The following is a 129,933-nucleotide window of genomic DNA, read 5'->3' on the forward strand; positions in this document are numbered from 1 at the left end:
AGAGGCAGGAACCCTCACAACATTTAAGAAGTATTTAGATGAGCACTTGAAATGCCATACAGGGCTACAGGCCAAGTGCTGGAAAATGGGATTAGAATAAATAGGTGCTTGATGGCCAGCACAGACACAATGGACCGAAGGGCCTGATTCTGTGCTGTGTAAGTCTATGACTAAAAGAGTACACTATATGTGGCAAAAGCTATGAGCCATGGCAATATTGCTGGACTTATGCTCCAGAACTAATTGTGCCTCTAACCAAACTGTTGCAACACAACAATCTACCCAACAAAGTGAAAAATTGCCCAGTATGTACTGTTACAAAGAGCAGGGTAAATTCAATCGAGTGATTTACTTTCAATCATCAGCAAAGTGTTGAAAGATGTCATTGATTGTGCAATCAACTGGCACTTACTCTTCGATAACCTGCTCACTGATGCTCAGGACTACTCAGCTTCAGCCTTATTACAGATTTGGTCCAAACATCAACAAAAGAGCTCATTCTAGAGGCGAGGTGACAGCGACTGCCACTGACATCAAGGCAACATTTGACCTGGTGCGGCATCCACGAGCCAGCGTAAAATTGAAGTCAATGGGAATCGAGGAAATTCTCCATAAGCTGGAGACAAATCAAGCCCAAAGGAAGATGGTTGAAGTTGTTGCAGGCCCATCATCTCAGCCCAGGACATCATTGCAGAAGTTACTCAGGGCAGTGTCCTCACCATATTTAGCTCTTCAGATAGAGAATCAGTCTGTGCTCACGTGCAGCAAGACACGGACAATGGGCAGAAATGTGGTAAGTAACATTAATGCCACACATTGGCAGACAATGATCATCTCCAACAAGAGTAAATCTAATAATCTCCCTTTGACATTCAATGGCATTACCATCACAGAATCCCCCAGAAACTCCACTGGACCAGCCATGTAAATACTGTGACTACAGGGCAGGTCAGAGAATAGATATTCTGTAGTGAGTAACTCATTTCCTGGTTTCCCAAAGCTTGTCTACCACAAAGTACAAGTCAGAAGTGTGATGTAATACTCTTCAGTTACCTGGATGAGTGTAGTTCCAAAAATACACAAGAAGCTTGACACCATCCAGAACAAATCTGCTGTTTGGTTGACACTCCATTGGCCATCTTAAACATTCACTTCCTCCACCATAATTGCACAGTGGCAGCAGTGTGTATCATCTACTAGATGCACTGCAGCAACTCGCTAAGGTCACTAGAAGGACTGGCAATTTTGTTTCCTGTTGTGCCTGAAAATCTGGGCTGCTAAAACAAGTGAAAGATTTGAGAGTCATGGTGGGTTTTGTGGGCAGAAATTAGTTTGGACAGAAGGTTTCCACTTCTGCTTTGCTTGTGTTGGAATCCAACACCAATCCGTATTCTGGAAATATTTATAAATGTGGTTAGAGCTAGGTGAGCCAGTCATGAGCTGCTGGATATCATAGTCTTGATAATGAAAAATTTACAAATGAAGATCTAAAGACTTCAAATGATGAGGCTGCGACTACTTCCTTCGGCAATTTGTTCCACCATGGATGTTCTTGGAAAGAAAGATTGCTGATACATTGTCTTGGAAACAAATGGTCTTTGCAGTTTGTGTTTTGTCATTGCTGGAAGGCACCAAACACTTGTTTCTGTCAGTTCCCACTAGTTCATTCCATATTTTATAGAACATAGCCAGCCTACCTTTCTCCCTTCTTTGCTGTAGTGATTCCTATTCCAAACCTTTGGTCAAGGACTTGACACTAATAGGTTCATGCATAATCATGCAGCACATCTTTGGATCACTTCACTCTTGTTTATATCCCCTGCCATATAGGGATCCCACACAATGTGCATATTCCATGATTGGATGAATAAGCTTTTGATGAGCTGTAACTCTGATATTTTTGTTGCAATACCAAGGATTCCTTCTCAAAAAGCCAAGGACCCCGTTTGCTTTGAATGTTATCTGCTGAATGTGAAATCCCCATTGGAGATTTTTTTTAAGATGAACCCTCATATATGGTTCATATATATGGAGAATTTGCTTACAGGGCTTAAAGCTATCTATTGGCGGATTTTGTTTTGTCCGTGATGCACATGACATAGCATTTTTTGGCATTGAATGCCATCTCATCTTTAATTTTCCCTAATGCACAGACCATGCAGTCACCTGCAAATACTCACACCCTGTTTTAGTGGATTTATGGATTTTTAGTAAAAGTTTGAAGAGCCTTGGGTGTATTATGGTTATCTGTGAAATTCTCTTATGCCCAGAATTCGATGCTCTTTTAAGAAATATTGTGATTTGCGCTCAGATTAAATGTGTATCTGGGCACAAATGGTGAGGGAACTCTAGATAATAGAACCGGTGAATTGCTATAAGTGTATACTAAATTCCCTGTGCTTGAACAACAACTTGCATTTAACTTGCAACTTTAATGTAGATTAATTAGAGGAACGCAGTTAACGTTTTGAGTCCGTATGACTCTTCAAAGAACTAAGGAAAAATAGAAAAGTGGTGAAATATAAGCTGGTTTAAGGGGGGGGTGGGACAAGTAGAGCTGGATAGAGGGCCAGTGATAGGTGGAGATAGCCAAAAGATGTCAAAAAAGATAGACAAAAGGACAAAAAGGTGTTGAAGGTGGTGATATTATCTAAGAAATGTGCTAATAGGTGACATTAAGGGTAGAAAGCAGGACGAGCAAAGTACAGATAGCCCTAGTGGGGATGGGGTGGGGGGAAGGGATCGAAATAGGCTAAAAGGTAGAGATAAAACAATGGATGGAAATACATTTAAAAATAATGGAAATAGGTGGGAAAGTAAAAATCTATATAAATTATTGGTAAAAAGGGGGATCAGAAAGGGAGTAGAGATGGAGGAGAGATTCATGATCTAAGATTGTTGAACTCAATATTCAGTCCGGTAAAGTGCCTAGTCGGAAGATGAGGTGCTGTTCCTCCAGTTTGCGTTGACCTTCACTGGAACATTGCAGCAGGGCAAGGATGGGCATGTGGGCATAAGAGCAGGGTGGAGTGTTGAAATGGCAAGCGACAGGGAAGTCTGGGTCATGCTTGTGGACAGACCGAAGGTGTTCCACAAAGCAGTCACCCAGTCTGCGTTTGGTCTCTCCAGTGTAGAGGAAACCACATTGGGAGCGACGAATGCAGTAGACTAAATTGAGGGAAGTGCAAGTGAAATGCTGCTTCACTTGAAAGGAGTGTTTGGGCCCTTGAATGGTGAGGAGAGTGGAAGTAAAGGGGCAGGTGTTGCACCTTCTGTGGTTGCATGGTAAGGTGCCATGGGAGGGGGTTGATGGAGGAGTGGACCAGGGTGTCCCAGAGGGAACGATCCATGCGGAATGCCGCCGGGGGGATGAGGGAAGATGTATTTGGTGGTGGCATCATGCTGGAGTTGGCAGAAATGGCGGAGGATGATCCTTTGAATGCGGAAGCTGGTGGGGTGATAAGTGAGGACAAGGGGGACCCTATCATGGTTCTGGAAGGGAGAGGAAGGTGTGAGGGCAGAGGCACAGGAGATAGGCCGGACACGGTTGAGGGTGCTGTCAACCACCGTGGGTGGAAAACCTCGTTTAAGGAAGAAGGAGGACATGTCAGAGGAACTGTTTTGGAAAGTGTCATCATCAGAACAGATGCGACGGAGGCGAAGGAACTGAGAGAATGGGCTGGAGACAGGAAGCTGGTTGTGAGGAGCTGTAGTCGAGGTAGCTTTTCGCTTTTAATCATACGTTTCGCTTCGCTCATTGATGTGTAAAATAATAAACATTATCTGTAAACAAAAACTTTAAACAGAGAGCCTGATGCCGCGTGGGGTGGGTGGCAACAGACGCTCCGAGCGCTTAAACGTTGGGCTGCCATTTGAACTACAGTTCCCAGCGTGCATTGTAATGGTTTGACGGCTATCGTTAAGATATCGTTAACCGTAAATCTGCTGTGGATCACGACATGGAGAAGTCCCACCCCCCTCCAGCTGATTGGCTAACACCGCAGAAGTGTCGCGGGCACTCGATTGACTGACGGCAGCACGGTCCATTGTCTGAGCCAGCTGTTGCGTGACGGCAATGGAGGAGGCGAGGCTACCTGAGTGTTTGTGTTTGTCCTGGTTGGAGGGAGAGAGAATGCGGCTTTAATTTCAGGAGCAAGGACATGAGTGCCAGATTCCCCTTACTTCATGGTATCGCTGCGTTAGCTTTCTGCAAGAGGCACGGCTATCAACCAACTGTTGTCATCGGTAAGTTGTTTATTTCAGTTTTCCCTCTTGCCTGGAGATGTCCATTTTAACTTGTAAGCTGGGCACAGAGATACCAACAGGTTATTCTCTCAATTAGCTGAATGTAGCTGAAATATGTTAGTAGTTCTAATACTTAAAAAAAAGTCGGGGTTTGTTAATTATTTATATTAATTATTCATGTGTTGGAGGTGAGCGTTTTTTATGCAGAGAGCAATGGTGCAGGACACTGGGTATCAGATTCGCTGTCAAGTCTTTTTGGTTTTAAAATTGTGACTTTTTTTAGATCACCATTAAACGTGAGGCGTGTTGTGTATGCTTACAAGGGTTTGCAATTTGTCAGGTCTTCCTAATAGTTCATTGCCTTAATATTTTTGGTTTATCAATGCACGGTGTAATCAGATAGAATTTTGACTTTTCTGGTCAAACGCTGTGGTACTGTACATAGTTCCACAATGTTACAGATCAGAAGATCTATAATACAACATATGCATATATATTCTAAACTGCAGCCTTTGTGATAGATCATCTGTGACTTTGCCCATGAATCACTATCCCTCCTTGACTTCTCTGTAGACTTTGGCACAACCGACCACAACATCTTCCCTTAAATCATCGCCATTGTCCAGTTTGGTAAGACTGCCCTTGCTTGATTACACTCATCTATCAGACATCAGCTTTGCTCCCCAGCCTCCCGAAATATGTACTCTCACCATCGATTCCAGCCCTTGCCGAGCCACTGCCTCGGGCTGTTTGCAATCTCGGCGTCTTTTTGAACCTGACCTGAGATTCTGAGCCATATCCTCTCCATCACAAAGACTATCGTTATCCTCCTCTGCAACATTGCCTTCCCCTGTTTGCACCTCCATCTCTTCCACTGCCCTAGCTCATCTGTGAGAGAAACCCTCACCATGCATTTGTTACCTCTGAACTTGACTATTCAATGGATCTTGCACCCTCCATTAAATTTATCTCATCCAAAACTTTGCTGTCATTTTCTTAACCTGCACCAAATTCCATTCAGCTATCAGCCCCTGAGCTATCTTTCATTTTGGTCCCTTAGCATCTCTGATTCAAAATCCCAATTTGTTTACAGTCACATCTGGACATAAAAGGGCTTATGACACTATTTTGAAGAAGGGGGTGGGGGTTGGGACGGAGTTATCCCGGGTGTCCTGTCCAATATTTATCCCTCAATCAACATCCCAAAAACCATTTGTGGCAGCTTTGATGGCTGTTAAGTTTTCTTTGGGATGTCCTGAGGTTGTGAAAACTCTATATAATAGCAAGTCTTTTTTTGTTCACCCTTTCCTTTCTGTAACCTATTCTGGCCTTAACGGTGCCTGTCTGAATCTCTGCATTCTTCTGACTCTGGCATCCCCCCATTTGCTCCACAATCTGCAGCTGTGCCTTCAACATCTAAGACCTTTCTGCCATAGTACACCGAGGTGCTGGGAATTGTGCAGACCCCTTGGGCTGTACGACTCTCAAAGATTGTATGTAGTGAATACTAAATGTATCATAATTATATTGTAGCACCTTGGAGTGCAACGCGATGTATGTCGATAACTTCAATCCCATTGCACTGTCTGACTATCTGTAATGACCATATTGAAATTACTGTAATATTCATTGATTGTATTGAAGCACCTCGTGATCCATGTGTAAAAGCTGAATCTGATTGCATTATTTGTGATTGGCATTTAGAAATGTTTTGTAATGTTCTTTCAGATATTTTATGAATAAAGTATATTTTTCCAAAAAATAATCTAGGCCATATGTTCTGGAATACCTAAATTTCACAGCCTCTCCACCTGTTTTCAGCTCACTCCTTTTACCAATCATTTGGTCATCTGCCCTTATATCTCCCTTAGCATCCATTTGTCTGATTATTTGAGTGTGCCTGTTCTTGGGATGTCTTCCTGTATTAAAAATGGTATGTAAATGAATGTTGTTTATAATTTGTGTGTGCAGTGGCCTCTTGGAATTGAAAATGGACGATATACTCACAGGATAAATACGAATGAGAAAGGCTATTCAGCCCTCCTTAATTCCTCCATCCAAAACGATACTACAGCCCCCCTCATTTGCAATATGTAATTGGATCCAGGGTTTATAACTCCGTAGTCTTTGACTGGAAGCCTAATCAATACCTAATCCTGTTGTGAAGAAAAGTTTTCTGATTGTGACTAACTTTGTTTCTTACTAGTTTGAATTATCTGCTTTATCCTACTGCATAATTGAATTTTAAAATTCAATGTAAAAAAATGACTTGTTTTAACAGTAATATTCTGCACTTGCCTTTCCCGCTAACAGTATATTCTATATCTGTAAGATTACTTCTCCATAGCTCTTTGCTAAGCTGAAAAGCTCATATTTTTCTTGTCTTAAACTCTGACTCCTAACTGCAGAGATTGGTCTTGCAGCCTCTCTCTGCAATGCTTGAATGCTCGAATGTCTGTCTTGAAACTCAGCCAGCAGAAATGGACACACTGAAGATATGATCTGAGTAGAGCACTGTAGAGTGACATAACCAGTTGGTTGTTTTCTTTTAATAGCACTCTGTGGTGAGACCGTTGGAGTGCATAGGGTCATTTGAATGTGGGTTAAATACTGAAACTTTATTTATTTACAGTATTGGATGGAAACTTTGCTTTAGCTGTTCAATATTATTTTAAAAATTACTATTGTTCAAACAGGACTGTCCCAGCAGACCAGTCGTGTCAGCCTGTTCCTGCCCCACGGAACTAATTTTTTGCTATCTTGACTCCATTCTCTCTCTCCTTGTCCCGTCTCTTCCCACCTACATCCGCGATTCCTCTCACGCCCTGCATCATATCAACAATTTCCAGTTCCCTGGCCCCAACCGCCTCCTCTTCACCATGGACATCCAATCCCTCTACATCTCCATCCCCCATCGGGATGGTCTGAGGGCTCTCTGCTTCTTCCTCGAGCAGAGGCCCGAACAATCCCAATCCAACACCAATCTCCTCCGTCTGGCTGAACTTGTTCTCTCACTGAACAATTTCTCCTTAAACTCATCTCACTTCCTCCAAATAAAAGGTGTGGCTATGGGTACCTGCATGGGTTATGCCTGTCTCTTTATGGGGTATGTGGAACATTCCTTGTTCCAGTCTTGCTCCGGCGCCCTCCCACAACTCTTTCTCCAGTACATCGATGACTGCTTCGGTGCTGCTTCATGCTCTCATCTCGATCTGAAAAGATTTATTAATTTTGCTTCCAATTTCCACCCCTCTATCATTTTCACATGGTCCATCACTGACACTTCCCTTCCTTGATGTTTCAGTCTCAATTTCTGGTGATAGACTGTCCACCAATATTTATTACAAGCCTACCGACTCTCACAGCTACCTCGACTACAGCTCCTCACATCCCGCTTCCTGTAAGGACTCCATCCCATTCTCTCAGTTCCTTCACCTCCGTCGCATCTGTTCTGATGATGCCACTTTCCAAAACAGTTCTTCTGACATGTCTTCCTTCTTCCTTAACCGAGGTTTTCTGCCCACGGTGGTTGACAGGGCCCTCAACTGTGTCCGGCCCATCTCCCGTGCGTCCGCCCTCACACCTTCCTTGCCCTCACACCTTCCTTTCCTTCCCAGAACCATGATAGGGTCCCCCTTGTCTTCACTTATCATCCCACCGGCCTCTGCATTCAAAGGGTCATCCTCCGCCATTTCCGCCAACTCCAGCATGATGCCACCACCAAACACATCTTCCCTTCACCCTCCCCAGCGACCTTACACAGGGATCGTTCCCTCCGGGACACTCCTCCATAACACCCTACACCTCAACCCCCTGCCACGGCACCTTCCCATGCAACCACAGAAGGTGCAACACCTGCCCCTTTACTTCCCCCCCTCCTCACTGTCTAAGGCCCAAACACTCCTTTCAAGCAAAGCAGCATTTCACTTGCACTTCCCTCAATTTAGTCTACTGCATTCGCTGCTTCCAATGTGGTCTCCTCTACATTGGAGAGACCAAATGCAGACTGGGTGACTGCTTTGCGGAACACCTTCGGTCTGTCCACAAGCATGATCCAGACCTCCCTGTCGCTTGCCATTTCAACACACTACCCTGCTCTCATGTCCACATGTCCATCCTTGGCCTGCTGCAATGTTCCAGTGAAGCTCAACGCAAACTGGAGGAACAGCACCTCATCTTCTGACCTGGCACTTTATAGCCTTCTGGACTTAATATTGAGTTCAACAATTTCAGATCATGAACTCTCTCCTCCATCCCCACCCCCTTTCCGATCCCCCTTTTTCCAATAATTTATAATTTTTTTTACAAATATACTTTTTTCTTTTCCCTCCTATTTTTAAATTTATTTTGATCTATTGTTTCATCTCCACCTTTTAGCCCATTTTGATCCCTTCCCCCCCACCCCACCCCCACTAGGACCATCTGTCACTAGCTTGTCCTGCTTGCTACCCTTAATGTCCCCATTAACACATCTTTTAGATAATATCACTACCGTCAACACCCCTTTGTTCTTTTGTCTATGACATCTTTAGCAGTCTCTTCTTGGCCTCCACCTATCACTGGCCCTTTATCGAGCTCTTCCTGTCCCACCCCCCCCACCAGCTTATATTTCATCTAATTTCTATACGACTTAGTTCTGATGAAGGGTCATACGGACTCAAAACGTCAACTGTATCCCTCTCCGCAGATGCTAACAGACCTGCTGAGTTTTTCCAAGTATATTTGTTTTTGTTCTAGATTTCCAGCATCTGCAGTATTTTGCTCCTATACTATTGTTCAATTGTTTTGTTGATGGTTTGTTACCTCTGCACTGATTTTGGCTGGCAAAAGTCACTTATTAGGTAGGAGTGTGATTATACAAATTCAGATCGGCTAGTATTCCACCACCATTTGGCCTATTGTGTAAAGTAAAGAAATGTAAATTTGAGTTTAATAGTGAGGAATTAATTTTAAGCAGCAAGATTGGTATTGTGTGACGGGTCAGTAGAGTGTGAAGTTTTTAGCCTTATTTGTTCTGTATTTTTACATTAATTTACTTAATTATAGCTAGGCAATATGAGGAACCGCTCAAACAGTAGTGTGCTGGCCAGTTAAATATGGAATTTGTCCTCGGTGGGAGATCATCCTTTTTGATTTAGTCTAAAATTATAATAGAGGGATTTAATTGCTAAATTGTGTATAATGCAATAGGCTTTTCAGAGAAAATTGTTTAGTCTGTAATGTATGGTAACTGTGTAATGTGAGACATGCTATATGCTCTGTGTATCAGGGATGACCACAGGTGCAGAAATTGTTTGAGCTGCTGGGGATGTTTTGTGACAAGGGATGCTGAGGGATTCTTGGCTGTGACAAGCATGAAGCAATTTTTTAAATTGTTTTTTGGTTGTCACTTTTGTCACTTTAAATGACAACTTATTTTAGTACGGACGTTGTGAAGTTATGTGTTATTGTCTCTGAAAACAGGCTTTAGGGACAGTCTTTGTATATTTGAGAACTCAATGTGTATAGCCTCGTGATTAGTTCAGTTATGAAATTGAGAGCCTGTTATTTATGAATGAGGCTGGCAGTTATCAATTTATATCCAGTCTTGCATCTGGTCAAGCGGTATAAAATGAAGGAACAGATAAGGATCCTCTTGATGTATTTGAATCAAACAAACTGAGATCTTCAGAGAGCAAAGTAGCTTTTAGCCAGCATTTTTCAGCTTTAAAGGAGACTAGAAGGAGGGGAGCTATGTACATATCAGTTGCTTATAGAGGTATAGGTGAATGTTTGAAGCTAAGGAGGAAGGCAATTAAAATTTCTACTGTAAATATATATACTACCTCAGAATCAGACATATATATACATTTACTGTGGTTTGATCGCAGTGAATTCTCTGACAGTCTCTGTGCTACCTGCATCGACAAGGTACGAGTCAGGAGTGTTATGGAATACTCCACTTGCCTGAATGGGTGCAGCTACCACAAAACTCAAGAAGCTCGATACTGCCCATGTCAAAGCAGCCCGCTTGATTGGCACTACTTCCACAAACATTCACTCCCTCCACCACCAATGCATAGTAGCAGCAGCGTGTCCATCTACAAGATGCACTGCAGGAGCTCACCAAGGCTCCCTAGATGGCACCTTCCAAACCCACAAACATCAAGAAGGACAAGGGTATCTGATAGAAGGGAATGCCATCACCTGGAAGTTCCCCTCTAAGTCACTCATCATCCTGACTTGGAAATATATCACTGTTGTTGGGTCAAAATCCTGGAACTCCCTCCCTAACAGCACTGTGGATGTACCTACACCACAGGGACTGCAGCAGTTCAAGAAGGCAGCTCAACATTACCTTCTCAATGGCAATTAGGGATGGGCAATAAATGTTGGCCCAGCCAGCGAAGCCAACATCCTGTAAATGAATAAACAGCCCCAACCTCCAACCTATCCTCATAGCTGAAGTTTCTTATCGCAGGAACCATTCTTGTAAACCTCTTCTGCACTCTCTCCAATGTGTTCACATCTTTTCTATAATGTGGCGCCAGAACTGGATACAATATTCCAGCTGAGGTCTAATGAGTATCTTATATAAATTCAGCATAACCTCCTTGCTCTTGTCCTATTAATAAGGCCCAGGATACTATATGCTTTAATAACTGCTCTCTTCACCTGTCCTGCCGCCTTCAATGATCTATACACATATACATCCAGGTCTCTATGCTCCTGCACCCACTTCAAAATTTCACCCCCTATTTTATATTGTCTGTCCATATTCTTCTGACCAAAATGCATCACCTCACACTTCTCCGCCTTGAACTTCATCTGCCACCTATCCGCCCATTCCACCAACTTGTCTATGTCCTTTTGAAATTCCACACTGTCCTCCTCACAGTTTACAACACTCCCAAGCTTTGTGTCATCTACAAACTTTGAAATTGTCCCCTGTGCACCAAGATCTAGATCATTAATATATATATCAGGACAAGCAAGGGTCCCAATACTGACCCCGGCGAACTTCACTACAAACCTTTCCAGCCAGAAAAATATCCATTGACCATTACTCTCTGCTTCCTATTTTTCAGCCAATTTTGTATCCACTTTGCTACTGTCCCTTTTATTCTAACTTAATGGCCTGGCATATCCCTCACTCTACAATAACTATTAAGTCAGGGGACCAGCCTTGGTTCAATGAAGAGGACATGCCTGGAGCAGCACCATGGTGAAGCTACTACACAGGACTATTTGCATGCTAAACAGTGGAAGCAGCATGCTATAGGCAGCGCCAAGCCATCACACAACCAACATTTCAGATCAAAGCTCTGCAGTCGTACCACATTCAAACATGAAAAATGATGGACAATTAAACAACTAATGGGAGGGGAGGCTCCATGAATACCCCTATCCTCAATGATCAGGGTGCATAGCATAGCATTGCAAAAGACTTGTCTGAAGCATTCACAACCAACTTCAGCAAAGGTGCCAAATGGATGAGTCATCTTGGCCTCCTCCTGAGGCTTCTGCCATTATAGAATCTAGTTTTCAGCCAATTCAATACACGTCAAGCGATATCAAGAAATGGCTGCATGCATTACAGCAAAGGCTATGGTCTTTGACAACACCCTGGTTGTAGTGCTGAAGATATGTCCTTCAGAACTCGTGGTGCCTCTAGCCAAGCTGCTGCAGTACATCTAAAATACTTGGCAAAGTAGAAAAATTCCTTGGTATGTTCTGTCTGCAAAAACTGCCTTGGTATGTTCTGTCTGCAAAAAGCAGGACAAATCCAATCTGATCAGTTACTGCTCCATTAGTCTAATCTTGATCATCAGCAAACTGATGGATGGTGTCATCGACTTGCAATCAAGCGGCACTTAATCAGCAATAACCAGGGCACTAATGCTCAGTTTTGGCTTCTGACCTCATTCCAATCTTGGTCCAAACATGGACAAAAGAGCTGAACTCCTGAGGTGAGAGGAGAGTGACATCAAGACAGCTTTTGACAGGGTGTGGCCTTAAGGAGCCCTGGCAAAACTGGAGTCAATGGGAAGTAGGAAAAACTCACCACTGGCTGGAGTCATACCTAGGAAAATCATTGTGCTGGTTGGAGCCAATTAACCTGGCCCGAGGACATCATTGCACCAGTTCCTCAGAGCAGTGTCCTGGGCCCAGCCATCTTTAGTTGTTTCATCTGTGACCTTCTCTCTAATGTAAGGTCAGAAGTGGGAATGCTCGCAGATTATTGCAGAGTGTTCCCAACCATTTACGACTCCTCCGACACTAAAGTAGTACATGTCTGCATGCAGCAAGACATTCAGGCATGGGGTGATAAGTAACATTTGTGTCACATAAGTGCCAGACTATGACAAAATCCAACAAGAAAAAGCGTAACTACCTCTGACATCCAATAGGCCAGTCAGTTAAACATTGGAGGTGGGGAAGCTCCTCAACAATAATTCGGGACAAAATTAACAGTCACTTGGTTAAGAGCGGGTTAATTAAGGAAAGCCGCCATGTTAAGGGAAAATCATGCTTAACAATTTGCTGGAGTTTTTTGAAGGAGTAACAAAGAGTTGTTGAGAGTAATTATGTTGATGTGGTGTATATGGACTTTCAAAAGGCATTTGACATAGTGCTGCACAACAGAATTATGAGCAAAGTTACAGCTGATGGAATAAAAGGGACGGTAGCAACATGGATACGAAATTGGCTGAGTGACAGGAAAAACAGTGTAGCGGTTAATGGTTGTTTTGTTGGACTGGAAGAAGGTTTGTAGTGGAGTTCCCCAGGAGACAGTAGTGGAATCCTTACTCTTCCTGATTTTATTAATGACCTCAACCTTGATGCACAGGATACGATTTCAAAATTTGTAGATGATGCGATACTTGGAAGCATCGTAAACCGCGAGGAAGATAGTGTAGAACTTCAAAAGGGCAAAAAGACAAGTTGGTGGAATGGGTGGGCAAATGGCTGATGAAATTTAAAGTGGAGAAATGTGAAGTGATTCATTTTAGTAGGAAGAACGTGAATGAACAATCTAAAATAACGGTACAATTCCAAAAATGGGGGTGAGAGGCATTCAGGAGCAGAGGGACCTGGGTGTATGTGCATAAGTCATTGAAGGTGGCAAGATGGGTTGAAAGTGCAGTTAATAAAACATTTAGTATCCTAGGCTTTTTATTGGGGGCATAGAGTACTAGAGCAAGGAGGTTATGTTAAACTTGTATAAAACACTGGTTTGGCCTCAACTGGAATATTGTGCCCAATTCAGTGTGCCACACTTTAGGAAAGATGTGAAGGCGTCAGAAAGAGTACAGAGAAGATCCACAAGACTGATTCCAGGGATGAGGAACTTCAGTTACTTACTATATTGAAGAAGTTGGGATTGCTTCCCTTGAAGAGAAGGTTGACAGGAGATTTGATATAGGTATTCAGTAACTGGGAAAAAACTGTTCCCACTGGTGGAAGAATTGAGAATATGAGGGCACAGATCTAAGGTAATTGGCAACATAAGCAATGGAGACACTGGGAGAAATGTTTTAATGCAGCAAGTAGTTAAGATCTGGAATATGCTGCCTGAGAATATGGTGAAGGTAGGTTAATTAAGGCATTCAACTGGGAATTGGATTATTATTTGAAAGGGAAGAATGCAGGTTTATGGAGAGAAGGCAGGGGAATGGCACCAGGTGCATTGCTCATTTGGAGAGCTGGCAAAAACACGATAGGCTGATTGGCCTCTTTTTGTGCTGTAACAATTCTGTGATTCTATGTGAACAGTATTGCCATCGTCAAACTCTACACTATCAACAGCCTGCAGGACATCATTGACAAGAAACTTAATTGGACCAGCAACATAAATACTGTGACAATGAGCTTCGGTTAGAGGCTGGGTATTCTACAGCAAGTGATTCACCTCCTGCCGCCCCAAAGTCTGTCCACCATTCGCAAGACAGAAGTCAGGAATATGATGCATTATTCTGCACTTGCCTGGATGGGTGCAGCTCCAACAACACTCAAGAAGCTTGTCATCAGTCAGGACAAAGCAAACTGCTCGATTGACACTTCATTCACCACCTTAAACATTCATGGCTTCCACCACTAGCACATTGTGGTTGCAATGCATACCATCTAAGAGATGCACTGCAGCAACTCGAAGGTTTCTTGACAGCACCCCCTATGCCCCCCTGCACCCCAAGTCACGTACCATTCTGACTTGGAAATATATTGCCATTCTTCTTTGTTTTAATGCTTTTGCTCTAATGCTGTTATTCCTGCTGCTAAATGTACACACAAAGCTCTTGCCACCTAGAAGGACAAGGGCAGCATAGGTACACCGCCACCTCTAAGTTTCTGTGAAAGTGACACACCATTCTGACTAGGAAATATTCTTTTGTCATTGCTGGATCAAAATCCTGGAACTCCCTCCCTAACAGTGTTGTGGTGTACTTACACCACATAGACTGCTGCGGTTTAAGAAGGTGGCTCACCACCACCACCTCAATTATGGATGGGCAATAAAACTGGCCTTGTCAGTAATGCCCACATCCCATGAACAAATAAAATAAATAGAGCGGCAGGCAGACCCAAGAGTTGGCTGAAGTATGATGAAGGACCAGGAGTAGTGAGGGATAGTTGAGAGTGGAGTGAAGCATTGCCGAAGCGGAAGCAGCAAAGAGGCAAAGTTTTGTGTTTTCTCCCCCCTCCCTAACATTGAATATTCTTGCATGCGCACATACATGGTCAACACTTGGAACCTTTATGGCAATCCACAATGCTACATAAACCCTTGATGTCACTTGTTAAAGTTCTGAAATCCAGTTTGTGGACTGGCAGAAAGTATATTTGTCCATATGATTTCCACAGACCAAGGCTTTTTTTCAGTTCATCCATGCAGTCAAAGAAGGAGTTGCCAAGTTGAAGCTAGGTCCTTGCCATCAGATCATGATGGAATATTCTATGCTTAAATTAAACTTGGGTACAGTTTAAGGGAAGTTCCTCCTGGTGTAAGAGAATATCACTACCTCCAATTTGCCAGCCCAAGTGATATGCTATCCTGACTTGGAAATATATTGTCATCCCTTCTTTGTTTTAATGCTTCCTTATTGCTCTTGCTGCCAAATGCACGCACACAGCTCTGTTATGTAGCAACTACATAAAGCATTGATTAAATAGCTGTGAGTTCTATTGATGCATCATACTTCCAAAAGTGTTTGAAATGTACTGTAAAAGAGTAGCTAGTCCAACAGACTACCTGAGAATTGTATTAAGGTCCCATACTGAAGTCCAAGATAACTTGATTTTATATTGGTTATAATAACAAAGGTACACAATGGTCTTGTGCTGAAGTCAAGTGCCAAACTTGTGCTGAGTGACTGCAGTGCACGTTTTACATCACTGAGAAGCTGAATCAACTTTGCAAAATATGTATGCAACAAAATGTACATGGTGTCTGATTTTTTAAACCTGTGCAGTCTGAAAAGAAATGGTACATGTATGGTTAATTGTTTCTGAGAGCTTGGCCCTGCATTACACACAAAATACATCCTATTCTATAACAATTTGATGGTCAATTTAAATGTGGTGTCGGGTGTTAATGCAAGTTGAATGCAACATTTTGTTCTAGTTATCATAGATCACATGGAGGAACAAGCAGCCCTGCTTTAATCACATAGAATCATAGAAAGTTTATGGCACAGAAAGAGGCAACTTGGCCCATTGTGTCTGTGCTGGCCAAAAAACAAGCCAACCAGCCTAATCCCACTTTCCAGCATTTGGCCCATAGCTCTGCAGGTTATGGCACTTGAGGTACATATCCAGGCATCTTTTAAATTAGTTGAGGGTTTCTACCTCTACTAGCCCTTCAGGCAGTGAGCTCCGGACCCCCTCAGCCCTCTGGGTGTCAAAAGGTTTCCTTATCTCCCCTCTAATCTTTCTACCAATCACTTTAAATTTATGCCCCTAGTCACTGACCTCTCTACTAAAGTAAATAAGCACTTCCCATCCACTCTATCCAGGCCCCTCACAATTTTGAACATCTCAATCAAATCTCCACTCAGCCTCCTCTGTTCCACGGAGAACAACCCCAGTCTATCCAATCTTTCCTCATAGCTGCAATTTTCCAGTCTTGGCAATATCATCATAAATCTCCTCTGTACCCTCTTTAGTGCAATTACATCATTTCTGTAATGAGATGACCAAAACTGCACACAGTACTCAAGTTGTGGCCTAACTAACATTTTATATAGTTGCACAACAACCTCCCTGCTCTTGGATTCTATGCCTTGTCTAATAAATGAAACGATTCCAAATGCCTTCTTAACTGCCTTATCAACTTGATCTGCTACCTTCAGGAATCTGTGGACATTCACTCCAAGGTCTCTCACTTTCTCTACTCCGCTCAGCATGCTCCTATATATTGTGTAATCCTTTTCCTTGGTTGACCACCCCAAAAGTATCACCCCGCACTTCCCATGCCACTTCCATTTGCCACTTTTCTGCTCACTTGACAGTCCGTTGACATCTTCCTGCAGTCTACAGCAATCCTCCTCACTATCAACCATGCAGCCAATTTTTTATGTTGTCTACAAACTTCCTAATCATTCCCCCTACATTTATGCCCACATCATTTATACCACAAAAAGCAGGGGGCCTAGTACCCCTGTGGAACCCCACTGGAAACAGCCTTCCAGTCACAAAAACATCCATCAACAATTACCCTGTTGCCTGCCACTGAGCCAATTTTGTATCCAGCTTGCTATGTTTCCCTGGATCCCATGGGCTTTTTTCTTTAACCAGTCTGCCATGTGGGACCTTGTCAAAAGCTTTACTATAATCCATGTAGACCACATCAACTGCACTGCCCTCATCAATCTTCCTTGTTACTCCCTCAAAAAAATTCAATCAAATTAGTCCGACACAACCTTCCCTTAACAAATCCATGCTGACTGTCCTTGATTAATCCGTGCCTTTCTAAGTGACAATTTATCCTGTCCCTCACAATTGATTCCAATAATTTGCTCACTATCAAGGTCAGACTGACTGGCCTGTAATTATTTGGTCTATCCCTTGCTCCCTTTTTAAATAGAGGTACAAATAGAGGTGAGCAGACGTCCAGTCCTTTGGCACCTCACCTACATCCAGTGAGGATTAGAAAATGATGGTCAGACCCTTTGCAATTCCCTCCTTAGCTTCTTTTAACAGCCTGGGGCACACTTCTTCCAGCCCTGGCGATTGGTGTTTCAAGGGATGTCACCATAGATCACAACATCACTCCCTAGCCGGGGCTAGTGACTTTGGTAGCTATGTATTGAACCTTTGCAAAGGTGAAAAGATCATTGGTTGGCGTCCTCTTAGATGGACAGCTCCAGGTCAGAGTTCTCCTGTTACGAATTGTATTCAGCCACATATACAGTAAATCACCAAGGTGCTTACAGTCCGTATTTCAGTGCTGCAGACAGCTGGCTCAGTGTACTTAGTATGGCACCAGTCAGCAATATGGCTGAGTTGTTTCCAACAGGGCAAGACATGATTTTTATGATTAATGTCTGTTTTTAAAGAGAAAATGAATGGTCTCTGTTATTTTGCATGTCAAGAGTAGTCCAACTTTGGCTGTCATTGCTATTGTTTGCTAGTCTTTGAATGTAAATAAAATTATTTGTCGGTTCAAAGAACAAATCTCTAAGAGACTATGTTTAGTTGAAGAAGACAGAATTCATGCGATCCGTTCCAGTAGTTGATGGTGCCAAGTTAGGATTCTCAATTATTGTCCCGAGTTATCACTATTGTTTACCTCATTGTTATTATGTTGAAAAAGCAGCACTCAGGATTTTGGGGGTCATGAAGTGTGCTTAGAAGACTGGCCAGTGATGGTGAAACTGAGAAAATGTCTAGTGTAAATACTTGAAAATGCAACAAAGAGTAAAAATGATTTTTTTAATGTCGTTAAAATTTTAATGAAGGAACTCGATTTATACCAAAACCTATGTTCTCGGCGAGATGCTGGTTTCGTACAATTTACTGTAGTTTGACGTTTTGCGCTATATTGCACTACATTGATTATTTTGTTAATAGGAACATACAAACATATGAAATAGGAGCAGTAGTAGGCCATTCAGCCCCTTGACCCTGCTCCACCATTCAATAAGACCATGGCTGATCTGTTTGTGTTTTGAATTCCACATTCCCATTTACCCCCCGATAACCTTTGATTCCCTTACCTAACAAGAATCTTATCGACGTTTGCCTTAAAAATATTCAAAGACCACTGCCTTCTGAGGCAATGTTCCAAAGTCGCACAGCCCTCTTAGAGAAAAAAATTCTCCTCATTTCTGTCCTAAAAGGGCAACCACTAATGTTAAAACAGTGTTCTCCACCCCCCCCCCCCCCGGCCCCCCACACACACACACACACACACACACACACACACACACACACACACACACACACACACACACACACACACACACACACACACACACACCAGCTCTGGACTCATCTACAAGAGGAAACATCCTTTCCACATCCATCTTGTCAAGGCCGTTTAGGATCTTGTATACTTCAATCAAGTCATCCCGCACTCTTCTAATCTCCGGTGGAAACAAGCACTATCTGTCTAACCTTTCCCCGTAAGACAACCTGCTCATTCCAGGTATCAATCCAGTAAACCTCCTCTGAACTGCATCCGATGCACTTACATCCTTACTTAAATAAGGAGACCAAAACTGCACAGACTATTCAGGATGTGGTCTCACCAATGCCCTGTATAACTGAAGCATAACACCCTTACTGTTATGTTCAATTCCTCTCGTAATAAAGGATAGCATTTCATTAGCTGCCTTAATTACTTGCTGTACCTGCGTACTAACTTTTTTGACTCCTGCACGAGAACACCTAGGTCTCTCTGCAGCTTGGAATTCTGTGGCTGTTCTCCATTTAAGTAATACTCTGCTTTTTTATTCTTTCTTCTGAAATAACAACTTCACATCTTCCCACATTATACTCCATCTGTAGTATTTATGCCCACTCTGTTCTGCAACCTCCTTACGTCCTCTTCACAAAATACTTTCCTATCTATCTTTGTGTCATCTGCAAATTTAGCTATCATGCCTTCACTCCTCTCGTCTAAGTCATTGATATAAATTTTAAAAAGATGAGACCCCCCACAGGACTCCATTCATCACCTCCTGCCAATCAGACCCATTTGTGCATACTCTGTTTTCTGCCAGCCAGCCAATCTTCTATCCGGGCTAATATATTACCCCCTATACCATGAGCTTTTATTTTCCGCAATAACCTTTGATGTGATACCTTGTCAAATGCCTTCTGGAAATCCAAGCACAGTATGTCTACAGGCCCCCTTTATCCACAGCGCAAGTTACTCCTTTGAAGAACTCTAATAAATTGGTTAAACATAATTTCCCTTTCACAAAACCTTGCTGACTCTTCCTAATTACCTTGAGTTTCTCTAAGTGCCTAGCTGTAACATGCTTAATGATTGATTCTAACACCATCCCCATGACTGATGTCAAGCTAACTGGCCTATAGTTTCCTGTTTTCTGCCTCCCTCTCTTTTTGAATAGAGGAGTTATATTTGCTACTTTCCAGTCTGATGGAACCTTTCCAGAATACAGGGAATTTTGGAAAATTAGCACCAACACATCTACTCCCTCAATAGCCACCTCTTAGGACCCCAGGATGATGTCCATCAGGATCCAGAACTTGTCAGCCCACAGCTCCATCAGTTTGCTCAATACTGCTTCCCTAGTGATCGTAACTTCACCAAGTTCCCCTCTCCCTTCCACCTCCTGATTTACAGCTATTACTGGAATATTTTTTGTATTCTCTGCAGTGACAACAGAAGCAAAATATTTGTTCATTTCTTTTGCCATTTCCTTATTATCTACTATTAACTCCCAGTTGTCACTCTCTAGAGGACCAACACTCATTTTACTCACTCTTTTCCTTTTTAAATACCTGTAGAAACTCTTGCTATCCGTTTTTAAATTTATAGCTAGTTTACTCTCATACTCTAATTTCTTACTCTTGATTACCTGATTAACTTTTTAGTCATTCTCTGCCATTCTTTATTTTCGGACCTATCATCTGACCTGCCACTCATCTTTGCACAGCTTTATGCTTTTTCCTTAAATTTGATGCTTTCTTTAACTTCTTTAGTTAAATACGGATGGTGAGTCCTCCCCTTAGAATTCTTCTTTTTAGTGGGAATATACTTAAATATCTCCTTAAATGTCTGCCACTGCTTCTCTATTGACCTATCTCCTAGCCTAGTAACCCAGTTCACTTCAGCTAGCTCAGCTTTCATGTCCACATTGTTGCCATTATTTAAATTTAAAATACTGGTCTTAGACCCACTCTTCTCCCTTTCAAACTAGATGTAAAATTCAATCAAATTGGGTCACTGCTACCTCAGGGTGCCTTTACTCTGAGGTTATTAATTAGTCCTGTCACATTACACAATACCGAGTCTAATATAACCTGCTCTCTGGTTGATTCCAGAATGTGCTGCTCTAAAACTACCTTGAAAGCATTCTATGAACTCATCCAATCTGATACTGCTACTCCAATCTGATTTTTCCAGTTTATATGTAGATCAAAGTCACCCATGATTATTGCCATCCTTTTATCACAAGCACCCAATATTTCTTCTTGTATACTTTGTCCTAAATTGTGGCTAATGTTAGGGGATTTCTTTCTTCTACCATTCCTCATCTCCACCCAAACCGATTCTATATCCTGATCTCCTGAACCAAGGTCACTTCTAACTATTGCACAAATGCTATCCTTGATCAACAGTGCTACTGCTCCACTTTTACCCAGCTTCCTATTCTTCTCGGATGTCATATACCTCTCAATATTCAGGACCTAACCCTTGTCATCCTGCAACCGTGTCTTTGTAATGGCTATCAGATCACATTTATTTCAGTGTGTGTTATCAATTCATTTACTTTGTTATGAATGCTACATGCATTCAGATACAGAGCCTTTAGTTTAGCCTTTTTGTGATCCTTGTAACATCTAGTCTTGACAATTGATGTATTCTTAGGTTTTATCTCTCTGCCTCTTCCTGCTATTCTATGACCCTCATTTCTCATATTACAATTATGATGTCTTGCCTTGAACTTACCCATTGATTCGCCACTTCTACCCAAGCTTGATCTCTCATGCACCCCACCCCCCCCCAACCTTGTTTTGTTTAAAACCTTCTCTACTTCCCTAGTTATGTGATTCACGAGAATACTTGTTCCAGCACGGTTTGGGTGTGGACTGTCCCAAAGTTAGAGCCCTAGTACTGGTGCCAGTGCCCCACAAACCAGAACCCACTTCTCCCACACCAGTCTTTGAGCCACACATTCATCTCTCTAATTTTATTTGCCCTATGCCAACTTGCATGTGGCTCAGGGTTTTAAACAAAACAAGATTGTTACCTTCGAGGTTCCGCTTCTTAAGTTGGTACCTAGCTTCTCATACTGATTTTGCAGAACCTCCTTCCTTTTCCTGCCTATGTCGTTGGTACCTACATGGACCACGACAACTAGATCCTCTGCCTTCCACTGCAAGTTCCTCTGCAGCCCTGAGCAGATGTCCCGAACCCTGGCACAGGGCAGGCAACACAGCTTTCTGGACTCTTGCTCTTTGCTTCAGAGAACAGTGTCAATCCCCCCTCACTATACTGTGTCCTATTACCACTACATTCCTGTTTGCTCCCCCAACTTGAATGGCTTCCTGTACTATGGTGCCAAAGCCAGCCTGTTCATCCACCTTGCAGACCTCGCTTTTGTCCACACAGATTGTGAGCACCCCAAACGTGTTTGACTGTTGCAAAGTCTGTGGCTCCTCCATCCCTGTCTGCTCAGTCCCATTACCTGCCTCACTCGTGGTCACATCCTCACTGCTGACCAAAACAGACAAACCTATTCTAAAAGGCGTGGCTGTCTTCTGGAACAAAGTATCCAGCTGTTTCTTCCCCTCCCTTTTGTAGCAGTGTCTGCAGTTTGGCTTCCAAATCAACATTCCTGATCTAGAATTCCTCTTACTGCTTACACTTTCTGCAGAGTGTTTGTGCTGGATCGCCTTGGTGTCCAAAAAACACCCACATTCCACAGCTGCAACATAGCACCTGTCCTGCCATTGTTACCTATGTTGTTTAGTTAATTTAATTACTCACTTAACTAACTTAGAATAATTCCTATGTATACCACACCTCTTTCCCCCGGGCACCAAATTCCCACATGAACCTAATTCATTACTCACTCAGTCTCTGTCTCACTCCAACGTAGTAGCCTGTCTCTTGAAGCATTAAATATCAAGTTCTTTGGAAATTTAGGTGCTATTGATATGAAGCCTGAAGGTCTTAGAGCTCTTATCTGAACATTGCCTCCAATTGTTCCTATGTATGATGGAACTCATAGTGCTTATTAAAACACATAAGATTTTAAGGCGGATTGGCAGATTAGATGCTGAGAGGATGTGTCCCCTAGTCAGCGAGTCCAGAACTAGAGGAAACAGTTTCAAAATACGGTGCCTTACATTTAAGAAGGAGATGATGAGGATCTTTTTCTCAGAGTGTCATTAATCTTTGAAATTCACCACCCCAAAGGGCATGGAGGCTGAGGCATTGAAAATATTCAAGGCTGAGTTAGACAGCACCTTCCAAACCCACAGTCTCTACCACCTAGAAGGACAAGGGCAGCAGATGCATGGGAACACCATCACTTGCGAGTCCCCCCCCCCAAGACACACATAATCCTTAATTGGAATTATATTGCCGTTCTTTCACGTCGCTGGGTCAATATCCTGGAACCCCTTCCATAAAGGCACTGTGGGTGTACCTACACCACATGGACTGCAGCGGTTCAAGAAGGTGGCTCACCACTTACCTTCTCAAGGGCAATTAGGGATGGGCAATAAAAAATGTTGGCTTAACCAGCAATGCCCTTTCTCTGTGAAAGAATTTAAAAAGATAGATTTTTGATGAACAAATGATTTGAGGGTTATGAGGGGAAGGCAGGAAGTTAAGGAGTTAAGGCCACAGTCAGATCAACCATGATCTTACGAATAGTGGAGCAGGCTCGAGGGACCAAATAGCCTATTCCTGCTTCTGCTTCTTGTGTATGTATGGGGAATGACATTACCACTAGGTAATGTCACTGGGCTAGTAATCCAGAGGCCTAGAAAAATTCTCTGGGGACATCAATTCAAATCTCAACATGGCAGATGGCGGAAGTTAAATTCAAATTAATTGTAAAAATCTGGAATTGAAAGCTAGTCTCAGTAATGGTGACCATGAAACCATCATCAATTGTCATAAAAACCCATCTGGTTCACTCATGTTCTTGAGGGAAGGAAACAGACAATCCTTACCTGGTCTGGCCTATATGTGACTCCAGATCCATAGCAATGTGGTCAACTCTTAACTGCCCTCTGAAATGGCCTAGCAAGCCACTCAATTCAAGGGTAATTAGGGATGGACAACAAATGCTGGTATTGCCAGCGATGCACACATCCCGTGAAAGAATAATGAAAAAAAAGGTTCTTCTGACTTTTTATTGGAACAATGACTGAGCAGCTCAATTGAGAATAATAGATACATACCAATGATTATATATTTGTAAATTGGATGCACACCTTGTAAATTAGAATTGTTAAGATTTTACACAGTCCTCTTCCCCCAAAATACTTTAAATAAAAACAGAAAATGCTGGAAATAGTCAACAGGTCAGGTAGCATCTTATTTTAAAATCATCAAATGGTTACGGCACAGAAGGAGGCTGTTTCGCCCTTCGTGCCCATGCTGGCTGTATGCAAGAGCAATTCATCTGGAGCCACTCCCCTGCCTTTCCCTCATTGCCGTGAAAAAAATTTCCTTTACAGATAATAATCCAATTCCCTTTTGAATGCCAAAAGAGTTGGTGGTACCGGGCTGAAGGGAGTGATAATGGGACAAATATAAAACATAAGATATGTCCAGAAGAGGTGTAAATGGCAGAATAATGAACAGCTGTCATCCAAAAGCAAATACAAGAAAACCAAGGGTACGACTGTGTCATGAAACTATCAATGTATATAGTATTTTGAAAAATATTTTTCTTTTAAAATAGAGATTTAGTCTGTGGGCATTTCTTAATTGGATTAAAACCAGCTAGTCTGGGAGCTTTGATGTGTGCTACTTTTGATATGGAAGATAGATGGCATGCATTTGTATTTTTTGAATAGAGCATTCAAGAAGTGGGGTGAAAATTGTTAACAGCTACCAAGCAATATGTTTATATTAATAATAAACTTGGTACAATTAATGGGGTTTAATTGTTAAAAGGTAAAGTTCAAAAAGGTTGTTGATACAATGAGAATTATTATTCGATGGGGCTGGTAGGTATAACTTCAGTAGTTTTCAGGTGTGCAGGCAGAGGCAATGTAAGATCAAAAGGCAGCTGCAAGCCTCCAACTGGCTCCACAGTGAAAGAACCTTATTTTGAGCTCGTAAGGTGAAAGTGCTTTGCCTGGTGTTTTGGTTGAGCTTATGGGTTGCCATTGCCTTAATGGTGATTAGTTTGGGAGTTTGTTAAAAGTTATGATAGTAGTAATTTGTAGCCATGTGTACATATGTTTAACTTGTGTAAATTAATAAAATGTTTCATTTAGTTTAATGTAAAACCTCGAGAATTAGTGGTCTGATTCCTGAGTTTAGAGTTGCATCTCAAGCATAACACTTAAAATTATTGATTATGACAGTTGTTTAAAGTTTCCCTCTGGGATTTTTAAATAACTCTGCTTTACCAACTGCATTGGTCATAACTGAAACATGCAAAGAAAGGGAAACAAAATAGGGATAGACCTTATGGTCTGAAATGGTATAAATTGGGGTTGAATCCTGGAGGCTGTAAAGTGCCTAAATGAAAGATAAAGCACTTCAACTTTCCTCGAACTTACGTTGAGGTTCATTGGAATACTAAGCAGCAGGCCGAGAGCACATGAGAGCAATGTAGAAAATTAAAATAAGTGGCAACTGGAATCTCGGGGCCGTGCTTGTGGACTGAATGGAGGCGTTCTGTGAAGTGGTCACCCGTTTGTGGCTCTGGGAAAGAGAATGGTTCATAGCGGAAGTGCAGGAAATGGGATACGTGGTCGAGCGCTCTGCCAACCACTTTTGTGAAGGTGTTGGATGAGATAAAGGATGAAATTAAATCGCAGTAAGCTTTGGGATAAGAACGAGCCGGTGTTAAAGAGGGAGATCAAGAGTGTGCATGTGGTGATGCATGTCGTGGAGGGTGCAGCAAGAACAGTAGTTTGAGGAATGCTGAATGGCTAGGAGATATCTGTAACCACAGATGGATCTGAAACATGAAGGGCGGAATTTTTTAGTTGGAATCTACATGGAATAAATTGGTGCTGGGGACAGTTGCTGTGGAAGGAAACGTAGCCATGAAAGCAAATTTTGGTAGATACCTGCTCAAACATGAGAAGGGAAATAGAAAGCAATGAAGGTCAAGGTAAAAGAGACCAATGGAAATCTCATCAGAGGAAAAGGCAAAACTTCAACTTCTTCAATGTGGACATTCCTGAAAAAGAAGTGGAAGTAAATTAAACTCTAACCCTAAAGCAAAATACTGCCATTGCTAGAAATTTGAAGTAAAGACAGAAAATGCTGGAAACACTCAGCAGATTAGGCAGCATCTGTGCATAGAGAAACAGTGTTAACGTTTCAGGCCAATTACTTTACATCAGAACGAGAACTTTTGTTAGGGAATCAGATGAGACAAAAGATGAAACAAAATGGCAGTCCATGACAACTTTGAGATTGTGAGTCAGTACTGCTGAAGAGAGATCAAGTGTGTGCATGTGGTGACTCATGTCATTGAGTGCGGACCTCGGGATGCAGCAAGAACAGTGGTTCAAGGAATGTTGAATGTACAGGTGATATCTTGCATTTGTATTTGTAGCAGCATTGTTTATATTTTATTTAAAAATGTGATGGTAAGTGGGATTGGGAAATTATTTTAGTGGGTCCTCAGGTGTCATGCTGCCTATTGCTTCACTGTCCACTCCAGGCAAGGTAAGGGAAAATTTAGAAAGGGAATTCTGCCATCCAGTGAATTCATAGAAGGCACCTGTGTCTGGTTGTTAAAAGGGGACAGGATCAGGCTCAGGCCTGTCATACCCCATATTGAAGCAACTTGTTGGCACTTTCGTTTGGACTTGACCACAAAATATGACTGCTGGGAAGTCAGAAGGCATTCATAGAAACTGAACATCAGGAGAGACATGGTAAAACGAGAATGAATTGGAAATGTATGGAAACAGTTTTCTTTCCCAACCAATGTTGAAAATAGCCCTTGTGAGTCTTTTTAAACACTGTTTTGAATTTTATTATTAGACAACGATCATATATATGGGAAGTGACTGGTACTGTAAATGGTTTGGTATGTCCATAATTTATGCTTGGTGATTAAAAGTGTATTTCAGTCATGTTTGTGTTTATTCACAGCTAAAGGTTGTCCAATTATCTTCCCTTGCTCCAATGACTCATGCCAGTAGCTGCCTGACTTCGTATATAAGGGGAACACTGAAATTATTGTTGCAGGGGTGAAGGTGGTGGGAAGAGGATAAGACAATGACGATAATGTTGCTGCTGTAATGGGTCGTACCAAATCAGCTGCAGCACTTTTAGGTAGATTATAGTGACATCAGTCTACACTCATGGTTAATCATAAGCCAATGGAAAAATAGGAAGTAAAAACAGAAAATGCTGTGAAAACTCAGCAGGTCTGGCAGCAGCTGTGGAGAGAGAAACAGAGTTAATGTTAATCCTGTTTCTCTCTCTCCACAGATGATGCCAGACCTGCTGAGTTTTTCCAACATTTTCAGTTTTTATTTCAGATTTCCAGCATCTGCAATATTTTGCTTTTATAAAAAAGAGGAAGTGATGGCTTTGTAGTTGAAACCTGGCTGATGTACTACACTCACCTCAATTTCCTTCAGTGGAGTAATTTATCACGGACTCAGATCATAACATGCTGTTTACATTCAATTTCCCATGGTCAACTCATCAGCATCAATCCAGCCACATATTTGGATGCATGCAGGAGCACACAAGCAGTGTAAAGGGCTAGGAGCAATTAAAGGGGAGTGTCAAAATAGGGGAAAAGCTTAGAAATCCTTTGGAGAGCCTCAACAGGCTTCACAATCCATTAGCAGCTTCTACCTAGGCTGAAGAAACAAAGGACGAAGAGACATGGATAAAACAAGGGAAAGGAGACTTCAGGTCAAACATGAGTCCATTATCAAATATCCTAGCAGAAGACCCTCTGTTTGGCATGCTGTTAAAGTGTGGTGCTTATATGGAAGTTGCTCCTTTGTGCCACTTCATGGCACCAACCCCATGCATCAGTATTGTAACAGTGACAGGTTTGAGGCTCTGGGTGATCATTACTGTCATTGAATGTGTTAGCCCTGTGCTGCAGGTGTTTTTGCACTGCCTTGCCTTCCTGCTAACTCAGCTCCTGAGAAGCCATTCCCCCAATTATTGCTAGTTAAATGTGCTGGTGTTTACAGATGTGCTAGTTGTATCTTGACAAATGTGGCCAATTAGTGTACAAAGTTCATGTTATTATGCAGTGCCCCTGAAAGCAGGGCATAACAAGATTGAGCATCCAACAATCAGGCAATCAAAATCTTAGTTTTCCATCAAGGCTGCTATTCCAGCTTCCTTTCGAAAGAAGGCACTCCTAATATCACTAATTGTCTGAAGTCAGCTATGTTCATCTCTGTTACTTCTGGTGTCTTGCAAGGATCTATACTACTTGCTATTTCTCATCCTTTTGGCAGCATCATCTGAAATCACAGCGTTCCTTTTCACAGGTACACTGACCACACCCTTTCCACCACCTCTTGACTCCTCCACAGTCACTAAATTATCATACTGCTTGTCTGACATCTAGCTCTGGATGAGCAAAAATTCCTTTCAATTAACAATTGGGAAGATCAAAACCAATGCCTTGGTGCCTGCTACCATCTCTGTTCCCCAGTTGTTGCCTCATCCCACTCCTTGGCAACTCTCCAAGGCTGAACCATACTGTTCACAACTTAAGTGTCGTGTTTGACCCCAGAATTAACTCAGACCACAAATTGCACAATAGCTAAGACCATCGATTTCCACCTCTGTAAAATCAGATGGCCCTCTCCAGCCTCAGCTCAGCTACTGCTTTTGTTACCTCTAGACTTTACTATCCCAATGCACTTCTGGCCAGTCTTTCTTTAAGGTCTGTTGACTGTGCCCTTACTCAGACCAAGTCCCATTGGCCCATCCTCTGTGCTTGCTGGCGTACCTTCCATTTGAGCAATGCCTTGATTTTAAAATTTTCATCCTTACATTTAAATACCTCCATCTCCTCGTCTTTTCCTATCTCTGGAATCTCCTTCAACCCCATAACCCTCAGATATCTGCACTCCTTTAACTCAGGCCTCCTAAACATCACTGATTTTAATTCTACCATTACCGATCATGCCTTCAGCTGCTGAGGCCCTAAGCACTGGAATTCCCTCTCTAAAACCCTCTTCTTTCCTCCTGTCCATTTCTCTTTCCTCCTCTAAGACACTCCTTAAATTCTACATCTTTCTCTAAGCTTTTGGTCATTTATCCTAGTAACTGCTTATGTGGATTGGTGTCAATTTTATGTTATAATGCTCCTGTGAAGCACTTTTGGGATATTTTATTATGTTCAAGATGCTTTATAAATACAAGTGGTTGTTGTTTTCTATGTAAATGGATACTCATGGGTGTGAGATGAGTATCTGCTGTGGAAATTAACACCTCCCTGCAACCTGAGCTGCCTGACACTTTGTAGGTAGCTTTCCTCCAGTCATGTGAAGATAGGAATTTTCTTACTGGAAAAACCTGTTGGTGCCAGAGGCAAAACTAAATTAAAATTGGCACAAAAGCCTGGCTGGCATAGAGGGGGGAAAAAACAATGAAAACACCTTAAATATACTAACCTATGTATTGGTGTAGTCTTCCCTTGAATTTCAGTGTATTTGCCACTGACTAGCAGCCCTTGATATCTATTTCAAATGGGCATAATTAACATTTGACATCTCACTTGGATTATCTATGTAGAGTGAGGGAATTAATATACAGATAAAAACAAAAAACTGCGGATGCTGGAAATCCAAAACAAAAACAAACAAATACCTGGAAAAGCTCAGCAGGTCTGGCAGCATCAGCGGAGAAGAGTACAGTTGACGTTTCAAGTCCTCATGACCCTTCAACAGAACTAAGTAAAAATAGGAGAGGGGTGAAATATAAGCTTGTTTAAAGGGTGTGGGGGGGAGGGGGTGGTTGTTGGGACAAGCAAGCAGTGATAGGAGGAGATAACCAAAAGATGGCACAGACAAAAGAACAGAGGTGTTGAAGGGGTGATATTATCTAAAAGAATGTGCTAATTAAGAGTGGATAGCAGGACAAGCAAGGTACAGATAGCTCTAGTGGGGTGGGGTGAAATAAGACTAAAAGGGCATAAAAGGTATAGATAAATGATGGGTGGAATACATTTAAAAATAATGGAAATAGGTGGGAAAAGAAAAATCTATATTAATTATTGGAAAAAACAAAAAGGAGGGGGAAGAAACGGAAAGTGCTAAAATGGCAACCATTTAACATTTTAACATTCCACCCTGCTCTCTCGCCCACATGTCTGTCCTTGGCTTGCTGCATTGTTCCAGTGAAGCTCGGCGCAAACTGGAGGAATAGCACCTCATCTCCCGACTAGGCACTTCACAGCCTTCCGGGCTGAATATTGAGTTCAACAATTTTAGATCTTGAACTCCTTCCTCCATCCCACCCCCTTTCTGTTTCTTCCCCCTCCTTTTTGTTTTTTCCAATAATTTATATAGATTTTTCTTTTCCCACCTATTTCCATTATTTTTAAATCTATACCTTTTATGCCCTTTTAGTCTTATTTCACCCCACTCCCACTAGAGCTATCTGATAGCTTGTCCTGCTATCCACTCTTAATTAGCACATTATTTTAGATAATATCACCACCTTCAACACCTCTTTGTTCTTTTGTCTGTGCCATCTTTTGGTTATCTCCTCCTATCACTGCTTGCTTGTCCCAACAACCACCCCCCTCCCCCCCACCTTAAACAAACTTATATTTCACCCCTTTCCTATTTTTACTTAGTTCTGTTGAAGGGTAATGAGGACTTGAAATGTCAACTGTACTCTTCTCCGCTGATGCTGCCAAACCTGCTGAGTTTTTCCAGGTATTTCTGTTTCTGTTTTTAAATTAATATAGGTTCAGTACCTACTTAATTCGTTATGTGAATTGCTTTGCTTTTGGAGATGGTGAGTGGGACTGTAGTGTTACTCAGTAGGGATATGACAAAATGGGAGCAAGTGTCATATATGTACATTAGTGTCTATCATCTCCTGGCAATCGCATACAGGGACTATTGGCAGCAGTCTAGAAACATGGCAATCTTTGCAGGGTTAATGGAATGGGATTGGAGATAACGAATTGGAAACTCATTCTATAGATGTCAGTATCTGTGCAAAAATTTCTTCACAAACCAGCTGTGTTTTAATGCCAGGATGTAGCTGCATTATTGTTTATCAAGTGTGTCATCTTGATTCAGTTGATTATACTCACATTCTGGATCACAAGATTTTTTCATTCAAATTTCATGGCTGACGCTCCAATGTCTTAGCATTGTTAACTTTCCAACTTACAGTGGTTCAGTTGGATGTTAAAAATCCCACAACACAGTTCATGGGCAACAAATTCTCCCTTCAAATAACAGCATTAAGAGCAACTGGTCATTCATTTCATTGTTGTGTGATATCAATGTGCACAAAATAGATATTCCTTTTGTGTAGTTAATAGTCACTACACTTTAGATGAATTAATTATGTTGAAACATTTTAAGATGTGATAAATCCAGGACTGCCTTAAATTGATGTAGGCTTCAGTGTGAGGAAAATGATGTATTTTGGAATAGGATTATTCTGGACAGCAGTGGAACTGATCCTTGGTATGTTCCTCTTCCCCTGTTATTTATATGGATATTTTCTCCTCTGTTACTTCCCACTATGGATTTGAAGTTCTTTTTGAAGTTGCCCAGGGATGTCAATGTATAAATAACCACACTGCATGGCAATCACCTTGTTAAAGACAATTGCTAGTTAAACATGTGATGAGTATTGATTATCCCATCTAAATAGAATAAAAAGATACAGCTGGAACACTTTGTGTGGAAGCTACTGGGAAGTCAATAGTGCTGAGGGTTGTCTTGAGAATAAACCAGTTTGAACCAAAAGACCAGCCTGGATTAATTGGATTAATTCTTCCATCACAACCTCTTATTGTGACTAACATGGCAGCAGAGGATGAACTTTAAGCTTTGCTGATTGATTGCTGTATATGAAGATTTCTGCCTTAATCCTCAGAGGGAAAAGAAGTGTACTGTTGCTGACAATTTAAGTTACGGAATGGCAGAAGGACGGTGCAAAATTGCAAGCTTTGACTATCCAACAATTTTTTCTGACTCTGAACCTTATCAGCAATGGAAGGCTGAGGTTGAAATGTGGATCTGGGTTATTTCCATACCCCGGAAGAAGCAAGGTATGGCTTTGGCGTTATCACTACCAGCCAAAAGTAAGATAAGGAGTAAGGTATTTTCAGAATGGAAAGTGGATGATTTGGATCGTGAAGAGGGATTGAACTTACTAGTACAACTTTTGGATAAGTTTTACAAAAAGAATGAGTCATTGGAAGCGTATGAAGCTTGGACGATCTTTGATAGGTTTAGGAAATCAGATCAGTCCATGGAAGAACATATCATGGATTTTGATAAAAGGAGACTACAGAGATTTGAACTTGAAATTCTGGAATCGATATTGGCATTTAAATTACTAGACTGTGCTCGCATTTCTCACGTTGATAGTCTTTTAGTACTAACGGGTTCAAATCTGGAGGAAAGAACCTCTCCTAGATAAAATGGCTGCTGCCCTGAAAATATTTGAGGAAACTGTCGTTCCCCGCCACTTTCTTAGCAAACGCGAACAACAATGCTGTGAAACAAAGGATAGAGGATTCAATGGTGGCTGAATTTCGAGGTCGACCGAATATTAGACGAAGATTCCAATACAAAGATTGGGTTAATGAGAAAAGGTCTGAAAATTGTGGTACCTCTAGCCAATTTGAGAGTCGGGACAAAAAGTGTGTCTGGGACGGTGACTGTATTTAAACCCAAAAAATGGTTAATTGGTATTTTCGGTGTGATTCCCAGTATCGTTACACGATGAACTGCCCACAGCAAAGGAATCTTGTTTTTGAAGTGACCCACGAGACGGATTCATCTGAAACTGAAAATGATGGTGACTGCCATGATGGAATTGTATTAATCACTGAGAGTTTGAATCCAGTGATGAGTATTTTGATGGTAGATTCCTTCAACTGTGCAATTCTGGACAGTGGTTGCACTTCTACGGTGTGTGGCATAGACTGGCTTGACTGCTAGCTGGAGTGCTCGACGAGGCAGACCGGTGGAAGGTCAAGGAGTATGAAAGCTCTATCTGCTTTAGGTTCGGAGATGACAATACATTAACATCCTCCAAACTGGTGGTCCTCCCTTGCAAGTTTACTGTTAATCAGTACTGATGTGGTCTCTAGCGAGATACTGCAATTGTTGAGTCGATCTGCGATGAAGGCTCAGATAACATTAAATATGAAGAATGATAGAGAGGTCGTGCTTGCAAAAAATATGGATCTACATTTTACTCAGTCAGGCCATTACTGCTTGCCACTAAGGAAGCCAGAGATTTCTCATCAAAAAGTTCATGAAGTTTTGTTAACTGCTGAGAATAAGAATTTGGTGGACAAAAAGAAGATCATCTGGAAATTACATAGAAAGTCTGCACATCCAGCGCCACAGAAACTGAAGACGCTACTTCAGGATGTGGGCGTGGTCGATTAAAGGATATGATGATCTTATTGAGCAAATCATTGCTCAGTTTGAAATTTGCCTTAAATATCGCAAGACACCACTGTGTCCTGTTGTGAGCTTGCCACTAGCCAGGGAGTTTAATGATGCATTGGTAATGGACTTGAAAATTTGAGACAAGGTTAGGGTTTTTTTTTATTACACTTCATAGATATGGCAGCCAGATTTAGCCTATCCACTGTGATACATAGTAAAGACAAAAGGACCATTGTCGATAAGGTCATGGAGAAATGGGTAGGAGCAGGATTAGGAACACCAATGAAGTTCCTCACAGATAATGGTGGGGAATTCACCAATGATGAATTTCGAGATATGTGCAAAAATTTAAACATAGAACCATAGAACACTACAGCACAGAAAAACAGGCCATTCGGCCCTTCTAGTCTGTGCCGAAATATTATTCCGCTAGTCCCATTGACCTGCACCCGGTCCATAACACTCCAGACCTCTCCCATCCATGTATCTATCCAATTTATTCTTAAAATTTAAGAGTGAGCCCGCATTTACCACGTCAGATGGCAGCTCGTTCCACAATCCCACCACTCTCCGAGTGAAGAAGTTCCCCCAACGTACCCCCCAAACCTTTCCCCTTTCACCCTAAAGCCGTGTCCTCTCGTGTTTGTCTCTCCTAATCTAAGTGGAAAGAGCCTACTCGCGTTTACTCTTTCTATGCCCCTCATTATTTTGTAAACTTCTATCAAATCTCCCCTCATTCTTCTACGCTCCAAGGAATAAAGTCCTAACCTGTTTAATCTTTCCCTGCAACTCAACTCCTGAAGACCTGGCAACATCCTAGTAAATCTTCTGTGCACTTTTTCAATCTTACTGATATCCTTCCTGTAGTTAGGCGACCAGAACTGCACGCAATAGTTATGCACACTGCAGCTGAAAGCCTGTTTATTAATGGCCTTTGCGAAAGAAACCATGCAGTAATAGAGGATATGTTACATATAATCTGGTTGATCAGCCAATATTTTAAATTGCAAACAGCACTAGCATGGGCAGTGCACGCAAAGAACTCTCTGCAAATGGTTGGGAGGTACAGTCCGTACCAGTTGATGTATGGAAGAAATCCGAAGTGCCGTCGGCATTATTGGATGCTCCCTCTGCTCTAGAAAGGACTAGCATTGGCTCCACCTTTTCTGCTCATCTGAACACTTTGCATGCGGGCAGAATAGCTTTCATTAAAGCTGAGGTTTTGGAGAAATTTTGGCAGGCCCTATTGCACCGCATAAGACCGCCAAGAATACAGTTTAAACAAGGAAACATGGTATATTATCAAAGGGAAGGCTGGAAACAGTGGAAAGGACCTGGCAAGGTAATAGGGAGTGATGGGAAAGTAGTAACTGTGCAACATGGCAATCAAACTGTTAGGGGTACATTCTTCACTGGTACTGATTATACCATTACAGGTTCTGAACAGGACATAGAATGCGAGGAGGCACCATGCACTTCACATACACATACACTGGGTAGTTATAAGGAGCGGACAACGGCAGATACATGGTTGACTGACTATGAACAAAGTAATACTGAGGTCAGGACAATGCTAGTTGTCTAAAACGGCAACTACCCAAAGTAGTATGTTAACAAAGGTAACATACATGCCGGAAGGGACCACTGTGTGGAGGGATGCCACGATCATAGGGCGAGCAGGAAAGGCCACTGGTAAATATAGATATTGGATAAATGTGCAAGAGACAAGACCTATCAATTGACAACCCAGAGTAAAAAGATGTGGAAACCCAGAAAGCACAGTATGAGTTCTGACAGTGGACCAGAAAGTGGTCGCGACCCTAGAAAGAAAATCACAGACATGCGAATGGAGTTCTGCTCGCACGGGAAATAGATCATATAGTAGTAGTCCAGAGAGGGAGAGGAATGTGAGTAGCTTAACAAGGAGGACTAGAGACAAGCTAGCAATTTCAATAGAAGTAAAAGTCCATATAACCGAGAGATGCTAGTAGCTGCTAATAAATTGGAAAATAAGCTGATAAAGGAAACCAAACGGAAAGAATTAGAAAGTTGGAAGGAACTTGGGGTATTTTCTGAAATACCTGACAAAGGACAGCCAGCTTTATCTCACAGATGGATCTGTACAGAAAAGATATTCCCAGATGGCACACATAAGACTAGTAGCCCGGGGCTTTGAAGAGAGACTAGGAGATCAGGATGTCATAGTGGACTTGCCTACTGTGGGGAAAGTCAGTTTGAAGATTTTTTTTTAGCTCTTTTGGCATTCTATTCCTGGGAGTGCAAATTGATTTATATAAAGACTGTGCTTTTATAGGGGGAGAAGTTTCAAAGGGAAGTTTTTTTGAAACCACCCAAAGAAGCCGGGGATGTGGAAGGAAAGCGATGGAAATTGAATAAATGTGTTTATGGGTTGAATGATATACCAGAGTAGGGTATTTTTCTGTGAGGTCTGTCCTGTTGAAAACAGGTTGCATTCAGTTAAAGGCAGAACCCGCGATGTTCTGTTGGTACCATAACTACAGAGGCATGAGGGAGGAGCTGGCCAGAATTGACTGGGAGATGAGCCTAGTAGGAAAGACAGTGGAACAGCAATGGCAGGAGCTTCTGGGAGTAATTTGGGAGACACAGCAAAAATTCATCCCTAGGAAGAAGAAGCATACTAAAGGGAAGATGAGGCAACTATGGCTGACAAGGGAAGTCAGGGACAGCATAAAAACTAAAGAGAAATCATACAATGTGGCGAAGAGCAGTGGGAAACCAGAGGATTGGGAAGCCTACAAAGACCAACAGAGGACAACTAAAAAACAAATGAGGAGGGAGAAGTTTCAATATGAGGTAAACTAGCCAGTAATATAAAAGAAGATTGCAAGAGCTTTTTTTAGATATGTAAAGGGTAAGAGAGAGGCAAAAGTGGACATTGGGCCGCTGGAAAATGACACTGGCGAAGTAGTAGTGGGGAGCAAAGAAATGGCGGAGGAACTGAATAGATACTTTGCGTCAGTCTTCACATGGAAGACACGAGTAACATCCCCAAAGTTCAAGAGAGTCGCGGGGCAGAGGTGAGTATGGTGGCCATTACCAAGGAGAAGGTGCTAGGAAAACTGAAAGGTCTGAACGTGGATAAATCACCTGGACCAGATGGATTACACCTCAGAGTTCTGAAGGAAATATCTGAAGAGATACTGGAGGCGTTCGTGGTGATCTTTCAGGAATCACTTGAGAATATTGTGAGCAATTTTGGGCCTGGTATCTCAGGAAGCATGTGCTGGTCCTGGAGAGAGTCCAGAGGAGGTTCACGAGAACAATCCCAGAAATGAGGAACGGTTGAGGACTCTGGGTCTATACTCGATGGAGTTTAGAAGGATGACAAGGGATCTGATTGAAACTTACAGAATATTGAAAGGCCTGGATAGAGTGGAAATGAGGAAGATGTTTCCATTAGTAGGAGAGACTAGGACCTGAGGGCACAGCCTCAGAGTAAAGGGAAGACCTTTTAGAATAGAGATGAGAAGAAACTTCTTTAGCCAGAAAGTGGTGAATCTATGGAATTCATTGCCACAGAAGGCTATGGAGGCCAGGCCATTGAGTGTATTTAAGACCGAGATAGATAGGTTCTTGATTGGTAAGGAGATCAAAGGTTACGGGGAGAAGGTGGAGAATGGGGTTGAGAAACTTATCAGCCATGATTAAATGGCGGAGCAGACTCGATGGGCCGAATGGCCTAATTTCTGCTCTTATGTCTTATGGTTTTATAAGGAGAAACTAGCTGGAATCTTTATCATGCACATTGATGATTTCCTGTGGGGAGGCTCTGTAGAATTTGAACAATGAGTAATTGAGAAGATGAAGAGGGAATTCCAGGTCGGAAGCCAGGCTTCCGGGCCTTTAAATACCTAGGTTTAGAGCAAGTTAGGAGTGACATTGAATCAACAATCGTATCTAGAAAATGTTAATCATATCCCAATAACTCGGGTTAGATCCTCACAAAAAGAGGATCCTGCTACCAAGGAAGAAACAGAGCAGTTGAGAAGTTTGATTGGACAGTTGAACTGGCTGTGCATTCAGACTAGGCCTGACGCTAGTTATGATGTGTTGGAGCTGAGTACCATGATGAAACCTTCTACAGTTGAGCAAGTTCTGAAAGCAAATAAAACACTTTTTAAAAAAAATAATAAATTGAGAGATGTGTGCTCAAGTTTCCAACCTTGATTGATCCAGAAGATATGAGGTTGGTCATTTTTAGCGATGCTTCACATGCCACTCATCCAGATGGGTACTCTAGCACAGCAGGATTTATCATATTCTTGATGGGAAAGAATGATAAATGTTGCCCACTGGCTTGGGAGGCCAAGAAAATAAAAAGGGTAGTGAAAAGCACCTTAGCTGCTGAAACGCTGGCCTTGGTAGAAGCATCAGATAAAGGGGTTTACTTTTCCAATATACTGACAGAAATACTACATAAGGGGGCAATGTGAGAAAAGTTTGCCCATAGAATGTTATGTTGATAACCGGTCTCTTTGGGACAATGTTCATTCCATGAAAAGTATCACTGAAAAAAGGCTAAGAATAGACCTAGCCAGCATAAAAGAAATGTTACAGAGAAGAGATACTATGGGTTAAGATACAATGGGTTGACACAAGACACCAACTATCAGACTGTTTTAGAAAAGGAAGCGCCTGCTCTAAGAAATTATTAATTGTATTGGAAGAAGGATGTCTTATGTTATAATGGTGCAAAATATTTGAAGAAGGAAATACAGGAACTAAAGATGTGGAAATATGTGTCATTATTTCCTTCTGTTTGTTTAAAACAAATATTCTTTAAGTTTTTTTTTCAAAGTTTTAATTTAAAAAGAGGGGAATCTGTCGATGTATAAATAATTGCACTGCAATCACCTTGTTAAAGACAATTGTTCATCCTGTAACTCTTTCGAGTACAAACACGTTTCCATCTGTTCCTATTCAGATGAAGTTACATTGTTTCATAGTTTGCCATTGTGAGATTTGAACTCTTGATCATTTTTTTTCCCTTATGCTTGTAACTCTTTTGAGTACAAACCCGTTTCCATCTGTTTCAGATGAAGTTACATTGTTTCATAGTTTGCCATTGTGAGATTTGAACTCTTGATACTCTTTCGAGTACAAACCTGTTTCCATCTGTTTCAGATGAAGTCACATTGTTCCATAGTTTGCCATTGTGAGATTTGAACTCTTGATCAATGTCTCTTCCATTTCATTGTTTTGCCATTGTGAGATTTGAACTCTTGATCTTGGGGTTACAAACCCATTACCATAACCACTTGGCTATTTAAGCCAAGCCTTAAAGACAATTGTTAGTTAAACGGGTGATGAGTATTGATTATCCCATCCAAAAAGAATAAAAAGATACAGCTGGAACATTTTGTGTTGAAGCTACTTGGAAGTCAGTAGCACCGAGGAGTTGTCTTAAAAATAAACCAGCTTGAACCAAAGGACCAGCCTGGATTAAATCTTATTGTGACTAACAAGGGATGTTTTTCCCACTATCAAGTTTCCAGTGACCACCACCTAAATAAATGACCATTCAACATGGTCTAGACCTGGCTGGCTAACTTAAATTATAATGTTTTAGGTAAGCAGTCAAATGCCGCACCAAAATTCCTTTCTAGCTTTTGTATAACCATCAGCACCCTTTACAATTCAAAGAAAACACTATCCCAGATACTGCTATAGTTTATTTAATGGATTAAACTGCACACCGCTTTGAAGAAATATTTTGAATGTTTTTCCCAACTCATGCCTCAGTTATTTGTAAATGCTGTACCTGAATATTCTAGTGTTGAGGATTATAGTTCCCTGTGAGCAGAATGAAAGCTACACAATGTTTCTCTCTTGCGCACAATTTCTTCACAGCAGCTAGAATTCCTTAATCCTTTTCTAACTGGTTCTAACATTGATTCTACAGATATTGTAGTTCAACAGGAGCAAGGTGAAATCTTCCATGATGAATTTCTCTCCTACATACATGGAATTTGTACACAGCAGCTGTAAATCTACATGACCCAGACTTGGGTGATATTTTCAACTCAGACAGCAGGGTGGGGGTGCCCAGCCCAAAAGAAGGGCAGGCCTCATGGGGATAGCTTTTTGCAAGTATATGTAACATTAAAAACATTTAAAATGAGTAAAATGTATTTTTTTTTGTTCTGTTATAAATGTTGCTACTAGCCATATACACTGGGCCTAAGTGAAGGCAAACACTTATGCCTGAAAGCAGTGTGGAGAAGTTATTTAAACAAGTTGCTAGGTTTTTTCTGCTGGTTCTTTGATCTCCGAGATGCTTTTCTTTTCAACTATTGATTTATTCACATTTAGTTAATCAAATAAATGGTAAATAGTAGATAAGTTATTTGAGCTAATCAAAGCACTTTCCAATCAGGTTTCCACTCCTGCCACAGTACAAAGAGACCCTTAAAGTCACAAATGTTGTTTAGAAAGAAGTAAACTATCTTTTCTCATCCTTTACAACTTGTCTGCAGCCTCTGACATGGTTGACCACACCATCCCCCTCCAACGCCTCTCCACCATCATCATGCTGGGTGGAACTGCACTCACATGGTTCCAATTTTATTTATTTAATCGTAACCAGAGTATCACCTGCAATGATCTCTCTTTGCAATTCTACAGTCCTTCAAATATGGCCTCATGAGCATCCTGATTTTCATTTCCTGGCCATGCTTTCATCTATCAAGGCCCTATACTCTGAATTCCTGCCCTAAACCTCGCCACCTCTCTACCTCACTTTCCTCCTTTAAGACTCTCCTTAAATCCTACTTTGGACCAAGCTATTGGTCTTCTACCCGAATCTCCTTTTATGTGGCTTGATGTCAAATTTTGTTTTCCAACGCTTCTGTGAAACACCTTGGGACATTTTATGATGTTGAAGGCACTATATAAATGCAGCTTCTTGTTGTTGTTTGCCTGATAGACATCTGACACTTTTTGAGAGCACACTTTCAATTGCGATGTCTTTAGTAGGTGTACCACAGTGGAGGCATGGTGGACACAAGGCTTATATAAATAAATAACCAGCAAGTGACCAGCATGAGGTTTACCCAACAGACATTTTAGCTCTGGACCTCAATTGCACTGCTATGGAGAAATGCTAAAGAAGCCCAGGCATTTTCCTTGCCATTACTTCCCAGGGTGAGGCATATAAATGTCATTGTCACACATGTTGCACTGGTAAACATTCTTGTGTTCACTCCCAGGGCAGATTAGGTCACTCACATTTTTTAACTGGAGGAGTGTAGCAGGAGGGGACTTATGAAGGAAACAAAACACTTCTTTAAAAATAGCAGTTCACACTCAAAATATTTGGTGCTTAATTAGATGAATTAGTTCTATTAGTAATAAATAGCACTTATCCATATTAATATGCTTATTTTCTTTCTTGGCAGTATGTGTTAAGTAGATGTACTTAAAACCTATCATGCAAACAGAATAATTTAACAGGTCCCAACTTGATGACTGAGTTCTGAGTTTCCTACATATGCAAGTAAATTACAAGATTTTAAAGGTAAACAGGAAACAGAAGTGACTTCATCTGTGGGAAGGCCAAAGCTCTGCTATATTATTATCATAACAGTCACAGGTCTGCCAATTATTTGTTTTAAAGCAGTGAGTAAAGTGTATAGTGGCAAAATATTGTGTTCTTTCATCTCAGTGCCCTGGGTTCAACTCCAGTCCAACTTCCTCTGATGAGCTCCTATCCTGACTGTGATGGAATAAATAAAATGAGTTAGGGTGATTTACTTGGAAAATGGGTGAAGTCCGTGGAACAAAAATTGCCCATTCAGTGCTAATTTGTGGGCAAGTCTTATTTCATCAGGCTGTTTGGATGGGGAGGAGGAGGAGCTCAGCTAAACACACCCCACCTGCATCAATATCCTGATGTTACCTGGCAATCACTTGTTCCAGCGCATTAACTGGTAATTAAAATCCTGGTTAGTTTTATTTTCTCAACTCCAGCTTTCTTTAAGTACCTTGTCACTTTCCTATTTCATAATTTTGCTGGTTTCCTCATTCAGATGTAGAGAATGTATTCTTGCGGAATTGACCAGAAACTGAACTGGACTAGCCGTATAAATACTGTGGCTGCAAGAGCAGGTCAGAGGTGTAACCCATCTCCTGACTCCCCAAAGCCTGTCCACCATCTACAAGGCACAACTCAGGAGTGTGATGGAATACTCTCCACTTGCCAGGATGAATGCAGTTCCCAAAATACTCAAGAATCTTGACACATCCAGGACAAAGCAGCCCACTTGACTGGCACCCCATCCACAAACATTCACTCCCTCCACCACCGATGCACAGTGGCAGCAGTATGTACCATCTACAAGATGCACTGCAGGAATTCACCAAGGGTCCTTTAACAGCACCTTCCAAACCCATGACCACTGCCATCTAGAAGGACAAGGGCACCAGATAGATGGGAAAACCACCACCTAGAAGTTCCCCTCCAAGTCACTCATCATCCTGACTTGGAAATATATCGCCGTTCCATCACTGTCACTGGGTTAAAATCCTGGAACTCCCTTCCGAACAGCACTGTGGGTGACCTACACCACAGGGACTGCAGTGGTTCAAGAAGGCAGCTCACCACCACCTTCTCAAGGGCAACTAGGGATGGGCAATAAATGCTGGCCCAGCCAGTGAAGCCCACATCCCATTAATGAATAAAGAAAAAATAGTCCCCCTTTGTCCCAGACATCCAACAAAATGGAATCCTTCTTCCTTTTGTTTTGCTTTTATTTATCTAATCTTACTGCCTTTCCCTATTTAATAAATGCATGGAGAAGTAATCCTGAGATTACCATCTGTGAAGTCCTGCTCTTAAAATTAATTTTGCCCGAGTTCAGGCCTTTCTTTACTTACGAAATTAGCTCCCACATGGAGCATGATGGATCCTGGTTCTTCGTCTCTTTGCAAAAGCTTTTCCAGTTGTTGCATTAAGTTTCTGGACCCTGCAATAAAGGCAACAAAGCTTCCAGAATTAAAAACAAAATGCTGGAAAAACTCAGCAGGTCTGGCAGCATCTGTGGAGAGAGAAACAAAGTTCACATTTCAAGTCTGTGTGACTCTTCTTCAGGCTGAAGAAAAGTCATATGGACTTGAAATGTTAACTTTACTGCAGATTTCCAGCCTCCGCAGTATTTTGCTTTTATCTTAATGCTTCCAGGATTGTTGACTTGGACTGCAAAAGATGATATCTGCCCCTCTGACTAATTAACTATCCCTTGCCACTACTGAATTTCTAACCGTTTTACTAATATCCCCATTCTGAGCCATTACTTGTTTGAGGTGCCATTAGTATTTATTTGGTCCTGCTCAGAATTCTCATTTTTCCTACAGAAAGGGAGAGCTTCCAATCAGTTTAAGAGCTCTGGTTCCTTTCTTACCTTATCCAATTGCAACCAGAGAAGTATCTGCCATAGCTTCTCTTCCAACCTCTACACTGTTACCGCTGATGTCCCCCAAGGATCTACCTTTGGCTCCCTCCTATTTCTCATCTACGTGCAGCCCCTCAGCGTCTTCATCTGAAAACATGTTAGTTTACATGTGAATGCTGACAATACCTAGCCTTACCTTACCATCATCCCTCTCTATTCCTCCACTGTTTCTAAATTATCAGGCAGCTTATCTGACATCCAGTACTGAATTTTTCCATCAATTAAATATTGGGAAGACTGAATCCATTGTCTTTGGGCTCTGCCACAAATTCCATTCTCTAGCCATTGACTCCAGTTCATCCCTGACAATTGTCAGAGGGTGAACCAGACTGTTGCAACCTTGGTGTCATATTTGACACTGTTACGACCCACCATCAGGTGAGGTTCCCTAAAGTTGTTGATCCAGGCGAGACCCCTCAATTTGTCACCATCTGGCTAGGGCACCCTCAAATTGTAATGCCCCAGTTGAGGAGGAATGAATTGCCTTCCTGTCTTTAGTCAGTTGGTCACAACAAGATTTAATCTAAAAAGGATCCCTTTCGCGGATATCTTTTTCCCAGACCCAATCGTTCTGGTTTTGATGAAGCCAATTTGACCAGACCTTCTTGAGTTAAAGTGAAGAATAAGTTTATTAACTACTGAGGGCGAGAAAGGATAAAACACATGAACATGCAGTCATACAGGTTACAAGTAAATATTTAGCTTGAAGTAAGTGAACATAGTGTACGGAACAGTCCTTGACTTGTGGGGTGCAGCTGATTGAGTGTTGCAATTTGAGATTCCAGTAGAATTGACTCCGGTAGATGAATAGTCGGTTTTGAGGTTCCAGTAGTGTGGAATTCAGTTGAAAGGGAGAGAGGTCGGGACACCTGCAGAATGGGGATTTGGTGGGGTACTGTGTGTGGCTGTTACTTCTGAGTCAAATTTCCAGCACTTGCTCTCTCCTCAGCACACCCACCAACAAACAGACCCTGTGGCAGCTGTTCAGCTCACTTTTAACCCCTTCTTTGTATATTCCAAGTGGGAAGCAAATTCACAAATCTATCGCTGCATTGCTTGCAAGGTTTCTTGACCTCTTTAGGGGGAGGCAGTGGTATACTGGTATTGTCACTGAACTAGTAATCCAGAAACCCAGGGTAATGCTCTGGGGACTCGGGCTCGAAACTTGCCATAGCAGATGGTGGAATTTGCATTCATTAAAAATCTAATGATGACCATGAAGCCATTGTCAATTGTTGTAAAAGCCCATCTGGTTCACCAATCACTAAGGGAAGGAAATCTGACGTCCTTACCTGATCTGGCCTTGATGTGACTCCAGATCCACAGCAATGTGGTTGACTCTTAAATGCCCTCTGAAGTAGGGCAACTAGTTGGGTGATGGATAATAAATGCTGGCCTAGCCAGTGACGTCCACATCTCATGAATGAATTTTTTTTAACTTCTCCCATTATGACCCATTGCCTCTACCAGAGGGAGCAATTAGTTTCTGGATGTCTTTAGAAGTACCTTGTCTGGCAACAGGGGTTCTAGTATCTCTTAGTGAGTCACGCTGCAGCATTCCAGCCAGTGCATTTTTAAAGCTCAGGTCTTATTTTTAAAGTTCAATGGGAAGAATTTTACCCCCGTTGGGAGGAGAAGTACGGGGGCAGGCGCGCCTCTAATTGGCGCACCCAATTGGGGGCGTGCCACCATTTTACATATGTGCAAGAGCGCACAAATCTCCCGAGGCTAAGTGCTGCTTCAGGGAGATCAGCTCTGATTTAAAACTTTCATTAAACGTGTTTAAAAAGTTTCCCTGCCATGTCCCCTCATGTTACACTGTCACATGAGTTGAGACATGTCCATAAGTTTTATTGAAACTTTTCTTAAAGATTTAAATACCCTTATGAAATCTCATCCTGCCCATGGACAAGATTTCATGCCTTTTCCAAAGCCTGCCAGGGCTCCCGGCCTGCCTGCCAACCTTAAGGTTGGACGGGCAGGTCCAATAACAACCTTAATTACTTTCTCAATGGCCTCAATAGGCCGTTAACAGGTCGGCGGGTGTGCAGCTGACTCGGTTGGGCCCCACCGACCTGAAAATGGAAATGACATGGGGTAATGTCAGGAGTTCCACCCGACATCATCCCGCATCATTTTACGTGCCAGCGAGTGGGCCCTGCCCCCGCTCGTCGACTGAAAGATCGTGCCCAAAATTTCCAGATGCAATTCAGTGTTTTTCCTTCATATCATGACAACACACATCCACGCCATCAGGAAAATCTCCATAACCTTGTCCAACACCACTCCTTCGCCAGTGAATCTGCTGCTGAAACTCTAATTCATGTTCTTGCTATCTCTAGATTTGACTATTCCAATGCACTCCTGGCTGGCATTTTCTACCCATCATAAACTTGAGGACATCCAAAGCTCTGCTGCCTGTGTCCTAACTGGTCTGTCCTGATCATTCAACACTTGTGATCCCTGACCTACACAGGCTCCAAGTTGAGCAACATCTTTGTTTTAAAATTCTCATCATTGTTGTCAAATCCCTCCGTTGCCTGAACTTTCCCTATCTTTATAATGTCTTCTCTCTTACAACCCTGCTGAGATATCTGCGCTCATCCAATTCTGGCATCTTGAGCATCCCTGATTTAATTACTCCACCATTGGTGGCCATGCATTCAGCTGCTAAGGCTCCAAGTTCTGGAATTTCCTCATTAAATCTGGTTGCTTCTGTATCTTTCTTTCCTCTTTTTTAAGATGCTTCTTAAAATCTATGTCTTTGACCTAGCTTTTGGTCATCTGTTGTAATATCTGCTTATGTAACTTGGTGTCAAGTTTTTGATAATGCTCCTAATATGCGTCTTGGGATGTTTTATTACAGTGAAGACGCTACATAAATACTAGTTGTTGGGAACTCTTGTTCTAATCATCTTTTTCCTCACTTCCTCAAATAGTTGCTCACCTTTCCTGCTCCACAGCCTGCTTCTTATTGTGTTTCCACAAGTGAAATATTCTTATTCACAGCCATGTCGCAATTGATTTAGATCATATCATCATATTCGCAAATCCCTTTACTTGCTATTGGTTGCTTTCTCTCTCCTTGCTTTTTCCTTCCTTTTGTATTCTCTCTCAAAGCTGTAAGTACATTACTAATTTTCCTCTTTACTTGATAAATGTTGATTTCATTACTGGATTCCTGGTGCAGTTGATGTTTCTGTCTGTACAATATTAATTGGGTTTTTTGAATACCTTTTTTCAATGATCTTTTCACCTTTACAGGCATTTCGCCTACCTAACCAAAGGTATCCAATATTTTCTACAAAGTTTATTACCAGAGCATTTCAATCATGTCTGGAATACAGTTTTTCCTATTCTGGGGTAAGTGAAGAATTATTACAAATGGAAATTTGAAGAGTAAATAAATACTTGTGGTTGCTGTTTGATTAACAGTAGAGTGCAGCACAAGTAAATGCTGCACTTTCAATTGTAATGTACCAGTTACTGAAGGAATGTCTAAATGTAATTGCTATTATAAGCAAGATAAGCTTTAGTGAAAGCTCTATAGGCATGAGTAAAACAACTCAGAAATTTTATTCTGTTTGCTAAATTTAACCACAAGGTTTCCCATTTGGGTGTTTTTTAAACTGCTTCTAAAATAAAAAGGTTTGGAATCTGGAAGCTGATTTGATTTCTAGGTTGTTGAAAATTCATTGGAACGTGAAGTGGAAATTCCTGATTTAGTAGGCTAAGGATTATTAAGAGCTTTTTTTTCTCTCCTTTGTCATCCAGAATTCCTACTGAATACTTTGTGGCTTCATTTAGTGTTACGGCGATAATCCATTTGTGGGACAGCTACAAAATACCAAAGACGCAGGGATACCTGATGACAATCTTATGCCTCATAGCTACAACCGAGATCAACTACAGCACCGAGCAGGTAAAGGAGAAAACTCACGAGTTGATGCAATGTACCAAGTCGTACCAGGAAGTTTACCTGCTGCTCGGGAAAAACAATCCAAAGGAGCCAAGCCACTAGTTTGCACTATTTTACTGGGCTTGCTGCTGGTAATTGCAGCAGTAGTTGCATGGTGCTATTACACGGCATCATTAAAGAAATTAAATAGCTTTAAAATAGAACAGTTGGAACTCCATAAGGATGGATTTTTCATCAGAAATACGACTGACTTGGTTTTTGAAATGGGCTTCAAATCTGCTCCTATTGACCTTGAATCATGTCTTCAAGATGAAACTGGAGATGGGTTAAACTGCACAAAGTCTGGTAAAGAGAAAGTGGACTTCTTAATCAAAACCTTTAAGCCCAAAGATACCATAACTTGTTACAATATTGAATGGAAGACTGTCACATTGGACTCTGTTATTGAACACTGCATGTATTGGGCAAATGGACATTGGTATGGAGGAGCAGAAACCAGCACACAGCACTGGCCTATCAAAATTTCAGGTGTAGTGGATCCTAAGCCATATGTAACAGGTGATGTGTACTCAGTACGTGAAGGCTTTGGTGGAATTCTAGAAAGGTATTGGGTCTCATCTAAAGCTGTGGCTGTTCGAGTTAATGATTCAGTCCCTCTGCACATTGGTTGGAACAGCTCAGATGAAAAAGCCTTTTGCCTGCATGCTCGCTACAAAGATTCTCCATTTCAACCGGTGACAGGGCAACAGTCATTTGTAGAATTAAGTTATCAAGTCTGTATTGGTTCTGATTTGAAAATTGTCCACAGATACATGGCCAAAAAACATTTCAAGAAGCCTGAGATTACGCCTTCAGAGAGTATGTTTAGGTACCCTATATGGTCCACATGGGCTCTGTACAAAACTGAAGTGAACCAGGATAAAGTTCTGGATTACGCAGAAAAAATCAAGAAATATCAATTCAATTTCAGTCATATTGAAATAGATGACCGATATTCCAGTAGTTATGGAGAATTTGACTTTGACCCAGTTAAGTTTCCAAATGCTTCAGAACTGATGCAAAAGCTAAAAGATGATGGATTCCTGGTGACGTTATGGGTTCATCCCTTTGTTAACTATAATTCTCCCAGTTTTGTGAAGGGAATAAAAAGCTCTTATTTTGTGATGGATCCCAGTGGGAGATTTCCTGCCTTGGTGGAATGGTGGAATGGGATTGCGACAGTTTTGGACTTCACCAATCCTGAAACCACAGATTGGTTTCAGAAAAGATTGGAACACCTGAGGTCAAAATATGGGATTGTGTCTTTTAAATTTGATGCAGGTGAGACTAGTTACCTTCCTGCAGAGTTTAGCACTCACAAGCCTTTGTCTGATCCTAGCTTGTTTAGTAAACTATATGCAGAAACTGCAGCTTTGTACTGCAAGTTGGCTGAAGTGAGGGTAGGATATCGCACCCAGATGCTCCCTTGTTTCGTACGTATGATTGATCGTGATTCTGTTTGGGGTTATGAGCTTGGTCTAAAGTCTCTGATTCCAACTGCCCTCACCATGAGTATTTTAGGATACCACTTCATATTGCCTGATATGATTGGAGGAAACATTTATCCAAATAAAACTGACGGCTCTGATGAGATCCCAGACCGTGAGCTTTATATACGTTGGCTCGAACTATCAGCTTTTCTTCCAGCTATGCAGTTCTCCATTCCTCCTTGGCTATATGATGAGGATGTTTTGCGGATTGCATATAAATTTACACAGCTCCGAGAAAGTTTAGTCATGCCCCTTATCCTTCGGCTAGCGGAGGAAACTACTAAGACAGGTAATCCAATTATAAGGCCCCTCTGGTGGATTGCTCCAGGTGATGATCAAGCACAAAAGGTAGACACACAGTTTCTAATTGGGGATTATCTTATGGTAGCCCCCATTCTAGAAAAAGGTAAAGAAGCAAGAGATATCTATCTTCCTGAAGGTAAATGGCAGAGTTTCAATGGAGACGTTTTTCATAAAACACCATATCACCTAAGTGACTTTGCGGTTAACCTTGATGAAGTGGCTTATTTTATTAGAATGATCTGATTTTTTTCTTCTTCATTTGGAGTAATTCAGTTAGCTAATTAAATGGATTTTTTTTTACAAATGATTACAGATCTAGTGCTAGCACCTGTGTTCAGACATACTTAATTCCAGGATTATCCACAAATGGTCATGTTAGTATTATACTTGAGGTACCTTAAATTTTAAAAGGAAATGGAGATTTTTTAACTTCTCTTTCCCTAACTAAACCAGTTACTACTTTTTTAAGGAATAGTCTCTCAAATTTTTAAAGAAAGTAGGCGAACGATAAAACAAAATGAAAGCATAAGCTTTTTTTAGAACGGTTCATTTTTTTTAAAAAGCGCACATTTCTGTTAAAAATCAAATGGGCTGCCAGAGAAATAACAGGGATTTTTTAAAAAATCCAGAGCTAGTGTTTTAGTAAATTACAATTTTAGTGAGTCATGGATCAAAAAAAAATTTTATTTTATCTATTTAAATAATTTGGTGAAGACAGTGGTGTAGTGGTAATGTCACTGGACTAGTAATCCAGAGACAGAGTCCAATGCTCTGGGGACATGGGTTCAAATCCCTGGAATTGAAAGCCACTTCCAGTAATGGTGATCATAAAACTATCATCAATAAAACCCTTCTGGTTCACTAACATCTTTAGGAAGGGAAATCTGCCATCCTTACCTGGTCTGGCCTACATGTGACTCAGATCCATAGCAATGTGGTTGACTCTTAATTGCCCTCTGAAATGGCCTAATAAGCCACTCAGTTCAAGGGCAGTTAGGGATGACAATAAATGCTGACCTTGCTAGTGACATCCACAAAGAATTAAAAACAACAATATATACAGAACAGTTAAGTCAAAACTTGCTGTTGCCAAATTAGGGGACATGGTAAGCTGTGAGGAAGCATGCAGGAGAGATTACAGGAAAACATGTTTAAAGAATGGGAAAATATCTGACAAATGCAGTTCGCTGTAGCTGACTTTGAAATATTACATTTTGCGAAAGGGCAGAGAATGGTATAACTCTCTGGAGTGGGGGAAATTGGGTATTATAGGTTTTTGAAAGCAAATTGCAAATGGTGGAAGACAAAATTGGCACAAAATGTGAGAAATGTAGAAAACTTGGTCTGTATTCACTGGAGCAGAGAAAGTTATGGAGAAATCTAACCCACAATTTTATCCCCCTCACCACCCTCCCCAACTTTTTCAGAATTTATGAATGTTGTTTTAAGACAGTGACAGTAGGATGTAAGCTCTGCATTAATCTTAGAAACAGAAATCGAAAGTTAAAAGAACTGTTCTCACACAAAGTTATTAGAAAATAGAATGTAACACCACAGTGACTTTGAAGTATGGTTGAATGATGTCATTTAAAAATACAATATTAGAAAAACAGAGAAACGGGATTAGAGTAGATGGCAACAATGCAGGAAATTAGCATTGTCACAGATGCAGTGGGTTGAGTGACCACCCCGCCAACCATCAAATTGGCATTTTTCAGTGATTCCATAGTAGTTGTGCTACCAAATTATGCTTGCAAAGTTCTGAGTTTTACAGCATGATTATGGTATTTGGAATTTAATCTTAAAATCTTTTCAAGCCACATGAAATGAACATTGTCAATACAGCCTTCCCAGCATAACTGTTAAACCACAACAGGATCTAAGGTGTAGCTTATTTATGAGCAACTAGAACAATCATTGAAGTAACAATAAAAACAAGATGTAAAACAAAATATGGAGTAATATAGTACTGTAGGTGAGCAAATTCAAAATTGACACAGTCCACTAAAGAACATTTTAAGCATAAGGAATACTAATTTGGATCATAATGTGAGGGCAAAGAAGCAAGAGACAGTAAAATTCTAGATTCTTTGAATGCACCAATGAAACAGAACTGCTGTAAACCACTTGCAACCTCCTGTCCAAGTCATACATCATCCTGACTTGGAACCATATCGCTGCTCCTTCGTTGTTGCTGCGTCAAAAACTGGAACTTCCTTTCTACCAGCCCTGTGGGTTTTTCTATACCTATATGGACAGCAGCAGTTCGAGACGGCAGTTCACCACCACCTTAAGGGCAGTTAGGGATAGGCAACAACAACATTTACATCCCAAGATGGAATAAAAAATGTAAAAACAATCCAACTAAACGTGAAGCATATAGATAATCTTGCAAACACAAGAAGCTGAAGGGGATGAATGACTTAGTTTTTACTTACTCCAAGTTTTTACAAAGGACCAAGAGTGTCAAGTTAAATTTAATCAGATTTTGAACCATACTCTGCCCCTTGTCTTTTCTCAATGCAACGTTTTTGCACTGAGTGCTGTTTTAAACAAGAAGTCAGAATGGAAACAAGCATTCACCATGCAAAAGAAAGGAAACATAAACTTAAGATTGCTGCCCATCAAATGGCCATTATTTTATACCCAGGGTCTATACAGGACAAGGTGAAGGATCATGCCAGTGAACTGCTGTTGTGAAGCTACAATTCTTCTAATGTCTCTTTCCTCCCCTATATGTACATTTATCTAACTTGGGTCAAGAGAAAATGGGATCAAAAAGAACCTTCATTCATCCCTAATGCTGTCTGTGAAGAATTTGTAAAAATTCATTTTATGGAATGTGGGCATCGCTGGCTAGGCCAGCATTTATTGCCCATCCCTAATTGCCCTTGAGAAGGTGGTGCTGAGCTGCCTTCTTGAACCACTGCAGTCTATGTGGTGTAGGTACACCCACGGTGTGTTAGGGAGGGAGTTCCAGGATTTTGACCCAGCAACAATGAAGAAGCGGCGATATATTTCCATGCTGGGTGGCTTGGGGGGGAACGTGCAGGTGGTGGTGTTCCCATGTGTCTGCTGACGCATTTGGAATCATGCCAAAGGCTGATTAAATGCTCTCAGAAACTTAAGCTTGCATAAATAATAGACCAGTAAAGAAAACAAAACAGCATTGAGAAGGAATCTCTCTCATAATCTCCAGCTCTACTACAGAAAACAAGGGCGGCTATATGTCTGTTTAGCCCATCAGCATCTTAACGATTACTCTCACGGTTACATCAATCATGTACAATTATGTAAATATCAGTGTACATAACTGCCAAAAAGATTTGTGGTACCTTCTACCTTAAGTCAGAATATCAGGAATCTGAGAATATGTTTCTCTTGATCCAAAAAAGCTTCACAATTTTTTTTGCTCCACAAACTTGATTTTAAAACATTTGGTTCTGTTGGTTCATAATATAGTGATCTTAATAAATCCTGTTGAATGCTGGCTGCTATAATTCCATCTCTATTGCTATCATTTAATTAATCTTTTTACTCATAGTCACATTCAATTCCTCTTAACAGTAGGTGAGAAATTGGTTAAAATCTCAATTAAACACAATACACATTGCCCAAAACAAAAATACTCTGGGTATCTTCTCTCTTTAGAACTGAGATAGTATGCAAAGGATGTGGAAGGGATGTGGTTAGTCCTGGTTATAATTCAAGATATTAAATTTTTAATGCATCTCTCCAATAAAAACCACTGTACAGTTGCAACAAAATAGCTGCTTACTAGCCATGTGTGCAGTACATGTCGACTGCTGTTTAATTTTGTTAATTCTATTAATTTTGTTTCTCATCTACATCCTGCCCCCAGCGATGTCATCTGAAAGCATGGCATTAGTTTTCACATATACGTTGATGACACCCAATGCTACCTCACCACCACGTCTCTCAACTCCTCTAGTGCTATTAAATATCAGACTGTTTATTCAGCATCCAGTACTAGATAAGAAGAAACTTACTCCAATTAAATTTTGGGAAGACTGAAGCCATTGTTTTCGGTCCCCGCTCCAAACTCCATTCCCTAGCTACTGATTCTATCCCTCTCCCTAGCAACAGTATAAGATTAAACCAGTCTGTTCGCAACCTTAGTGTCATATTTGACCCCGAGATGTGCTTCCAAACTCATATTCATGCCACCACTAAGACCGCACAATTCCACCTCCATAAAATCACCTGACATGGTCCCCGTCTCGGCTCACCTGCTGTTGAAACCTTCATTCGTGCCTTCGTTACTTCCAGCTCACCTATTTCAATGCAATCCTGGCTGGTCTCCCACATTCTGCTCTCTGTAAACTTGAGAATTTCCAAAATTCTTCTTGAGGTCAACCAAAATTCTTCTGCCTGTGACTTAACTCGCAGCAAGGCCTATTCCCCTATCGCCCCTGTGCTCACTGACCTACACAGGCTCCCAGTCAAGCAGCGCATCAAAATCACACAGTGCAGAAGAGGCCCTTCAGCCCATTGAGTCTGCACCGACACGTGAGAAACACCTGACCTACCTACCTAATCCCATTTACCAGCACTTGGCCCATAGCCTTTGACAAGGTGCTGCACAGGAGGCTGCTCAGTAAGATAAGAGCCCATGGTGTTAGAGGCAAGCTACTAGCATAGATAGAAGACTGGCTGTCTGGCAGGAGGCAGAGAGTGGGGATAAAGGGGTCCTTCTCAGGATGGTGGCCGGTGACTAGTGGAGTTCCGCAGGGGTCAGTGTTGGGACCACAACTTTTCACTTTATACATTAATGATGTAGATGAAGGAACTGAAGGCATCCTGGCTAAGTTTGCAGATGATACAAAGATAGGTGGAGGGACAGGTAGTATTGAGGAGGCGGGGAGGCTGCAGAAGGATTTGGACAGGTTAGGAGAATGGGCAAAGAAGTGGCAGATGGAATACATTGCTGGGAAGTGTGAGGTCATGCACTTTGGTAGGAAGAATAGAGGCATAGACTATTTTCTAAATGGGAAGAGAATTCAGAAATCTGGAGCGCAAAGGGGCTTGGGAGTCCTAGTCCAGGATTCTCATAAGGTTAACTTGCAGGTGATTAGGAAGGCAAATGCAATGTTGGCATTATTTCAAGAGGACTAGAATATAAAAGCAGGGATGTGCTGCTGAGGCTTTATAAGGCTCTGGTCAGACCACATTTAGAATATTGTGAGCAATTTTGGGCCCCGTATCTCAGGAAGGATGTTCTGGCCCTGGATAGGGTCCAGAGGAGGTTCACGAGAATGATCCCAGGAATGAAAGGCTTAACATATGAGGAACGTTTGAGGACTCTGGGTCTATACTCGATGGAGTTTAGAAGGATGAGGGGGGATCTGATTGAAACTTAGAGAATACTGAAAGGCCTGGATAGAGTGGACATGGGGAAGATGTTTCCATTAGTAGGAGAGACTAGGACCCGAGGGCACAGCCTCAGAGTAAAGGGAAGACCTTTTAGAACGGAGATGAGGAGAAACTTCTTTAGCCAGAGAGTGGTGAATCTATGGAATTCATTGCCACAGAAGGCTGTGGAGGCCAGGTCATTGAGTGTATTTAAGACCGAGATAGATAGGTTCTTGATTGGTAAGGGGATCAAAGGTTACGGGGAGAAGGCGGGAGAATGAGGTTGAGAAACTTTTCAGCCCTGATTGAATGGTGGAGCAGACTCGATGGGCCGAATGGCCTAATTTCTGCTCCTATGTTTTATGGTCTTAAGTTATGATGTGCCAAGTGCTCATCCAGGTACTTCTTAAAGGATGTGAGGCAACCCGCCTCCACCACCCTCCCAGGCAGCGCATTCCAGACTGTCACCACCCTCTGGGTAAAAAAAAAAATTTTCTTCACATCCCCCTAAATCTCCTGCCCCTCACCTTGAACTTATGTCCCCTCATGACTGACTTCAACTAAGGGGAACAGCTGCTCCCTATCCACCCTGTCCATGCCCCTCATTTTAAAATTCTCATCCTTGTTTTCAAATCGCTGCATGGCCTAATGCATCCCTATCTCTGTAATCTCCAGTCCAGCAACCTTCTGAGATACCTGTGCTCCTCCAATTCTGACCTCCTGTGGATCCCTTATTGAAAGAGATAACATATTCAAACCTATGTCTGCTGGCTAAGCCAACAGACATTTCTTGCACTGAGGTTTCCTGAATATGTGTCTACATGTCTGCAATCCTTGGCTACCAGATACAGTAGCTGTCGCTTCCAATGGGAAGAATTTACGTTGCTGAAAGCTGTTGGTAGTGAATTCTACTTTCAGTTTCTCCCATGATGGTTGGATCATTTGGATTGTTTGTAGGTGAACATAGGAAATGGCATGCGAGCATCGTACATAGAAATCACTTTTCTACACCATCGTATTATAACATAACATAACATAACACCATCATCTGTTAGGTGGATCACACTCATGCTTAATAGCGGCAAAAATATCAACTCCATCTGACTGTTAACTGTTAAGATGACTTTTCCGCCTTATGATAATATGCTTTGGACAAATGGTGCAGTAATTCCTTCAAAAGAGCACCAGTTATCCGTTTTTGTCTTTATGTTTCTATAGATTACAGGCTGAGTATCAAGATCTTGAAGATAACAAGACAGGTTTTAGCTGGTGTGTAGTGTGCATTTACAGCAGCTTGCACTGAAGTTTTAGTTTGTATGGACTGTACACATATAGGAGCTGTTATTGAAAGATTTTAATTGTTGTATAATGTACATGTAAAAATATTGAAATTCCTAATTCCTGGTTCTGCTAGCACAAACCATGATTGGAATTCATTGCTTGGTTTTTTAAAAAATTCCATCATTTTTCATTGAAAGCTCTGTGGTGGAACAGATGTTAAAATTCTGTGTCACAGTTTTCTTAATTTCCTAAGATTGCTGTTCCATGTATTTGATCTTGTATTTTTCCTCAATGATGAGGCTCTTACATCTCTGATCAGCCATTCGCTCGAACAACTCACAAACTACTACTCTCCACTCCTTGATGCACAGCATCAGAGTTAATGAAGGGCTCCACAACAACTTGCATTTATATAGTGCCTTTAACACTTTAAAATGTCCCAAGGCACTTCAGTGGAACATGATCAAACAAAATTTGACACCAAGCCACACAAGAAGCTATTAGGGTAGATGACTAAAAGCTTGATGAAAGAGCTAGATTTTAAGAAGTGTCTTAGAGAGGTTTAGGGAGGCAAACAGCTGAAGTTGATTACTGGGTTGAATTTGAATGAATTAGCAGATTTCATTGTTCAAGATTCACTTGTGGAGTTTTAAATTAATCAGCGAAGCTGACTAAGATTTTCCAACATTTTTGTTTTTGATTTGAATTAAACAACAAATGTGCAATACATTGTTTCCATTCAAATGAATCAACTTTGAATTGAGAGTACACTATAGCACACAGTATAGTGTTTAGGATAGGATGTTTATGAATCTTCATGAGTGACAATCTTGTTGAAGTCTTTGTCTGCAGAATGAACCTACTATTGAAACACCACATATATAATTTTCTACCTCATATGGTTGTGAAAATAATCTCTGCTGTTAGTATAAACTCAATTCACTTTTACAGAAATAGATGAAAAATTATAATTCTTTAGAAGATATGAATTAGTCTTTTATTGAAGGATACAGAAACTTTTGAGTGCATCAAAGCAATCTAATCCTAGGAGTTGCGAACACCATCATTAAAATGGTACCAGAAATGTCCATAGCATTCTGGCATTGTGCTTTCTTGAGTTAGTGAATGCATTGCCATACAATGTGGGCTCAGCTAGAATAGGACAGAAATACTCTAAAAGGCTAAGCTACCCATTGTTGCAGAAGCATATTCCCTGTCTCAGATACATAATTATGTATTCTGTAGGAGGGGTAATAAATAACATAAATTTGGGGAGGAAATAAATAAGTACCTTCTCTTCGGCTTGTTAGGTTCATGCTTGTGCGAACGGTTAGAGGAGCTTTTTTTGGGGGGAAAAAATTTCCACTGTAGTCCCCTGAATGACCTAGAGGTAGGTTTGCACCCGTATAGGCTGGAAGATCCCAGGTTTGAGCTACTTGATTTCAACCAGGGCGACAATTGAAATGCTGCACATTGCTTCAGTGCTACATGTTGTTTGGGGGCTGGGGGAGAGAGAAAAGGAAAACCACACTCAGCTGTAATACCACCCATGAATAGTCAACTTGCTCTAGCTGGATGAATACCTGAAGGCTGCTAGTGCCTTTGGAATTATAGTCCAGGAAGCGTCCAAGCCTTTAGGAGAGGCCGGGAGAATAGGATGTAACATTTTCAATTTAAAGCTAATTTGTAAATTCATAGCAAATTTAAATTTCCAGGAGAAACAAATTTCTAAATTGTTTCTCATAGCCTGTGGCACTGTACTTTGCCCTCGACACGGGCACAATGGAGGAAGGTTAGACTCTGTTCCAGTTTGGAAGTTTTAAGTATTATCTTCCCGTTATAGCTTACCGTAGATTCGTTCATGAACCAGGAACTTTCTTAATCTGTATGACTCAGTATCATAGTCTTCCCCTGGTCCATTAAAGCAGCACTTGTATTAATAACAAATGTGTTAGGTAAACTTAAATGATGGATTATCTCATATTTGGAGATTTGTATAAACCAGTGAATTGATGTTAAATACCTGTGATTGTGTTTGATGTTTTTAAAACATAATCGGTTTTTTATTGGGTTTGTTTCTGATTTATATCAAGTTACTTTTAGTTCCTGATTGGCGCTAAAGTCTCAGGATCAGACATTATAACTGTGTGCGCTTTTTGTTTTAATCTTTTATAGGAGCTTTATTTTTTTTAACTTCAGAAACTTGCAGATACGGAATCGTGCGATCCCAATTTTAAACTCTAATAGTGTGTGATCATGTAGATTTGCTTCTCTGAAACAGCATTAACAAGGGTATAAAGAATGTAAAATGGCAGCAGAAATGTAGTGTTTGTTAGTCAGTAGTTGATAGCTGCAATTATGCTGTAATAGGCAAGTTTATTTTCATAGCAGTGACCAATGAAATGCAATTTGCTTAATTTTTCCTGAGAGTTGCATTTTATTTTTGCCCATTATTGGAAAGACAATACAAGTCAAAGACTAGCAGTTAAATGCTCTAAAAGCAAAGATTAAACTATTTTAAGCAACTTAAGGTGAAGAGAAAAGCACAATTCTGAATGTATTCTAAATGTACATATATCATTTCAATCCCTAAGAAAACAGATTTTCTGTGAATGGAAAGGTCATTGTGTTTGGTTATACATGTTAGTGTTTAGCCAAAGTCTTGGAACAATGGGATAGAAATTAAACTTCATTTGTCAATTTTACTGGGATAAAACGGGTGCCCTGAAGCCCAATCCTTTGGACTTCCCAAGGACGTCTGAAAAATGTCTGACCCAAAAATTGGGCTAGTTTATGAAACAAGGGTTTAGATCCATTATCCATGTAAATTAGAGTCTTGATCTCTGTTTCAGGCCCTCTCACCGAAATTGGGCTGCAATGACTGAAGTCAGACTTGTTATTTATAAATAAATTATTTTGCTGGGCACAAATTCTGGATGATTGGTCGTTTATAAGATGGCATGTTACAGTAAACATTGTGTTACTGCAAACAGAAAATAATGGTGTAATGTGCTAGTTTTTGCATTAATAAATATTTGTGGATTTTTCATTGCTGTGTTCAGGGAAAGTAATGTAAAGTTAATTTTGTTCAAATAAAGATTTGTGCATTTTTCATTGTGTTTCTATATACTTTTGTATCTATTAATGTGCAAAATGTTCAAATGATTTTCTGATTAACCCTATTAGCAGTGTGACTCATGTGGTTTGTGTGGACCAAGTCTTCTGAGCAGACCATTCCACAACGAACACACAAAGCAGTCATTCCATTTCTAGACCAAAGAGCTAAATATTTAAGGCCTTTTCAGTTCCAATTTTAAATTATGACCTTGCATAAGCTTAAAGTATTATTTCAAATTTCCTAAACTAATCTGCACTTACAAGATATTTGTAATGTTTTCAAAATATTTTCTGCTATCAAGGGATTCCTTTTGCTACATTCCATTGTCCAGAGGTGTAAGAAACATCAGAAAACATCAAGCATTTTGTAGTTTATCTAGGTTGCTTGACAAATTACAATCCTATTCCTGACTAGAGTAGACAAATTAGTCTCCCAGTGGAGAATCTGTACGCAATTGACTGCACATGGAGGACTGACAATAGTGATGAAAAACAAATTTGTATCAACAGTTCATAAGCAGAAATATTTCTTATGTGTGGAACACAATAACACGGAAAATAATTTTGTCTTTGTAAATAAGATATTGTGTGCACTGCACCACAAACCCTACTAAATATTATCGCTGGAAAACTGATTTTTTTTTAAAATCCAGTCTTTATGAATGGTGGGATTATTGGTGCTTGCATTTTGGCACTGTATCCAATGAGGCTAAATAAGTTAATTAAAAAATTAATTAATCAGATCTGATTATTTAAGATATTTAAATACATTTTGAATTGTGGGGAGGATAGAGGGAACCTCACTGTGCCTCTTCCTGTTAAATCCTGCACTTGTGTTAGTTGATGCTGATACTAAACCACAGTGTTTTTGTGAAGCTCCCGGTGGTTTAGTGCCACAAGGACAAGAATGGATCACAGAATCAGACATGCAGACTGGTGTGGATTATTTGTGGCCCCCTGCAATTCAAAATGAAGAACATAGAAACAAGGAGCAGGAGTAGATAAGATCATGGCAGATCTGACTGTAACCTCCCATCTACCCCCAGTAACCTTTCACCCTCTCTTGTTTATCAAGAATCTATCTACCTCTGCCTTGAAAATGTTCAAAGACTCTGTTTCCACTGCCTTCTGAGGAAAAGTTCCAAAGATTCACTACCCTCAGAGAAAATTTCTCTGTCTTAAATAGGCGACCCCTTATTTTTAAACGGTGTCCCCTTGTTCTAGATTCTCCAACAAGACGATGTCAAGACCCTTCAGAATCTTAGAGGTTTCAATCAAGTTGCCTCTGAATTTTTGGAGACTGCCCTGGTGATTAGCGAAAGCCTTGTTAAATTTCAAAAAATTACTTGATTGGTCATGTCACATTCAGCAGCATATTGCACAGCATCATTGACACCCACATACTATACAAATGGTTGAGCATAACCGCTACCCCCAACATGAAATGCCCTCCTGGGGAGGGCATCCTGAAGTGCTAACTTTTTTTGTTCTTGGGATCTGGATGATACTGGCAAAGCTAATTGTTATTGTTCATCCCTCGTGACCCTAAAAAGATGGTGCTAGACATACATTTTGAATCACAACAGACTTTGTGCTGATGACTCTCCCATGATGGTGTTAAGTAAAGAATTCCACAATTTTTGACCCAAATATCTGTGAAAGTGGTACCTATTCAAGTCAGGATGTGTGACTTTGAGAGGATGATGCTTTTCTTGTCCTTGTTGATGACAGATGTTAAAGACCTGAGAGATGTTTTTGAGATAGCACGAGTGCGTTGTTGCAGTGTATCCTGTAGACAATTCAGTTGTTAGAGAAGCTGTGTCAGGTGAAGTTGTATTTGGATTCAATTTTGAATTAAAACTCAGTTTTATTTTTAAAAGCTTCTTCAGAACTTTGATGAAACAGCTACTATCTGGAGACTTGATAAGACAGTCAAATTTGTAAGACTGGTATCACTCATCATTCAAGATAAATTTGGAATCCCGATGTTGTCTTTGTATATCCAAGTAAATAAGCTACTCTGTTATGTCCTGAAACCTTGCTGTGGAACCTCCCGTCATATGGTGCAAGCTAATGGGACCTAATGTAAAAGAGTAAGTGTCATAGAAGAGATGACATAAGCTTCAGCTGAGGGTAAATTTGTATATCACTTCATGGGAGGATAGGTGAACAAAGGTTGGCCACCCAGCAGCTGTGGCTGGGGCGCAAATCAATTGCACTGCTCTGTCATGGATAATGTCGAGCTTCTTGGTGTTGTAGCAGTTAAAGTTTTTCAAGTTAGTGGTGGTTATTTAACAACATTCCTGCTAAGTCTTATATCTATAGAACATAGAACAATATGATACAGAAGAAGATCAGTCGACGCATTCTGCCTGTGCCAGCTTTTGGATAGAGCTATCTACCTAGTCCAACTCTAGTGTTCTTTCCCCATAACACCGTGTATATTTTCCCTTAAAATATCCATCCAATTCACTTTTGAAAGTCACAACTGAATCTGCTTCCACCATCCTTTCAGGCAGTGCACTTAAGATTACTTAAGATTGGTGAGGGTGATAGGTGGTGTGCACAGAAAATATGAGCGTGACCTGCTTCATAACGGCATGAAGGCAGGTCACGATCATCTGCTCAGCCCACCAATGGCGGGCTGCGTTTCCTGCCATTGGTCGACGGGGAGATAATTGTAATGCATCAGCATATAATTAAAGGACCATCCTACCAGGCTCTTGGAACCCCAACATATTGTCTGTCCGCGTCGGCGGGAAAGCACGCCAACATGTTTCACAACACGCAGGCAACATGCACCTGGCGGCCTGCAGTTTGGGGAACTGAGGTGAGTGAGCAGCAGTGCTCTCCACAGCTCGCCTCTTGTCTACAGGCCTCGGGGCGCCGGGGGGGCAGGGGCAAGTGCTGGTCAGCCTCAGAGGCGACTGCTGAGGGGAACGGTTGTCCGGGGGGCAAGTGCTGGCCAGCCTCGGAGGCGTTTGCTGGGGAGGGGCATATCCAGGGGCAAATGCTGGCTTGCCTAAGAGGCAACTGCTGAGGGGGCGGGGAGGGGTGTCTGGGGACAAGTGCTAGCCAGCCTCGGAGGTGACTGAGAGGAGGGGTGTCCAGGGGCAAGTGCTGGCTAGCCTAGGAGCCGCCTGCTGAGGGGGGGTATGTACGGGGGCAAGCGCTGGCCCGCCTCAGAGACAACCGTTGTCGGGGGGGGGGTCAAGTGCTGCCCTGGTGCTGCATCATACACACAGGCAATCGAGGTGAGGGGAAGGGTAAGTGAGGGAAGTGGCCACGCATTAGGGACACCTGTGTAAACTGACCATGCCTCTGCAACTGAGACAAATCAGGTACAACCACAGTGATATGCTTGGGGTTGGGCTCCTAGCCTCCCCGCTCATGCAATCAACACAGAGGCACCAATGTGCCACCTTGCCCACCCGCCGCCCCCATTCTCCCCCCAGTCCCCCACCTCTGGCAGAGACTTTGAGTCTGCCACTGCTTTATTGGAGCACAGAGCAGTTGGACTGCACATGTTCTCGCCAACCCTGGCCATGTGGCAGTCACTGCTGGAGGTGCTCACAGCTCCTTGCAATATAAACATCCCAGGTAGGACCTGTCTCCCCTCTGTCACAGGTTGACAGGGCAGCCATGCAGAGCTCATCTCTGGCCATCCGAGGAATGACCAGCACTCTCTGGGAAGCATTAAGGGGCGGTCACACAGGGCCAGGAAAGTGCTAAGAACAGCCATGATAACTACGTCTTTCTTTCATGCTGCAGGAGGACCACGTAAGGATCATGGATCCTGGTGACCTAGCTGTATACCTGATGGCCCACAGAGACTGCAGAAGACAGAGGAAAGAGCGACTGAGGGTCTTGGCTGAGCAAAGGCAGGAGCAGCAACCTCATGAAGAAGGGGCAGCAGGGGCTCCCGCACACGCTGCCCAGGAGTGACAGCGAGCTGTGGCTGGTTGGGGCCTAGCGACACCCAGGGTCTATAGACGCCGCCTGCCATTCCTGCAGATGACTGAGAACCAGTGTCGCCGATGACTGCACATGTCTAGGAACCTGGTAGCTCACATCTGCCACTTACTGCAGAACTTGGCGCCAAGGGGACATGGAGGGCATCCATTGCCAGTGGCTGTGAAAGTGCCCGCGGTGATCAATTTCTATGCCAGTGGCTCCTTTCAGGGCTCCACAGATGACCTCTGTGGGATTTCACAATCCATCACCCACAAATGCATCCATGAGGCCATGGATGCCATCTTTTCCATGGCACACAATTTTGTGCATATGCCGGGACTGGGACAGCCAGGGTGCAAGGGTCATTGGATTCACCCTGCTCTTGGGATTCCCCCAGGTGCAGGATGTGATTGACTGCACTCAGGCGCTCAGGTCTCCATTGCTACACTCCAGTGGACTTCATCAACCACAAGGGCTTCCGCCCACTGAATGTGCAGAACACCAGAAATGCATCCTGCAGGTATGTGCACAGTTTCCAGGGAGTGTGCAAGATGCCTACATCCTGAGTTGCTTGCAGATCCCTGCAGTTTTCCAGGGTCCACAGAGGCTGCAGAGTTGGCTCCTTGGGGACAAAGGCTACCCGCAGAGACCGTGGCTGATGACACCCGTGCGGCGGCCTCAGACTGCAGCAGACCGACGCTGTAATGAGGCTCATGCAGCAGCTTGCAACTTGAAGCAAACTATTGGGATGCTGAAGATGCGGTTCCAGTGCCTGTACTGGACTGGTGGAGTCCTGCAATACAGTCCACAGAGAGTGTCACACATCATCATTGTCTGTTGTGCATGTTACAACCTGGCACTGCAATGGGGAGAAGAGCTGACTGAGGAGGAAATGGAGGAGCTGGAAGACGCCGATGGGCATGAGGGAAGGAGGTCCGCAGTGGTGACTGTGACGGGGATGAGGCTCTTGCACTGGCCAGACGAGGCAGGCAAGCTCGGGAGGTTCCCATAAATGTCAGATTTGTGGAGCGTGATGAGAATGTGCAGTGAGGTGTCCCCATAGATCCTCACACTGAAGTTGTGAATGTTTGACTCCAGTCTAGCTTATGACAGCGCCAATACCTTCTGTGAGAATGCTCCTGTCATGGAGATGTAGTGGAGGCCCTAATAGTCGCTCGATCGCAGGAGGATGATGACAACATGCATTGAGGACACTCCATAGATCTTCACCTAGCTTCTGAGAACATCTGACTCCTGTCTGGCCGAGGGCAGCTCGCTTGCACTCTGTGATCAGGGCCAACACAGAGATACAGCCATGAAACTTTAGACACATCCGATGCTGTGTCCGCCTTCAGCACCTCAGCCCTTCAGGAGCTGGTACATAGCATCTCTGCTCGCAGATGTAGGTGTGATGGGGGCCAGCCCCACCTTAAAGGTGCTGAGAGTGGACAATAAGACATAGGAGCAGAAATTAGACCATTCAGCGCATCATGGCTGAAACGTTTCTCAACCCCATTCTCCCGCCTTCTCCCTGTGACCTTTGATCCCCTTACCAATCAAGAACCTATCTCGGTCTTAAATACACTCAATGACCTGGCCTCCACAGCCTTCTGTGGCAATGAATTCCATGGATTCACCACTCTCTGACTAAAGAAGTTTCTCCTCACCTCTGTTCTAAAAGGTCTTCCCTTTACTCTGAGGCCAGAGGTGAGGTGGGAGTAACTGCCCTTGACCTCAAGGCAGCATTTGACTGAGTGTGGCATCAAGAAGCCCTAGCAAAACTGGAATCAGTGAGCAGGTTTTTGCTGAGTAAATGTCGCAAGATAGCACTGCCAATGACCCTTTCCACCATTTTGCTAGTGACTGAGGCTGTGCCCTCGGGTCCTAGTCTCTCCTACTAATGGAAACATCTTCCCCATGTCCACTCTATCCAGGCCTTTCAGTATTCTCTAAGTTTCAATCAGATCCCCCCTCATCCTTCTAAACTCCATCGAGTATAGACCCAGAATCCTCAAACATTCCTCATATGTTAAGCCTTTCATTCCTGGGATCATTCTCGTGAACCTCCTCTGGACCCTCTCCAGGGCCAGAACATCCTTCCTGAGATACGGGGCCCAAAATTGCTCACAATATTCTAAATGTGGTCTGACCAGAGCCTTATAAAGCCTCAGCAGCACATCCCTGCTTTTATCTTCCAGTCCTCTCGGAATAAATGCCAACATTGCATTTGCCTTCCTAACTACTGACTCAACCTGCAAGTTAACCTTAAGAGAATCCTGGACTAGGACTCCCAAGTCCCTTCGCACTCCAGATTTCTGAATTCTTTCCCCATTTAGAAAATAGTCTATGCGTCTATTCTTCCTACCAAAGGATAGAGTGCACTCTGATGCTGTCGAGGCCCATGGCCCTACCTCTCATAAGCATCAAGATTGATTCGATGAAAACAAAGGTAATCTAGAAACCCCTGAAGGGGAAACATCACCTCTACAGGGTTTACCTCAATGACAAGTCATCATACGATGCCTACTGAAACTATCCTGTGCAAGCTTAGAGAGATGCAAGACACTTGCTGATTCAGAAAGTAGACAAATGCAGACCATAAAGACGGGAAGAACTTCTATAATGCTTTGAAATGTGCGTAAGAGCCCCAGTCTACTGGTTCATCACCAATCCTCTGTGCCAGCAGATCAAAAAAAACCCTGAATTCTAGAAAGGTGAACAGAGCACTTTAACTACATTCTCAGTTGGCCTTCATCCATCAATGAAGAAGCAATCAACAGCCTGCCAAAGGTTGCCATCAACTCACAATCCTTCCATGCTGTTAGAAATGCAGAACACAATCAAACGCCTGTCTAGTGGTGAAGATCCAGGAGCTGATGCTATCCCATCTGACGCCTACCAGGCTGGAGGTCAATTCCTGATTAAGAAGCTCGCTGAACTCTTTGTCTATACAAGAGCAAGAAACCATGCCACAAGAATACAAAGATGCCTCCATTACCCGCTTGTACTAGTGGAAAGGAACTTGCCAATCTTGCGACTATCATAGAGGAATCTCAGTGTTCTCTATCGCTAGCAAAATCTTTGCCAGAATCCTCCTTAACTGTTTAGTGCAGCAGCTTGACAAGGATCTGCTGCCAGAGAGTCCGTTTCAGAAAAGGTCAAAGAACCACTCCTGGAGAAATGCCAAGGATAGAATATGGACCTTTACCACATCTATTAATCTGACCAAAGCCTTTGACATAGTCAGCCACGAGGACCTTTGGAAGCTAATGGAGAAATTCAGCTGCCCTGAGAAATTCATCACAATGATTCGACAGTTCCATGATGGCATGCCTATGCATGTCCTGGGCACTGGTGAGTCTTCTGGGTCATTCCCAGTTACTAGTGGAAGCAGCATGCAGTAGACAGAGCTAAGTGATCCCACAACTAGTGGATCAGTTCTAAGATCTGAAGTCCTGCCACATGCAGTTGTGAATGGTGCTGGACAATTAAACAGCCAATGGGAGGAGAAAAATCCGCAAATTTCCCCATCCTCAGTGATCAGGAAGCCCAGCACATCAGTACAAAAGACAGGGCTGAAGCATTTGGAACTATCTTCAGCCAGAAGGGCCGCGTGGATCTTGGCGTCCTCCTGAAGTCCCTAACATCACTGGTGAAGGTTTTCAGCCAATATGATTCACCCCACATGATATCAAGAAATGGCTGAAGGCACTGGATCCCAAAGGCTATAAACCCTGACAGCACTCTAGCAATAGTACAGAAGACATGTGCTCCAGAACTAGCTATGACCCCAGCCAAGCTGTTCAAGTACAACTACAACACTGGCATCTACCCAGCAATGTGGAAAATTGCCCAGGTATGCCCTGTCCACATAAAGCAGGAAAAATCAAACCCGGCCAATTACCATCACATCAGTCAATTCTCAATCACTAGCAAAGTGGTGGAAGGGGTCATTGGCAGTGCTATCTTGCGACACTTACTCAGCAAAAACCTGCTCACTGATGCTCAGTTTGTGTTCTGCCAGGATTATTCAGCAGATGAACTCGGTCAAAACATGGACAAAAGAGTTGAACGCCAGAGATGAGGTGGGAGTGACTGCCCTTGACCTCAAGGCAGCATTTGACTGAGTGTGACATCAAGGAGCCCTAGCAAAACTGGAATCAGGGGGAAAACTCTGCGCTGATTGGAGTCATACCTAGCACAAAGAAGTTGTGGTTGTCGGAGGTCAATCGTCTCAGTTCCAGGATATCACTGCAGGAGTTCCTCGGGATAGTGTCCTAGGCCCAACCATCTTCAGCTGCTTCATCAATGACCTTCCTTCCATCATATGGACAGAAGTGGGGATATCACTGATGATTGCAGAATGTTCAGCACCATTCGCAACTCCTCAAATTATGAAGCAGTCTGTGTTCATATGCAGCAAGACCCAGACAAAATTGAGGCTTGGGCTGATAAGTGACAAGTAACATTCACGACCCACAAGTGCCAGGAAATGACCATTCCCCAGCAAGAAAGAATCTAACCAGCTCCCCTTGATATTCAATGGCATTACCATCATCAATTCCCCCACCATCAACATTCTGGGGGTTACCATTGACCAAAAACTGAATTGGACCAGCCACATAAATACTGAGGCTACAAGTGCAGGTCAGAGGCTGAGATTCTGCTGTGAGTATCTTACCTTCTGACTCCCGAAAACCTGTCCACATCTACAAGGCGCAAGTCAAGAGGGCGATGGAATATTCTCCACTTGCTTGGATGAGTGCAGCTCCAACAACGCTGAAAAAGCTCAACAGCATCCAGGACAAAGTAGCCCACTTGATTGGCATCCCATCCACAAACATTCACTCCCTCCACCACTGACATACAGTGGCAGCAGTGCATACCATTTACAAGATGCACTGCAGCAACTTGCCAAGGCTCCTTCAATAGCATCTTCCAAACCCACGACCCACCACTGCCTAGAAGAGGAAAGGCAAATAATGTTTGGGAACAACACCACCTGGAAGTTCCCCTCCAACTCCATCCTGACTTGGAAATATATTGCCGTTCCTTCACTGTCGCTGAGTCAAAATTCTGGAACACCCTCCCTAACAGTAGTGTGGGTGTAACTATATCACATGGACCGCAGTGATTCAAGAAGGCAGGTCACCACCACTTTCTCAAGGGCAATGGGCAATAAATGCTGGCCCAGCCAGCAATGCCCACACCCCATAAAATGAATAAATTAATAAAAGTCTCACTCACCTGTCTTTTCCCTGTACTGCAATTTTTTTCTCTTCATATAAATTATCTAATCCTCTTTTAAAGGCTTTGATTGAACCTGTCTCCACCACAATCCCAGGCAGCACATTCCAGATCCTAACCATTCTTTGTGTGTAAAAGTTTTTCCTTATGTCACCATTGTTTCTTTTGCCAATCACCTTAAATTGGTGTCCTCTGGTTCTTAGGCTTTCTGCCAACGGAAACTTTTTCTCCCTATCTACTCTATCCCAAGTCCTCTTGATTTTGAACACCTCTCTCAAATCTTTCTTAAATCCTACAAGGAGAACAGACACAGCTTCTCCAACCTATCCACAGAACTGAAGTTCCTCATCCCTGGAAGCATCTTTATGAATCTTTTCTGCAGCCTAATATCTTTCCTAAAATGAGGTGCGCAGAACTGGATGCAATGCTCCCATTGAAGCTGAACCCATGTATTATACAGGTTTATCATAACTTCCTTGCTTTTGTGCACCAGGCCCTCCTTATAAAGCCCAGGATCCCATATGGTTTATTAATCGTGCTGTCAGCCTGCCCTGCCACCTTCAATGCTTTCTGCACGCATAATGCAAGTCCCTCAGCTCCTGCACCCCCTTTATAACTGTACCCTTATATTGCCTCTTCTCGTTCTTCCTACCAAAATGAACCATTTCGCTCTTCTCTGCATTAAATTTCTTCTGCCACTTTATTTGTCCGTCCATTCCACCAGCCTATCTATGTAGTTTTGAAGGTTTTTTTTCATTCACGGGATGTGGGCTTTGCTGGCTTGGCCAGCATTTATTGCCCATCCCTAGTTGCCCTTGAGAAGGTGGTGAGCTGCCTTCTTGAACCGCTGCAGTCCTTGTGGTGTAGGTACATCCACAGTGCTATTAGAAAGGGACTTCCAGGATTTTGACCCAGTGACAGTAAGGAATGGCAATATATTTCCAAATCAGGTTGGTGTGTGATTTGGAAGGTGGTGGTGTTCCCATCTATCTGGTGCCCTTGTCCTTCTAGATGGTAGTGGTTGTGGATTTGGAAGGTGCTGTCGAAAGAGCCTTGGTGAATTCCTGCAGTGCACCTTGTAGATGGTACACACTGATTAACATTACCCTCCTTGTAGTATAAGGGTATCTGGCATTGCAAGGGTTAATGTGGAACTGGGAAACAGTCATGCCCACAGTATGATGTAAAGAGACACATGATCTGAGACTAGAGGCAGATGTGGACTGGACAGAGACCTGTATAGAAGCAAGCATGGAGTTAGCTCATACCTTGGGCTATACCGTGTATATAGTTATGTATTACTAATAAACATTTAATGTTCAACCATACAAGACTCAGAACCTCTTTGTGAGATCTACTGAACATGCAATGTACAACATGGTGGCAGCTAATAGAAAAAATGAGAGCTACAGAGAAGCTGGAGCAGAAATTCAAAAGCTGGAAAATTAAAGGAGCAGCATTCTGACCTGACTGAAAGAACCCGAAGTAAAAACACTGAGGGAAATCACCTAAAAGAAGCTCCATTGCAGAATTGAAAGCAGAAGGGCAGAAGGAAAAAGCTTTACTTGCAGCTGAGGATGCCACAAGACCTTGTGGAGGTCCATTGTGAATGCCCACAGAATGTGGGGTCAAAGGACCTAGCATGGGTGAGTAAAAAATTCTAAGTCAAGACTAGTTTAAAGAGTTTCAGCGCTGCAAGAAAGTTAGAGCAGCCCATTTGACTGATCCTAGGGCCAGACCAAACACAAAATTGGGGACCTTGGTGATAAAGATTCTTAAGATACATAATAGCTTCAGGATTAGATAAAAAGATAGAAGCTGAGCAAGTGAATACACTACTTTATTCAGAAAGTACTATGGCCGTTGTTATTATTGTAGGGCAAGGAATAAACGAACAAGTAATTGGGAAGGCTAATGGAATGCTATCCTTTATTAGGAGAGGGATTGAACATAAAAGTAAGGATGTTATGTTTCAATTATATGGGTATTGGTGAGAACGCACCTTGAAAACTGCACACGGTATTGATCTCCTTATTTAAGGAAGGGTATAAATACATTGGAGGTGGTTCAAAGGAGGCTTACTCGATTAATGGCTGGAATGAGTGGGTTGTCTTAGAGTCATAGACACATAGAGGTCTACAGCACAAAAAAAAGGCCCTTCGGCCCATCGAGTCAGCACCGGCCAAACAAGTACCTAACTATTTTAATCCCAATTTCCAGCACTAGGCCCACAGCCTTGTATGCCATGGCATCGCAAGTGCACATCCAAATACTTCTTAAATGTTATGAGGGTTTCTGCTTTGACCACCCTTTCAGGTAGTGAGTTCCAGATTCCCACCACCCTCTGGGTGAAAAAATTCGTCCTCACATCCCCTCTTAAACCTCCTGCCCCTTACCTTAAGTCTATGCCCCCTGGTTATTTCCCCTGGTGGAGACCCGGGGAAAAGCTCCTTCCTGTCTACCCTATCTATGCCCCTCATAATTTTATACACTTCAATCATATCCCCCCTCAATCTCTTCTGCTCCAGGGAAAATAACCCCAGTCTATCCAATCTCTCCTCATAACTAAAACTCTCCAGCCCAGGCAACATCATGGTAAATCTCCTCTGCACTCTCTCTAGTGCAATCACATCCTCCCTATAATGTGGATTTCAGAACTGCATGCAATGCACTAGCTGTGGTCTAACCAGCGTTTTATACAGTTCCAGCATAACCTTGCTGCTCTTATGTTCTATGCCTCGGCTAATAAAGGCAGGTATCCCATATGCCTTTTTAACCACCTTATCTACCTGTCCTGCTACCTTAAGAGACCAGTGGATGTGCACACCAAGGTCCCTCTGATCCTCAGTACTTCCCAGGGTCCTCCCATTCGTCGTGTGTTCCTGTGCCTTGTTTGTCCTGCCCAAGTGCATCACCTCACACTTATCTGGATTAAATTCCATTTGCCAATGATCAGCCCATCTGACCAGCCCGTCCATATCCTCCTGTAATCTAAGGCTATCCTCCTCACAATTTGCCACCCCACCAATTTTCATGTCATCTGCGAACTTACTGATCAACCCTTTTACATTCAAGTCTAAATCGTTTATATATACCACAAACAGCAAGGGACCCAACACCGATCCCTGTGGAACCCTACTGGGCACAGGCATCCAGTCACAAAAATACCCCTCGACCATCACCCTCTGCTTCCTTGCCAATTGGATCCAATTCTTTATGAGGAAAGGTTGGACAGATTGAGCTTGTTTCCACTGGTGTTTAGAAAAGTGAGGGGTAATTTGATTGAAGTATACAAGATCCTGAATGGCCTTGACAAGGTGGACGTCAAAAGGATGTTTCCTCTTGTGGGTGAGTCCAGAACTAGGGGGCACTGTTTTAAAATCAGGGGTCGCCCTTTTAGGACAGAGATGAGAAATTTTTTCTCTGAGAGGGTGTGCGACTTTGGAAATCTGCCTCAGAAAGTGGTGGAGGCGGGGTCATTGAATATTGTTAAGGCAGAGATAGATAGATTCTTGTTAGGCAAGGGAATCAAAGGTTATTGGGGTTAGATGGGAATGTGGAAATCGAAACACAAGAAGATCAGCCATGATCTTATTGAATGGCGGAGCAGGCTCGAGGGGCTGAATGGCCTACTCCTGTTCTTATTTCTTATGTTCTTAAGAATTCTCGGATAAATTTGATGAGGTTATAAAATCATTCAATACATATTTTAATCTAAGAAGCAATAACATTTTAGAGCAAAATTCAACAAACATGTCCAACAGCCTGGAGAACCAGTTGACTCTTTTATAAATGAATTACACAAATTGGCTGAAGGCTGTGACTATGGTGACCGTAAGTCAAAACTCAAAAGAGATAGAATTATTGTTGGAGTAGCTGATGATGCCCTTTCAGACGTACTACAGGCCAAGGAAGATCTGATTTTAGAAAAGGCCTTCCAAATAGTCAGCCAGTCTGAAATCCACTAACACCACCAATCTTTATTTTATATGACAAAAGCAAGGCGTGGTACAGAGCAATCTCAACTGTCCAGCTAGTAAAGCAACAAAGGGGCAAAGAGATTCCAGACCAAGAAAGATAATACCCAAGCTGACCATAAGAGGGTGGGTGTCAATGCTGTGGAGCGAACAACCTCACAGGTGAGAGCAGTATCCAGCAATTTCAGTGCAGTGTCAACTGCAACTGTCTGGGACACTTTGGAAAGCTACAAAAAAGCTAAGACATCCAGACAGGCGGAGGATTCTAAGACAATCCATGAAATTGAGGTAGCACATCAGGAAGAGACCCAACTGTGCTTCCTGGGTGAGGGCAAGGATCCTGGAATCTGAACATCTCAGCAAACGGTCACCTCACCAACTTCAAATTGGACACGGGAGCCCATGTTATGGCCCTCTCGGTTAAAGAACTGTGGCTGAGAAACCTCTGGCAACAAATGACAGACACACCACCACTCCACGGGCCTGGAGGAATTCGACTTCCGGTCATAGACCTGATCCTAGAACCACTAAGATATGGTGACAAGCAGATACTCCAAGTCATGTATGTCATTCAAAACCAATCTTTCTCTCTCTTGAGGAGCGATGCCTGTGTTGCCCTTAACCTTCTTAAAATGGCAGAAGTCGTCAAGACAACCCCTGTTGTCAACTACATGAAACTACAAGTTCCGAGAGGTCAAGAGTCTCTCAACTGGGACTTCAGCTCTAAATTGTCTTCACTCTTTGCAGTCGATTTGTCGAATTTCTTTATAAGTGGCAAAAGCTCCTCTTTTGTCAGATCAGCCAAACCTTTAGATAATTATCACTGCAGCTCGGGTGGAAGAAACACAGGAAAATGACCAGCAACAGAAGAATGAGCCCCAACCCCAGGTTCCAAGAGTTGCTGTCACACTAACTGCAAACACCATAGCATAGACACTGCAACCTACAGCCAACATGCAAAGCTGCAAGACAATGCTGGAGCAAGGAACGAGCGGCCGTCAACTCGCCTGAGCACATCTCAGTGAGACACAGAGACACACAGAAGAACGCAATGTCACAATAAAAGCCAAACTGCAAGGTGAGCCCATTGATGAGGAATATACAAATGACAAGGAGGGGCAGCTTCAACTCCCACAAAGATCACAGTGGATCACGGAAAGAGAAAAACTGTGTTTGTACCACGAATGAATGGAGTGAACAATCTCTCTGGAAAGAACGGGCAAGCCGGTAGTCCCCAACCAGAGCAGATAAGGAGTTGACAAAGAGAAGTTCAACTCCAAGGAGAGGAAGACATGTATCAGATGAAGACAACCAAGTGCCGGAAACACAGTCTACAACTCAAACTCCAAATCAACAAAGGTTGCTCAAATCAACAGAGCCCACCACTGTTCCAAATATGGCCAGAATGAGATCTGGGGCAGAAACTTATGCCAGTGGGATTATATGGTCCCTCCGAAGTCAATGGACTTTTGAACAGCATATTAGGGCCCTGCCCGCGCCATGACAGGGCCGTTCCACCCCTGGAAGAACTGTCAAGCCTGCAGACCATCTGGATTTATAAAGGCAGACACTTGAGGGGGTAGCATGATTGTAATATAAATGCATTGGATAACGACTTGGGAGGAGGTGTAGTATAAGGGTATCTGGCATAGCAAGGGTTAATGTGGAACAAAAACAGAATTACCTGGAAAAACTCAGCAGGTCTGGCAGCATCGGCGGAGAAGAAAAGAGTTGACGTTTCGAGTCCTCATGACCCTTCGACAGAACTTGAGTTCGAGTCCAGGAAAGAGCTGAAATATAAGCTGGTTTAAGGTGTGTGTGTGGGGGGCGGAGAGATAGAGAGACAGAGAGGTGGAGGGGGTTGGTGTGGTTGTAGCGACAAACAAGCAGTGATAGAAGCAGATCATCAAAAGATGTCAACAACAATAGTACAGTCGCTACAACCACACCAACCCCCTCCACCTCTCTGTCTCTCTATCTCTCCGCCCCCCACACACACACCTTAAACCAGCTTATATTTCAGCTCTTTCCTGGACTCGAACTCAAGTTCTGTCGAAGGGTCATGAGGACTCGAAACGTCAACTCTTTTCTTCTCCGCCGATGCTGCCAGACCTGCTGAGTTTTTCCAGGTAATTCTGTTTTTGTTTTGGATTTCCAGCATCCGCAGTTTTTTTGTTTTTATATATATATATATAAGGGTTAATGTGGGACTGGGAAACAGTGCCGTCCATAGTGTGATGTAAAGAGACACATGACCTGAGACTAGAGTCAGTTGTGGACTGGACAGAGACCTGCGTAGAAGCAAGCATGTTGTTAGCTCACAGCTTGGTCTATACTCTGTATATATGTACATAGTTATATGTTATTAATAAACACTTGATGTTAAACCACACAAGATTCAGAACCTCTTCATGTTAGACCTATTGAACATGCAACATACAACATTCCTCATTTTCATAATACTTCCAAGGTTTGCGTCATCTACAAATTTTGCACACTCAAGTCTAGATCATTAATATGTACAAGAAAAGCAAGGGTCCTAACACCCAATCCCTGGGGAGCTCCACCTTTAACAGTCCAAAGAATAACCATTCACCACTATTCTTTCTTTCCTGTCACTCAGCCAATTTTGAATCCATGCTGCTATTATCCTTTTTATTCCATGAACTCTAACTTTACTGATAAGCTTGTTATGTGGCACTTCATCAAATGTCTTTTGGATGTCCATGTACACCACATTAACCGCATTACCCTCGTCAACCCTCTCTGTTACCTTATCAAAAACTCAAGCAGGTTAGTTAAACACAATTTGCCCTAAATAAATCCATGTTTAATTTCCTTAATAAATCCACATTTGCCCTAGTTTCTCTCAATTTTGTCCCAAATTATCATTTCTAAAAGCTTCCCCGCCACTCAGGTTAAACTGACTGGCCTGTCGTTGCTGGGCTTACCTTGTATCCTCTTTTGATCAAGGATGTCACATTTGCAATTCTCTAATCCTCTGGCACTGCCCCTGTATTCGTGGAGGATTGAAAGCTTATAGGCAGTACCTCTGCAATTTCCATTTTACTCCCCTCAGAATCCTTGGATGCATCTCATCCAATTCTGATAACTTATGAACTTTAAGTATAATCAGCCTATCTAATACCTCCTCTTTATCAATCTTTAGGCCATCTACTGTCTCAACTACCTACCCCCTTTCATTTTGACTTGGGCAGCATCTAATTCTTTGTTAAAGACAGATGCAATGTATTCAATTAGTACCTCAATCTTGTCTCTATGTATAAAGCCCCTTTTAGAAACCTAACTGATCCCACTCTTCCTTTTATCACTCTTTTACTATTAATATTCACATAGAAGAATTTTGTATTCCTTTTTATAATAGCTGCCAGTCTCTTCTCATATCCTCTCTTTGTTTTTCTTATTTGTTTTTTCATTTCTCCTCTGGACCTCCTTTATTTGGCCTGGTTCTCAATTGTGTTGTCCACCTTATGTCTGTCATTTGCACCCTTTTTTTGCTTCATTTTTCTTCTCTATCTCTTTTGTCATCTATAGAGTTATGGATTTGTTTTCCCTACCTTTCCTCTCTTGGGAATGTACGTCAACTGTACCTGAATTATTTCCTCTTTAAAGACAGTTCATTACAGCTCTATTACAGTTTTGCCTACCAATCTTTCATTCCAGTTTCTTTGGGACAGATCTGTTCTCACCCCATTGAAATTGGCCCTCCCCCAACTTATTATTTTTACTCTTGATTGCTCCTTGTCTTTTTCAACAGCTAACCTAAACCTTATGATACCATGATCACTGTTTCCGAAATGTTACCCCATTGACAAGTGATTCACTTGACCAGCCTCATTCTCCAGAACCAAATCTAGCAGTGCCTTCTTCTTCACTGGACTAGAAACAAACTGATGTAGAAAATTCCTCTGAACACACGCTAGAACCTCTTTTCCATCTCTGCCCTTTACACTATTTCTATCCCAGTTTATATAAGGATAACTAAGGCCCCCACCGCTCCATTATAATGACACAATAATTCTTTCACGTCTCTATATTTTCCTTGAAAATTTCCTTTATATCTTTCCCACTAGTTGGTGGCCTATAGAATACACCCAGCAATGTAATGGTACCTCTATTTCTTAGCTGTAACCAAATAGATTCTGTCCTTGACCTGTTTGGGGCATCCTCTCCCTCCAGAAGTGTCAGGTTCTCCTTAGTCAAAACTGCCTCCTTTCATTCCTTCTCTATCTTTCCTGAACACAACATATCCAGGAATATTTAGTCCTGTCCTTCTTTGTGCCAAGTTTCCATTATAGCGACAACATCATATTTCCACATGGCTATGTGCACCTGCAGCTCAACTTTATTTACCACAGTACATGCCCTTTGTTAATATTTATTCATAGGATGTAAGCATCACTGGCTAGGCCAGTATTTATTGCCCCATCCCTAATTGCCCTTGAAAAGGTGGAGGTGAGTTGCCTATTGAACCGCTGCAGTCCATGTGATGTAGGTACACCTGCAGTGCTGAGGAAGGGAGTTCTATCATTTTGACCCAGCAACAGTGAGGGAATGGCGATGTATTTCCAAGTCAGGATGGTGAGTGGCTTGGAGGGGCACTTCCAGGTGATGGTGTTCCCATGTATCTGCTGCCCTTGTCCTCCTAGATGGTAGCATTTGTGGGTTTGGAAGGTGCTGTCTAGGGAGCCTTGGTGAGATTTGTGGTTCATCTTGTGGATGGTACACATTGCTGCTACTGTGGGTCAGTGGCTGAAGGAGTGAATGTTTGTGGATGTTTTGCCAATCAAGATGACTGCTTTGTCCTGGATGGTGTCAAGCTTCTTGAGTATTGTTGGAGCTGTACTCATCCAGGCAAGTGGAGAGTATTCCATCACACTCCTGACTTGTGCCTTGTAGATCTTGGACAGGCTTTGGGGTATCAGGAGTTGAGTTACTCACTGCAGCATTCCTAGCCTCTGACCTGCTCTTGTAGCCACAGTATTTATGTGGCTAGTCCCATACATATGTTGATAGTCGGAGACTCATTAATGGTAATGCCATTGAATGTCAAGGGGCGATGGTTAGATTCTCTTTTGTTGGAGATGGTCATTGCCCAATACTTGTGAAGCGTGAATGCTACTTGCCATTTGTCAGCACAAGCTTGGGTATTGTTCAGGTTTTGCTGCATTTGGACATAAATTTGCATACATGCAGAATCCCAGCAGTATTAGATTCCTGTGCCCAGACTAATGGGTTCAAGCAGTTTCAGGGCTAGTTTAGAGTGATGCTCAAAGATGTGACCTGCTGGAACAAAAACAAGCAGCCTTCATGGCCAGGCAGAACAACCAAAGGTCGCAACTCAAGAACAGCTCAAGGATGATGCCCAAAGACAAATAATGGAAGATAAAGGACATGTGGTGGAAAGAGAAGGACTGAAGCATCTAACAGTATGCTGAGCATCATGACATGCAAAACTTTTTTGGAGCCACCAAGCCCATCTATAGACTGAGGTCAAAAGGACATAATCTCTTTTGCTCACAGGGTGGTATTTCTCTTCTTAACGATGACAATTTCATTTGTCAATTCTGGAAAGAACATTTTGAACAACTCCACCATGAATCCACAGTGGTAGTCGATACTCCCCAGTATCCTGTGCAAAATTCATGGGAGAGCTGCAACAAGCAATCAGTCAGGTGAAAAACAACAAAGCCTGCAGATCTGATGGTATTCCAGCTGAGGTCTTTAAAGCTGGTGGATGTTTACTCAAATCAAGACTCCATGCACTCACTGTATGAATTAGGAAGGAAAAAAACTCCCTACCGCCACCACTCCCTGCCCCCATCCCACCAACTTCAGGAATGCGACAATGGCAACTATCTTCAAGAAGGGAGATAAATCATGCTATGGTTACTCTTGAGGTCTTATCATTAGTAGGGAAAATCCTGACACGTGTTCTCCTGAATCTGAAATGATCTTTGTTGTCAGACAAATCCAACAAAAATGTCAAAAACACCACAAACTCTTCATTGCATTCATTGGCCTGTCCAAAGCATTTGACTCAGTAAATCGCAAGGCTGTGTTTACTGTGCTCCAATTTGAATGTTCAATAATCTTCATCACAATCCTACTATTGCTTCATGATTATATGAGTACAACTGAGTTGACTGAAACAGATGGCTTCAAAATCTGGACTGGGTTGATTCAAGCAAAGCTATTTGATTGCTCCCACACTATTTACAATCAACCTGATGGTGGCTATTCATCTCATCAAAGATCAACTGCCCTTTGTCAGCCACCTCTTTCACCTGCTTATGCTTTGCTTGTGTCAGCATCACAGACTAACATCCATATTCCACCAACATTTATGAATGTGGTTAACAATGACCAGATAATCTGTCTTTTGTGATGTTGATTGAGGGATAGATATTGGCCATGAAACCAAGGATAAGTCACCCACTCTTTTTCAAAATAGTGCCGTGGAATCTTTTACGTGCACCAAAGAAGGTAGATGGGACCTCAGTTTAACGTCTCATCTGAAAGATTCCACCTCTGACAGTGCAGTGCTACCTCAGTGCTGCACTGGAGTGTCAGCCTTTATTTTATGCACTCAAGCCCTGTAGTGGCACTTGAACCAGAACCTTGCGATTCAGAGGCAAAAATGCTACCAACTGAGCCATAGCTGACACCACTGACAAGGAGATCCAATAATGGATTAGCTGCGCCAGTTCAGCCTTCTATAAACTATGGCAGTGTGTGTTTGACAACAAAGATCTCCGCAAGTCAAGTGTAGTGAGCAGTTGTCGTCATCATGCTCCTGTACTGCAGCAAGACCTGAACTGTATATCAGTGGCAATAAGAGTGCTAGAGAAATTCTATCAGCAATGCCTCTGCCCCATCATCTGGTTTCAATGGGAGAACTGTCAAATAAATGCTAGTGTCCTTCTTGAAGCCAAATCCACAAGCATTCAGGCAAAACTCCTGCAAAAATCAACTTTGGTGGACTGACCACTGTCTCCACATAGCTGAAAATTGTCTCCAACATCAGGTCCTGTTCTCTCAACTCTCAAATAGTCAATGTTCCATGGTAGGACAAAGAAACCACCTCAAATATTTTGAAGCTCTCCTTGAGGACACAACAGTATTGACAATAGCATCTGGGATAGCTTCCTACCAATCGTTCAGAATCGTTCAGTCCCAGTGTCCTAAAGATGAAGCACAGCAACAGCAGAGAAGGAACAAAGAGGATGCAAATCCTGAACTCCAGATCCCAATACATCATGGGACATTCTGCTCCATGCACCCAAAAATCAGCGGATCAATCACAAGGAGACCATGGCAGAAATTTGTGATCATGGGTAGGCGTCATCCTCAAATTCAAGAGACAGTCGATGATAACGATGCACAGTAACCCTAATTCAGATCTAATTACATTTCCTCTTACACTGACCCCACATAATACCTTACAATTCCCTACTCTAGTGCTATTTATCACCCGCAATTCTCTGGGCACCTTGATTTTCCCATCTGATATTACTTCCTGATTCCTGCACCCTTGCCAAGTTAGTCTTAACCCTCCCCAATAGTACCAGCTATTGAACACAATGACCTATTCTTTGCTCATCTTCAGTTTCATGCCTTAATTTGGAATCCTTTAAACTTCTCACCTCTCCCTTCACTATCCTTTCTAGCTGTTCTGTTAAGTACCTGTAGTTATGCACATTTCTGGTTCCAATTTTGACTCTCTTTTGATGATGTTATAAAATACACATATCCTTGTTAATGTTAGGTATGCATATATCCTGCCTATTCCTTAGTATGGTTACAAATACAAGGTTTTATAAAATGGTTATGTTTTGGACAGTCTTTTTTAAGTTAAGGTAAAACAGAATGCCCTAGAAAAGGATTGTGTAAAATTGTGTTGGACTCTGCCCAGCAACAGGTCAGATGATAGTTAACGTGTGGACATGGGGCCCAGGTCAAGACTGACTGAAACCAGTCAGTTTTCACCTGAACATTGTTATGACACAGCAGTTGGTAAATGGGGAGTTAGTTAAAATCCCAGAGGGAAGCTTTAAACAACTGTCATAACCTATATTTTCAATTGGTCTGTTTGAGGTGCAGCTCTGAATTCAGAAATGAAACCACCAAACCTCCAGAGGTTTTTTATAGAAATTAAATTAAACATTTATTAATTTTACAAGGTATTATGCACATACACATCTGCAAATACTACCATAATAACTATTAAACAAATCCCCAAATTAAGCACTCCTAAAATCTTCACCAAGGCAACAATAACCCATAGAATTTAAACAGACACTAGGCAAAGCAGATTTTATCTTACAAATTCAAAATGAGGTTCCTTTCAATTTGATTCCTTTGCAGACAGTGAAGGCTTACAGGTGCTTAGATATCACACGCCTCGAACTTCCACACACAAAACGCTTCTGCATATACCTATCCTTCCCTTTGAATGCAAATTCTCATTGTATCACCAGGCCCTTTGAACTCCACCTCCTCTAATAATAAAACCCCTTTCATAGTAGCAATTTTATTAATAATATAAACATATTGCTTGGTGCCTCCTAGCTAGGTGCAAGATTTCACCCCCATTCTCTGAATGGTTTATTTAACAAAATGCAAATGGACCCACTACATTACTGTTTACATCTCAAAACTTCTATACATCATAGCACCCAGACAAATTGGCTTTAATCCAATTAAAACACACACACTCACAGGCACAGACCCTACTACAAGTCCAATTTAAAATAATTTCCAATAACATTATATACATTGATAGCTTCATGACAACATGAGGAGAGAGGCAGCTGTTTTTGCTTTGTGCAGACTTACAGGCATTCTGATTAAAAAAACACCCAGAGAGAGAAAGAATCAGGGAATCAGCCACTCTTGCGAGCAGTAGGGAAAATCAATTCTCTGCTAGCTCACAGGCAAAATGCTGATGGAAGCTGGTCCTCTGGTTAAAGAAAAGGAACCACCAGAGATTTAAGGACACTGGAAGATTTATTCTGGCGAGGCCGAGAGAAGGAATCATCGAAGTGAGCCTGGCTGCTGGAAGTTGATACAGGAATTTTCAGAAGACTGAGGGATTGGACATTCAACAGTTACTGGACATTACAACTCAACAAAATAGGGAGACACAATCCCATTGGAAACTGGGAGTAATTCTGAACTGTTTCCTGTAAAGACTGTAATTCTTTGGAGAGCATGCTGCAAAGTATAAATGCAGCGGGGTGGCTTGGTGTGTGTTAATAGGCAACTAATACTCTAAACTACAGAAAAGGGATTAGTTTGTTTAGTCAATGTTGCTTTTTGTTTGTCTGTTACAGTAAAAGTCTTAAGACTTGAGATCTTGTTGCACATTCCTTCAAGTTGGTAACTGGGGGATTCAAATTTTATTTATGTTATTGTCTCTATGGGGATCGTAACAGTTTGAAAACATTATTTTAAGTAAGAATATCATTCTAGGGATTATTGTCACATTGCTTAATCGAAAATGTTTTAATCATCATCAATAACATCTATTCATCTGTAAATTCATCCTTATAAATGTTTTTTCTCCCCAGAACTGACTCAACCAAACGCTAGAGGGCCCATATCAAACGAAGCTGTTCAACAATTTAGTCTGTTACTTTAAGTTCCAGCAGTCGGTCCAGTTTATCTGCTCCAAGAAAGCAAATCGTTACAAAATTATCACCCAACCTTGAAGCGGGACCTAATAATACAACTTGGTAACTAGCGTTTTGCAAAGAAAAATCCACAGGGGAAATTCTTAACCCTATTTTAATTGTTGATGATATTTATTATGTTAGCAAAGAAGATGTTCAGCTAAAAGCAAACAAAAAATAGTGTGTTCATTCTGTTACATAATTACAACAGTAGCAACCTAAAGTTTACCACCACCCCCCACCCCCCAACCCGCAGATATTACCGCGAGAAAGACGTGAGAAATCAGGAGAGGTGAAGCTACAATGAGGAGTGTCATGTTGGTGCTGTTTCTCTTTTTACTTCAAATAGCGTGGTTTGAAGGTAAGGCGGATTCCTGTTTATAGATGAGACTTGATGCAGGATGCAAAATTTAACAAGATAAAACAAATTTGTGATCCAGAACCAGGACAGCAAACATTGCTTTCTGTAATGTAATGCCACCGGTGAAAGATGAATAACTGTATATGTATGTGACCAACCGCACGGTTTTAATGGTATGGGGAATAAAATATAAAATTCTGTTAAACTAAAAACGTCATAATAATTACCCACAGAACTGCTTTAACTGGTAAAATATATTTATTGTTTAGCGCGCCTACCGAAATTTATTTTATGGAACAGATTTTGTCTCCCTGTTCCATCACTGGTTTATAATTGTATATATTGCCTCTCCTCAATCTTACCTCTGACATATATCACTTCACATTTCTCTGCATTAAATTTCATCGGCCATGTATGTGTCTGCATATTTCACCAGTCCTGAAGTTTGCTATCCTCCGCTTCATTGTTTATTACATTCCCAAGTTTTGTCATCAGCAAACATTTAAATCATACTCTACACCCCAAAAGAGTAGTGGTCCTAAAAGACAACTCCTGATTACTTCCTTCCAATCTAGAAAAAAACGTTCAGTACTTTTTTTTGTTTGTATGGATGCATGGGTTCATGGCCAGACCTGCATTTATTGCCTATCCCTGATTGCCTTTGAGTAAGTGGTGGTGAGCTGCCTTCTTGAACCACTGCAGTTCATGTGGTGTAGGTACACCCACAGTGCTGTTAGGAAGGGAGTTCAGGATTTTGACCTAGCGACAGTGAAGGAATGACAATATATTTCCAAGTCAGGATGGTGAGTGACTAGGAGAGGAACTTCCAGGTGGAGGTGTCCCTATGTGCCTGCTGCCCTTGGCTTTCCAGGTGGGTTTGGAAGATGCTGTTGAAGGACCCTTGGTGAGTTCCTGCAGTCTAGGAATATAGTCCAGGTCTTGCTGCATTTGGACATGGGCTTTTTCTGTATCTCAGAAGTCGTGAATGGTGCTGAACATTGTGCAATCATCAGTGAACATCCCCACTTCTGACCTTATGATGGAGGGACGATCATTGATGAAGCAGCTGAAGATGGCTGGGCCGAGGAGCTCCTGCAGTGATGTCCTGGAACTGAGATGACTGACCTCCAACAACCACAACTATCTTCCTTTGTGTTCGGCACAATCCAACCAGTGAAGAGCTTTTCCCCGATTCCCATTGACTTTAGTTTTACTAGGGCTCCTTGATGCAACACTCATCAAATGCTGCCTTGATGTCAAGGGCAGTTACTCTCACCTTACCTCAGGAGTTCAGCTCTTTTGTCCATGTTTGGACCAAGGCTGTAATGAGGTCAGGAGCTGAGTGACCCTGGCTGTGTAAGTGGTGCTTGATAGCACTGGCAACTGCCTTCCATTATTTTACTGGTGTTCGAGAGTAGACTGATGCATTAATTTCCAGGTTTGATTGTCCTGCTTTTTGTGTACAAGGCATACATGGGCAATTTTCCACATTGCTGGGTAGATGCCAGTGTATGGAACAGCTTGCCTAGGGGCGCGGCAAGTTCTGGTGAACAAGTCTTCAGTACTGTTGCTAGAATGTTGTCAGGGTCTATAGCCTTTGCAGTATCCAGCACCTTTAGCCGTTTCTTGATATCACGTGGAGCGAATTGAATTGGTTGAAGACTGACATCTGTGATGCTGGGGACCTCTGGAGAAGGCCAAGATAGATATGGGTGCTTCAGCCTTGTATTTTCCACTGATGTGCTGAGCTCCCCCATCATTGAGGGTGGAGCTATTTGTGAAGCCTCTTTATCCTGTTAGTTGTTTAATTGTCCACCACCATTCATGACTGGATGTGGCTGGACTGCAGAGCTTAGGTCTGATCCATTAATTGTGGGATCACATGACTCTGTCAATTGCATGCTGTGTCCGCTGTTTGGCATGCAAATAGTCCTGTGTTATAGCTTCACCAGGTTAACATCTCATTTTAGGTATGCCTGGTGCTGCTCCTGGCATGCCCTCCTGCACTCTTCATTGAACCAGGGTTGATCCCCTGGCTTGATGATAATGGTAGAATGGGGGATATGCCAGGCCATGAGATTGCAGATTGTGGTTGAGTACAATTCTGCTGTTGTTGATGGCCCACAGTGCCTCATGGATGCCCAGTTTTAAGTTGCTAGAACTGTTCAAAATCTTTCCCAGTTAGCATGGTGGTAGCGCATCGCAACATGATGGAGGGTATCCTCAATGTAAAGGCATGACTTTCTCTCCATAAGGACAAAGTGCGGTGTACGCTCCTATCTATACCGTCATGGACAGATGCATCAGCGACACGTAGATTGGTGAGGATGAGGGCAGGTAGGTTTTTCCCTCTTGTTGGTTCCCTCACCACCTGCTACAGACCAAGTATGGCAGCTATGTCCTTTAGGACTTGGCCAGCTCGGTCATTAGTGTCACTCTTGGTGATGCACATTGAAGTCCCCCACCCAGAGTACATTCTGTGCCCTTGCCACCTTGAGTGCTTCCTCCAAGTGGTGGTCAACATGGTGGAGTACTGTTTATCATCTGAGGGCTGTGGGGGATGGGTGGCGATCAGAAGGATGTTTCATAGAGCTTTACAGAACAGAAAGAGGCCTTCCGCCCATTGTTTCCTTGTTCATGTTTGACCTGATGTCATGAGACTTCATGGGGCCCAGAGTTAATGTTGAGGACTACCAGGGTAACTTCCTCCCGACTGTATACCGCTGTGCTGCCTCCTCTGCTGGGTCTGTCCTGTGGGTGGGACAGAGCAGACCAAAGTCTGGGACTTTATCTGTAAAGTATGATTCTGTGAGTATGTCTATGTTAGCTATTGCTTGACTAGCCTGAGAGACAGCTCTCCCAAATTTGACACAAGCATTTAGATGTTAATAAGGAGGTCTTATGCAGGACTGAGTTTGTCATTGTTGTTTCCAGTGCATAGGTCGATGCCAGATGGTCCGCCCAGTTTCACTTCTTTTAGACTTCGTAGCGGCTTAATACAACAGAGTGGCTTGGTATGCCATTTCAGAGGGCATTTAGGAATTATTGCTGTTGGTTTGGAGTCACATGTAGGCCAGACTAGGTAAGGATAGCAGATTTCCTTCCCTGAAGGGGCATTCATGAACCAGATGATTTTTACAACAATCAATTCATGGTCACCATTACTGGGACTAGCTTTTTAATTCCAGATTTTTTTATTAATTGTATTTAAATTCAATCAGCTGCCATGGTGGGATTTGAACCCGTGTTCACAGAGTATTAGCCTGGGCCTCTGGATTACCATTCCAATGACATTACCACTACTCCATTTGGAAGGACAAGGGTAGCAGACACATGGGAGCACCACCACCTGGAAGTTTCCCATCAAGCTACTCACCATCCTAACTTGGAAATATATCGCCGCTCCTTCACTCTCGCTGGGTCAAAATCCTGGAATGTCCTCCCTAACAGCACTGTGGCTGTTCCTACACCATATGGACTGCAGCGATTCAAGAAGGTAGCTCACCAGCACCTTCACAAGGGCAATTTGGGATTGGCAATAAGTGCTGGCCTAGCCAGTAAAGCCCACATACCATGAACAAATAAAAAAAATCTGTGATTCTGTCTTTGAGCCAATTTCATATCTATGTTGCTGCTGCTCTTTAATACCATATGCTTTAATTTTGTTAACAAATTCATTACTTCATCACTTGATGAAACACTTTTTGAAAGTCCATGTGGATAACATCAGCTGCATTACCCTCATCAATCCTCTTTGTTATCTCCTACAACACAAGTTGAGTGAGTATCCATTAGTTCTTCGAAGGGGCTATGGAGTGTGATAGCGCAGTGCCCCTTTGATGACCTGCCTTAATGGGCATTGTGTGCCAATTTGTCCTACAAGAAAATGCAGAGGAGAAAGCTAACCTTTGAGGAGCATGTGCCAGATGGGAGCAGTGAAGTAAAAGATGTGGAGGTATGTGGCTGTTAAAGATGATGGAGTATTAGGATTATACTTTTGAATAATTGCGTTGAATGGATCTGGGTAGCGATAGTGCAAAGAACATTGTAAAGGGTTGTTGTACAAGTATTGACTGAAGAGGAGGAAAACTGTCTTTATGGTAGGCAAGGAAGAGAATGGAGAGATGTCCAGTGCACTACCTTGCCTGTACTGCTGAGGTTATGGAAGTCTTGCAGCACAGTACTGTAGTCCTGGGAATAAGGGAGTTAGCACTTGGTGCCAGTGCCACCTTCCTCCAGCTAACAATGAGTTTCTGGGCATCTTCCTAACACACTGGGAACTCTGTTCATTCTAATGTCAATGTCTTCCAGTTCTGCCCAGTACAAAGTGTGATCAAATGGACTCTCAGATAGACAACAGGAGAAAACCTTGGAATTATTTAAGAAAAAGATAGTTGCTGCATTGGGGAAATGTAGGGTGTTTCTGGATGAACTAAGATGGGCTGAATGGCCCTTTCTCATCCAGTATCATCTTGTGATCTGGATTTCAATTGTTAGCAGAAAATATCATGATAGATATTTCCTCTTTAACATGAGAAAACATTTTGTTGGGAGCATAGAATTCTTGCCCAGTATTCTGCTTACATATGTTACAATACTTTACTGTCCTTCAACAGCACATGATTGCTGCTTGTTAATGAAGAATCAAACAATTTCCTGAAGCATTGCTTCACTAAACTGAACAATTAATATTTATTTCCAGGTTGGTTAATGTCAGTTCCCCATATTCGACCTTTTCTTACCCAGGTTTTGTCTCTGTCTATCCAAACATACATATAACTCGTAAAAACTTCAGAAGCCAAAGGTATTACATGTGCATCATGAATTTCATCAGAATCCACACAGATATTGGAACTCTGGTCCTATCCTAACCCCTCATGAATAAGTGAATATCTGCACTGCTTTAGCAGGACTCCAAAAGTACGCAGGAAGAAACTTGTTTTTATATTTCTGCCCTATAAGTTCATGATTTTACATTCTTCTCCTAAAATCTTATCAAGGAGTTAATTAATTTGTTGGAACAAATTAATTTGTTAACCTAAATGATGCACTGACTAAATTTTCACAAACCTGTAGAATTAAAAGAATGTTCATCTGGGCGTAATTACTTTGATGATAATGGAACAAACAATTTTAGCATAAAACTGATTTTGTGAATTGAAGAAGATCAGAAAGCACAAAATTTGAAAAGGCCATTGTTCATCATGCCCATTCCTTCAGAATGTAGGTACTACGTAATATTACAAAAAGGAAATGAATAATTGTGTATGCATATTTTAGCCACATGTATATTTAATGCTTCAACTATTCCTACATGATGTATATTATTATTTATGCTGTTTTACATTTTACTTTGTTGCTAAATATCCTAGGCTTCAACATCAAGAATGTCCGTCTAGATAAATGTATCCGTGCAAACGATGAGAACAATAGAATATCTCTCACTGAATGTAATCCAGATTCTGAACAGCAGCAATGGAGATGGGATTCCCGCCTAAATTCCATAGTCAGCCTTAAAACTCAGCAATGTCTAACTGTTCATAAAACTAATGAGTTTGGAGCTGTGAAACTGGAACCTTGTGCCAGTGGTCAACCTCAGGCATGGATGTGCAGCAAACGGGGTCACTTAACTCTTGAAGGCTTCAGTTTGCATCTCAATGTAAAGCACAAGACGAACAAAGTCCACGTCTCACATGATAAAGGCAAATTAAGCAAGTGGCGAACCTTCAAAGATAAAATCATCTGTACCAAGACGAATCACATTTGGCCACATGAAGGTACTGCAGGAGCTTTAGTCTCAGATCCGTTTGTGATGTAAAGTAAGATTAAGATATTAGTAGCATTCTAATAAACCATAGGAGTGACATAGAAAATCATACCTTCATCTCTTTTGTATGTTCAAATTACATATTTGATTTTCAGCAAACCAAAGAGTTCCAACCTAACTATCAGACATCATGACATACTCTCTCCACAGATGCTTCCAGACCTGACGAGTATTTCCAACATTTCATGTTTTTATTTCAGATTTTCAGCATCCGCATTATTTTGCCTTTGTACCAAGGCATTCAAATTATTTCCTTTTCAGTTCTCTAGATTAAGCTCAATATTTTATGTATAATGCTTATTATTCAGTTACTCTTTCAAACAATTTTAATCTGGATTAAAATCAAGGTTTGTTTGAAGTTTTGTGGGCAAAATTTTCCCGTCCTGTCACGCTGGGGTGGGGTCATAACATGCAGAGAGCCATTCAAAAGTCCATTGACTTCTGCCGGACCATAAAATCCCACTGGCAAAAAATTCCATCTGATGGAAAAATGTTCTGTCAGCAATTTTAACATTGTTTGGAAAGTTTCTGGGGTAGAGCTTGCTAACAACAAGACTTTTATAAATGCAAAGTCTTGTGAGAAAGCTTTCTCAGCTCAGGAGAGATTATAGTCTAGAAATTGAATCGTTTTCAAATCCATCCATGGCCTTGTCCCTCCCTCTTTCTTTGATCTGCTCCAGCAGCACAACCCTCTGCGATATCTATGGTGTTCTAATTCTGGCCTCTTGAGCATCCTTGATTTTAATTGGTCTATCTTGGTGGCTGTGCCTTCTGTTGCCAAGGCACTAAGCTCTGGAATTCCCTCTCTACATCTGCCTCTCAAGCTCACTTTCCTTCTTTAAGATTATCCCTAAAACTTACCACTTTGACCAAGCCCTTGGTCATTGGCTTTGATATCTCCTTATATGACACTGTGTCATATTTTGTTTCATAATGCTCTTGTGATGTGCCTTGGAATGTTTTATTGCATTAAAAGTGCTATATAAACACAAGTTGTTGATGTTCGGAAAATTCAACATAAAATCAGGAACAGAAAGAGAACTAAAGAGAAAAAAAATTGAATTATAAGAGAGGAGGAAGAGTCAGAAAGGTAAAGTGGAAACAGTGTAAAAAGATTTACATTTTACTTTCTTTAACTGTTGTGACACATGTAAATGCTGAGTTGTTCAAATCCCAGAGGGAAACTTGAGACAACTGCCACAACTATTTTTTTTTGCAATTTATCTGTTTTGAGATGCGGGTAATAACACCACTGAGCCTTATAAGTTTTTACAAAACTAGATTAAACATTTATTAATAAGAGAAATGATTTTAAGCATATTCATGTGTCTACAAATTACTACTATAATAACTTACAACAGTAAGACACATAGATTTTAAAAGACCCAGGAAAAGAAACATGATACCCTGAACAATCCAATCAAAGTGAGTTTCCTTAACTTCAGTTCTTTGTAGACATCAGCTTGAGGCGTAGATGCTGAAGGCTTTTCACACTTGTTACATCTTAAAATGCCTACCCTTATACACAGTCTTTGCTTCTTTATACATATTTCCCCCGTTTGAATGCAAATTCCCATTGTTTCACGATGTCTTTGGACTTTACCTTTCTAATAATAAAAACCTCTCATAATACAAATTTTACCAGTAATCTTTGGGAAAAATAAACACACTGGGGAGAATTTTTAGCAGATTGGGTGGGCTGGGCAGGAGCGGGCGTGGGTGGGCGTGAAGCCGATCACTGCCCATGATTGGCATCGCACCACTATTTTACATGGGTGGGCCAATTAAGGCTGGCCCAGCATGAATCACAGTTCCCGAGAACAGCGGGAAGCGGCAGGTGGCGGTGGGAGTCCAATGGCCGCCAGGTCCAATGGCGACCCAGTGGCCTGTTTTAAAATGGCGCAGGCAGCCTTCCAAAGGCTGCCAATGATGGCACACAGAAGGATGTCCAAGAGCACTCTCGGAGAGCAGGCCAGGCAGGAGGGCAGATCGATGGGCCATTGTGCCCCAAGATTCTCAGACGAGTGTCTCGCTGTCCTCCTCGAGGAGTAGGCAGCACGGCGTGAGATCATTGTGCCAAGGGACGGAAGGAAGCTCCCATGAGGTGGTACGACACACTGGGTGCAGTGCTGCATGCGGTTCAACAACCTCTTGCAATCGGGAAGGCTGAGTACAGTGATGGCATGGGTCACTTAGCACAGCAGTTAGGTTGGCCCCACCCCGGCCACCCCCCAATTCAGAATTTAATTATTGCATTGATTCATTCACGGCATGTGGCCTTCGCTGGGTGGGCAAGTTGCCCCTGAGAGGGTGGTGCTGAGCTGGCTTCTGTATCTGCTGCATGTAGTGCACTTACACCCACAGTGCTGTTTTGGGGGTAACCTCCAGCATCTGTACCTAGGTGCAGTGCTAGAACGCCAAAACATTTCAAAGTCAGGATGCGGAGTAACTTGGAGGGGAACTTCCAGGTGGTGGGGCAGCCATCCATCTGCTGCCCTTGTCCTTCTAGGTGGTAGTGCTCCTTGTTTTGGAAGCTCATATAGTGTGAGTGGCAAATGTGATGGAGGCAGCATCTGGGCAAGGGGGTCAGCCCTGGCTGCTTGGAGTGAGTGTATGGCGGCTCCAGGGTCACGAATCCGATGAGCCCTGCAATGTTTCACTCAGGTGGGGGCGGCCAGGCTGCAATGGCAATCCAGGTACAGGGTGGACTAATTAGTGCTCTTCCTTCCTTTCAGGGGAAGACCGCACACAATAATGCAGAATGGATGCAGACTGGCGAAGGGCAGGCCCACCTACTCATACTCACCAGATACGAGCAGGAGGCTCTTGAGCTGGAGAGGCGCCATGCGCCCAGGTCTACCGGCAGCAGTGAGGTTGGGGTGCCAGGAGGTAAGAGTGCCATGCACTGAGGTCACAATGTCTGTCATTGCAACCATTTCACTATTGACTGTGTATTGAATTCAGCTTCCAACCTGGGTTTCCCATTGATTATGGAAGGAGGAGCACATCCTGATCCAGGGGCCAGGCATGCACATTAACAGTGTAACAACTTCAACTAATCAAATGTCCTTATCCTTCCTTTCAGCCTCACCGGAGCATGCCCAGACTCAGGAGGCAGAGGGACTGCCATTGACACCTGAGGGCCCTGAAGATACACACGCAGCAGCGTCACACCCTCTCAGCCAGGCAGGCACCAGCGCAGATACCAGCACCACGGTGGGGATAAGATCATCGGCTAGTGTCCTGGGACACAGCGGTGAGGGTACTTCACTGAGTGCCCATGGCTCAGGCAGTTGGGGGACTGCTGGGAACCAGGAACACGCTCAGTCAGTGGCTGATGATGTGTCTCTGGAGTTGTCCCTGAGGCAGCAGATTCTGGAAGTCCAGCAGGATCTGCAGGAGGATCTGGTGGAGATACATGAGGCAACGCATGTCGTGGTCTCCGTGATGGAGGAGTCCTTGCGGAGCATCATGAATGCATTTACCCTCATAGCCGAGTGCAATGCTTCCTCCATGGAGAGGGTGACAACTCTCATGGAGAAGCTCCTTCATGAGAACAGTCAGGACTTCCTTGGGATGTGCTCAGACCTGCAAGCACTCACAGCGACATTGATCTCATCTGGTCAGTGTCAGTGTGGGAGATGGATTGGGCACCTAGTATCCTAGCTAGGTGCCCATCCATCCCCGGTGAGCAGGTAAGTCTGAAGTGACCTCAAGTTGGCGCACGAGCTGCCTGTTGTCTCTGCGGGCTCATCTCAGGTCGCTCCGGATGAGGGCAGCAGTTCCTCTGCCCCTCAGCCAGCGACTGTGGCATCTGAGGCTGCGGCAACTGGTGAAAAGCCAAATGTGGAACTTACCACTCCCTCCCAGGTGGGGCAAGCACAGGCTCCACAGGCCAGAGGTCACCCGCCAAGGTCATCAAGGCCAACAGGACAGTAGAGTGAGCAGGCTGTCTCCAATGCCAGTGCCAGCGAGGGGGGGAGCACCTAGACGTAGCACTTGCAAACGTAAGCATAAATCACCTTAGGCACAATATGGGCTCATCACTGGCGGTTTTCTGTTGCCCCCATATTAGTTGCTTCGCATTCGGTGTGCAGCTCAACACCTTTTAATGCATTTTTAATTTCTGTTTTGCAGTTTGCAATCATTAAATGTTTTAGTTCTCAACAAGGCTCTTCGTGCTTCAATACTTATGCAGGTGAAGGGAACCCATGATGTTATGAATGATTTGTTTGTCATTGAGCTTTATTGCCAAGGCACAAAGTTAACTGACCAGGCAAATGTTGCTCTCAGGTATTGAGTATGGAGCCTGCAGACCTGGCATATGTTGGAGGTTCATCTTTGGTAAGCTAGCGTTGGATCAAAGCCTTCAGGGTGTCCCTGCCTCCCTGGAGGTTGCCTGGGTCAGCATCGATCCCCTCTGCATTCTCCTGAATGTGCTCGTCCTCAGACTCACCAATGGACTCATTGTGTGCAGCCAGAGCATCTGCGTTTACATCTTCTTCCTCCATGTGTACCCCCTTTCCAGCACCAGATTTTGGAGAGCGCAGCATGCAACCACTATCAGTGACACAGGATCTGGGGTATTGCAGTGCGCCCCCTGAGGCATTGGAAGCGCATCTTGAGAAGACCGATGGTTCTTTCTACCACGGCCCTTGTGGAGGCATGGCTCCTATTGTACTGCTGCTCAGCCTCTGTTCTTGGATGGCAGAGGGTGTCACGAGCCACCTTTTGAGGGGTTAGCCCTTATCACCCAGCAGCCATCCATCCAGCTGGGCTGGAGCACTGAAGAGTCTCGGCACCTGGGAATATCTCAGGATGTAGGTGTCATGGGAGCTGCCTGGGTACCTTGCACAGACTTACAGAATCAGCATCCTGTGATCACACACTATCTGCACATTCATGGAGTGGAATCCCTTCCTGTTGACGAAGGCACCGGGCTCACCCACTGGCGCCGTGATGGCCACATGTGTGCAGTCAATTGCACTCTGGACATGGGGAATCCAGCAATCGCTGCAAAGCCTCTGTCTGGCTGGCCTCGTCTGTGCATTAGTGAATGAAAGTCAATGTGCGCCTGAACAGAGCATCTGCCACCAGCTTGACACAACTGTGGACAGCTGACTGGGATTCTTCACAAAGATCACCCACTGACGTCTGGAAAGAGCTGGAGGCATAGAAGTTGGGGACAGCCATGACCTTCAAAGCCACTGGCATGGGGTGTCCACCTACACAGTTGGAGCTGATCTCAGGGCCAATCATCTGACAGATGAAGGTCACTGTCTCCCTTGAGAGATGGAGCCTCCTTCGGCAATGCACCTCAGACATACTGAGGTAGCTGCGTCACCGCCTGTAAACCATGGCAGCAGGATAGTGGCGTCTTCTGCAGGTGGAAACCTTGCACTTCCTGTTGTCCCTGCACCCCTTGTGTTTGCGTCTGTCCTCCCAAAGGTGGCACAACCCCCATTCCCAGGGTAAGGGAAGGCTGCCTGAAACCTGCAAGGCCCCAAGAATAATGTTTCCTCCAGAGTCCTGACCTGAAGCCTTATTCCTGTAAAAGCAGCTCTGAAGTGATTTGAAGTTCTCATGTTCACACAAGCAAGTAGCAGTAAGTTTCTAAAGTAAATGACTAACAACTAGCATTTTGGAGTCCACTCATCCCTCTTATCCTGCCCATGGATGAAGATTTTAAAAATGTGGCCTACCCGTCTGCCCGTTGTGCTCGTGCGACGCTCTGAAAATCGTATGGGCTCTGAACAATCGCTGTGTACTATTGACTCAAGGGCCTTAAGTGGCCCGTGAATTAATGGCGGTCATGCTTTGGAACTCATAGCGCGCCTGCCCACCGAAATATCGTGACGGTGCGCGGTGACATCGGAACACACACCCGACGTCATTGTGCATCATTTTATGCATCGGCATGTCAGGCCCGCCCCTGCACGTCAATGTCAAAATTCTGCCCACTGTTTCTGAACTTCACCTGGCTAGGTAACACATTTCACTCCCTCTTTTGAAAACAATCGAGTCTGGTTTATTTAAAAATGCAAATGTTCCCTTGACACCTATGTTTACCTGCTTAACATTTCAAACCTAGCTTTTCTTTTAAAACATCAAGGCCTTCAGACCAGCTGCCCTTAATTCAATTAAGTAACACATACACACACACACAGACACAGATACAATAAATTGTAATAACATTATGAGAATTATTATATCTTCCTGACATAACAAAAATTTAAATTTTTATAACTTACTCTAATCATGAAATCCTGAAGGAATGGGATTAAATACTTAATTTCCAGTGCCATGGAGGTTGATAGAGAATAACTAACACATATCATGTTGTTAAAAGAGTACTTTAGACTTAAAATGACAACATGTAACTTTCTGTGTTGAGTTTACTTTGTACCTACCGAGCTATTACAGCAGCTTCATGCCATTCGGTGCATGTTGCTGGTCAGTCAGCCAGCAAGATGCCACTTTCACAAAGCCAGTGGCAGAATGGTACAACCCAGACAGCAACTTTTGGATATTCGTGTTTAACTTTCCATCTGCCCTTCGCCTGAAGTCACCGTACCAGCTGCACATAAATATATGTACATACCAATGGTTTGGACTTGAATGTAATGGGTGCAATTCAGAAGTTTGCAGACAACACCACAATTGGCTGTATGGTTGATGATGAAGAAGAAAGCTGTAGACTGCAAGAAGCTATCAATGGACTAGTTATGTGGGCAAAATAGTGGCAAATTCAGTTCAATCCAGGAAAGTGTGAGGCAACTTGGAGACAGCTAACAAGACAAGGGAATTCACAATAAATGGTAGGATACTGAAAAGCGTAAAAGAAGTGAGGAGCCTTGGAATGCATGCATATCCAGAGATCCCTGAAGCTCGCTGGACAAGTAAATAAGATTGTCAAGATGCCATATGAGATACTTGCCTTTATTAGTCAAGGCTTAGAGCTAGGAGGTTATGCTGGAACTGATTAGGCCACAGTTGGAGTATTGTGTACAGTTCTGGTCACTGCACTATAGGAAAGATGTGATTGCAGTAGAGACGGTGCAGAGAACATTTACGAGGAAGTCACCTGGACAGGAGAATTTGGGTTATGAGATTGGACAGATAGGATTTTCTTTGGAACCAAGGAGGTTGAGAAGAGACCTAATTGAAGTGTATAAGATAGAGTGGGTAGAAAGGCCTTATTCTCCTCGTTTGAGGGCTCCTTAACCAAGGGATATAGATTTAGGGAGGGATGTTTAGAACATAAGAAATAGAGGAGATTGGAAGGGAAATCATTTTCACCCAGAGGGTGGGTGGGGGTCTGGAACTTGCTGCCTGAAAGGGTGGTAGAGGTAGAAACCCATATAACATTTAAAAAGTATTTGGGTTTGCATTTGAAGTGCTGTAACTTACAAGGCTATGGACCAAGGGCTGGAAAATGGGATTAGGCCGGATGGCTATTTGTTGGCCGATGTGGACATGATGGGCCGAATGACCTCCTTTTGTGCTGTAAATTTCTAATTTAAAAAAAAGAACAAGTGCCATTTGGTTCACCATTATTTTGAAAGCAAAATCTGGCCTGTTTTATGTAGTGTTGACAGAACTAGCTTTTTTCATGTCATCATTGACTAAATGTTTCCTTTTCTATACATTTTTGTTGAGATTTCTTCATAGTTTGGATTTGTCACTGGTGTAACCAGCATAGTCTTGATGAAAAACAAGTGTGCCATGGATATTTCATATTTAATTTTTGTTTGGTAGTTACTAAAGCCTCTGTTGCTTTATTAGACCCATTCTTTGTTCTATTCTGTTGTTGCTATGGAGAAAGCACATTCTCTTGAAGCAGTTCTCCAATGAATACCCTCTGCTGATTAACAGCGAAGTTCTATTTAACCCTATGATGGCTGCACTAGCAATTTTCAAACAAAGAACATTTTAGTATTAAATCTTTTCAAAATAACTTCTATTTTTGGAAACACAGATTAAAGTGAACCACAGATTAAATTGCAGATACCATAACCAAATGAAAATGAGTGAAAGCTATCCAAGTGTTAGTCCAAAGAAACTTCATGTTTAAAATATATGACTTACAATTTAAGATATTACAAGGAGTTAAATATAACGAGCATCCATTTCTTAATTATTTCCCTTGGCTCTAAAGTTAATGCTACAGTATTTTGAGTCACATACATCTACTATGCCAGGTTAACTTATATTTGTGTCTGCAACTTAGTTTGTTGCACAGCTCTAATACTGTTATAACATCTAGTTTTTACTGCCTTATATGTGGAGTGGCAAAATAAATTGAACTTTGGTACTGTCATATTCATTAAATTAGGTTTGTTTCTAAGTGTAACTGTCCTCTTTCCCAGTATCTTAAATTAAAACTCTGCCCAAGACAATTCAGTTTTCTTCAAATTCTGTTCCCAGGACACTTCAGCCTAAAATTGACAATTCACAACAGAAATCTGTTTACGACTTAGGACTGAAAAATACAGTCCTTGCCAAGAACTTGGATGGTGTGAAATTGGAAAACTTACTAAAACTGTTGGCAAAAGTGTACACGATGGAATCGTCCAAGTTTCCAGGACATCTCGGGAGAATTTTGGAATAGCAAAAGAAAATCAAAAACTGTACATTTGAATTAAAGGCTGACCTTTTCCAACACGTCATATTTTTATTTTAGAAACGTCTTTGGATTGTGAGGTCCAAATGGCCAAGTTAGTACATTTTCTAATAACGAGGGATAATTGAGATCCTTTCTTGTGTTTGTTAGATATTGAGGATGAGAAAAGACTATCAGGTCCATCTGTGTTCCTTCTCTCTAGGTTATTTGGCTTATTTAATGCCTGTCCATCAACCATCCCTGGCCCAGTTCCTTGGAGAAACAAAAAAAAAAGACCAATTCAGGAATGTTCAATTGAAAATTCCTCTCTGACCTTACATTGGCAGCTAGGCAAGCTTCAGGAGATTCCCACATCTACATAGTTATTTTCCAGAATGTTTTACTCTTACTTGCCAAATGGCAACCTCATCTATTTGTGACAAAGCACTTGATTTTAACTTTCAATTTCAGTGCACTATGCCAAAGAATTTCCAGTCGTTAATCTATACGTCTCATGTTTGCTTCTTACTTCCTACTTAAATGCTATTTTTGGTTCGTTTTTATGCTTATCAAGGTGATTGATGTCAGTATTAAAAAATTGTAATACTTGGTGATAATAGTTCATTGGCCTGAAATGTTGGGTTGGATTTTCATGCACGAGGTGGGTAGTGGGAATTGGTAAAATTCCTGGCTTTGCCCGCCTGCCTCAGGAGAAAATGCCCACAAATTCGGGATTTTCATTGTTGGGGCGTTGGCCATGGGGGGGGGGGGGGGGGGGGGGGGGTGGGGGGGGAAATGGGGTTGGCTGGTGGGTGCAGGCTAGAATCAGGTCAGCCAACCCAAGCAAAAGTTCGGAGGCAGCCACACAGGCTGCTTGGGGTTGAGGCAGGCTGTTTAAAAGGTCCACCTCGGTGCTTTGGGACTTTGCCCAATTAAAATAAAAACAGAAAGACCCTCCAGCCCTCACCCCTCACACCTCCTCCCATTGCCCCATCCATGCCACCTCATGCCCCCTCCCCCACTCCACCCACCCCTTATGGCCCCTTATGTCAATCAAGCAATGTTTTCTCGGGCTCAGGTGTTTCCATCAGACTAATGGATTTCTGGGCTCTCACAGTGTCACGTGAGTTGGGACATGTTAATGAATTTTATTTAAAATTTTTATTAAACTTTAAAAACCTTCATGATACCTCATCCCGCCCGTGGATGAGGTTTCATGATAAATGCAAAGGCCATCTGGGCTCTTCGCCTGCCCGCCAACCTTAGGTTTGGACGGGCAGCTCTGTTAATTAGTTTAATTGATGTCCAAATGGCCTTAATAGGTCTTTGACAGTTCGGTGGGCGTGCAGCCGACTCCGGTGCACGCCCAGCAAACTCAAGATCTGAATGACGCATGGTGACGTTGGGATGCATGCCCGACATCACCCTGCGTCATTTTATGCGTTGGCGAGCAGGCCCTGCCTCTGCTCGCCGACCCGAAGATTCTGGCCCATGAAAATTGCTGAGGTCTAGGACATACCTATCCCTGCAATGGAAAGTGCTAGATTGGGAGTGCAGAGTGCAGGCATGCAACCAGAACCAGCCCACACCCTTAAAAGCCACTCTTGTAAATGAGAAACCCTGGGAATGGGGTCGGGATTCCTGCAATTGGGTCCCGCCGCCATTTTTTACAGGGCTCCTGAGTCATCATGACTCGGTAAAAATCCAGCCTGTTAACTCTGTTTCTCTCCACAGATGCCACCTGACCTACTGAGTATTTCAGCATTTTCTGTTTTTATTTCAGATTTCCACCATATGCAGTATTTTGATCTAATAATACTTTTCTACATCTTGACCCAGTGTCATAAGAACATAAGAACTAGGAGCAGGAGTAGGCCATTCAGCCCTTCGAGCCCACTCCGCCATTCAATGAGACCATGACTGATCTACTTCAACACCATTTTCCTGCATTACCCCCATATCCCTTGAAGTTTTTAATATGTAGAAATCTATTGATATCAGTCTTGAACATAATGACTGAGTCTCTACAGCTTTCTGGGGCAGAGAATTCCAAACATTCCTCACTCTGTGAGTGAAGAAATTCCTCCTCATCTCAGTCCTAAATGGCCTACCCCTTATTCTGAGACTGTATTCCCTGGCTCAAGAGCTCCCTGCCAGGGGAAACATCCTTCCTGCTTCTACTCTTGTCGAGCCCTGTAAGAATTTTGTAGGTTTGAATGAAATCACCTCACATTCTTCTGAACTCCAGAGAATAAAAGCCCAGTCTACTTAATGTTTCCTCATCGGACCATCCTTCCATTCCAAGAATTTAGTCTGGTGAACCTTTGTTGCACTCCATCTGTGATAAGTATATATTTCCTTAGGTGAGGAGACCAAAACTGCACACAATACTCCAGGTGCAGTCTCACCAAGGCTCTATATAATTGCAGTGATACATCTTTAATCCTATACTCAAATCCTCTTGTAATAAAGGCCAACATGAAATTTGCCAACTGAATTTCTTGCTCTACCTGTATGTTAGCTTTCAGTGACTCACGAACAAAGACACCAAGTCCCTTTGAAGTTCAACACTTCCCAGCCTCTCACTATTTAAGAATGTCACTATCAGCCAATTCTAATTACGTTTAGTCTGGGTCAGATGCAGAGTAAATCTCCTTGTACTTGGTCCTATCATTGTCTTAAGGTGATCAGTGTGAATTTTCCCAGGTCTAGTTAAATTGAATTCCAGTGGGTGGAATCTTCCGGTCTGGAGTATAAGTTGGGTGACAGTAGTGGAAGAGAGAGTGATTTCCACTCGGGGTGGAACGGCTGGCTACTTGCGATCTCACACTGGTCAGTTCATTAGATATTTATGTGCGAGGGTATGGTGTGTCTTGCGGCAGGATGGGCAGGAAGTCAATGCCCCTGCCGCTTCTTCCTTAGTTGGACCATAACCAATAGAGGTGCAGGGTTGGCAGGAGCCAGCATCGTGTATGGCTGAGGTGATCGGTGAACAAATTGCAGTGATCCATCCAGTCAGCATATTCTTTGAAGCTGTCCCTCTGACCCTGAGCATTTCAGCCAATGGTAAGCCCTGTATCTAGCATGTCTACCCCTGACTTCCCCCCACCCCACCATTGTGAAGCCCATCCTGGAGGACCACAGGTAAGTTCTCCTCTCGTTCATACATCCATGTGCATGGAGACTGCAGCATTGATCGGGGTAATGAAAGCCATGTCCATGCACCCTCCTTCAAATGCAATTGGGTTCCCCCCACCATCACGCTCGAGACACATTTGAGAGACCCTTGTCTCCATCACAGACATATCACCCACCTCATTATCAATCATGGCCACCTACCCGGGACTCTCGAGGTTCTAAACCAGCACATTGTTGTCGGTCGCCCCAAACATCCCCTCCACCACTTGCCCCTGCCACCGGGCCCGGACAAGTAACCCCTGCCTCCCTCTCTCCATCCCTCCCTCCTTCCTGCACATTCCTCGGTCAACTTGAATGACCTTTCAGCACAGACTTCGCTGCAGCTCTCAACCTTGCTGGGATCTTGATGTTATGAGATCCATGAGTCAGGGAGCAAACCTGCTGCCGTGTGGGCTTCACCCACAGAGAGGTGAACACACCTGAGCAAGGTTCTCATGCAGCTGACTCATGATTATTAGGGTGTCCCTTTAGTCGGCCAATTGTGCTGACCTTTAACTCCATCAACCCGAAAGACCCTCGACGATTCACATGTACAGAGCACCTGTGTTATGAAGAAGCGAGTAAGTTCCCAGACATGCTCCACCACCTTCTATCCTCCCTCTACCACCCACCAGCTTCCCCCCATCACTCTTGACCCACCCAATATAACCATTCCTCTCCCCTCTGTTATCCTTGAAATCCCCTATCATCCTCCACATGCCTTCTCTCCCCTCTGAACCTACACCTGTTACAGTCTCCATGCTCATCCTGACCCTTACCCCTCCCATTATCCACCCTCCCTTATGACTTTTTAGCGAGGGAGATGGGGACTGCGGCGCTCCTTAAAATCCAGCCCATGGAAACATTTTCTCTACATCTAACCTATCAAGCCCTTTAAGAATTTAAAAGACTTGCATCAGCCCTCTCAACCTTCGCTTGTTTGAAGAAAACAATCCAAACCTATCCAGGCTTTCTGGATTTGTATCAACTTCCAATTCTAGTATCATCCTTGTGACCCTTTTATGCACCCTCTTCAATGCCTCCATATCCTTTTTAAAATATGGAGTTGAGAACTGTGCACAGTACTCCAAGTGTGAATCATAGGAAGTTTATGGCGCAGAAGGAGGCCACTTGGAAAAACAAGCCACCCAGCCTAATCCCATTTTCTAGCATTTGGTCCGTAGCTCTGTAGGTTATGACACTTGAGGTGTGTATCCAGACACTTTTTAAATGAGTTGAAAGTTTCTACCTCTAATACCCTTTCAGGCAGTGAGTTCCAGGCCTCTACCAGCCTCTAGGTGAAAAATCTTTTCCTCTTCTCCCTTCTAATCTTTCTACAAATCAGTTTAAATCAATGACCCCTGGTCAATGGTCTTTCTGCTAAGGGAAATAGACCTTTCCCATCCACTCTATCCAGGCCCCTCACAATTTTGTACATCTCAATCAAATCTCCCCTCAGCCTCCTCTGTTCCAAGGAGACCAACCTCAGCCGATCCAATCTTCGCTCATAGCTGCAATTTTCCAGTACTGGCAACCTCCTCATAAATCTCCTCTTTACCCTGTCTGATGCAATTCTTCCTTTCTGTAATGAGGTGTGGTCTAATTTTATACAAATTCAATATAAGTTCTCTGCTTTTCAATTCTATTCCCGAGAAATGAACTCTAGCACTTATGTCTTATGGTCAACATATAAGATTCTGAAGGGGCTTGGCAGGGTAGATGCTGAGAAAATGTTGTCCCTCGTGGTCGTGGGTGTATCTAGAACTTGGGGGCACAGTTTCAGAATAAGTCTCCAATGTAAGATGGAAATAAGGAAGAATTTCTTCTCTTAAAGAAAGGATTGCTGATCTTTGGAACTCTCTATTCCAGAGAACAGTGGGGGCTGAGCCATTGAATATATTCAAGGCCAAGTTAGACAGATTTTTGATCTACAAGAGCGTCAAAGGTTATGGGAGAGCAGACAGGCAAATGGAGTTAAGGCCACAATCAGATCAGCATGAACTTATTGGATAGCGAAACAGGCTCAAGGAGCTGAATGTCCTACTCCTGCTCTTATTTCTACGTGCTTATGTCTTAATTAACATGTGTTGCTACTTTTAATGATATGGGTATCTGTACTCCTTTAATCACCTGCATTGCCATAGCCTCCAGGGCTATCGGCCAAGCGCTGGAAAATGGGTTTAGTGTAGTCAGACCTTTGTTGATCAGTGTGGACACGATGGCCGAATGGCCCCCTTCTGCACTGTAAATGTCTATGAGTCTATGGGCAACATTTTCCCCCCATAGGTGGGGAAAATGCGGGAGCAGCCGCGGGTGGGCGGCCTTCTGATTGGCGACCTGAGTCGGGGGAGCGCCGCCAAAGTGCTGCCTCAGGGAGATCGTCTCCGATTTGAAACTTTAAATAAAGGTATTTTTAAAATTTCCTTCCCATGTCCCCATATGTGACATTGTCACATGAGTTGGGACATGTCCATAACTTTTACTGAAACCTTTAATAAAAATTTAAATACCCTCATGAAACCTCATCCCGCCCATGGATGAAGTTTCATGCATTTTCTGAGGCCCACCTGGGCTCCTGGCCCGCCCACCAACCCTGAGGTTGGACGGGCAGGTCCATCAATCAGGTTAATTACTTTTTTAATGGCCTTAATAGGCTGTTGACAGTTTGGTGGGCGTGTAGCTGATTTGAAAATCTAAATGACGCATGGTGGCATCAGGACGCATGTCCGATGTATCCCCGCGTCATTTTACGAGTCGGTGAGCGGGCCCCGCCCCCGCTTGCCAACCAGAAGATGTTGCCCTATGAGTCTAAATCCCTTTACTCCTCTAACCTGTTTAAATTCCTATTCTCCAAGTAGAATGTGGGCTCAAGCTATCTGTGGAATTAATTTGCCCCTTACACATCCTTTCTGCAAATTTATGAATGTCTGGAATTTTGCAGCATTCTTCCTTTGTATTATCTACCACTGTTAATTTATGATGCGTAACATGGTGGAATACTGATTCCAGTTGAAAAGGGCTGAGATGGTAATTAGCAGGAGTTTTTCTTGCCATCTTTGACTTGATGCCATGAGGCTTCATGGGCTCCGTAGTTAATGCTGATGGCTCCTAGGTCTACTCCCTCCAGACCGTGCCACTCTGCCACTGCCAAAGGGACAGGACATATCCAAGGATTATGATGGAGGAGCTTTGGACATTGGCTGGCAGGTGTGATTCTGTGAGTATGACAATGTCAGGCTGTTGCTTGACTAGTCTGTGGGACAGCTGTCCCAATTTCAAAACAACCCTCAGATTGTTGGGGAGGACTCTGCAGAGTTGACTGAGTAAGGTGTGTCTTCGTTGTTTCTGCTGTCCAGGTCGATGCCAGGTTGTCCATTCGATTATATTCATATTATAGTTCTGTGTAGCAGTTTAATACAACTGAGTTGCTTGCAAGAGGATTGTTCAGAATCAATCACATTGCTCTGGGTCCGGAGTCACATATAGTCTGGATATGGATTTTCCTTTCCTCAAAGACATTCATGAACCAGAAAGGTTTTACCAACAACCTGATAGTTTCATTTTCATTATTGTTGAAACCAACTTTTTATTTCAGATTTATTTAATGAATTTAATTTAAATCCCCCCAGCTGCCCATGGTAGAGTTTGAACTGTCTCCAGATCAATAATCTGGGTCCCAGAATTATTAGTCTAGTAACATAGCTGCTGTACTGCCATACATCTGATTTCTGAGCCTATATTGTTAATATAAATTGAGAACAATAGGCTTAAGACTACTTTTTGCCAATTTGAGCTACCCTCCTAACTTCTGGTTTCTATTTTGTAGCCATTCTGCAACCTGTCCCCTGATTTCACGTTTTCTGACCTCAGTTACAACTCTACTATGATGTATCATATCAATGGACTTGAAAATTCAAGTATATTACAACTACATTATCCTGGTTTACTCTGTTACTTTTTCAAAGAATTAATTATTTTATTTAATTTAATCATAACATTCCCTTTTGAATTCTGTGCTGACTTTACTTTTTGTTATATTTTCAGTTTCTAGATGTTTTACAATTACATTTTACCTTTCTTATCACCAACATTAAGATAATTGGTTTATCGTTCATTAGACTATCTCCCTTTTTAACTATAGGAATCACAGTAACTGTTCGCCATCCTTCTGGCAGTATTCTCTTTTCTAATGAATTATTATGCTTCGGTTACAGTGCCTTTACTAACTTTTCCCTATTTCATTTTAATATGTGTGGATTCAATCCATCCAGAATAGGAATTTTATCCTCTCCAAGTTTGAGTAATTTATCAATTATCCCCCTGTTTTCTACCTTATGAATTTATATCTCTTTTGCTCTCTTCTTCTAATGGAGTCCTCACTTTGTTAGTCTCCCTGGTAAATTTGGCTGGATTTTACCTTCCTCTGTTGTCAGTTTTGAAGGCTGGGGAGGTGGGGGGTGGGGGGTAATGGGCGGTGGGAGCATGTTAATTCCATCTGGTGGCCTGCCTGACACCTACCTGCCCGCCGCTGTCCCCGCTGCAATTTTACTTGCCCGCTTAAGGGTCTCATCCTGTCCCCACTGAGATTTAACCAGCAGTGAGAGAGATGCACACCAAGCACCCAGCCAGCATGTCTCCCTGCACAGGCCAGTGGCGGTCGGGGATGTGGTGGGAGCTCCCTCCTTAACAAGTCCCCTCAGCACATTAGTATTACCTTCCCATGGCCTCCCAGCCCCCTCACCACTCTTACCATAACCCCCAAACACTTATCAAGTACCAATCCAGCCCTCAAGGCCCAAGGTCAGTACTGGCAGTGGCTTCTGCTCCCAGGTGGCACTGCTGGTAGTGGTGAGCTGCCGGACTTTGATTGGCTGGCAACTTTATGAGGCAAGACTTCCTGTTCCTAAGGGGTGTTGAGTCCAGTCCCACCTCAACTCACTTAATGCCCAACCAGTAGTTTAATTTATGCAGGCAGCTGATCCAAGCGTCAGCTGCCTCCCCTCCCACCCCTGACTATGGGAGTTTATTCCCATAGTTTATGGGATTTTATTGCTACAAAATCCAATCAGTACTGAAGTAAAATATCTATTCACTTTCTGATATTTCACTGTCATTACCTTTGAATTTATCTTGAGCATCCTTTAGTGACCTTGTCACTATCCTGATTTTTCTTTTGTTATTTACGTATCTGTAAAATACTTAACTATTTCTTTTTCTAATTCTTGATAATTTAACTTTGTAGTTCCTCTTTGTTTTTCCTAACTTCTTTGTATTCATTTTTGTCAGTCTCTCTGTTATTGTACTATAGTATGCCTTTATCTTTAATTTCAGTTTTACTCATATCTGTATTCATCCATGATGTCTACTGATTGCTTTTTAGAGGAATATATTTCTCCTGAACTTTGTTGATCACTGTTTCAGGTATTTCCCACTGTAGTTTTATCATGCTACCAATATTTTTTTTACCAGTTTATCTTCTCTAGTTCCTTTCTCATCCCTTCATAATTTGATCTTTGCCTTATTTGTGTCTTTCTAAATTATTATTTTAAATTTTATTACATTATGAACACTATTGCCTAGATGCTCCCCTATGTTTATTTTTTTCCCATTACATGCTTCGGCAGTGATGCCTTTTTGGTTGGACTTGTTACATTTCTGGGTATGAAAGGAATTCTGTGCACACCGTAAAGCCTCCAGTCCCTTGTCCCTTTACCCTACCTCTTTTTGCCAATTTATTTGAGGGTAGTTTATCTCAAGTTAAAAAATTGATGATATGCAAAACATCTCTATCGTAACTTTGGATTGGAAGACTAAGTCATATTTCACAGAGTGTGATTTTTGTATTACTGCCACTTTATTTTTCACCAGAAGTAGGAGTGGAATACTAATGAGATGTAAATCACAGAAAAACTTCCTGAAGATTTCCTGCCACTACAATTTTGGAGAGGGTTTCAAAAGTGTAGTCAGCACTCCCACCTGAAACCAGTGAAAGCCTCTTGAATATAATTAAAGCTGGGTTCTAAGATGTTATTAAGACCTTGACGCAAGTTTAGTCTTCCAGTGGGTGGAGTATCCACTGCTTTGCTCCTCTCAAAGGAACTGAACATCAAGTGTCCTAACCAGTGATTGCTAAATAACTTATTGGAGGCCTCTCCAAAAGTTTTAAAGCTGAGTCTTTAAAATGATTTTAGGGACCAGAAGGAGCATGAATGCTCCCAGTGGCCCCACAAAAGTCTTGTTGCCAGTGCCAGTTCCTCCATAACCCCTACTTAAGTTGTGTCTGCTGGCTGAAGTGCATGAAAGAACTGCTGTGTTTCATGCCCTCCTGATTAGTGAACTGTCTTTCAACTGCTCACCAACTTTATTAAGATGAGGATCAATCAGGTTATACTGCCAACGGCATTGATCTGGTACACTTCACTCTCTGCCATTCCGATATTCGCCCAAATCAAAAATCACCCCCATTCTCTAGTAAACAATCTTCCCATCAGCCATTTTAGTTCTAACACTATGAAAAACAAAGCAGTAGTTCTTTTTACTTAAGTGATTGAGTGTAAAACTTTGCCTTGATGCAGTGCAGGAAGTAAGGTTGGAGAGGGATGATTACCCTGACATCCGTAATGGAGATGGTTTGATATTACAACTGTTTAAATGAATGGGAATGCAATCCTTCTCCCTAATTTTTGCTCCTTGGGCTATGCCAACGTTGCTCTTTAAGTCCAGGCAGCAAAAACAAAGACTTCGGCCTTGGGTCATTATTGATGGAATCTGATGTTTATTTCTGCATTTCAGGTAATCATATTGAAGTTTCAGAAGCTCAGACAGAAAAAATGGAAAAATCGACAAACATTCCTGTGACTAATTATAGCTCTGATACTTCCTACCCTACTTTTGAAAATATCACACACTCTAAAGAAAATGATAAAACAGTGAGGTTCAAATTGAGTGACGGTAAGGCAAAAATATTTATTTTCAGAGAAATGTAATTTCAGGAAATGTCATTAATATCTATATTGGAGAGCAGTGGAATCGGTAAAATATCAGCTGGGACTTGGATCCACAGCTCGAGAACTTTTTGCTTCACACCCCCTTTTCACCCCAAGTATAGCCCATGGTGGGGCTGGAGAGTGGAATTTTTTTCAGCCCCTACCTCTTTCACATCAAGTGACCTGGATATCAGGACATAGCTGGTGTACACATTGGCTCAGTAATGCATGTGTTGCGTACCAAGCTCTCCAGACTGGAGTCTTGGTCTGGAAAACTTTGGAAACTGGATTGTTGCTGAATATTTTTAGCTATCCTATAAAGTGGGAGGGTGATTCTCCTGCCAGCACTTCTTGCCAGCGGCTTCCACCAAGCAGGCCAATCAGAATCAGGTTTCCCACACTAACCCCCCACCCCCCCCCCCACCCCCTACATCAAGATGTGCCCAAAGAGGCACAAGCATCCATCCTTACCATGTTGATAAAGTGACGGTCCCTGATCCTGGGTACGGCTGGGGTCAAATGCAGATTACCATCACTGTCTTCACTAGCCTTCCACTAGAAGAGCATGTCCTGCAAACTCTGGAGAAGTGCATTTAACACTTTGTTAAAGTGGTGTGTATATAATTTTGGAAACAGAAGTGTTTTCAATAATTCTAGTGTTATTGATGTTTTACTTCACACATTCAAAGGCCAGTCATCCTCTGAATATTGCCTATTGGCATTGATCTAGGTTTAGAGCTTGTGCCTGTCCCCTCAGCTATGAAAGGTGATGAGTTTCTGAGAGGGAGAAAAGAAAGGAAATAAATAGTGGAAAAAAACAAAAATGTAAATATAGGGAGAGTCAGGGAGAAATAAATAAACAAGGAAAACATAAAACCAAGTGACAAACGAAAGTGGTACAAAACTAAAGCACAGGAAATAACCATGGTAATTACAAACCAAAAAAAAGTTATTCCATGTAAATAAATATATTATATTTATATTAATTTGGAATTAATATTAATGATAAATATATGAAATTAATATACAGATACAATTACAGGCAGAAAAATTGAAAATATCCTCTGTCATGGCACACAAGGCTATGGGCCTAATGCTGGAAAATGGGATTAGAATAGTTATGTACTTGTTTGACTGGCACAGACTTGATGGACTGAAGGGTCTTTTTCTGTGCTGTAGACCTCTTATGACTCTATAACTTTATCTGATTCTAGTCAGATAAAATAATAGTCTCTTCCTCCACATTGTACATTCACTGTTATCATCATTGTAGGTCTTAGCTTAGTTTGTCCTTGGTTAGAATTGATAGACTGCTGGAGGCAAGGCTGCTGGTAAACTTTACCTTTTATTAAACATTATTCTAACTCTATACAGGACAATGCTTAGCACAAGGCTTCACACAGAACCATCCCTCAGTAGGCTTTGCCTCATGTGATCTTACATCACTGATGATGTAGTCTTTCTATTTACGTATTTAACATTAACTCTTTACACTACATCGCCCCACAATCTCCTCGACATCCCCCCCACCTCACCAATCTCCCCAACATTGTTCTCAGCTCCCTTTGAGGGATCTATTGGATTCAAATTCTCCATGTTCTCTCCCGACTCAGTAGAGAATCATCAGAGAATACCAGTTCGCTGTTCAGGCCTTCTTCCTGATCTTCTGGGTAACTGGTCCATTCCATTGAAGGTTGTCTTCTTGTAAATATGAGTGCATTTCTGTTTTTTCTCACTATTCCATTTTCAGTCTCCACAAAATAAGATAGCAGATGTGGTGTTTTTTCCAAAACCTGGTCTTCATGATTCGGGTACAAATCCATACAGACTCCCTTGGCCTGGAGTTCTGGTAAGTTATGTACTCTATGGCATTGATTGTAGTTTCTGGTTTGATTTACATGATACTTCTCCTCCACCTTTCTCTGTAACTGCTGCTTTGAGGCAGGGCATAAAGCCCACAGAAGAACAGGAAGTTGAGCTCACAGTCGTCTTCCCATTAGAAGTTCAGACAGAGTCAGACCATTCTGGAATGGTGTGGAGTGATAGCTCAACAGTGCCACGTTGATATCATTTTTCTTCAACAAAGCCTTTCCCGTCCTTACTCCTCTTATGGCCTCCCCATTAGCTTGCAGTTATCTGGGTGAGCTAATCATGTGGACAAACCCTTAGGCTTCTGTGAACTACTTAAAATATTCTTTGGCAAACTGTGGGCCATTGTACGAAATGACTAGTTCTAAAACGCCATGTGTGGCAAAAATTTCTTTTAGTAACATAATGATAGCTTCCAAGATGGGTTCATGTAGATGTTTAACCCCAATTCACCTGGAGTATTAATCAACAACTATGAGAAATGTCTTCCACTTGAGCACAAAAGGATCCATTCTGAGAAATTCCGATGGTCTGGACGAAAATGAGGATACCATCAGTGGTTCTCTTTGCTCCTGGTGATGGATTGCACAGGTGATACAGTTTGAAATTATTTCTTCTAATGATTTTGAGATCCCTTCATGGGTATTAAACAGATTTTCACACTCTGGCACAACACTTTGTAATGGGCAGCTGTCCCTGGCATGTTCTCTGAAGGATCTCGAGTCTGAGGGCTTTGGGAATGACCAATCTCATATCATAAATCAGCAAGTCACCCATGACACTGAGATATCTTTGTTGCTTGAAGTATTGCTTCAGGATGAGATGTATTCTGGTCATCCTTTGATGTAGTACTCCCAAATTTTAGCACATTCTTCACCTGCATTTTGTCCCTTTCAAATTTCATTTACTGGTTATACTGGGTGGGTGTTGTTACTGGCAGAAATTTAGCAGTCAATGAAGTATAGGACTCCACATCTTCAACAACATTTATGTCCTCTTGTTTAGCCTTTTCAACAGGAGTGTGTGACAATATGTCCACCATGATTTATTGTTTTCCTTGGACACACTCAGTTGTAGCATCGAATCTCATCAATCTCTTGATCATCACTTGACAGAGTGGATGCTGAAAGGAGGTTTCCCCTTAGGTGAGAGACGAGAACTAAGGTACATATTTTAAAGATAAGGAGTCACCCATTTAAGACGGAGAAGAGAAGAAAATTTTTCTCTCAATCTTTGGAACTATCTTGCCCGGAGAGTGGTGGAGGCAGGGCCAATGAATATTTTTAAGGCAGAGATGCATAGATTCTTGACTAGGCAGGGATCAAAGGTTATCAGAGGTAGGCAGAATGTGGAGTTGAAGCCACAATCAGATCAGCCATAATCTTATTGAATGGTGAAGCAGGCTCGAGGGCCCAAATGGCTAATCCTACTCCTAATTCGTATGATCATATATTTGTATGATTGTACACCAAACGAAACTTCTGCACTCATGGCAGCGTCTTTGCTAATTCTTTAGCATTTAATAATGTAACCAGTGGTTTGTGGTCTGTCTCAATGGTATACTATAGGCCTAAGACATGGTCAGCAAACTTCCCACAAGTCCATGTATCTGCTAATGCTTCTTTTTCCATTACAGCGTATCTTTGTTCCATTTCAGTCAATCTTCTTCTTCTTCTTTCATATAGTGGGGTGTAGAGCACACCTATAATTTTGTACCAAGGTGATCAAGCCAGGATGTTACGTCAGGAGTAGCAGTGTGTATCGCTGTAATACTTCCTTCATATTTATGAGTCGGGCATTGGGTTGTTATATGTTCTATGGAATGTTCTGGGTGACCACAGTCACACAAAGGAGAGTTTTTAATTTTCGATTTATGTCAGTCAATGATTGGATGCGTTGTACACTGGTCTGTGTTTACCATCTCTGAGTCTGAAAGAGTACTGCTCCTAGACAAGTCGATGATGCATCTGGGGCAACTACTGTAGGCAGTTCTGGATTATAGTGAGCCAAAAAGCCCGGTTAAATAAATTATCCTTTATCTTTTATCCTTTTGAATGAACTTTGTTGAATTTTTTCTCAACACCATGCTTGGTCTTGTCTAAGCAATTGTTGCTATGATTCATTTACATGTGCCAGATTATGTAAGAACTTTCCTACTTGATTGACCATTCCCATGAAGCGCTGAAGCTCTGTGACATTGTGAGGTGATGAAAATTCTTTGATTGCCTTGGTTTTTGAAGATCAGCCTAATGCCTGATGCATGAACAATGTGTCCTAGAAATTTAATGGTTGGTTGAGAGAACTCACATTTATTATGGAGGGTTAGTTCTGCTTCTTGCAAACATTGCAACACTGCTCCCACTCTGACATCATGCTCTAGTGGACCCATGGATCAGGACGTCATCCATGTGACAGTTGACCCCTTCAAATCCTTTTGAAATGCTCATCATTGTCCTCTGAAAATCACTGGGGCTGATGGAATACCAAAGGGTAGTCGACTGAGGCAATATCTCTCAAACAGTGTGATGAATGCAGTCAGTAGTTTGGATTCCTCACCAAAAGGTAGTTGCTAAAAGCCACTGTTTGCATGATGCCAGACCGCGAGCAATGTTGCAATGTTTGCATGAAGCAGAACTAACCCTTAATAATAAATGTGAGTTCCCTCAACCAACCATTACATTTCTAGTGGGCCAGTGGTTAGACTGCAGTGCTTTCACTTCTTGTTGTGACTCCCAGTGTTGATGATGTGAAAAATGTTGCAACGAGCAGCCAGTAACCAATTCAACAAAGAGTCAAAATGTTAGCACTGTTGATCCCTACACGGATGCTGCCAGACTTTGAGAGCTTCTATCATTTTCTGTTTTAATTATAATTACAGGCTTTAACATAACATAAAATACATAGCAAGTTGGCTATAATCTATCGGTGAGGACAGAGACAAACTTTCACTTGGATGGCATTTTTAGAACTGGAAATTTCTGAGGTGGAGAGCAGGGACTTCAAAAAGATGCAACATGAAAGTGTTTAGAATTTGATTTGTGTCAGTTACTTTGAGTGATGAATATCTGCCGTGTGTTGTGGGCAGCTTGTCTATATGAGAAAAGATTGGAAAAGCTAGGCTTTTATCCACTGGAATTTAGAAGAGTAAGATGCGACTTGATTGAAACACATAAGATCCTGAGGAGTCTTGACTGGGCGGATGTGGAAAGGATGTTTCCTCTTGTGGGAGAATCTAGAACTAGGGAGTCACTGTTTAAAAATAAGGGGCTGCCCATTTAAGACAGAGATGAGGAGGAATGTTTTCTCTCAGAGGGTAGTGAGGCTTTAGAAATCCCTTCTCAAAAGGCAATGTAAGCAGAGTCTTTGAATGTTTTTAAGGCAAAGGTAGATAGACTCTTGATAAACAAAGGGGTGAAAGGTTATCAGGGGTAGGTGGGTGGTTACAATCAGATCAGCCATGATCTTATTGATTGGCAGAGCAGGCTCAAGGGGCCAAGTGGCCTACTCCTCCTCCTAATTCATATGTTTGTTTGTATGTTCAACATCTATTTTCATAAAAATTGTGCTTTTTGCTAGCTTCGCCAGACTCTCATCCATTAGGTGAATCTCCTTTTCCACAGCTTTATAAGCTTCATTACAAGTGAGATTACTCCCAGATGCAGCATTGACTCATTTTCTTGCTTCATCATTTGTGAGAGTCGGTTTGGAACTTTCCTTGGGGTGATCAAGCACACTGGCTTGGCATCTGGTCTCAATGTGATGTGGTGAGCTGTTTTCAGCTTCTTAAGACCTCCAAATAAGTTTGAAAATCCTGTTCTGAATTCTTTTGGTTTGTCTTGGCTTCCCAATTCTTCTACTTTATAAATGAGTTGTAGATCTGTGCAAGATTTTGGCTTAATAGTGAATACTCTTGATATTGGATCATGTACAAAGTTTCTGTGATTTCTCTTCCTTTGTACTGAAGTGTACTGAAGTGTAGCAGTCACCTGTCCTTTGACCTTCTCCTGGACTATGGAGTTGCATGGTTGATGGTTGGAGGAAGCCGTGATTTAGTCACTGTTCTGTGTCTGAAATAACTGAAATCTTGCTCCAGTCTAATTTGAAGTTGTTTTATATCTGTTGGCCAAAATGTCTGCGCTCCATTGGTTCCAATTAAATCCTGTAATTTCTCCCAAGAATGGCACTTCATTGTCTTTTGCATCTTCAATTTCTTGAATGCTACTTGCTTTATTTGTTTCTCTTTAAATTTCTGAGTTGGGAGGCTTTTGCTTTAAAATGTCCTCTCTTCCTGAATGGCACTCCAAATTTTTGGTGGGACACTCCTCATGCCGATGCAGCCTTTTCCCACTACAACCAAAACACTAATGGCAGCTGCCTTTGCTCTTTCCCTGTTTTTGAGTAGGTGCCTTGCTACTTCTGTGACCTACAAACAGTGTCCTACAAACTGCACTGTGTCAGTCATTTTACTTCATGGTATCTTGCTGTCAGCTTGAATAAATGACGACTTTTCGTTCTCACTCCTGCGTGCCTTGTTAACAGCACAGCCTGTGATAAAATCCACCCTCGACTGTAGAAAATCTGATAAAGTCTCCTCTAAGACTCCTATAATGCGATCCTGATTTAATTCGTCTTTCAGGGCTCCACATTCACAATTCTCAGTTAGTCCATGAAGGAATCTACACTCTCTCCCAGTTTTTGGGTATGTCTATTAAACTTTGCCCTTTCTGTGACTGTGTTCCTGCTAAGGCTGAAATATGTATCAAAAGCTTTTATAACATCGTCCTATGTCGTAATTTCTTCATTTATGCTCTGTCCGACCAATATGTCGTCTGCACTGCTGCCTGTGGCATAGGGAAGGGTACTGACCTGTTCCTTGCTGAGCTTCTTTACTAGTCCCGAAATGGTTCTGTACTTGGTAAACCTATGACGTCAGCTTGATCTAGGCCTTCTACATGTTCAAAGCACTCTGGTAAGGGTAATGGAGAGCCATTGCTTTTCTTCACTTTAACCTTTCTTTGAATTCTGTTGGCATTTTTCCCATGCTGTTCTTTCCTCGCAGTTGTTTTGCTTGCTACTTTTTCTGACGCTGGGCTTTTTTCCCTCTGTTTTCAGTCTTGCTGGGATTTTTACTTGGTGCTTTTTCCGTTGTCTTTACTGCTGCCACCATCTGTTATCATTGTTGTGGGTCTTAGGTTAGCTGTTAGGTTCTCCTTGGTTAGGATCAATAAAGACTGCTGGAGGTATGGCTATTGGTAAACTTTACCTCTAGCTATGTACAGCACAAGGCTTAACACAGAGAACCATACCTCGGTAGACTCTGTGATCTTATATCACTGATGATGCAGATTGTCTATTTACATATTTAACATTAACCCTTTACACTACACATTCCTCCATTGACTCTGTCATTCCCTGCCCTACACTTCCTGGTCCTAATCAGCACTTCTTACTTTTCCCTCCAATTATCTGACTGCATGACCACTGCTTAAGCAGCCAGCTCTGGTTCATTTTTTCCACTCCGTTTTCCTGAGATCATTAACAAAATTCCACTGAATAAAATAATTTAGCTAAAGGGATACAGAGAGAGGAACACAAACAAATAGGCTAGCCATAAAAGGGAAAAGACAGAAGTAAAGGCGACTTAGCACACAGGGCAGGAGAAACATAATAACATAGATTTGTGAGGCTGAAGAATTCACTGCAGGGTTATTGGTTGAGGGAAAAACAATTACAGCATTTGATTAGACAGGTAGGTGGAGGAAAAAGGGCAATTAGGGATGGGCAATAAGTTCTGGCCTAGCCAGCGATGCCTACAATCTACGAAAGAGTAAAGCATAAAAAAAGTGTTGAAGAGGTTTATGAACAAGCTGGAGAAATGTGATTCGGACCATTTGCTTGTGTGGATTGGCTGAGCTTTATGGTCTTTTGTAACTTCTGAGTATTCTTTTGTAAATTATTTAGATTGATAATAAAAAGAAGCACTCGAATATTATATTTTGTACTTATCGCTTAAAATTTTAGCTTGAAGTAGAAAATTATAACAGAAGAAAACCCGTGCCACACAAATGTCAGGCAATGACCATCTCCAACAAGAGAGAATCCAAACATCACCCCTTGATATTCAATGCCATTACCATCGTTGAACCCCCCATTATCAACATCCTGGGGGTTACCATTGACTAGAAACTGAACTGGACTAGCCATTTAAATACTGTGGCTACAAGAACAGGTCAGAGGCTAGAAATCGCCGAGTAAATCACCTCCTAACTTCTCAAACCCTGTCCACCATCTACAAAGCACAAGTCAGGAATGCAATGGAATACTCCCCACTTGCCTGGATGAGTGCAGCTCCTACAACACTGAAGAAGCTAGACACCATCTTGGACAAAGCAGTCCACTTGATTAGCACCACATCCACAAATATTCACTCCCTCCACCACCGATGCACAGTGGCAGCAGTGTGTACCATCTACAAGATGCACTGCAGGAATTCACCAAGGTACCTTAGACAGCACTTTCCAAACCCATGACCACCGCCACCTAGAAGGACACGGGCAGTAGATAGATGGGAACACCACTACCTGGAAGTTCCCCTCCAAGTCACTCACCATCCTGACTTGGAAATATAATGCCATTCCTTCAATGTTGCTGGGTCAAAATCCTGGAACTCCCTTCCTAACAGCACTGTGAGTGTACCTAAACCACATGGATTGCAGCGGTTCAAGAAGGCAGCTTACCACCACCTTCTCAAGGGCAACTAGGGATGGGCAATAAATGCTGGCCCAGCCAACGAAGCCCACATCCCATGAATGAATAAAAAAAAAGTTTTGATTTATCTTTTTCTGTGCTCATACTTTCCTACCATACATGAGTGTTAAGGAGGTAATACCTGAAACGAATAAGATACATTTCCTTCAAAATTAGTGACAGTTCAGGTTGGCATCTATTGATTGTAAGCTCTCCTCACTTGCTAATCATTTGATATTATTTTCTATAACCCAGTAGATTGAGTACTTCTAAAATTATGTAGGTGTTACTAATGTAATGTATCTCTGTCTTTTAAGGAACTACTTGGAAGGTTACCATGCTGATTCTGGGTGCAATAATGTTGTTGCTGGGACTAATTATACTGCCACTGAATGTCCTTTATAATAAGTAAGTGTGAAAACATTAATGGTGAATGTCATTACTAAAGAGTACCTTTAGCACTTTGGCATAAATTGATGGTTTGCATTAAGGACAAATATCAAACATGTGTCATTAGTTTGGTTAAATGGCTCTATATACTCCAGCATCTCAAAGGTGGTGCCGTTTATCCCTAACTATTATTGTTCAACCAAAATACCAAGAAAAATTGTAGCCAATTTTGAGCTTGTCCTCTGAAACAATCACATCTCAAAATAAATATGTTAGTTGCATACTTGAGAGGCTAAATTTATAAATAACTTATGTATGCATGGATGGAAATGATTGAAAATTAAGGTAATTAATACTGTTGTCTACTAAATGAAATAAAAACAGGAAGTTCTGGAAATACTCAGCAGGTCCGCGGTATCTAGGGGGAGAGCATCTGTGGAGAGACGGAGTTAACATTTTACATCGATGACCTTTCATCAGGAATTCTGACAAAAGACCATCGATCTTAAATATTGATGCTGTTTCCCTCTATGGATCTGCTCAGTACTTGCAGCATTTTCTGTTTCTATTTCAGATTTTCATCATCTGCAGTATTTTTGCTTTTAACCCTACTGAATGAACTAATCTTAGCCTGGTGGCATCATGCTCCTGTGACCTAAACCAGGGAGCTGGACAAATTCTCACATAGCCAGCCCCCTTGATGTTCTAGATATCACAAACAATCCGGTACAGGTCACTCCATCATCCCAAAAGCAGATGTCCATCACTCAGCTGATAAGGAAACTTTAAGGCTGGGCATGATAGCTGTTGGAAGCTAGAGGGTTGCAATGAGACCCCACACTCAAGTCTGAATGTTTAGTGTGCACAATGATTGTGTTGCAGAGAAACACACAGTTGCTGCTGAAGCTCCATATCTCCAAGTAGTGAAGCCACCATTAGGTGGATAATGGTATGTATCCAGGCTCTAATTACAGACTATACTATGGGTGCAATTTTGCAAGGCAGTGGTGTGAAGCCTAGTAATTAGTAATTACCCAACCAGTGGTGGGCACAGGTTGAAACGTCAGGGTTACAAAATTTGCAGCTTGCCATAGTCACTAGTAAAAAAGTGACCTTTGGAGCAGAACCTTACAAATTAGTTCCAATGTTTACACAAAAAGACAAGATTCTGTGCAATTCTGTCCATCAAGAAATTACAATGAAAGCAGAAGGAGATGAGAAAATATTGTTCTTCTGGTGTCCTAACCAACACCTATCCCTCAAACAACATCACTAAAGCAGATCTAGTCACATACCTCATTGCTATTTGCAGGACTTTGCTGTGCTTATAACTAGGTGCTGTGTTTTCCTATAATATTGACTACACTTCAGCGTAAATCATTGGCTGTGAAGCACTTTTGAACATCCTGAGGGTGTGAAAGGCAATACTTAAATGCAAATCCTTTAATATTTCGAAAAAATAGATTTAAGAAAGTGAGAGGAAATTTACTTCTTTCAAAAAAAGGAAGTGCTAAATAATTAAATCTTGTGAAATGGCCTTGAGCATTTTAAATTCAGCTTTGAATATATGTTGGGAGGGTGGGGGTGGAGTGGCAGGCTGGTGTTTGAGGGAGGGAGGCCATGGCACAAACCTGCTCCTGATTTTTGACACATAGAGGGGCAGCCTTTAGACTTTGCACTCCTTGTGGTGAGCCTCAGGTGCTAAGAGCGCACACTGAAATGATCCTGTACAGTGCATTTGATTTTCTGGCCGTATGTGCATCCAAACTGACTGAAGAGTTGTAAATTTATGATTTTCTTTTCTAGGTATTGACCCTTTCTGCAGGGGGTGCATATCAGGAATATAGGCTGTGTTCCCTATGAATTTTCTGTATATCTTGGATTAAAAAAAACTCTTGGGAATATACACCTAAGTTCTTGATATACCACTACCCCCTCATAAGGTCTGAACCAGGAGCACAGATTTCTTAACTTACTGGACATCTTCCATCTTCAGTACTAACACTTGTACAGCATTCCTGACCTAAAAGCCCATTCTAATGCTACAGGATAGATTCCAGCATTTAGTGCATTTAGTATAAAGGAGCAATTCATTTCTATTCTAATCACCCCAACTGAGGTCTGGAAATCTTCCAATGGTACAGAATAAAACTCTGAACTCCATAAATAGAATAGAATAGATGGAGGGTGCAAAGAAGTGGCTCAATCAGCAGTCTGCCAAGCCCTGTGGGGAGAACATGTGACTGCGTAGGAAATTTTCACATCCTGTAGCACTGTTTACTCATATAGTATATATTGTCTCCTTGAGTACTTTACAACTGTCCTCTTGTGAAGGTACCAAACAAAATCAGAGATCTGCCATTGGTAGATGTGAAGAAACCATTGTTAATCAATACTTCTAAAGTCAAAATTAAATGAAGGGGGAGATGGTGGAGTAGTGGTAATGTCTAGTAATCCAGAGGCCCAGGCTAATGCTCTAGGGATATGGGCTCAAATCCCATCATACCAGCTGGTGGAGTTTAAGTGCAACTAATAAAAATCTGAAATTGAAAGCTAGTCTCAATAATGTGACCATGAAACTACCATTGATTGTTGTAAAAACCCATCTGGTTCACTGATGCCCATTTACGGAAGGAAATCTGCCGTCCTTACCTGGTCTGGCCTACATGTGACTACAGACCCACAGCTATGTGGTTGACTCTTAATCACCCTCTGAATTGACAATGCAAGCCACTCAGTTCAAGAGCTATTAGGGATGGGCAACAAATGCTGGCCTTGAGAAGCAAGACCCACATCCCATTAAAGAATGAAAAAAGGGATTTAAAGAATCTGAAAATAAACAGTTTGCCTTGGATTATATAATTCTTTCACCACTGATTCCTGGACAGCTGGAAAATCATTTCAGATTAATGTTAGTGTATAACAGAATCACAGTGCGGAAGAAGCCCTTTGGCCCATCGAGTCTGCTCTGACACATGAGAAACATGTGACCTACCTAACTAATCCCATTTACCAGCACTTGGCCCATAGCCTTGAATGTTATGATGTGCTAAGTGCTCATCCAGATACTTTTTAAAGGATGTGAGGCAACCTGCCTTCACCATCCTCCCAGGCAGTGCATTCCAGACCATCACCACACTCTGGATAAAAAAATTTTTCCTCACATCCTTCCTAAACCTCCTGCCCCTCACTTTGAATTTATGTCCCCTTGTGACTGACCCTTCAACTAAGGGGAACAGTTGCTCCCTATCCACCCTGTCCATGCCCCTCATAATCTTGTACATCTCGATCAGGTCACCCCTCAGTCTTCTCTGCTCCAATGAAAACAACCCAAGTCTACCCAACCTCTCTTCATAGCTTAAATGTTTCATCCCAGGGAACATCCTGGTGAATCTCCTCTGCGCTCCCTCCAGTGCAATCACATCCTTCCTATAATGTGGCAACCAGAACTGCACACAGTACTCCAGCTGTGGCCTCACCAAGGTTCTATATAACTCCAACATGACCTCCATACTTTTGTAATCTATGCTTCAAATGATAAAGGCAAGTGTCTCATATGCCTTTTTCACCACCCCACTAACGTGTCCCTGTGCCTTCAGAGACACACGCCAAGTTCCCTTTGTTCCTCAGAACTTCCTCGTGTCATGCTGTTCATTGAATACTTCCTTGTCAAATTACTCCTTCCAAAATGTATCACCTCACACTTTTCAGGGTTAAATTCCATCTGCCATTTATCTGCCCATTTGACCATCCCGTCTATATCTTCCTGTAGCCCAAGACACTCAACCTCACTATTAACCACTCGGCCAATCTTTGTGTCATCCACAAGCTTACTAATCCTACCCCCCACATAGTCATCTATGTCATTTATATAAATGACAAATAATAGGGGACCCAGCACAGATCCCTGTGGTACACCACTGGACACTGACTTCCAGTCACTGAAGCATCCTTCTGTCATCACCCTCTGTCTCCTACAACTAAGCCAATTTTGAATCCACCTTATCAAATTACCCTGTATCCCATGTGCATTTGCCACCTTTATAAGTCTCCCATGTGAGACCTTGCCAAAGGCTTTGCTGAAATCCATAGAAACTACATTAGATTATAATGTTAAGAATGATTTTGGTAAATATCATTATATTAACTTTTACTTTTTTGCTACTTTTGTTTTTACAAAAATCATTTTTGCTTAGGTGTGAGCATTTGGTACTGAGCAACACAGACCAAGAATATTCTAGGGTCAATTTTAACCCTATCTGCCCAGTTGGTAGACACTAAAAATGGCTGTGGTGGCCTCTCCCCCTCCACCCCTACCTAATCCCATTGTCTCCTGTGGGTTGCAATTTTAACCTTCTGTTTTGAGCAGGAGGTAGCAATATCCTTCTCTAGATATGCAGACTGGGCTCCAATGACCTCATCAGGGCATGATATCAATGTTAATCCAAAACCTGTGCAGGGAAGCTAATGTGACCTCCTTGCCTGGTGGCCACTGATGCTAAGACACAACTTCAATGGGAGACACACTAGTGGGACCAGGCGTGAAAGATGCAATATCCAATTTAAATTACAAGGTAGTTCATTGTCTTTCTCTCCCCGCCCCCCCCCCCGGGCCCTGATTATATTATATGTGAAACATTGGGCAGCATGACTAGTAATCCAGAGACCAAGGGTAATACTCTGGGGACCCGGGTTAAAATCGTGCCACAGCAGATGGTGGAATTTGAATTCAATAAAAATCTGGAATTAAAAGTCTGATAACGACCATGAAACCATTACCAATTGTTGTAAAAACCCATCTGGTTCACTAATGTCCTTTAGGGAAGGAAATCTTCAACGCTTACCTGGGGAAGTATTTGCCCCCCATCAGAAGCGGACGCTTGCAGGCACGCCTCACACCGCCATTTTACATGGGCGGGCCAATTAAGGTCCGCCCAGCGTGATGTCCGCCAGGAAGCGTGATGTGCTCCCTGTGCGGGTGGAAGGGGCTTCCCTCAGCCAAGAGCGCACTCATCTCCCTGAGGCTAAGTGCTGCCTCAGGGAGATCAACACCAAATTTAAAAATGGTGAAGGGACAAAAATAAAACTTCCCTGACACTGTCACATGAGTTGGGACATATCCATCACTTTTAATCAAACATTTATTAAATTTTCAAAAACCCTCATGAAACCTCATCCCGCCTGTGGATGAGGTTTCATGCTTTTTCTGAAGCCCGCAAGGGCTCCTGGCCTGGCCACCAACCTTCAGGTTGGACAGGCAAGTCCATTAATTAGATTAATTATTTTTTAAATGGTCTCAATAGGCCGTTGACAGGTCGGTGGGCGCACAGCTGATTTGGCTGCGCCGCCAACCTCAAAATTGAAATGATGCAGGGTGACGTCAGGAGTTCCGCCTGACATCATCCCGCATCATTTTATGCATCGGCAAGTGGGGCCCGCTCCTCACTCACCGACCTAAATATCCTGGCCCTACATGTGACTTCAGACCCATAGCAATGTGGTTGACTCTTAAGTGCCCTCTGAACAAGGGCAACTACGGATGGTTAATAAATGCTGGCCTGGGCAGCAATGCCCACATCCCATGAATGAATATAAAAGAAATGGGCACACGCTAAATAAATGATGCTCAGAGTGCTCACAGGAGTGACCAGCAGCATTGTACCCAGAAATATATTCGATGCAAAACTTGGAACAGACAGGTAGGTAGTTTCTTTCCTTATTTTAATTTTATTTCTTCTTTTAAAAACATCATTGAATTTTGAAAGCAAAAAAAATCTCTGAGGGAGATGGATAAGAAAGAGGTAGATGGGTGAGTAGAGTGCCTGGTTGAGAATGAGGAGGCCTCTGGCCTCACACAACCTGCCATTGGATGAAGCAGGTTATGGAGTGGAGAGGATGATTGGAGAGGGGTTAAGGATGACATGAAAGACAGTGAAACAAGGGCAAGTGATGAATAGAACGATTTTCCAGCCCCAAACAAGAATTGTAAACTTAAACAAAGCCAATCACATCTGTGTGTGGAAGAGCTGGCTAATGTTGAGTGGGTAAATATACTAAAGGTAAATAAATAGTGAGAAACATTTAAAGAAACAATTCAAAATGTTCAAAATATACATTCCATTAAAAAATAAAAACTCAGCCAGAAAGATTCATCTGTGGCTTAATGGAGAAGTTAAGGATGGTATTAGGTTAAAAGAAGAGGCTTATAATGTTGCAAGAAAATGGTAGCAAGTTTTTGGATTGGAAATGTTTTAGAAACCAGGAAAGGGCAACCAGAAGTTAATAAAAGGGGAAAAAAATAGAATATGAGAGTAAATGGGCCAGGAGTAGAAAAACAGATTATAAGAGCTTTCATAAGTACATGAAAAGGCAAGTAGCTAAAGTAAAGGTTGGTCCATTCGAGCCAGAGACAAGAGAAATTATCATGGGGAATGAGGAAATGGCAGAGACGTTAAACAAATATTTTGTGTCCTTCTTCACAGTAGAAGACTCAAATTATGTACCAGAAATAGTGGGTAACCTTGAGGCTAATAAGAATGAGGAACTTAGGTAATTAAAGTCAGCAGAGAAAAAGTATAGGAGAAGCTTGGACTGAGGGGTGCAAATCTTCAGGACTTGATGGCCTATATCCTAGGGTTCTGAAAAAGATAACTGCAGAGATACTGGAAGCGCTGGTTATGATTTTCCAGAGTTCCCTAGTCCAGAATTTTATCGCCCCGTCAGGGCAGGACCAGGGCTGTAAAATACAGCAAGCCATTCTCAACTCAATTGACTTTGGCGAGAATGTAAAATCCCACTGGCATAAGATTCTAAAATGGTCCCAGATAATTGGAAGCTAGCAAATGTAACTCTGCTAGTCAAGAAAGGAGGGAGAGGGAACAAAAGAACAGTTGGCCTGACATCAATTGTTGGGAAAATGTTGGGACATTACTAAGTCTTAATAATGTACTTAAAAAATCCTAGTATGGTCAGATGGAGTCAACATGGTTTTACGGAAGGGAAATCATGTTTGACAATTTTTTTAGAGCTTTTTGAGGATGAAACTAGTATGGTTGATAAAAGAGAGCCAGTAAATGTAGTATACTTACATTTCCAATTGGCATTTGATAAGATGCTACACAGAAGGTTAAAATGCAAGGTAAGCATTCATGGCGTTGGGGACAATACATTAGCATGGTTGGTGTTATGTTCCTTCTGTCAGGTGCTTTGCTTAGTATTTTTTTAAAGATGTGAACTTTCTAAATGTTGATGTTCAGAGACTTGGGTGTACTTGTACAAGGAACACAAAAAATTAGCATGCAGGAACACCAAGTAATGAGGAAGGCAAATGGCATGTTGATCTTTATTGCAAGGGAATTGGAGTACAAGAATAAGGAAATCTTCCTACAATTTTATATGGCGTTGGTTAGACCGCACCTGGTGAACTGCGTGCAATTTTGGTTTCCATATTTAAGGAAGGATATATTTGCATTTGAGGTGGTACAGTGAAGGTTCACTACATTAGTTCTTGGGATGAAGGGTTGTCCTACGATGAGAGGTTGAGTAAATTGGAACTGCACCCAGAGGAGTTTGGAAGAATGAAAGGTGATCTCATTGAAATGTATGAGATTCTGAACTTACGTGCCAGGGGAGACACAGAGGTTGTTTCCCCTAGCTGGAGAATTTAGAACATGGGAGCACAGTCTCAGGATAAGGGGTCATCATTTTGGACTGAGATGAGGAGAAATTTCTTCACTCAGAGAGTTGTGAATCTTTGGAGTTGTCTACCCCAGAGGGTAGAGGGATGCTCTATCATTGAATATATTTAAGGCTGAGATAGACAGATTTTTGTTCTCTCAGGGAATCAAGGGATCTGGGGAGCAGTGGGAAATTGGAGTTGAAGCTGAAGATCAGCCATGATCATAGTGAATAGCAGAGCAGGCTTGACAGACTGTATGATCTCTTGCTGCAATTTTTTAAGTTCTTATCATCCCCTGAGGTGTCAGCCAACAGTTTTGATGAAGGAAAATAATATACACAATAACCTTTCTTTTACCAACTCATAGTTTGTTTTTGTTTATTGTCCACCGCTACAAACAGGATTTGTCGTATGATTGGTTCAAAAGTTTTAAATATTAGGAACAGGATAATTTGTTTTTAACTCTGTTATTTTATTTAGTTTAATTGTAGATTTTAAGTAGTGAAACTTTACCTTATTAATCCTGGAATGAACACAAACCATATTTAACAATACTTTTAAGCATGCACGTGTTTCTTGATTTCTCTCAATAGTAGGAAGAAAAAATTACGTGGTGGAATTGTTGCTGAATCAGCAGATGAAAAAACATCCTTGACAACAGGATTCAAACTCCAACATGATGCTTCTCGCTCTCCATCTTTAAGACATGGAGAAATACTGATCGAATGGAAAGATGGCAAGATAACACCTCTTTTTGATGGCAATTAAGATGGCAACTGTTAGTATAATAGGGACTGGACCAGACCTGCCAACTATAATGAAGTACAGCCTCATTCTATGGTATTTATATTGTGTGCAAATGGGTTGGATACTACAGAATAAGATCCTTATTTCATTATCGAGGTAAGTGGGTGCGAAAAAACCTGTTCTGGAAGTCAGCCCATTGTTCTGGGAGATTTGATGGTTTTCCATAATTTTAGTACTTTGAATAGTAACCCTATGGATGAACTCAGGAGGGTTGGATATCACACAATCGCTTCCATTGGGTGGGAAGGAATATGGTGTGAAACAACCTGTTGGAAGCAGTCAAAGGTCAGAACCATATATGGGGTAGAATTTTCCCCCCACTAGGGGGGAAGTGCAGGAGCGGGCGGGTGCAGGCATGCCTCCGATTGACGCACCGGATCGGGGGCGCGCCGCCAATTTACGTGGGCGGGCCAATTAAGGCCCATCCAGCGTGATGTCCTCCAGGAAGCGCTATGCACTCCCTGTGCGGGTGGGGGGAAAGGGGTGCACTCATCTCCCTGAGGCTAAGTGCTGCCTCAGGGAGATCAGCGCCAAATTCAAAAATGGTCAATGCACAAACGTAAAATTTCCCTGACATGTCCCCTCATGTGACACAGTCACATGAGTTGGGACATGTCCGTCACTTTTATTAAAACTTTTATTAAATTTTTACAAACCTTCATAAAACCTCATCCTGCCCATGGATGAGGTTTCATGCTTTTTCTGAAGCCCGCCAGGGCTCCCGGCCTGCCCACCAACCTTAAGGTTGGACGGCAGGTCCATTAACTACTTGAATTACTTTTTAAATGGCCTCAATTGGCCGTTGACAGGTCGGCAGGTGCGCAGCTGATTTGGCTGTGCCCCCACCGACCTGAAAATGGAAATGACGTTGTTTTATCTGTCGGTGAGCAGCCCCCCCCTGCCCCGTCTGCCAGCCGACTTCAATATCCTGGCCATGGTTTTGGCCTCATTAACATTCTGTCAGTGAGTTGTTTGCACTTTTGGAGCAGATTGCTAATTGGAAGGGATGAGAAGTCTGGCAGCTCCACACTGGAGCCCACCAACTTTAAGTAAGTTAAAGGGGGGAGGGGGGTTAGTGATCTTGGGTGGATTCTGAGAATGGGAAATGTGGGGAATTGATTTTTGTGGAGCTAGGAGGATTGAGTCCTAACTTCACAAGAATCATTTCATAGAATCAGAGAAACTTAAAACACAGAAGGAGGCCATTTGGCCTATTATGCCCATGCTGCCTCTTTGAAAAAGCAATCATGTTTAGTCCCACATTCCCACTTTTGTCCATAAACTTGTTGATTTGGCAGCCTCAACTACATATCCAAATCCCTTTTAGAATTATTAATGGAATCAGCTCCCACCGCCTCTTCAGCTACAGCTTTTCAGATCCTGACAACCTTTCTATAAACTTCTTATTTTGAGCAACCTGCAGCAATTCCTGGTTAGTTAGGGTTGTTCAACACCAAGTACCAGTGGGTGGAGCGTTCATGCTTTGTCCATCGATACCTCAAAATTGCATCATTGACACCGCTGGATTCCAATTTGACTGAGCTAAGAAAGCTCCCACACCAGCTCTAGCCCATACCATGAGTTTACAGAATGAGTGGCTAAGACACATGGACCACAAAGATCCTAAGATCAATTAGTTGCGCTCAATCAGTTGGCAACAATTGCTCGTGCTATCCTTTGGTTAGAGAAGAGGGAAAGTCGTCCATGGTTCCTGTTGCTTACCATTATTCAGTAATCCTTGTTTCAAATGTGATGTGCAGACATCAGTTGAATAGAAGATTGTGCTCAGTTCTGATGCTTTCCACAGTTTTCTGGTGCTCACCTTCAAGGCTCACACATAAAAAATGACCACTTGGTTGAAGCATCAGAAGGTCTGCTCCACCTGAGGCCCAGTAACGCAGCAAGTAGTCAATATCTTTCAGAGGGTAGGCATAAATTTGCCAGGGATAAAAAACATTTTTAAAAATCTAAAACTTTACAAGGTTAATATGGATATGAAGTGGGCCATTCAAACTTATCACAGTTCATTTATCCAAAATAAGTAGGCCCTGATCACCACATCCAGGTTTGTGGCCTTCACTATTCTGTGGAAAGGTCTATCTCAGGTGCTGATCACTCTGTCTATGAAGGCTTTCCAGGAATTAATACTAATTATTGTCTATCCCCATGATTTTATTAGAAATTGTTTTTAATCCCCACCCTCCTTGCACCAAACCCAGATGAGAGAGTAGGAAAGTGATTTTTGGTAGGACTCTGCCAATGTAAGTTCTGTACATGGTTACATTGTGGAGGGCAACAATAGGACAGATTGATTCACTCTGATATTTCCAGCCCCCCCACCCCACCCCCTGTTGTGGGGTGCACCCGCCTTTCATGTAGCACTTCCTCTGTTCTGCTGAGATGGGGGATCTTGCTCTGTGGCAAAATGTGGTTGCAAATCCCTATTCCACCATTCTATGGCATAGTTTACAAGTTGATTAACTTGCTGGTCAGCGCTGCTTTGATTATTTTAAAATGGAGTTTAAAAAATTGGAACAGAGATCACCCTAAAGCTTGTTATATTTGAGGGAAAGTCTTATTATTTCATAAGTATGCAGAATAAGTAACTAGCACGATTAGAATTGCACTGCCAGAATGCACATGATAGCTTAAATTATATGCAATACAAAGTAATTGAATCCTTACCTTCTTTAATAAGTGTAATGTTTAACCATCAAACCAATTTCATTATCCTCAATCTCAATGTAACTGCAGAAGGGCTATGAAAAATAACAAAACCTTCATGATGTCAACCTTGGTTCAGTAGTAGTACTCTTGTCTCAGATTCAAATGGTTGAGAGTTCAAGCCAGAACCAGAGCCTCAAGTACATAATCTGTTTCAGTAAAGCAATGAAGAAGTGCTGCACTGTTGGTGTGCTCTTTCAGATGAGACATTAATGCAAGATCCTACCTTCCTTTAAGTATTTAATCCATTATTAGCACAGGATCTGACATGACAATAAAAGTTCAGTCATGGAGCAGCTTTATTAAGTGAAACAGGACAAACTTAAATATCTAATGTAAGGTTCAGGCAGTGATTTGCAGAATGATGCAATCTATATACTTCCCATGTCAAAACTTTTCATCTCAGAGTTTTGAATCTTCTTACATAGTTTTCAGGTTTCTTGCTTCTTCTGTCTTCCTTTTTGTCTTCTTTCTTTTGTTTTTTCTCCAACCGCACCAAACCTGGTCAGAGGGTCTCCTGTTATGGTGACACTTCTCCAGCAGACTATCCTCAGACTGCCAATTAGAAATGTCTCTGTTTATTCTACTATCCAAGCATGCTGTTCTTGTCCAATCAGAAGTGTTCTCATGTGAACAGCACTCCCTTGTACATGAATATAGACATGTTCCTCAGTGATTACATGCAGCTTCTGGAATTCCATTGTCTCACATTTCTAATCTAGTACAAGTAGGTTTAAAGCAATTTCTCATGATTACTTTACTTTGCGGATCAATGCTCGCACAAAAATACATAATTCTGAGGAACTCAATACACTGACAAAAATACAAAATTACATAAGAACTGAGAACATAGGAAATAGGAGCAGGAGTAGGCCATTCAGCCCCCTCAGCCAGCTCCACCAGTCAGCAAGATCTTGGCTGATTTGGTGTTGTCTTAGCTCCACTTTCCTACCTGTCCCTCATAAACCTAGACTCCCTTGTCAATCAAAAACAGTCTAACTCAGCCTTAAAAATATTCTTTGGCAGAGAAAATTCCAAAATACTGATGACCTGCTGAGAAGAAATTCCTTCATATCTCCATCTTCAATGGGAGACCCCTTATTTTTAAACTGTGGCCTCTAGTTCTAGATTCCCTCATGAGGGGAAACATCCTCCCAATACCCACCCTGTCAAGTCACCTTAGAATCTTATATGTTCCAATCAGATTACCTCTTATTCTTCTGAACTCCAATGAGTATAGACCCAACCTGCTTAACCTTTCCTCATAAGACAACTCCTTTATCCCAGGAATAAGCATGTGAATCTCTCTGAATTGCCTCCACTGCAAGTATGCCCCACTTTAAGTAAGGTGAGTAATTCTTACAGCCTTCTCAGATGGACTAAGGGTGGAATCATCCCAGATTTGCACGAAGTGTGATAGCAGGCGTGATAAAAGATGTTTTACCCACCGGCCGCAATGGCGGGTTTTTGCACCATATTGTCTGCTTCCCGGCGAGCCCTGCCTCATTTATAATGCATTCATGGGAAACACACCGGATTGCTGGCGAGCGGGCACAGATTTGCCCACCATTCTGTGCCTTCAGTGCTTCCTTGCTCCGGGCGCCATTCTTAAAGTGCACCAGGGTGCAACTTACTTCATGTCTACAGACCAAGACCGTACCAGTTGACAGATGGCCCCGAAAGCAAAGGTGACAGCAACCTCCAAATTTAGTGGCGCCTCTCTGGGGCACCTGCTGAAGGCAGTGGAAGGCTGCTGCAATGTCCTCTACCCATGCTCTGGCCGCAGAAGGTCCATCAGAGTCACCAAACCGGTCAGGGAGGCATAGGCAGTGGCGGTCAGAGGAGGTCAGCCATCCAACGCAGGAAGGGGATGGATGCTCTCATCCATTCCGCCAGGGTAAGTCAGCTACCACATCACTCTCAACACACACTCCCTCACCCATCACACATCCCCATAGATTCATAGACGTTTACAGCACAGGAGGCCATTCAGCCGAACATGTCCACGCTGATCAGCAAAGATCTGACTACACTAATTCTACCTTCCAACATTTGGCCCATAGCCCTGGAGGCTATGGCAACGCAAGTGAATATCTAAATACTTCTTAAATGTTACAAGAGTTTCTGACTCAGCCACCCTTTCAGGCAGTGAGTTCCAGATTCTCACCACCCTCTGGGTGAAAAAATTTCTCCTCAACTCCCCTCTTAGCCTTCTACCTCTTACCTTAAATCTACACCCCCCTGGTTATTGACCCCTCAACTAATAGAAAAAGTGCCTTCCTATCCATCCTATCTATGTCTCTCATAATCTTATACACCTCTATCAGGTCCCCTCCCAACCTTCATTGCTCAAAGGAAAACAATAACAGCCCATCCAATCTTTCCTCATACCTCAGATCCTCCAGCCCAGGCAGCATCCTCGTAAATCTCCTCTGTACCCTCTCCAGTGCAATCACATCCTTCCTATAATGTGGTGACCAGAACTGCAAGCAGTACTCCATTTGTGGCCGAACCACCGTTTTATACAGTTCCAGCATAACCTTCCTGCTCTTGTATTCTATGCCTCAGCTAATAAGCTAATATCCCATATGCCTTCTTAACCACCTTATCTACCTGCTCTGCTACCTTCAGGGATATGTGGATATGCACACCAAGGTCCCTCTGATCTTCAGTATTTTCCAGGTCCTACCATTCATAGTGGAATCCCTTGCCTTGTTAGCCCTCCCCAAGTGCAGCACCTCACACTTTTCCGGATTGAATTCCTTTTGCCACTGCTCTGCCGACCTGACCAGTCCACTGATATCCTCCTGCAGTCTATCCTCCTCACTATTTACCACCCTTCCAACTTTGATTTTAAGTCTAAATTATTTATGTACACCACAAACAGCAAGGGCCCCAGCACCGAGCCTTGCGGAACCCCACTGGAAACAGACTCCCAGTCACGGAAACATCCCTCTACCATCACCCTCTGCTTCCTGCCTCTCACCCAATTTTGGATCCAACGTGCCACTTTGCCTTGAATCCCATGGGCTCTTACTTTCTTGACCAGTCTGTCATGAGGGACATTATCAAAAGCCATGCTAAAGTCAATGTAGACCACATCAAATGCATTACACTCATCAACACTCCTGGTTACTTCCTTAAATAATTCAATCAAATTTGTCAAACACAACCGTTCCTTAACAAATCCATGCTGACTATCCCTGATTAATGTGTGTATGTCCAAGTGCAGATATATTCTGTTCCTCAGAATTCTTTCTAGTAACTTCCCCATCACTGAGGTTAGATTGACTGGCCTGTAATTTCCTTCCTCCCTTTTTAATAATGGGACAATGTTAGCAGTCCTCCAGTCCTCTGGCACCTCACCTATGGTCAGTGAGGATTTGAACATTTCTTCCCTTGCCTCCCTCAACAGCCTGGGTTACATCTAATCTGGGCCTGTGGGTTTATCCACTTTTAAGGCCGCTATACCCGCTAGTACCTCCTCCCTCTGTTAATTTCCTCTTAACATTTCACAGTCCTGCACCCTGATGTCTATATCTGCGTTGTCCTTTTCCATTGTGAAGACCGACGCAAATTATTCATTGAGGACTGTGTAACCACATCTTCCGGGTCTACACACACATTACCTCTGTGGTCCCTAACTGGCCCCATTCTTTCCCT

General features: G+C 42.4%; 2 protein-coding genes across 3 annotated transcripts; both read left to right on the forward strand.

The window, feature by feature from the left end:
* Positions 1-4,066: 4,066 nt before the first annotated feature.
* On the forward strand, positions 4,067-58,224 carry myorg (myogenesis regulating glycosidase (putative)). 2 transcript variants are annotated; one of them, XR_005942554.1, is made up of 4 exons: positions 4,067-4,245; positions 45,972-46,070; positions 46,482-46,629; positions 55,050-58,224. XR_005942554.1 is itself a non-coding variant. In XM_041183295.1 (3 exons), the coding sequence occupies exon 3, from the start codon at positions 46,587-46,589 to the stop codon at positions 48,699-48,701; it is 2,115 nt and encodes a 704-aa protein (XP_041039229.1). In that variant the 5' UTR covers positions 4,067-4,245; positions 45,972-46,070; positions 46,482-46,586; the 3' UTR covers positions 48,702-49,260. The 2 variants fall into 2 exon arrangements, 1 of the variants encoding a protein (XP_041039229.1); XM_041183295.1 differs by lacking the exon at positions 55,050-58,224 and having other exon boundaries at positions 46,482-49,260.
* A 10,758-nt stretch (positions 58,225-68,982) lies between these two features.
* On the forward strand, positions 68,983-95,847 carry LOC121275718 (macrophage mannose receptor 1-like). Its single transcript, XM_041183310.1, has 5 exons — positions 68,983-69,076; positions 81,001-81,165; positions 81,359-81,463; positions 86,836-87,240; positions 95,718-95,847. The coding sequence occupies exons 3-5, from the start codon at positions 81,406-81,408 to the stop codon at positions 95,768-95,770; spliced, it is 516 nt and encodes a 171-aa protein (XP_041039244.1). The 5' UTR covers positions 68,983-69,076; positions 81,001-81,165; positions 81,359-81,405; the 3' UTR covers positions 95,771-95,847.
* The last annotated feature ends 34,086 nt before the right edge of the window (positions 95,848-129,933 follow it).

The sequence above is a fragment of the Carcharodon carcharias genome, chromosome 1, assembly GCF_017639515.1.
Source record: "Carcharodon carcharias isolate sCarCar2 chromosome 1, sCarCar2.pri, whole genome shotgun sequence".
Taxonomy (NCBI): Eukaryota; Metazoa; Chordata; class Chondrichthyes; order Lamniformes; family Lamnidae; genus Carcharodon; species Carcharodon carcharias.

Coding starts and splice junctions, on each gene's coding strand:
- myorg (XM_041183295.1), top strand. CDS start 46,587: ATGCCTCATAGCTACAACCGAGATCAACTACAGCACCGAGCAGGTAAA.
- LOC121275718 (XM_041183310.1), top strand. CDS start 81,406: ATGAGGAGTGTCATGTTGGTGCTGTTTCTCTTTTTACTTCAAATAGCG. Junction 81,464..86,835: donor TCAAATAGCGTGGTTTGAAG/GTAAGGCGGATT, acceptor TAAATATCCTAG/GCTTCAACATCAAGAATGTC. Junction 87,241..95,717: donor TCACATTTGGCCACATGAAG/GTACTGCAGGAG, acceptor TTCTGTTCCCAG/GACACTTCAGCCTAAAATTG.